At 56.8% G+C, this 135,132-nt stretch overlaps 11 protein-coding genes and 1 long non-coding RNA gene across 15 annotated transcripts in view; 7 read left to right on the forward strand and 5 right to left on the reverse strand.

Moving 5' to 3' along the window:
* RAD17 (RAD17 checkpoint clamp loader component) overlaps nt 1-3,957 on the forward strand; it is a 15,720-nt gene extending 11,763 nt beyond the window's left edge. Inside the window, exons 15-16 of the mRNA XM_064736315.1 lie at nt 802-859; nt 3,291-3,957. Coding sequence (XP_064592385.1) covers nt 802-859; nt 3,291-3,483 — 251 coding nt within the window. The 3' untranslated portion in view covers nt 3,484-3,957. The remainder of the gene's footprint in view (nt 1-801; nt 860-3,290) is intronic.
* Nucleotides 3,958-7,802: 3,845 nt separating this feature from the next.
* EXOSC5 (exosome component 5) lies at nt 7,803-9,656 on the forward strand. The gene is made up of 6 exons (XM_064735871.1): nt 7,803-7,925; nt 8,387-8,500; nt 8,905-9,026; nt 9,105-9,245; nt 9,316-9,405; nt 9,492-9,656. The coding sequence occupies exons 1-6, from the start codon at nt 7,820-7,822 to the stop codon at nt 9,582-9,584; spliced, it is 666 nt and encodes a 221-aa protein (XP_064591941.1). The 5' UTR covers nt 7,803-7,819; the 3' UTR covers nt 9,585-9,656.
* A 1,542-nt stretch (nt 9,657-11,198) lies between these two features.
* On the forward strand, nt 11,199-13,171 carry EMC4 (ER membrane protein complex subunit 4). Its single transcript, XM_064735449.1, has 5 exons — nt 11,199-11,508; nt 11,610-11,709; nt 12,177-12,330; nt 12,706-12,866; nt 13,092-13,171. The coding sequence occupies exons 1-5, from the start codon at nt 11,432-11,434 to the stop codon at nt 13,125-13,127; spliced, it is 528 nt and encodes a 175-aa protein (XP_064591519.1). The 5' UTR covers nt 11,199-11,431; the 3' UTR covers nt 13,128-13,171.
* A 956-nt stretch (nt 13,172-14,127) lies between these two features.
* LOC135459421 (uncharacterized) lies at nt 14,128-18,436 on the reverse strand. The gene is made up of 2 exons (XR_010443030.1): nt 17,381-18,436; nt 14,128-15,479 (listed from the first exon to the last, which is right to left on the reverse strand). It is a non-coding gene; the product is annotated as an uncharacterized LOC135459421 (long non-coding RNA).
* A 534-nt stretch (nt 18,437-18,970) lies between these two features.
* On the reverse strand, nt 18,971-19,709 carry TOMM5 (translocase of outer mitochondrial membrane 5). Its single transcript, XM_064735450.1, has 2 exons — nt 19,497-19,709; nt 18,971-19,274 (listed from the first exon to the last, which is right to left on the reverse strand). Exons 1-2 carry the CDS (start codon nt 19,615-19,617, stop codon nt 19,240-19,242), a joined length of 156 nt encoding a protein of 51 aa, XP_064591520.1. The 5' UTR covers nt 19,618-19,709; the 3' UTR covers nt 18,971-19,239.
* Nucleotides 19,710-28,452: 8,743 nt separating this feature from the next.
* On the forward strand, nt 28,453-62,505 carry FRMPD1 (FERM and PDZ domain containing 1). 2 transcript variants are annotated; one of them, XM_064736565.1, is made up of 17 exons: nt 28,453-28,523; nt 35,351-35,477; nt 36,288-36,398; nt 37,047-37,204; nt 39,290-39,392; nt 39,464-39,509; nt 41,202-41,309; nt 46,012-46,107; nt 47,775-47,900; nt 49,605-49,724; nt 50,045-50,181; nt 51,620-51,746; nt 51,966-52,061; nt 56,305-56,487; nt 57,497-57,644; nt 58,259-58,819; nt 59,533-62,505. In XM_064736565.1, exons 3-17 carry the CDS (start codon nt 36,298-36,300, stop codon nt 61,989-61,991), a joined length of 4,569 nt encoding a protein of 1,522 aa, XP_064592635.1. In that variant the 5' UTR covers nt 28,453-28,523; nt 35,351-35,477; nt 36,288-36,297; the 3' UTR covers nt 61,992-62,505. The 2 variants fall into 2 exon arrangements, with proteins under 2 accessions (XP_064592635.1, XP_064592636.1); XM_064736566.1 differs by lacking the exons at nt 28,453-28,523; nt 35,351-35,477; nt 36,288-36,398 and adding an exon at nt 36,596-36,637.
* Nucleotides 62,506-64,395: 1,890 nt separating this feature from the next.
* Nucleotides 64,396-69,092, reverse strand: TRMT10B (tRNA methyltransferase 10B). 2 transcript variants are annotated; one of them, XM_064735783.1, is made up of 8 exons: nt 68,876-69,092; nt 68,479-68,763; nt 68,158-68,310; nt 67,720-67,798; nt 67,388-67,455; nt 67,071-67,194; nt 65,164-65,221; nt 64,896-65,021 (listed from the first exon to the last, which is right to left on the reverse strand). In XM_064735783.1, exons 1-8 carry the CDS (start codon nt 69,056-69,058, stop codon nt 65,015-65,017), a joined length of 957 nt encoding a protein of 318 aa, XP_064591853.1. In that variant the 5' UTR covers nt 69,059-69,092; the 3' UTR covers nt 64,896-65,014. The 2 variants fall into 2 exon arrangements, with proteins under 2 accessions (XP_064591852.1, XP_064591853.1); XM_064735782.1 differs by lacking the exon at nt 65,164-65,221 and having other exon boundaries at nt 64,396-65,021; nt 68,876-69,073.
* Nucleotides 69,093-73,041: 3,949 nt separating this feature from the next.
* Nucleotides 73,042-82,384, forward strand: DCAF10 (DDB1 and CUL4 associated factor 10). The gene is made up of 7 exons (XM_064735781.1): nt 73,042-73,353; nt 73,812-73,925; nt 75,666-75,863; nt 76,930-77,132; nt 77,224-77,334; nt 78,184-78,329; nt 79,502-82,384. The coding sequence occupies exons 1-7, from the start codon at nt 73,067-73,069 to the stop codon at nt 79,868-79,870; spliced, it is 1,428 nt and encodes a 475-aa protein (XP_064591851.1). The 5' UTR covers nt 73,042-73,066; the 3' UTR covers nt 79,871-82,384.
* Nucleotides 82,385-84,904: 2,520 nt separating this feature from the next.
* SLC25A51 (solute carrier family 25 member 51) lies at nt 84,905-89,069 on the reverse strand. Of its 2 annotated transcripts, XR_010443110.1 has the most exons (3): nt 88,885-89,069; nt 86,718-88,252; nt 84,905-85,948 (listed from the first exon to the last, which is right to left on the reverse strand). XR_010443110.1 is itself a non-coding variant. In XM_064736278.1 (2 exons), the coding sequence occupies exon 2, from the start codon at nt 87,631-87,633 to the stop codon at nt 86,788-86,790; it is 846 nt and encodes a 281-aa protein (XP_064592348.1). In that variant the 5' UTR covers nt 87,634-88,252; nt 88,885-89,069; the 3' UTR covers nt 84,905-86,787. The 2 variants fall into 2 exon arrangements, 1 of the variants encoding a protein (XP_064592348.1); XM_064736278.1 differs by having other exon boundaries at nt 84,905-88,252.
* A 2,055-nt stretch (nt 89,070-91,124) lies between these two features.
* On the reverse strand, nt 91,125-100,727 carry POLR1E (RNA polymerase I subunit E). The gene is made up of 12 exons (XM_064736402.1): nt 100,552-100,727; nt 100,357-100,460; nt 99,492-99,568; nt 98,509-98,594; nt 97,823-97,878; nt 96,508-96,652; nt 95,156-95,263; nt 94,196-94,292; nt 93,900-94,033; nt 93,109-93,190; nt 92,885-93,016; nt 91,125-92,400 (listed from the first exon to the last, which is right to left on the reverse strand). Exons 1-12 carry the CDS (start codon nt 100,616-100,618, stop codon nt 92,241-92,243), a joined length of 1,248 nt encoding a protein of 415 aa, XP_064592472.1. The 5' UTR covers nt 100,619-100,727; the 3' UTR covers nt 91,125-92,240.
* Nucleotides 100,728-100,848: 121 nt separating this feature from the next.
* ZBTB5 (zinc finger and BTB domain containing 5) lies at nt 100,849-107,750 on the forward strand. Its single transcript, XM_064736572.1, has 2 exons — nt 100,849-100,983; nt 103,457-107,750. Exon 2 carries the CDS (start codon nt 103,461-103,463, stop codon nt 105,483-105,485), a length of 2,025 nt encoding a protein of 674 aa, XP_064592642.1. The 5' UTR covers nt 100,849-100,983; nt 103,457-103,460; the 3' UTR covers nt 105,486-107,750.
* An 8,299-nt stretch (nt 107,751-116,049) lies between these two features.
* Nucleotides 116,050-123,915, forward strand: GRHPR (glyoxylate and hydroxypyruvate reductase). Its single transcript, XM_064735622.1, has 9 exons — nt 116,050-116,320; nt 117,211-117,341; nt 117,422-117,494; nt 119,116-119,232; nt 120,225-120,313; nt 121,320-121,424; nt 121,841-121,976; nt 122,428-122,558; nt 123,685-123,915. The coding sequence occupies exons 1-9, from the start codon at nt 116,250-116,252 to the stop codon at nt 123,804-123,806; spliced, it is 975 nt and encodes a 324-aa protein (XP_064591692.1). The 5' UTR covers nt 116,050-116,249; the 3' UTR covers nt 123,807-123,915.
* The last annotated feature ends 11,217 nt before the right edge of the window (nt 123,916-135,132 follow it).

The following is a 135,132-nucleotide window of genomic DNA, read 5'->3' on the forward strand; positions in this document are numbered from 1 at the left end:
AGTCATGCATTGTTTAATTGGCAGCTCTGCTTTGTCCACAAGGCAAGCATGCGTCCTTTTATTAAACCAATTGGTAGGAGCTGTAAGAATCATTTTACTGGGGTTGACACCCCTGTGTCTGCCAGCAACTGTTCTGCCTCTTCTTTCTTCTTGCAACATCAATTTTTTTATCCACAAAGATGACTCCCTCTTTAGTTCCAGAAGGTTGGGCTAGTTCATTTAGTACACATCCATGTTCCTGTGAATATGATCCTACACCTTTCCAGTAACAGCAACACACAACAGCTCATAAAAGCCTTTCAGAGAAAAAAGAAGCAAAATTCCAGTTTGCAGTGCATAAAAAAAAAAAGCTAAATCTGAGATAATCCATTAGCAAACAGTTCATGCGGAAAAATTTACTTTGTGTGGTACATAATGCAAAAATTAGTATTTAGAGAGTTGGGTCACTTATGCTGTTGTTAATTGTTTATAATAAAAAGCATTATGTCTTAACTAAGGCCTTGACATCAGGATGAGTGAATTTTGTAGGCTGTGGAATAACAGCTCTACATGATAAATACACAGGGGACAAATGTCAGGGATTTGGAATGTTGTGTGTAGGCCGTCTGTAAATATGCTGTGGTAAAGTGTAACTGTGTGTGTGTGGGGAGGGGAAGGTTACATACACAGTGTTATGGTATCTAAAATATTTCAAATGTGTACAGGAACACTCAGCTAAGGCCAGTGTTTATTTCCTGGTATGCCCAGCTGTCTGTTCATGATGATCTACCTGATATGATACTGGTGGCTCTTTGTTCTTAGCTCAGATTGCTTTTATCCAAGACGTGGGGAGGCTGCCACTGAAAAGACATTTTGGGAGGTAAGCTGAGCTTCTGTCTGCAGTTAAAAAGTGTCATATATCAAGGGGAAGAGCCCTTTCATTTACATAAGTCTGTGATGTGACATTCAAAGACAAAATATTTTTAAAGGTTTATTTCATCTGAAATCAGATAGAAGTTTTACCTGTAAGGCTACTTAGAGTGAACCTTTGTTGGTGTGGTTTTGGCAAAGAATCAAGTTCACAGCTGCAGTGAGACAAACTGTTATCTCCTAACTAGGACAGAGTTTATTGAGGCTTCTGACAGAGCATCTACTTGTCCCTGGTGTTGCTGCTGAGTGTAACTGTGAATTTCCAAGCTGTTGCATTAAAAGCCATTTTGGTTGTTAGTCAGGGAGGAAGGAGAGTGTCCCTAAGGGGTGTATTTCTTTGTAATCCCCTTGGTCTGTGCCACAAGGTGTGACGTTTCTCAAATTAACTGTAACTTCCTTGTCCCTTTTAAGTTTCCCTGCAGCTTGCCGGTGGATACTGACATTTTGTATCTGCATTAATAAGCTGGCTGGGGTGTCACAGTGTCTGATGCGAGGGGTGACACCATGCTGACAGCACCGTGATCCTTTTCATCTGTTCAGTAGTACAGAGAAATGCAGGTGTCCTGCTAGAGAGCACAGTGTTGTTCCTGGGCACTGCCTCTGCCGGAGGGAATGAGGCACAGGGCTTTGGGAGCAGCCTGTGCCCTGCTCAGGGTCTCTGGGAGCAGCCTGTGCCCTGCTCAGGGGCTCTGGGAGCAGCCTGTGCCCTGCTCAGGGGCTCTGGGAGCAGCCTGTGCCCTGCTCAGGGGGTTTGGGGTCTCTGGGAGCAGCCTGTGCCCTGCTCAGGGAGTTTGGGGTCTCTGGGAGCAGCCTGTGCCCTGCTCAGGGAGTTTGGGGTCTCTGGGAGCAGCCTGTGCCCTGCTCAGGGAGTTTGGGAGCAGCCTGTGCCCTGCTCAGGGAGTTTGGGAGCAGCCTGTGCCCTGCTCAGGGGGTTTGGGAGCAGCCTGTGCCCTGCTCAGGGGGTTTGGGAGCAGCCTGTGCCCTGCTCAGGGGCTTTGGGAGCAGCCTGTGCCCTGCTCAGGGGGTTTGGGAGCAGTCTGTGCCCGGCTCAGGGGGTTTGGGGTCTCTGGGAGCAGCCTGTGCCTTGCTCAGGGGTTTGGGGTCTCTGAGAGCAGCCTGTGCCCTGCTCAGGGGGTTTGGGAGCAGCCTGTGCCCTGCTCAGGGGGTTTGGGAGCAGCTGCTCAGGGGGTTTGGGGTCTCTGGGAGCAGCCTGTGCCCTGCTCAGGGGCTCTGGGAGCAGCCTGTGCCCTGCTCAGGGGGTTTGGGGGCTCTGGGAGCAGCCTGTGCCCTGCTCAGGGGGTTTGGGGTCTCTGAGAGCAGCCTGTGCCCTGCTCAGGGAGTTTGGGAGCAGCCTGTGCCTTGCTCAGGGGGTTTGGGAGCAGTCTGTGCCCTGCTCAGGGGGTTTGGGAGCAGCCTGTGCCTTGCTCAGGGGGTTTGGGAGCAGTCTGTGCCCGGCTCAGGGGGTTTGGGGTCTGTGGGAGCAGCCTGTGCCCTGCTCAGGGGGTTTGGGAGCAGCCTGTGCCCTGCTCAGGGGGTTTGGGGTCTCTGGGAGCAGCCTGTGCCCTGCTCAGGGGGTTTGGGGTCTCTGGGAGCAGTCTGTGCCCTGCTCAGGGGGTTTGGGAGCAGCCTGTGCCCTGCTCAGGGGGTTTGGGGTCTCTGGGAGCAGCCTGTGCCCTGCTCAGGGAGTTTGGGAGCAGCCTGTGCCCTGCTCAGGGGGTTTGGGAGCAGCCTGTGCCCTGCTCAGGGGCTCTGGGAGCTGCCTGTGCCCTGCTCAGGGGGTTTGGGGTCTCTGGGAGCAGCCTGTGCCTTGCTCAGGGAGTTTGGGAGCAGCCTGTGCCCTGCTCAGGGGCTCTGGGAGCAGTCTGTGCCCTGCTCAGGGGGTTTGGGAGCAGTCTGTGCCCTGCTCAGGGGCTTTGGGAGCAGCCTGTGCCTTGCTCAGGGGGTTTGGGAGCAGTCTGTGCCCGGCTCAGGGGGTTTGGGGTCTCTGGGAGCAGCCTGTGCCCTGCTCAGGGGGTTTGGGAGCAGCCTGTGCCCTGCTCAGGGGGTTTGGGGTCTCTGGGAGCAGCCTGTGCCCTGCTCAGGGGGTTTGGGAGCAGCCTGTGCCCTGCTCAGGGGGTTTGGGGTCTCTGGGAGCAGCCTGTGCCCTGCTCAGGGAGTTTGGGAGCAGCCTGTGCCCTGCTCAGAGGGTTTGGGAGCAGCCTGTGCCCTGCTCAGGGGGTCTGGGAGCAGCCTGTGCCCTGCTCAGGGGGTTTGGGGTCTCTGGGAGCCGCCTGTGCCCTGCTCAGGGGCTCTGGGAGCAGCCTGTGCCCTGTTCAGGGGGTTTGGGGTCTCTGGGAGCAGCCTGTGCCCCAGAGCTCAGGGTGCTCCCCCGTGCTCTGCAGGCTGCAGCTGGAGGCTCTGGGTGACAAGGACCCCGGCGTGCCCGAGCTGTCCCACGGCGATGGCGACCCCGAGGGCCTTCCCTCCAGCCAGTCCAGCGGCAGCGACCTGCCCAGCAGCCAGCCCCAGCCCGTGGCAGCCCAGGCCCTCCTGGAGGAGGAGGAACTGAGGATCGAGGAGTACGACAGCGACTGAGAGACCGCGACAGCCCCGTGCGTGCAGCGCTGCCCGGCCGGGCTCCAGGGCCGGGCTCCAGCTCCCGGAGCCCTCCTGCTCTGCAGGGCCGGCCCGAGCCCCTTCCTGCCTCTCCTGAGCCGTGACACTGCCTGAGGGCGGTCACCAGAGGGAAATAAAGGACTGCAATCAGCTTGAGAGAGACCAGAGATTAGCAGTTGTCAGCCTTAAATTATTTGTATTTTTACACTGCAGTTGTGCAGTGGGTTTTCTGAGTACACATTCTGTAAGTTGTCAGCATTTGGAGGGTTTATTCAAATTCACGCTCTCAGAAAAAATGCTGTTTGGAAGTTGAGCCCTTCTGGAAAGAGGAGGCTGAAATTTACACCTGAAAAGTTACCATACTGATAATGTAAAGAAAACTTCTACTGTATTCATACTGTTTTGTACTCTGGCTTACAGAAGACATAAATAACATTTTCATGTCTTTATAAGTGGAACAAATGTTGTACCATGGATTATTTTGTATTCCTCTCGGAAAATTTTTTTCATAACTTTTAGAGGGGAAAAGGCAGCAAATAAGCACAAGTTGTACTTTATAGGAAGTTAAATGTATAACGTGCAGTTTTTCTCCTTGGCTTGCAGTTGTGCTGGGGGAAACTTAAATCTGTGTTTGGTAACTGACATGATTGAGTGCTGTGGTTAATGCCACAGCAGAGGGGAAAAAACAGTTTTGTGTGATGCATTCTTGCATTGGGGTGTTCTCAGGGCTCCCAGGACCAGGGAAGACACGAGAATCTGGACTCCATGTTCTCAGAAGGCTGATATGAGATATGATGTATTATATTATTTATATTTTTATATTTATTATATTTTTATGCTATACTAAAACTGTACTAAAGAAAAAGAGAAAGGATACATCAGAAGGCTTAACAATCAATATCTAATAATCAAAAGCTCATGACTGACTCAGAGAGTCTGACACAGCTGATGGTGATTGGTCATTAAATTAAAGCAACTCACGTGAAACCAATCAAAGATGCACCTGTTGGTGAATGATCTCCAGACCACATTCCAAGCAATTAGATAATTATTGTTTTCATTCTTTTTGGAGGCTTCTCAGCTTCCTGGAGAAGAAATCCTGGCAAAGGGATTTTTCAGAAAATACCATGGTGACAACCCAGCCCTGTCTCCTTGTGAAGCTGTGACTGGGGGTGGGCTCGGGGCTGCCCCTCACAGGGCACCTCAGCCAGGGTTAGGGACAGGGCACACAGACACTGATGCAGGGGGCTGAGAGCAGCAGGGAAACACAGCAGTTAACACAAGAATCAGGATTTTCCTTCTTCCCCTGATGCTGTGGGGACCAATGTCCTGTTGTGATGTCAACTGTCACAGACATCTTTCGTGAAAAATCCTTTCCTTAGGATTTTTCCTCCTGAGAAGCTGAGAGGCCTCAGGAACAAAATGAAAACACTGATTATCTGCTGCTGTGGAATGCAACAGGTGCATCTGGGATTGGTCTCATGTGGTTGTTCCTAATTAATTGCCAATCACAGTGAGCTGGTTCAGACTCTGTCCAAACCACAAGCCTTTGTGATGATTCTTTCCTATTCTATTCTTAGCCAGCCTTCTGATGAAATGCTTTCTTCTATTCTTTTAGTATAGTTTTAATGTAATATATATCATAAAACAATAAATCAAGCCTTCTGAAACATGGGGCCAGATCCTCGTCTGTTCCCTCACCCTGTGGTCACCGTCACAGTCACCTGCTGGTGGAGGGTGACACGCCAAGTGTGTGGCTGTGAGGTCACATCCCTCCCTGGCTGCACTGGGCACTGCCAGCGTGGCTCCAGCCTGGGCTGCTGCCCAGCCGGGCTCTGGGGCCTGCACAGTGGAGCCAGCTGTCTCCTGGAGCCGTGGGCTGGCCCTGGCAATTCCCTACCCGTGTCCTGAGCCCTGAGCCCTGCCTGGCGCTGGTGGCACTGCAGGTGAGCCCCACGGGGACGCTGCCCATCCCCACAGGCTGCCTGGGCCAGATGTGGCACAGAGGAGGAGAAAGAGTGCAGCTGTGCCCACTGGTCTGTGGGCAGAGCTGGGGGTCCCGTCCTCACGAAAGCACCAGGGGATTCCCAGTTTTTTGGTTTGATATTTGGGGTCCTCTTTCCAGCCAACGTGTGAAAAGTAAAAAGGGTCTCGGCGGACACTGGATTCTGTTCCTCACGTCTAGACATCAATCCCTCAATTCCATGTTGGCTCATTGTTTTTAGGGGTTTCTGCTAGGTTTGGTGAAAGGTTTCTTCGTTTGCATGCCAACTCTTCTCCTCTTCACCGTCCTGGGTGCCATCCTCCGGGAAGCAGCAGGGTGTTACTCGACAAAAAAAGGGGAATTGCCAACCATCAACAACAGGTAGTTAACGAAAAACTATTAACAACAGGTGATTACAACAACAGTTAGAACTCCACCCTGGCAGCAACTGGCCCAGCCTGTGAACTCTGCAACCTTCTAAAAAAATGGGCAACTTCTCTGCTTGTAACACAGCGCCCACGGCCTCTCTCCATTCCGCAGTGTGTGACATGCTCTGGAGGCGCTAGAGAATCCCAGAATCGCCGAGGCTGCAGGAGACCTTCGAGACCCGCAAGTGCAGCCGTGGGCCCAGCACCGTGGCCGGTGCCAGCCATGGGGAGCACGCTGTCCTTGTACCTGCCCGCATCCCCGCCGGCCCCCAGCAAGGCCACGCAGACGGACTGGAACTGCCCGGTGTGCCACAGCGTGGAGGGCGACACGGCCGCCGTGCCCTGCGGCCACCGCTTCTGCCTGGGCTGCCTGCTGCGCCACACGGCCGGCAGCGCCACGTGCCCGCGGTGCGCCAGCCCCGTGCTCAGCGCCCGCTTCTCCGAGCTGGGCCGCAACGATTTCCTGCAGTGCCTGCTCGGCCCGGCCGCAGCACCGCCGGCGCCCGCCGCCCGGCCCCGCCGCGCCCTGTTCCGCCTGGTCTACACCGGCCCGGCCGCGCCGCGGGCAGCGCCGGCCCCGGATGAGCGGGCGGGCGCGGAGGCCGCGGAGGAGTTCCCGGCGGAGCTGTGGGCAGAGCTGCTGCAGGGCCAGGAGCGGCTGCTGGAGCCCGTGCGGCCCTGGCTGCGGGACAGCCTGGACGCCATCTACGGGCAGCACTGGTGGGAGGCGCGGCAGGTGGAGACCATCGCGCTGGCCACGCTGTGCATCTGCGGCCCGGACAGGGCCGAGCTCACGCACATGCTGCAGCGCTACCTGGGCGACTACACCGCGCCGCTCATCCGCGGCCTCATCCACGTGGCCGTGCACGGCTGCCGGGAGGCCTGGCTGCGGCGGCGCTCACCGCCAGCCCCGCAGGACGAGCCGGACGAGGCACAGAGCCCCGCGGCCAGCGCCGGGCCCTCCTCGCCGGGCGGGACCCCCGGCCTGGCCCCGGACCCCGCAGGGCCCGGCCTGGGGCAGCCGCCCGGCCGGCCTGAACCCGGGGCTGGGCCCGGCCTTCCCCCGGCCGCGCCCGGCCCCGCCGGGCAGGAGCGGCCCCGCGGCGGCCCCGGGCAGCGCCGGGCCCCGGCAGGGCCGCAGGAGGACGCGCTGGCCCAGGGCCCCTCCGCGCCCCGCCGGGGCAGGAGCCGCCGGCCCCCGGCCCGGCCCCGCGGCACTCGGCGCTCTGAGGGGAGGAGGGCCCACAAATCCCGGCGCCCTTTGAGGATCAGGAGGAGGAAACTAAGGAGGAAATAAAATTGTGCCATTTCCGTGACACAGTCTCCCCCTTCTCCTGGGGCCGTTCCGATGGCCAGGCTCCGTGTGCCAGCATTGAACAGAGAAGGGTCGCGATGCCGCGGGCCGTTCCCGTGTGCTGTGGGCAGCCCCGAGCCCACCGCAAAGCCCCTCACAGCACCGAGCGGCTCGCTGCCCCACAGCCCGGGGACAGTCACCCCTCTGCCGTGGCCAGGAGCCCAGCGCAGAGCCCGGAGGGGTGTTCAAAGGCGATGGGGAACGGATCAGCAGCGAGCTCTGCCCGCTCCGCCAGTGCCCGCAGGCTGACGGCTGTCGGGCTGTCCCCACGCTGCTCCTGCCCTCCCTGAGGCCGGGCTGTCCCCGCTGTCCCCGCGCTGTCCCGGCTGTCCCTCCTCTCCCCGTCCCCGGGCTGTCCCCGCTGTCCCTGCTGTCCCCACGCTGCTCCTGCCCCCCCTAAGGCCGGGCTGTTCCCTCACTCAACCTCCCTCCCTCCGCGGCGAGGGGCGCGGCCCAGCGCGACGCCAGGCGCTGATTGGTTGTCTTGACGGCCGGCGCTGATTGGCTGTCGTGCGGCCCGGAAGCGGAAGCGGCGGCAGAAGCGGCGAGATGGCGGTGGAGATGGAGGTGGCGGACGGGCAGTGCCGGCTGCGGCCCTTCTCCTGCGAGCTGGGGCTGCTCTCGCGGCCCGACGGCTCGGCCACCTTCCTGCAGGGTCTGTGGGGCTCCGATCCGCGGGGTTTCCCTTCCCTTCCCTTCCCTTCCCTTCCCTTCCCTTCCCTTCCCTTCCCTTCCCTTCCCTTCCCTTCCCTTCCCTTCCCTTCCCTTCCCTTCCCTTCCCTTCCCTTCGTCTGTGGGGCTCTGCTCACCGGGGCTCTCTTTCTTTCCTTACCGGGTCTCCTTTTCCCAGCCTTCCCCTCCCTAGACTTTCCTTCCCAGCCCATCCCGCCTCCGCTTCCCGGGGCTCCTCCTTCCTTCCCAGCTCTTCCCGCAGTGTCTGTGGTGCTGCCTATCCCAGGCCTCCCCTTCTCTGCCTCACAGAGCCGCCCTGCTGCCCGTCCCGGGGCTCTCCTGCTCCCCTTGCCAAGTCCTGTTCCCACCCTTCCCGCAGGGTGCCAGGGGCTCCTGTTGCTGGGAGCAGCCTCCTCACCTGAGCTCTGCTCTCTGTGTGCCCAGGTGACACCTCGGTGCTGGCCGGGCTCTATGGCCCCGCGGAGGCCAAGATCAGCAAGGAGCTGCCGGACCGGGCGGCGCTGGAGGTGCTGCTGCGCCCCAAGGTGGGGCTGCCAGGTGGGGACTTGCCATCTTGTCCTAGTCCAGGTTCCTCCTCCCAGAGTCAAGATACTTGGTTTATTTACAGTTTTTTATTGCAGTTTTGCTGGGTGGCAAACCCACACATGCAGCACAAGCAACCCCTTCACTACTGACATGTTTTACCAACCAAAGGCACTGCGGTGCCCCGGTTCTGTGGGCAGTCAGTGCCCTCGCTGCTGCTGTCACTGCCCAGTGCCACGCTGGCTCTGTCCCTGCTGTGCCCGGGGCTCCCTGCCCTGCCCTGTGCCCAGCAGTTTGTCCCTTCTCCTGGCACTGTCCCCTGGGTGTCCCTGGCAGGGAGTTCCGTGTGCCCCAGGGCAGCCCCTGGGGAGCCGGGCAGGGGGGTTTGGGTGCCAGCTGACAGACTGCCCGCTATGCAGGCGTGCTGGAGCGCAGCCGGGAGCAGCTGCTGCGGCAGACGTGCGAGGCCGTGCTGCTGGGCGTGCTGCACCCGCGCACCGCCATCTCCCTGGTGCTGCAGGTGCTCAGCGACGCCGGCTCCGTATCCTTCCCTCTGTGGGGTGGCTGGGGGGCGGGGGGACGGGAGCTCTTGCTGCTGTGGGTCCCTTGACACGCCCAGCTGCTGTCGTGCTGCCTGAACGCCGCCTGCATGGCGCTGCTGGACGCGGGGCTGCCCCTGGCCGCCCTCTTCTGCGGGGTCACCTGCGCCCTGCAGCCCGACGGCACCATCCTGCTGGACCCCACGGCACGACAGGAGCAGGTGAGCCCTGCGTGGGCGGGGGGCCTGCTCTGGGTGTGCCCCCCAGCCCTCCTGACCGCTGTCCCCGCAGGAGGCACGCGCCATCCTCACCTTCGCCATCGCCAGCAGCGACAGGAAGGTGCTGATGACCACCACCAAGGGCAGCTGCTCTGTGGAGGAGGTGAGGGACCCCCGGGGGAGGTTTGGGGAGCGGGATTCCCTCGCAGGGGGCCCCTCACAGCCAGCCCTTCTCCCCGGTCTGTGCAGATGCAGCAGTGCCTGGCAGCAGCCCAGCGTGCCGCCAGCACCGTCTTCCAGTTCTACCGCGACTCCGTGCGCCGCCGATACTCCAAGTGCTGAGCCGGGGACACCCTGCGGGCAGCTGGACTGGCCTGGGCCCCCAGCCCTCAGTAAAGGACCCTTTTCACTCCAGTCTGCCTCCTGAGTCCATCCTGTGCCACAGCGCCTCCAGAGGGGAACAGACGGGGACACTTCTGGGGATACGTGTCCCAGGACCTGCTGGCTCCTGAGACCCCTGGAGTGGGGACACATGGACACAGCATGGGCCTGGTGGGACACCCAACATGGCGGCTCGGGGGTGCCACACCTGTGCTGGGACACCCAACATGGCGGCTCGGGGGTGCCCACATGTGCTGGGACACCCAACATGGCGGCTCGGGGGTGTCGCACCTGTGCTGGGACACCCAACATGGCAGCCCTGGGGTGCCACACCTGTGCTGGGACACCCAACATGGCGGCCATGGGGGTGTCCACCTGTGCTGGGACACCCAACATGGCGGCTCCGGGATGCCACACCTGTGCTGGGACACCCAACATGGCGGCCATGGGGGTGCCCACATGTGCTGGGACACCCAACATGGCGGCTCGGGGGTGCCGCACCTGTGCTGGGACACCCAACATGGCAGCCCTGGGGTGCCACACCTGTGCTGGGACACCCAACATGGCGGCCCTGGGGTGTCACACCTGTGCTGGGACACCCAACATGGCAGCTCGGGGGTGCCACACCTGTGCTGGGACACCCAACATGGTGGCTCGGGGGTGCCACACCTGTGCTGGGACACCCAACATGGTGGCCATGGAGGGTGTCCACATGTGCTGGGACACCCAACATGGCCCCCCCAGGGGTGCCAGGGAGGTGCTGGGACACCCAACATGGCAGCCCTGGGGTGCCACACCTGTGCTGGGACACCCAACATGGCAGTGCTGGGGCGCCGCGCTCCAGCCACAGTCCCGGCACACCCAACATGGCGGAGCGATTGGTGACCTTCGAGCAGGGCGGCGCCATCACGTGTCGACCCCAACGCGTTACTGGGCGCGGCTTGTGTCACCCTCACCAATAGGGAGGCGGTGTTGGGCTGGGCCACGTGGTGGGCGGGGCGGTGCTGGCGCGTCTGGCTGCGCATGCGCGGTGGTTGAGGGATGGGGAGGAGTCAAAGAGAAGGATCAGTGGGAGCAATAACGGGGGGCACTGGGGGCATTAACGGGGAGCAGTGGGGGTGAGGGGGGTAACAGCGGGAGTCACTGGGGGTATACGGGGGCAATACGGGGGTGTAGGGGCAATATCGGGGTTCAGTGGGCTCTGGGCTCCCCCACAGGCTGCACGGGGGCAGCTGTGAGAGGTGAGAGATGGGGCCGTGACGGAGGTGGCAAGCCCTAACAAATCAAAATTATTGTATACACTCACCAAAACTAAAAGAGATCCCCCCAGGAAAGCATGGCTCCCCCGTAGGATAAACCCTCAGGGATCTCGGGGGAGCGAGCTGGAAGAGCGGTGGCAGAAACGAGACACGGGGTGGGGTGCTGTGTGTGTTTGTGTGTCTGTGCGTGTGTCTGTGTGTGGAGAAGGGGCTGTGTGTGTCTGTGTGTGTGGGGAAGGGGCTGGCTGTGCGTCTGTCTGTCTGTGCGTCTGTCTGTCAGTGTCTCTGCGGGGGGAAGGGGCTGTGTGTGTCGGTGTGTCTGTCTGTGTGGGGAAGGGGCTGGCTGTCTCTCTGTCTGTCTGTGTCTGTTTGTCTGTGTGGGGAAAGGGCTGTGTGTCTCTGTCTGTCAGTGTCTGTCTCTGTGTGTGTGTGTGTCTGTCATTGTGTGTCAGTGTCTGTCCGTGTCCGTCTGTCGGTCTGTGGCAGAGGGCGTGTCCCTGTCGCCCCGTGATGACGTCGCACGCGGTGTCCCCGTGACGCGACGCAGCGATGGCGGCGGCAGCGGCGGCGCTGCGGGGCCGGCGCTTCAAGTGGGCCCTGGACCTGGGGGCGGCTCCGGGGGCTCGGTGAGGCCGGGGGGACACCCGGGACAGTCGGGACGCACCCGGGACACACCCGGGACACCCCCGGACCCCGAGCGGCCCCTCACCCGCCCCGCTGTCCGCAGGCCCCGCGGAGCCGCCGAGGGCCGCGGCCCGCTCGGCTTCGCTGACCGGCAGCTGGGGGAGGGCGGCGTCCACGAGAGCGACAAGATCCTCATGGAGAAGGTGTGAGGGAGGGAGCGGGGGACAGCCGGCACTCCGCGGGGCTTGGGGGGCTGTTCCGTGTCCCCACACAGCCCGGGCACCTCTGTGGGACCGGTCCCTAGCCCGGGTTCCCCGCACTCCCACCCCACCGGGCAGCCCTGGGCCGAGTTCCCCGCGTCCCCAGCGTTGCTCCCTGGTGCCCGACACCGCGGTCAGCTCTGGAGGGCGCTCCGTGCCTCAGGCCATCCGTGGCTCCCCACCCCCCGGCTCCCCGTGGGGGTGCTCCTTGCCCCGCGTCCCTCCCCTGCCCCGGCCGTGCGGGTCCCCCAGCCCCGGGCACGCGTGACGGGTGCTCCCTGCCCTGGGATCCCCCAAATGCCGAGTCCCCACACCCTCCCTGGGTCCCCAAATTCCGTGTCCCCCTGTCCACCCTGGGATCCCCCAAATGCCGTGTCCGGATGCCCCCCTATGACCGTCTGTGTTTGCAGCGCTGCTGGGACGTGGCTCTGGCGCCGCTGAAGCAGATCCCCATGAACCTGTTCATCATGTACATGGCCGGCAACACCATCTCCATCTTCCCGGCCATGATGGTCTGCATGATGGGCTGGCGCCCGCTGCAGGCCCTCATGTCCCTGTCTGCCAGTGAGTGCAGCCCCAGTGTGGGGACAGCTCCACGGGGACAGCCCTGGGTGTCCCTGCAGAGCCCTGGGTGTCCCTGGGTGTCCCCACAGCCTTCTGAATGTGCCACATCTCCCTGGGTGTCCCTCAATCCCCTGGGTATCCCACAGGCCCCTGGGTGTCCCTGCAGTCCCCTGGGTGTTCCCACAATCCCACAGAAGTGCCACAGCCCCCGTGGTGTCCCCACATCCCCCTGGATGACCAGATGTCTCCCACAGCCCCACAGTGACCCCCACACCATTCCCCTGTGGCCAGCACTCCCCCCTGGTGCTGCCCACCCCCTGCCCCCCGTGTCAGCAGCACCATGGGTGTCACTGAGAGGCCCCACTGTGTTCCCAGCCCTGAAGGCCCTGGAGAGCTCCAGCCGGCGGGCGCTGCAGGGGCTCGTGTTCCTGGTGGGCAACGGGCTGGGGCTGGCACTGGCCCTCTACAAGTGCCAGGCCATGGGGCTGCTGCCCACCCGCCCCTCCGACTGGCTGGCCTTTGTCACCCCTCCGCAGGTGAGACGGGTGCTGGGGACACCTGGAGAGTTGGGGGTGCTGGGGTCACCCTGCAGAGTTGGGAGTGATGGGGACACCCTGCTGGGGTCACCCTGCACAGTCAGGGGGTTCTGGGGTCACCTTGCATAGTCAGGGGTGCTAGGGACAGCCCACAGACTCAGGGGGTGCTGGGTCAGACCCCCAGGGCCCCCCACTCACCTGTTCCTCTCTCCCCTCTCTTGGCAGCGAATGGAGTTCACTGGGGGGGGCCTGATCTTGTGACCCCCTGCGCCCACCCACCAATAAAGGCAATGGCAGGATGGTGACATCGTGTCTGGGGGGAATTTTGAGTGTTTGGGGACTAAAAAATGTTTATTGGGCTGTACTGGGGACACTGGGACAGCACTGGGAGTGCCCTGGGAACCTTGGGACCTGCACTGGGAGCCCTGGCGCCTGTGCTGGGGCGTGCACTGGAGCTGCTCTCAGAGCCACAGGACCCATACTGGGAGCCATGCTGGAAACACTGGGAATATACTTGTGGCACGCTTGGGGAGAGCTGCAGCCTGAGGCTGGCTCTGTGCTGGAAGCACTGGGTTCATACTGGGAACACTGGGGATCACATCAGGATCAGGATCTGACTGTAGGTCATGGTGGTGTCACACTGGGAGCACTGGGGCCATCCTGGGAGCCTGCCTGAAGAGCTGTGGCTCACCAGCACTGTACTGGGAGTGCTGGTGGTGTGTTGGAGGCACTGAGCACCTACTGGGACTGTGGCAGCCCTTACTGGGATTGTGCCACAGGACCTGTGGTGCAGACCAGTATTGTACTGGGAGCACTGGGATGGTGCTGGCTGTGCCCACACTGCTGGTTTCTGCCACATCTCACCATTTTACTGGGGTAGTTTCCCCATTTTCAGGGTTTTTCTCACCACTTATTGCCCATTTGTGCCCTGGTTTTGCCCTTTTCCCTTGCTCTTTGATACTTTTTCCCCCACTTTTGCAGTAATTTCTTCCATTGTTGCTCTCAGTAGAGCCCAAACCTTTCCTTTCCAGTATGGACCAGTGTCTCCCAGTACAGCCTTGTGCCCTCTGCAGTCTCTGAGTGTGATCCAGGACTCCAGGAGGATGTTGCCACAGCCCAGAGCCCAGTCCCAGTCCATCCCAGCAGCTCCCAGTGCTGCCAGTGGGGCTGCACTGGGGCAGGGATGGGGCAGGGCTGTGCAGTGGGGACAGGGCAGTGTCACCCCTCACTGTCGCAGTGAGGGAAGATTGGACGCTCAATATGAGCTCAGCAAGCTTCGTTTATTGATGAGAGCATCAGACATTCATGCACAACAAGTCATAAGCTCATACATATTGTGTATGGTTATGCCATAATTATCAGCTCCTCTCTTACTTCCTCATTCTTTATATCTTACATCTTCTTTTTCTCATGTCTCTCTCTCAACCACAGCACCTTGTTACTGTCATACAGCTATGCTCAAGGCCACAGTGTCCCTACAGCTGCAGGGACTCAGATTGGCTGGCTCCGGTTCTTTTCCAGTTCTTGGTTGGCTATTTAGAGTATGTTTATGTGGTTTTTGTCACGTAGCTATTCTTCCACACCTCACTGAGCTGAGGGCTGTGCATGTCCCAGGGTGTCACCAGGCACGGTGACCCCAGCACAGCATTTCCCCCTGGCCACAGCTCCCACAGGCTCATCCAGGTTGGAAAATCCCCCCCAGGCCATGGAGTCCCAGCTGTGCCCCATCCCCACCTTGTGCCCAGCCCAGAGCTCTGAGTGTCACCTGCAGCGCTGGGCACTCCAACCCGCCCTGGGCAGTGCCAAGGCAGCTCCTGAGCCCCCTTTCCATGGGGAAATTCCTGCTGTGCCCACCCTGAGCTGCCCTGGCCCAGAAGTTCCCTCTGCTCCTGTCCCGGGGTGTCTCTGGTGGCCCCGATGGCACACGTGTCCTCCTGTCCCAGGGTGTCTTTGGCCAGTACCCCCCCAGCTGTGTCTGAGCACTCGGTGCACTGGTGCTGCTGTGCCCAGAGGAGAAAGGCTGGCAGAGCTGGCCTAGCTCAGTAACTGGTGAGGCTTGGAGTCAGTGGAGTGGAGCTTCTCACTCCTTTCCTTGGTTAATGTTTATTGTGCTTTGGATTGTGCACTTCCATAGTCTAATGCTTTCCCTAAAAGACCATTGTATTAACCCACCAGGTGCAATCCATTCTTCATCTGGCAGCATTGTCAGGCGCTGTGCAGAGCCAGAGGGCCCCCCCGAGCCTCCTTTTCTCCACCTGAGCCCCTTCCCGGCTCCCTCAGCCTCTCCTGGGGCTCCATTCCCTTCCCAGCTCCGTTCCTGGACACTCTCCAGCCCCTCAGGGCCCTGCCTGAGCTGAGGGGCCCGAGCTGGACCCAGCCCTGGAGACGGAGCCTGGGCAGGGCCAGCACAGTGACTGTCCAGTCACTGCCCTGTGCTCCTGGCACAGCCCTGGGCCCTCCTGGCCACCTGGAATCATGGCCACGAGCCGCAGCTCTGGTCTCTCCTGGCACCGTCCCCTGTCCCTCCAGTGGCACTGGGAGGGTCTCCACCCCCTGTGTGCCCCATTCCCCAAGGTTCTTGTGGGGGCCTGAATATATGTTGTATTGTAAGACCTGTGTGGGTCCGAGTTGCTCCAAACGAGCTGCAGCTGCAGGGTCCTTAGCTGGGCAGCAGCTGTAGCTCGTGAAGGTAACTGAGATAAATAGGGGTGGGTCAAGAGCCCAGGAGGAGCCCCTGAGAAGAAAGGAAGGAGTGTGTGGCAGAGAATGGAGAAGAGCCCCAGCAGAGAGAGCGAGAACAATGCTGCAGCGAAGATTACAACAACTGGTGACCCCGTGTGATGAAGAACACTGCAACCAAACATTGAAAGAAGGTATGGAATCCCCCGGACAGCCGAGAGCTGTGGCAGCCTGAGAGCTGGGACTTTGGAATATAATATGGCCTTTGAATTAAGGAGCTGTAGCAGCAGAAAGCTGGAAGAATATGGCCTTTAAAGAAAAGAGCCTTGGAACATCTAAGGACAGCCGAGAGCTGTGGCAGCCTGAGAGCTGGAACTGTATGCATATTGTAATTGTATAATTGTTAAAAGAAAAGGGGGGAAATGTGGGGGCCTGAATATATGTTGTATTGTAAGACCTGTGTGGGTCTGAGTTGCTCCAAACGAGCTGCAGCTGCAGGGTCCTTAGTTGGGCAGCAGCTGTAGCTCGTGAAGGTAACTGAGATAAATAGGGGTGGGTCAAGAGCCCAGGAGGAGCCCCTGAGAAGGCAGGAAGGACTGTGCTGCAGAGAATGGAGAAGAGCCCCAGCAGAGAGGCAAGAACAACACTGCAGCGAAGATTACAACAACGCAACACCTCTGGCCATCAAGCCATGCTCGCGGGTTTCATTCCTTTGGCCTGCTGGCGAGATCCCCTCTAGCGACCTAGGTTTGTTTGCAGGCGGCGGTGATGCAAGCGAGGCAAATGCTTGCTGTGCCTCTCTCCCATCTGCTGGAGCTGCTGAGACAGAGTAAGGATCCATCCTGAACTAGGTGAAGGGTCTGTGGAGCTAAAGCTGAAGGAGAGGCCGCGTTCCAGAGACAGCAAGGAGACAGAGAAAGAAAAACAGAAAAACCACGAGGTCAATCTGCCCCCGACCTAGGAATTCCTCCAATAAAGAAGAATTAGTGCTAAGTGTCATGCAAGATGAATATGTATGAACTTATTGTGAAACTGTATGCATATGCATTTGGAAGGGGGATAAAAGGAGGTCTGAAATCTTCAGGGGTACGCATGCCCTTTTGGGGAGTCTTGCGTCCGGCGCGCGTCGTAATAACAAAACACTGCCTTTTTGCATAATGTGCTGCTCGCACTGGGCTCCGCTGGGACATGCTCAGTACAGCACTGAGAGCTGCAGACAGCTCCTTCCAATGGCTGCTGCTCCTGGAGCTGCCTGCTCGCCGGGTTTCTGCTGCACTCTTGCTGCTTCAGGAAGGATTCTCTGAAAAGGGTTTCCTTTATAAAAGTCACTTGTTTTTCCACGGTTTTTATTGCCTGCCTTGCAAGCTCAGCTTGTTGCCAAATCATTTATGATTTCAGTGCTTCAAGCTCCTGAAGGGAAAAAGGAGAAAAATAAGTTACTTTAATTACTCTGCAACTGCTCAAACAAATAAACAAGCAAACTTGGAAAGAGAAATATTATGATTATTTAATAGTTTATAAGGTGCTTAAGCATATGCTGCTTTGACAGATTACACAATACCTCTGGTGATTTATATGCTTGCTATTTAAAGGCCAACAAAACAATACAGAACTTTAAAGAAAAGAGCCTTGGAACATTTAAAGACAGCCGAGAGCTGTGGCAGCCAGAGAGCTGGGACTGTATAGGGATATGTATATATTCTATGGTTGTATCTAAAGACAGCTGAGAGCTGTGGCAGCCTGAGAGCTGGAACTGTATGTGTATTGTGATTGTATAATTGTTAAAAGAAAAGGGGAGAAATGTGGGGGCCTGAATATATGTTGTATTGTAAGACCTGTGTGTGTCAATGTGGGGGCCTGAATATATGTTGTATTGTAAGACCTGTGTGGGTCTGAGTTGCTCCAAACGAGCTGCAGCTGCAGGGTCCTTAGCTGGGCAGCAGCTGTAGCTCGTGAAGGTAACTGAGATAAATAGGGGTGGGTCAAGAGCCCAGGAGGAGCCCCTGAGAAGAAAGGAAGGAGTGTGTGGCAGAGAAGGGAGAAGAGCCCCAGCAGAGAGGCGAGAACAACACTGCAGCGAAGATTACAACAGGTTCTGGCAAGGCCATGCTGCTCCTGGAGCTCAGACACCTCTGCTCTTCCCTCACTGCTCATCCAGCAGTGTGAAGTCAGAGTAGGTGTGACAGCAATGACACAGCCTGCCCCAGCAGGGGACCCTCAGCAGAACCACCTGTAAGGCAGGGACATACCAGTGTCAGTGACAACAGGAAGAGTTTGTGAAGGGACACCTGCCTAGTGCTGGAAAATCAGGGAGCTGTGCCAAACTGGGATGGCTGGATCATTCCTGGGCACACCAAGGCACAGAAACAGCTGCTCTGAGGGGCGCGAGGGCCTGGGCATCCCATGTGGATCCCGTGTGGATCTCACAGGGGTCTGGACACCAGTGTGTTGTGTAACATCCTCTCCCCAAGGTCAGCGTGTGATCCAGCACAGCCAGACCTCAGAGCCCTGAGCCTGCTGTCAGCACTGTCCCCAGCACTGGCAGGCACATCCCTGGGCCAGAGCACAAGGAAATCCCCCTTCTGGGACAGCAGGGGGAGAAGCCGGTTCCTCCCTGCAGCCTCCAGGTCAGCTGAGCTCAGGAATGCCCTGGATCTCATTTCCCAGGGAATGCAGAGCCTCTGCAGATGGATAACCTGCCTGGATGCAGCAGGCACCTGAGGCTGCAGGCAGGGAACCCCCGAGGGACTCGGCTCTGCTCCCAAATCATCACCCAGTGCCCAAAGCTGAGCTGCACCTCCAGGACCCCTGGCCCGTGAGCCAAGGGCAGATCCTGGCGGCTCCTGGGCCACCAGAGCTGGCACAGCCCCACCCTGCCCCACCTGCAGACACATTTTTGTGCACACCTGTGGAATCCCGGTGTGTGCAGGTCTCTGGGAGAGCATCAGCCCTGATCCAGCTCCAGGGCCTTAAGAGAGCACAGCTACTGTCAGCATTGGGCTGCCTGATGGTTTGTGCTGTGCAGCATCTGTGTGCTGGGCAGAGGCTGCGGGAGCTGGGCTGGGCAGGCTGCAGAAGGGAACGCTGCCAGGGATGCCATCGACGCCCCCCAACATCTGCAGGGGCTGCCAGAGCACGGGCCGGGCTCTGCTCGGTGCTGCCAGTGCCAGCAGCAGCAGCAGCGGCCATCAAAGGGCGGGCAGCGAGGGGCAGGGCAGCAGGAGGGAGAACTTGTGTGCATGGAGGGACAGCAGAGCCCTGCAACAGCTGCCCAGGGAGGGCCTGGAGCGTCCCTGTGTGGAGCCATCCCAGCCCCAGCTGGGCACCTTCCCGTGCCCCTGCCCCTTTGCCCTGCCTCCCCTTCCAGGGCCCCACCTAGCTCCATCACTGTAAGTAATTATCACAAACAAAGCAGGACAGGGCCGTGGCACAGCTGCTCTCCCGTTTATTTCCATCGGGCTGTTGTTGGGCTGGGTGCAGGGCAGACTGGGCGTTCACACGGACGGGCGTGAGCTGGGCAGCCGCAGTGCGGGGCGGATGGCGGCTTTGTTCACGGCACAAACTGCCCGCGGGCCCGCCCGTGCTGCCGGTGCCGAGGGGACACCCTCGGGAGCCGTGTGGCGCGGGCTGCGCTCCTCTCCCGCCGCAGTGCCCGGGGAGAGCAGCCGCAGGTCATCCCGCCGGTCCCGGGGGCTCATATACTGTCCAGCTTCTTCAGGATGAACGGAGCTGCGGAGAAAACATCGCCGAGTCGGGCGCGGCCCGCGCCGAGACTACTGCGGGACGGTGCCGCAGCTCAGACACCGCGCCCGACGTGAGACACCTCCCGGGCGGCCCCGGCACGGCACCGGGAGTGCGGGGCCGGGACATCCCCGGGAACAGGACCCCCAGAACACCCCCAAAAGGCCGGGCCCGGCGCACGCCCGGGCCGCGCCACCCGGTGTCACTCACTGATCCGCAGCAGTGCGACGTAGATGACGAAGTTGCGGACGGAGGCGAGCACGTCGCGGCGCATCTTGCGGCGCAGCTCCTCGGGGTCCATCTTGGGCCCCAGCCCCTCGATGCGGAACATCCCGGAGCGGAGCGCGATCCCGACCCCGACCCCGGCCCCGGCGCGGCTGGCGGCCACGCGCGGCGGGAACACGTGACCAACCCGCCCCGCCTCGCGCGACCCCCGCGGCCGCGTGCCTGGGGACGCCGCCGGCGCGCGGAGATGGCGTCACTTCCGGTCGGGCATGAGGGGAGCGGGACAGGGACAAGGGACAGAGGGGCAGGGACAGGGATGAGGACAAGGGACAGGGACGGGACAGAAGGACAGGGATGGGACAAGGGACAGGGAACGGAGAGACAAAGGATGGGGACAGAAGCAGAGACAGGGAGCGGGACCGGGATGGGGACAAGAACAGGGACAGCCACAGGGACCGGGACAAGGAACAGTGACAGGACCAAGACACCAAACCAGGGATGGGGACAGCTCAATCTGTGGCGTGTCGCGGGCACGAGCAGAGGCTGTCAGCACCCAAACACCCCTGCCCCGGCAGCCTGGGGCTCTGGGGCTCGGGAAAGTAGGTTCAACCCCAGCCCTGGATGGGCAGCGAGCTCACAGCATGCCCAGCCTGGGCAGAGCCAGCCCGGCTCCCCAGGCCGCCCTGGGGCACACGGAGCTCCCTGCCAGGGACACCCAGGGGACAGTGCCAGGAGAAGGGACAAACTGCTGGGCACAGGGCAGGGCAGGGAGCCCCGGGCACAGCAGGGACAGAGCCAGCGTGGCACTGGGCAGTGACAGCAGCAGCGAGGGCACTGACTGCCCACAGAACCGGGGCACCGCAGTGCCTTTGGTTGGTAAAACGTGTCAGTAGTGAAGGGTTTCCTTGTGCTGCATGTGTGGGTTTGCCACCCAGCAAAACTGCAATAAAAAGCTGTAAATAAACCAAGTATCTTGACTCTGGGGGGAAGAACCTGGACTAGGACAGGGGTAGGCCTGGCTGTGTGTGAGAGGGCATGTCACACACAGCGCTGAGAGTAACAGAATCCCAGGATATTTGGGGTAGGGAGGGATGTCTGGGGATGATCTGGTGCATCCCACAGGATGGATGGCTCCACACAGGGACACTCCAGGCCCTCCCTGGGCAGCTGTTGCAGGGCTCTGCTGTCCCTCCATGCACACAAGTTCTCCCTCCTGCTGCCCTGCCCCTCGCTGCCCGCCCTTTGATGGCCGCTGCTGCTGCTGCTGGCACTGGCAGCACCGAGCAGAGCCCGGCCCGTGCTCTGGCAGCCCCTGCAGATGTTGGGGGGCGTTGATGGCATCCCTGGCAGCGTTCCCTTCTGCAGCCTGCTCAGCTCAGCTCCCGCAGCCTCTGCCCAGCACACAGATGCTGCACAGCACAAACCATCAGGCAGCCCAATGCTGACAGTAGCTGTGCTCTCTTTAGGCCCTGGAGCTGGATCAGGGCTGACGCTCTCCCAGAGACCTGCACGCACCGGGATTCCACAGCTGTGCACAAAATTCAGATTCATTTCCCAACGTGCAGCGAGCCAATAATTACACACTGGAGAGAGTCAGTAAGTATTTATTTCGTTTGTGTAAACCTACGTGCTCAGTGTATTCCACACACGCAGCACAAGCAACCCCTTCACTACTGACACGTTTTACCAACCAAAGGCACTGCGGTGCCCCGGTTCTGTGGGCAGTCAGTGCCCTCGCTGCTGTTGTCACTGCCCAGTGCCACGCTGGCTCTGTCCCTGCTGTGCCCGGGGCTCCCTGCCCAGCTCCGCTGTGCCCAGCAGTTTGTCCCTTCTCCTGGCACTGTCCCCTGGGTGTCCCTGGCAGGGAGCCCCTGGTGCTGGGGTTCAGCCTGCTTTCCTTGGAGCCCAAAGTGCCCCAAGCTCCCCGATCAGCCTTTCCTGGGGGAGCTTGGCACCTGCAGCCCCCAGAGCACAGGGAATGCTCCCCGAGGGGCACACGGGGTGCCTGGCAGGGCAGAGGCAGAGCCCTGTGCCTCCCCTCAGCATCCCCATGAGCTGCCTGCACCCTGCGGCCAGCCAGAGAGAAAAAGGGATTTCTGTCAGCTCAGCAGAGGCAATTCCAGAGCGGCTGCTCCCGCTGTGCCCCTGATTGCAGGGCTAATTGAGCTAATTGAGCCTGCCCTCCTGGCTGCAGGCCCGGCCAGGTGGCAGAGGAGCAGCGTTCCCAAAGCACCCACAGCCAGCAGGGACAGCGGTGACACAAGAGGAGCAGCGTTCCCAAAGCAATTCCCAAAGCACCCACAGCCAGAAGGGACACGAGAGGAGCAGCGTTCCCAAAGCACCCACAGCCAGCAGGGACACCAGAGCAGCAGCATTCCCAAAGCAATTCCCAAAGACCCACAGCCAGAAGGGACAGCGGTGACACGAGAGGAGCAGCGTTCCCAAGGCACCCCAGCAGTGACAGGATGTTCGATGCCAGGCCAGGACAGCCCGTCCCAGCCACAGGAGGTGCAGCCCTGCCCTCCCAAGAGCTTTGCAGCAGCGTCCCCAGGGAGGGCACAGCTCAGCTCCCTGTGACACACGCTCAGGGCTGTGCCAGCTCCTGGCAGCCCCATCGCTCGCTCTGAGCCAGGCTCTCCCCAGCCCTGCTGGCAGGAGCAGACTGGCAGGGCCTGGGCCAGTCTGGCACAGGACCAGGGAGTCTCAGTATGCCTTTTGTGCCTGCTGCTCCTCCAGCCTCACTCTCTGCTGGAGCAGGGTGAGAGGGGCTGCTTGCCAGAGCTTGGCTAGGAGGAGATGGGGGAATGTGAGCCAATGTGGGCAAGCCGAGTGAAACACGACACAGGACTGAACACAGGCTGGAGAGGACAGGAGTGCTGCTGAGGAGCTGTACAGCTCTGCAGGACGGGGACTGGGCAGTTGTGGCCACAAGCTGCTCCACTGGAATCACCCCATTCTGTTCATCCCTTTGTGAGATGGGGGATGAGGAACATTTCCTGCTCCCATGGATAGGCCAGAGCCCTCAGGTGTGAGGTGACTGGCAAGGCAGGGAAAGCCTTGCCTTGGGTTTTGACACCTTTCTGAGCTGTCCTTGGGGTGTTTGTGGCACCTTTCCAGAGTTCCCTCAAACCTCTGCACACCAAAGCTTGGACAGTTCATACCGCAATCACCACTTCAGCTGCAGTCAGTCCCATAATTACAGGAGAATTTCCCCTTCCATTCCTTGGAGCTGCTAGAAGGTTATATATCTGGCACTGCCCTGAGCACTCTGAGGAGAGCCTGGCACCACCTGTGTGTGCTGGGTGACAGCAGGGACAGCTGGCAGGAGGTGCGGGCACTGGCACAGGGAGAGAGGGGCAAGGGCAGAACTGCTCAGCAGCTCTGTCAGACACAGCACACAATGCTCTGATAAGAGCAAGGTAAAGCTGTCAGAAACACTGAATTAGACACACATCTTTAAAAAATCCCACACGACAGTGATGCCTCAGGTTTTAGTTTTGATATTTTTCACATTCTGTGCTGCTTTAGTGTGTGGATCTGGGTTTCACATTATGGGATGGTGAGCTCTGTGCACAGAGCAGGGAGACAAAACAATTTCTGCTCTAGCTGGGGAACAAATGCCCCAAATCTCAGCCCAAGAGCACAAACACCGTGGGCTGGAGAGAGAAAAACAAGCAGGGTGGGACGGCCTGGGCTAAAGCTGGGATGGGACAATGAACTGCAAGGTGCAGATGGAGCAGAGCTGATCCCAGGGACAGACTCCGTGCCTGCTTGTGCATTTTGGGGCCATTTTGGGTTCATTTTGTGACCATTTGGGTTCATTTTGGGTTTATTTTGTGACCGTTTTGGTTCATTTTGGGTTCATTTTGTGACTGTTTTGGTTAATTTTGGGTGCAGCCCTGGCTGGGCTCTGGTGCTGCCCAAGGTGCATCCATGGAGGAGACCCTTTGAATAAATCCCTGCTCTATTCTGGAACTCCATCCAGCCTCTGTTCCAGGGCAGCCTGAACAAGGCCTCAACAGCAATGGGGAAGAAATACTTACAGGCAGGCAGTTCCTCTGTGAGGACGCTGAGTGCACCAAGGAAGTACAAGGATAGAAAGGAGCATCAAGGAATGTGAAAATGGATTGCAGAGACCTGCAAACGTGCCAGTGCTGTGAGGAGGAGGCAGCCGGGCAGCCCCGTGTGTGGTCAGCACTGCTGCAGCATCACACCCCAGCTGTGGTACCAAAATCACCTGATAAATCCCTGGCAGCATGGAGCATTAACAACCTGCCTTTCCTTATTTGGTTAGATGCACGAGGGGACGTCTCCTCTGGAATATTGTGCATGTGGAGCACAGAAAGTGCTCCTGTTTGGAGTCTATATCTTACACACATACTAATTTATTTCCCTGGAATAAGCATACATAGGATAGTCATTTCCCCAAGATCATTAATTTATGTTCCCTTCCTTTTGTTTATGGATTCTGCTGTCCCAGGGGTCTCCTGTGGGTCACAGACCCCAGAGCTGCAGCTGAGCACTTGAGGAGCTGGCGTTATTTCCAAATGTGGAGCTGAGCTGGCCTGAGCGGGCCGGTGGGTGAGCCTGCCGTTCCTCTTGGTTAATGTTTGCCGGGCTCCTTGGGAATGAGCACCGTGTGCTCCCCCAGGACAGCGGCTGGTGAAGAATGGCCATTGTGCGAGCCCACGGGCTGTGCAAACAGCTCCAGCAGCTCCTGCTGGGCCAGCAGCAGGCGGCTCAGCACTCCTGGCTGCTCAGGGCGAGGCTCCAGCTGCTCCCCGTCACCCCTGACACTGCCCACAAACACCTGTGCCCAGGACAGGGAATCTGGGAACCCGACTCCATGTCCTTGGAAGGCTATTTGAATATTTTATATTATGTGATGTGGTATGATATGATATAAAATATAACATAACATGATATAATAGAATATATTGTATTATATTATGTTGTATTATGTTGTATTATGTTGTATTATGTTGTATTATGTTGTATTCTATTCTATTCTATTCTATTCTATTCTATTCTATTCTATTCTATTCTATTCTATTCTATTCTATTCTATTCTATTCTATTCTATTCTATTCTATTCTATATAGTATCATATCATATCATATCATACAATGCTATACTAAAACTCTATTAAAGAACAGAGAAAGGATACAGGCAGAAGGCTTAACAAGATGCTAATGAAAAACTCATGACTGACTCCTCGGAGTCCGACACAGCTGGTGGGGATTGGCCATTAACTAAAAACAATTCACATCTTGGATAAACAATCTCCAAAGCAGCAAAACATAGGAGAAGCAAATCAGATAATATTTGATTTGCCATGTGTCCCCAAAGCCACTCTGTCACTCCATCCTCAGATGGGCAGGACAGAGGAGAGATGTCACAGACATCTTTTATGGAACATCCTTTCCTTAGGATTTTTCCGCCCAAGAAGGAGCAAAATGTGAGCAGTGGTTATCTGCTGCTGTGGAATGCAACAGGTGCATCTGTGATTGGCCCCTCTTGGATGTTTGTAATTAATGGCCAATCAAGACGGAGCGATCTCAGACAGAGTCCGAGAGAGCTGCCTTTGTTATTCATTCTGTTCCATTCTTAGCTTAGCTAGCCTTCTGAAGAAACCTTTTCCTTTCTTTTTCTTTTCAGTATAGTTCTAATATAATATATATATCATAAAATAGTAAATCAAGCCCTCTGAACATGGAGCCAACCTTCTCATCTCTTGCCTCATCCAAAAACCCCTGTGACCATGGTCACACCATCAATGCCACATTTTCCTGCATTCAGTTCCTGCAGCCCTGGATGTGCCCCGCAGCTTGTCCTGTGCCCCTGGCTGTGTCTCTGCACCTGGGGGTGCTCAGGACAGGCTGGTGCCCCCAGCCCCGTGGGACTGGGGGTGCTGGATGGGGCTCGTGGCCCCAGTGACACCCCTGGGGTCCCCCTGAGGCTTGGGGCTGTGCTGATGTGTGCAGATGAGCTTTCCATCACCGCAGTCAGTGTTCCCCGTTCTCTCATCTCTGGGAGGGCCAGGAGTGGCAGTCGTGTCATTGCAGTGTGCCCCAGCCAGCCCACCTGAAGCCAGCTGTTCTAAATCATCCTTAAACTCTCAGCTGGGCCATCCCAGGGGTGTCCCCAGCACCCCAGTGGGTTTTACACCCCTCAGACCGTCCTGTCCTGCTGTGGCCTGGGGGCTGTGTCGTCCCAAGGGCTGCTCAGCACTCCAGGGGAAAGCTTCCCTTCCTGCTCTTTCCTCTTCTCTTGGGAGAGGTGAATGTGGCCCTGCCACTTGTGGAGCTGCACCCACCCCTCAGGTGGTGGAACCAGAACCCCCAGAAGCTTTGGCAGGAAATCAGAGAGGATGCTGTAAAGCAATGTCAAGGCCTCGAGGGAAATGTTTCAGACTTTTCACCCATTCTCCTGTGATCCAGGGAGGGACAGAGACAAGAGGAAAGGTGAGCCCACAGAAACTGTGACCCGTAACCACAGCAGCTGCTGCACCAGCGCCGAGGGTGGGCGAGACTTGTGGTGTCCTCAGCAGGTTCTGTGTGCTGGCCTTGGTGGTGAGCAGAACCAGAACCCCTCAGGCATGCAGCAGAGCAGAGGAGAGGGGGCTGCTGGGCCCTGTCTGCAGCCTCACCCCGTGGAAACGTGACTGGAGCTGGGGCTGCTCCTGAAGGCACCAAAACCCTGAGCACAGAGGCCAGGGAGCCCCAGGACCTGTGCACGAGGGGCTCCAGAGGGGCTGGTGTTCTGCTGTGAGCTGTGGAGGGATTTCCTCCTTCACAACTGCACCTCTGCAGAGTTCCCCAGGTCCTTAATCCTTTCCAGGCCCTTAATCCTGTCCAGGTCCTTAATCCCAGTCATTCCATTGGTGTCATCCTGGCTGCAGGACGTGGAGCTGAGTGTGCCCACAGGCTCCGCTCACAAACTGAGAGCTGCCAGAGGTTCCATCCTGCGTGGACAGAGCTTGGCATGTCAGCAGCCACAAGCTGTAACTTCCCAAGCGGTTCTGAAATGTTTCCCAGGGCAGCTGTGACAGGGTCCAAGCGTGAGTGGTGATGAATGCTGCTTGGAGACAAAATGTCCTGTGACTTTTTGAGTTATTGTTCCCCGCGCCTCTGGAACTGCAACTGCTCAGAGGCAAGGCAACCAGCACCCAGCTCCACCCCACACAGGCCCAAATTTCGTGTTTTGTAGGTCAGCACAGGCTTCAGATGTCTCTTGCTAGTGGGTACCAGTATTCACCTCCAGGACAAACAACCAGGGCTTTATTTCTTTTTTAATTAAGCATCTGCTTCCTGTGTGGATGGCTTTGAAAACATCACCCAGGGCCACGAGGGAGGGGAGATGTGATGCAGTTTCCAAGGGAAGCTGCATGAATCAGCAACTGATGCAAAGCCTTTTTCTGAGCACTGTTTAATGTTGCATTAATTTCAGATGTCAGGCCTCAACCCCATTTCTTTGTCAATTTCAGCGACCACAGGCTAGCGCTGCTCCTGAAAGGTGCCAAACTTAGTTCTCGCGTCAGCAGGGGAGAAAAATAACCGTGATTTCTGCGGGCGAGCCGTTTTGGGAGAGGAGCGGTTCCTGGAAGAGGGGCAGGGGAGAGGAGCCCCGTCCCCCGTTGGTGTTTGCGCGCAGAGCCCGATCGATGCTCGGGGCAGCCGCGCTAGGGCGGGCACGGAGGGCACCTTGGCGGCCAGGGCAGGAAGGAAGGGCTGAGCGGGGCATGCGGGCTCCGTGTCCGTCTGTCCGTGTCCGTCTGTCCGTGCCCTTGGCACCGAGCGGCTGGGGGGCGACGCGGGATCCCGGCTGTTCTATCCTCTCAGCAGCCCTGGGGAGATGAATAGGACTAAGCCAAACACCAATCCGAAAAATCGTAGCCTTTCCTTCCATCTCCCACCTAGGCTGAATAGCAGTCGTTATTATCTACAACGCTAAACTCCCCCTCCTCAAATTCTACCTGTACGCTGTAAGAACTGCAACTGTTTTCCTCATCCTAAAGGCAATCAAAGTCCTAAAGCCGTGTACCCTAATAACTGCATGGACGAAATTCCGTCCCTGAACGCAATACTACTCCTAACCCTGCTCTCCCTTGCTGGACTCCCTCCCCTGACAGGATTCCTGCCCAAATGACTTATCATTCAAGAACTGACTAAGCAAGACATAGCTCCGGCAGCCACACTTATCTCCCTCCTTTCCCTGCTAAGCCTGTCCTTTTACCTTTGTCTCGCACACTGCACAACAAGCGGGACCCCAAATAACGCCCGGGGTGACAAAGTGGGACCCCAAATAACACCCGGGGTGACAAGGTGGGACCCCAAATAACACCGGGCCTCGCCCGCTCCCTCCATCCCTGCCCGGGGAGCCCAGGGACACAGAAGGAGCTGGGAACACAAACTGGGGACTCGGAGCAAGGGACATCCTGTCCACAGCTGTCCCCCAGAGACTCAGCCCTGTATTCCAGGGATGACATCTGTCCGTAGAGGTCAACCCCTGCACACGCTTGGGACCATCAGCGCGGGCACAGGACAAGCCGTGGGGCACATTCAGGGTTGCTCAGGGCTCGCTGCCGGATCTGAATGCAGGAAAATTCGGGCATTGATGGGGTTTGGGGAGAGCAGGCGTGGGGAGGCTGGGGGCCAGGCAGTGGCAGGGCTGGGGGCACAGGGTCACCCTGCTCGTGTGGCGGAGCCCAGCGCTGTCTGTGCTGTCCCCCAGCTCCTCCCGGCTGTCCAGGGCCATCCGGCGGTGCGGGGTGCGGGATGCAGGGTGCGGGATCCCGTCCGAGCCCACTGGGACGGAGTGCGGGATGCGGGGGTGCGAGCATGCGGGGATGCGGGGTGTGGGGATGCGGGCCGAGCCCCCCGGTGCCGGGTGCGGGGGTGCGGGGATGCGGGGGCGGCTCCCGGGGGCGGCTCCCGGGGGCGGGCCCCGCCGCTGTCATTGAGAAGCCGCCGGTGCCCCGCGGGCGCGGCATCGCTGCGCTCCCGGCCGCAGGTAACGGGGCTCGCTCGGGGTGGGCGCGGGGTCCGCTCCGCTCCGGTGCCGCCGGGGCTCGCGGCTGGTCCAGTCCGGTCCGGTCCGCGCCGTCGGGAGGTGCCGGTGCCGCCCTGTCCCGCTCCCTCCGCGCGTGTCCCGTTCGGGGCCGCGAGCTCCGTCCGCTTCTCCGCGCGTTGGGCGATGATTTAGCGGTTTCTGTCCGATCCTGCCCCAAACGCCGTGGGCTGGTTTCCTTGTCGGTGCGAGGAAACCACACACGTGCGCCCCGCTCTAATAACAAAATCCGCGAGCAAAAAACCTCCGCGCACTTCTCAGCTGTTGGATTCACAGCCAGGATTTTGGGCTTTTTAACCACATGGGAGGGAATATTGTGCGAGAAGTTTGGAGCTGCCGGGAGCAGGAGCAGGGCGATTTCACCGCGCGGGTGTCGGGGTTCCGTGCGGGCAGCCGGGGCTCGGAGCTCCGGAGCGGCGCCGACGGGCAGGGCGGGCTCCGGCGGGGCTGGGGGCTCACACCCCTGCCCAAAGCAGCTCTGGTGGCTGGTACCCCTGCCCAAAGCAGCTCTGGGGGCTCACACCCCTGCCCAAAGCAGCTCTGGTGGCTGGTACCCCTGCCCACAGCAGCTCTGGGGGCTGGTACCCCTGCCCAAAGCAGCTCTGGGGGCTCGTACCCCTGCCCAAAGCAGCTCTGGGGGCTGGTACCCCTGCCCAAAGCAGCTCTGGGGGCTGGTACCCCTGCTCATAGCAACTCTGGGGGCTCGTAGCCCTGCCCAAAGCAGCTCTGGGGGCTCGTACCCCTGCCCACAGCAGCTCTGGGGGCTCGTACCCCTTCCCAAATCAGCTCTGGGGGCTGGTACCCCTGCCCACAGCAGCTCTGGGGGCTGGTACCCCTGCCCAAAGCAGCGCTGGTGGCTGGTACCCCTGCTCATAGCAACTCTGGGGGCTCACACCCCTGCCCACAGCAGCTCTGGTGGCTGGTACCCCTGCCCAAAGCAGCTCTGGGGGCTCACACCCCTGCCTAAATCAGCTCTGGGGGCTGGTACCCCTGCCCAAATCAGCTCTGGGGGCTGGTACCCCTGCCCAAAGCAGCGCTGGTGGCTTGTACCCCTGCCCAAATCAGCTCTGGGGGCTGGTACCCCTGCCCAAATCAGCTCTGGTGGCTGGTACCCCTGCCCAAAGCAGCGCTGGGGGCTCGTACCCCTGCCCAAAGCAGCTCTGGGGGCTCGTACCCCTGCTCATAGCAGCTCTGGGGGCTCACACCCCTGCCTAAATCAGCCTTGCGCCATTCGTGGCGCTCACCCGGCTCTCCGGGCACTGGGATCGCACCTGCCCAGGTCAGTTCCAGGTGTGCTCGGTGCTCTGGTCTCCCGAGCATCGTGCGTTGCTACTGACAGCTCTCAGCTCCTCTGGCTCCTTGTCTCAGGTGTGTTTGCTCCATTCCTGGGAAGCTTGCTGAAGTTTCGGCTCCCGGGCAGGCCTGGGTGGCACCTGAGGTGCTGGTGGGGTGTGTGAGATGAGCCTGAGTGGTCCGAAGGGGCTGTGGAATGGAACATTAGCTCTGCATTAGCCACGGAGCTCCGTTCCAGAGGAGCAGAGCTGCTGGCCCAGGAGATTCAGCAGATCCAGAGGCGGAAATGGCAATCGTGTAGGAGAGGGAGCCCTCAGTGAACCATTTCCTTCACTTTATCTCTTTCTGTGATTCTGTTCTTGCTCCCAAGTGGGGCTCTCTGCAGCGAGGCAGAGAGACAGATGTTGGGAGAGCTGTTGTACAACCTGAGCGAAATCCAGGCTGGAAATGACACAACTCTGCAGGCATCATTTAACCCCCCGTGCTTCAATTCCAGCTGACTCTGGCTAGAGAGGCCCATGCCTCATTTCCCCCATCTGTGAACTGACCTGACCAGGCCCCTGAGGAACCTCTGGGGCCACTCTGGGTGGGAAGGCCAAGGCAAGGGCACAAGAGGGACAGCAGGGACATGGCAAACCCTCTGCCCTGCCTGGTGCAGCCCTCAGGAGCAGGCAGATGGCACAGGTTTCCACGTGTGCTGCTGGCTAATGTATCCTGGGTTTCGCTCCCATAAGGTTTAGTGAATTACCCTCTAAATTCTTGCTGAGCAATCTGCTGTCAAGCAGGTGCTTAATGCTGCTCAGTGCTCTGGGCTCTCCCTCTTTGTGGGCAGCCTGTGTTTCCAGAGCTAGGGAGAAGCTCTGTGCTCCTCTGATGTGCCTCTGTGTGTGGCATGACATTCCTGAATCAATATTTCTTAAGTGCAGGTGTTTTCTCCTTTGTCCCGTTCCTCCTTTCCTGACATTTGCCAAAAGGCCACACCAAAGCTGCTTCCCAGCACTGCTGAGATCTCCTCCACTGACAGATGTGCAGGAACTGCTCTGAACTGGAGTTTTTCCCCAGTGGAGGGTCCCGGGAAGGCCTTGGGGGCATTGCAGAGGGCTCCATGGGAAGGAGCTGTGGGGCAGGGGGCAGGAGGAAACGTGCCCTGTGTGCTGGCAGCCCTCGTCCAGGGAGATGGAGCTGCAGGGGGAAGGAAAGTCTTCACACACTTCCACCTCAGGCTATTTTTAGGAGTGAAAGCTGCTCAAGAGGGAAGTATTGATTTTCCTCCTTTCCACCTTGAACGTTCTGTCTATCGTTTCCTCCGGTTTGTGTGCGCCCTGCACAAAGCTATTCCTGCCTCTCCCCTCGTGCCCCAGCCAGCCCAGCACGCGTGGCCTCTGCTGAAACCTCTTCTGTTTGCTGCCTGGGGTCTCTGCATGCCCAGAAACTCACGTTGCAGAGCTCATTCTGCTCTCTGGGGGCCAGAGGGTGCCTGTGTGAAACCTCACCAGGGTCAGCTGGCAGAGGACAGTGCAGGTGCAGAATCTCTCCTGCCTCCCTGGGATGACGAGGGCCAAATTCTCTTGCTGGCTGCTCTTGATTTACAGCAGCTGGATGGCTGGATGGAGCATGGGGGTAGTTGTAGGGGTTTTTTGTGTGGTTAAGGTTTTTTTTGTTTGGCTTGGGTCTTTCTTTTTTCTTTTTTCTTTTTTCTTTTTTCTTTTTTCTTTTTTCTTTTTTCTTTTTTCTTTTTTCTTTTTTCTTTTTTCTTTTTTCTTTTTTCTTTTTTCTTTTTTCTTTTTTCTTTTTTCTTTTTTCTTTCTTTTTCCTTTTTCCTTTTTTCTTTTTCCTTTTTTCTTTTTCCTTTTATCTTTTTTCTTTTCCCTTTTCCCTTTTCCCTTTTCCCTTTTTCCTTTTTCCTTTTTCCTTTTTCCTTTTTCCTTTTTCCTTTTTCTTTTCTTGCTTGTTTTGGATTTTTTTTGTTTTGTTTTAGTTTGGTTTTGGGTTTTTTTTTTTTGTTTTCCTGGTAGCATTTGTTTATAGGCAGGAATCTGATTCTCGGGTAGTTATAAAAAGCAACAATGCTTTTAATTGAACTTGAGTTTTTCCTCTGTGGAGGGTGTCAGGAAGGGCATGGGGATACTCCAGAGTGCTGAGCTCCACAGGCACAAAAACCAACCAAACAAAACTAAAACAAACAAACAATCCCTACAATAAAAAAACCCAAAAAAACCAACAAAACAAAAGCCACCCCACACTGTTGAGGTGTTATTCTGTTAACCTGTTTATTCTGTAAACCTGTTATTCTGTTTCCTTGTTTACATTTCTCTTTTGGCAGTAGCTTTGCTCCCTGCACGCGCACGCCCCGTGGTGTGAGCACAGGGTGCCACGGGGGCTCTGTCCCTGCTCTGCGGCTCAGCTCTCCCTGGCTGCATCCCAGGAGCATCTCCAGGAGCTCTGTGGGAAGGTGGCTGGGTTCTGCTCCGTGCTGGTGCCTCCCCAGACCTGGCTGACCTTCAAGAGCTCTGCTGCAGAGCAGCCAGGCCATGCCAGGAGAGGCTCTGGTGCAGCTCAGGCCGCGCTGGTCAGGAAGGAGCTCAGCTTTGCCTCCTGCCCGCAGCACAGGGCTGTGCTGACCCTGGGCTGGTTGTGCAGGGACCAGGGACCAGCCCTGCCCCTCCTGGGGCTGCACAGGGTGGGCCTGTGTCACAGAGACACAGGAGGGGACACCACGGCACCACAGCGTGGCTTGGGATGGCAGGGAGCTTTAAAGGCCATGCAACCCAGCCCCCTGCCATGGGAAGGGACAACTCCCACTGTCCCTGCTGCTCCAAACCCCATCCAAGCTGGCCTTGGGCACCAGAGCTGCTCCGTGCCAGGGCCTCCCCACCCTCATTGTACATTGCTTTTTGCTCATGTGTAGTCGCAATCTGCCTCTTTTACTTTGAACCCATCATCCCGTGTCCTGTCACTACAGGCCCTGCTAGAAATCTGTCCCCACGTGTCTTGTGAGTTCCCTTTGGGTGCTGGAAGGGGCTCTGAGGTCTCTCCAAAGCCTTCCTTTCTCCAGCCTGAACAGCCCCAGCTCTGCCAGCCTTTCCTCACAGCAGAGGTGTTCCAGCCCTCTGATCAAACAGATGCCTGCTCTGGCCTGGCTGCAGCAGCTCCACGTCCTTCCTGTGCTGGGCCTGGGGGCCAGAGGCAGCTCTGCAGGTGGGGTCTCACCTGAGCGGGGCAGGGGGGCAGAATGCCCACGCTGGGGGCTCAGGCAGCACAGGGGGCTTCTGGCTCCCAGCACACACGGCCAGGGCAGGGACAGCTCTCACCCACCAGCACCCCAAGTTTCTCCTCCCAGGGCTGCTCTGGGGTCCTTTCCAGCCATCTCTGCTGTCCATGGGTAAGTTCCTGCTCGGGCAGAGCCCAGCAGCTCCCTGCTGGTGGCAAACACCACGAGCAGCGCTGCCAGGAGCTCCTGTGGGTGAAGGGACAGGGGAACGGCATCCAGAGCTTCACAGCAGCTCGTGGCAGCATCTCACCAGGCATTTCTCTGTCAGGGGATGCACGGGTGTTGCTGCTCCTGCTGCCTTGTCTGCTGGGAGACAACACCTTAAAACAAACATGTCATATCTGAAGTACCAGGAAGACTTGTGCCCATCCAAAAAAATTCAGTTTGATGAATTAATACCTTCCATGAAATGTTGAATTACTCTCCTTGGGAGTGGGTTTGGTTTTTCCTTGCTGGTCATAGCTGTGATGTGCATGTCCTGACCGGGCTGCCACGTGGCTCTGGAGTGAGCCCTGACCTTCAGGTCTGCTTTGCTCCTGAAAACCCAGGGGCACCCACTGGGGTTCCTTCCAGACACTGAGCTGTGGCTCTCCAAAGGGCCAGGAGGCCACGAGATTCCCCGTGGGGTCACAGCTCCCTGTGAGGAGCTCTGTGAGGGACGGAGCCAGCTCCAGCTGTTCAGGGCTGTGCTCAGGGGCTTGGCACAGAAACAGCTGCACAGGGCCAGGGGGGAGCCCTGGCACATCCCAGGCTGGCACAGGTGACCCTGTCTGTCAGGAGCCAGGACATCCCTCTGTCTGTCCCAAGCAGCCCAGACCCTGCCAGGGGGCTCAGAGACCCTGGCACTCACAGAGCCCAAAATGCCCCTGTGGGTTTGATTATGACCCATGGAGCAAGTTACCAACCCCAGATGAAGATCTGCAAGCCATGACAAATTAAGTAGAATGACAGTGAATTTATCACAGGGTGAAAAATAGATTTTGGGGTTTTTAGAATGGGGGTTCAGGGGCAAGATGGAGAGATCTGGGCATGTCCAGCCTTTCTCCTTCTTCTTCTTGGCTTCCATCTTCTGGGTGATGGTGGCACTTTTGGATTGGTTTAGAGTAGAAGCTCACTATCTAACACAGGTGATGGGTATTGGGAAGTAACTGTAAATATTTTACATGTAGTTTTTAGTATAAAAAGATAACACTGTCCTGGGGCAGGCACAGTGCCACTGACTGTCCTGCTGGACAGACCTGGGCAGGGCAGGAGAAAGAATTTTATAGACAAGGAACAACAAACAACCTTGAGACCGAGAACTGAAGAGCTCTGACTGCTTCTTTGAGCCCCGGGCTGGGAACAGAGACTTTGTGACACATCTCGGGGTCACTGTGGGCAGCAGAAGATCCCGAGACCTGTCCTGTTCAGCTCCCTGTGCCCCGAGGATGCTGAGGGGACTGGGGCTGCTCCTGGAGCTGTGCATTGTTTTAGGGAAACACCTGCCTGGCTGCCTCCTCTAGCACACCTGTTGTTTGGCCCAAACGCTGCAGTGTCCTGAAAGGAGAGCAGGTTTTCTTTCCTTAGTGCTCCATCTGGGGGTTTTAAATGTTTGTGCTTGTTCTGCAGGCTTTCCTCCTTGTCCTAAGGGTTAAGAGATTTTGCCTGGGAATTCCCTCATGTAAAGGCCAGATAGAAAATCTGTCTTTTCTGCAGAGAGAAGGGGAAGAGGTGAAGGCTGGAACTGCAGCTGGAGGTGCTGAGGAGGCACCTGATCTCTGGAGTCACAGCTGGATCACAGGGTCCCCATTTCCCTGAGGAGGGGTCACAGTGCTATCCCGCAGCTCTGATTTCTGGGGGCACAGTGGATCACAGGGTCCCCATTTGTGGCCAGAGGTGCCTCTCAAGAGCTGTGTGGCTGGAGGGACAGGGTGAATTGCACTGTATGAGGAGGAAAGTGCCCAGTGCCAGAACTGCTGAAGGGCTGAACTCCCCCCACGTTCTGAGCAGGCTGGAGTGGCTCCCTGTGAGGAGCTCACCATCAAATGTGAGTCCTGCCCTCCCTTCCTGGTTGGAAAGTGTGAGCTGGGGCAGTTCTAAGGCCTGGGAAGGTGCTGAGTGGAACAGGACCCATTTTTTGTTGCGACACATTTTTTTTGCTCCTCACTTCTGCGCTTCCAGCCGTCTCTGCTGTGCGTAGGTTCAGTCTCTGCTGTTTGTGTTGCAGCATGGAGCAGCAGCCCGCTGTCCCAGCATGTCCCTGAGGCACAGAGCGTCCAGCCCCAGCAGAGGACACCGGGGAGGAGGCCAGGACGTGCGGAGCTCCCGGGCTGGCCAGAGGCACCCTGTGAAAGGTGGATACAGCAGTTCCGGGAGTGAAACACAGGGAGCTGATTCTCCTCATGGATTCTGGCAGATAGAGGCACAATTTGTTTCATTTTGTGTCGGGCTGTGCCCCAGCCCACGGTTGTTCCCAGGGCTGGAGCTCGGAGGGCTGGCAGTGGTGCATGGCAGTGGTGCATGGCAGTGGTGCATGGCTGCAGGGTAGTGCATTGCCCTGCAGGGCACGTTGCTGGGGTGTGCAGGTACCACTGAGCTCTGCAGTTAGTATCAAACTAATTCCTGCTTTCACTGAGGACTCGTGGTCTGCCAGGCTCACTTTGTGGGTGGGAAGCTCACCCAGCCCGTGCCCCTCCAAAAGAAGCCCCTGGAGCCATGAAATCCTTGGGAAAGGGATGGTGGCATCACTGTGTGCCATGGAAGGGTAACGCAGTGTGACCGTGACACAAGTGACCAAAAGCACCGGGCAGAGGAGGCCGGGTGAGCAGGGGGTGCCCTGAGTGTCACAACAGGTGTCACCCTCTGCCAGAGCCCTGCTCTCCACAGCGTGCCGGCTGATCTTTTTGAGTTTAATATAATTTAATATAATTTAATATAATTTAATATTGTTTAATATAGTTTAATATAATTTAATATCATTTAATATCATTTAATATCATTTAATATCATGTAAAGTCATGTAATATCATGTAATATCTTGTAATATCATGGAATATCATGTAATGTCTTGTAATATCTTGTAATGGGTTGTGGGTTAGTGTCGGTAGTGCTGAAAGCTGCCCAGAAGAATTCCCCAGTCACCGTTTCCCTGTGATTTCTGTCAGTTCCAGGTAAATGGGAGATTTGGAGACTAGCTTAATCCATACACGAAAAGCATGTAGAATAGAGCAAATGGTAGCAAAATGGCTTCATCGCTCTCGGGACAGCCTGCCCAGGTGAGTGGGGTCTGTGGAGGGAGCACCTTGGGGCAGAGGCCACCCCTGGGGCTGGCGCGGCCTGCGCGGCCTGCTCGCTGTTTCTGTCCTCGGGAAATGCGCTCACAGAAACACAACAGCAGCAGCAGTTTGTGAGCAACCCCCCTGGCTGCCAGGGGCTGCCGTTCCTGCTGTGCTCTGCTGGGGTTTTGTGAGGAGGAAATGCAGCATTGCTCCACTGGAACTGGCTCTTCCTGAAGGTGGGCTCATGCTTCTCTCTGTGGGCCCGCGTTTTGGCCTGGGCTGCATTGCCAGGGACCCTGGCCCACGGCTGCTCTCCTTCCCTGGGGCCTGGGAGTGACATTAGGGTGGAGTGGACACAGAGTGGGCACAGAGTGGACACCCGTGGGCTGAGTGGATGGCCCAGAGCTCCCATGCTGCCTCGCTGGGTAAAGGTGCTGCTGCTCCCTGTGGGTGGAGGCGATGCCTTGTGCTGGGGCACACCTGTGTGACCTTCTCTCCTTCTGTGTGACGGCTGGGCTGGGCTGAGCTGTGCTCACAGCCTCCTGCAGAGCCCTGGGGCAGCTCCTGGGCAGCAGGCACAGCGTGCATCCTTGGACAAGCTGTCTGTGGTTGTGTCCTGTCTAACTGTGTGTTCTGGTGGCCCAGGGGCAGCGTGGCAGCGATGGACAGCGCTGGGGACAGTGCAGGGCAGCCCCCAAGCCGGGCCAAGGTGACGGTGACCGTGTACAAGGACCTGGTGCTGCAGCATTACGGCTTTGAGATCTGCCCTGGGCTGCCGCTGACCATCGCCTCCGTCACTGCAGGTGTGGGGATGACAGAGCACCAGGGGATGGTGGGATGGACGGACTGCAGGCAGGGCTGTGGGTTCTGTGATTGTGGGATGGACAGACTGACTGCAGGCAGGGCTGTGGGTTCTGTGATTGTGGGATGGACAGACTGACTGCAGGCAGGGCTGTGGGTTCTGTTATTGTGGGATGGACAGACTGCAGGCAGGGCTGTGGGTTCTGTGATTGTGGGATGGACAGACTGACTGCAGGGCTGTGGGTTCTGTGATTGTGGGATGGACGGACTAACTGCAGGCAGGGCTGTGGGTTCTGTTATTGTGGGATGGACAGACTGACTGCAGGGCTGTGGGTTCTGTGATTGTGGGATGGACAGACTGACTGCAGGGCTGTGGGTTCTGTTGGTGTGGGGATGGACAGACTGACTGCAGGGCTGTGGGTTCTGTGATTGTGGGATGGACGGACTGCAGGCAGAGCTGTGGCTTCTGTGATTGTGGGATGGACGGACTGACTGCAGGGCTGTGGGTTCTGTGATTGTGGGATGGACAGACTGACTGCAGGGCTGTGGGTTCTGTGATTGTGGGATGGACAGACTGACTGCAGGGCTGTGGGTTCTGTGATTGTGGGATGGACAGACTGACTGCAGGCAGGGCTGTGGGTTCTGTTATTGTGGGATGGACAGACTGACTGCAGGGCTGTGAGTTTGGTGATTGTGGGATGGACAGACTGACTGCAGGGCTGTGGGTTCTGTGATTGTGGGATGGAAAGACTGACTGCAGGCAGGGCTGTGGGTTCTGTGATTGTGGGATGGACAGACTGACGGCAGGGCTGTGGGTTCTGTGATTGTGGGATGGACAGACTGACTGCAGGGCTGTGGGTTCTGTTATTGTGGGATGGACAGACGGACTGCAGGCAGGGCTGTGGGTTCTGTTGGTGTGGGCATGAGCTGCTGGCTTTGGTTTCTGTTGGTGTGAGAGCCCTGAGCTCGCCCCCAGGGGCACCAGGACTTGTCCCATCTCCCAGTCTGGGGCCAGTGTCAGTGTCCCCACGTGTCCCTCACCTGTGCTCTCTCACTGCTGGCCTTCCTGATGCAGAGAGATGCTCAAAGTCCTTCCTAGTGTTTTATCTGAGATTCAGAGGAAGAATTTAATCTTATCTCAGAGAATTTCATCTTACTCCACTGTGGCCATGGTGATCTGAACAGACCCTGGGCTTTCAGCCCCGTGACACAGGGCTTTGCTGCTGGATGCAGGCAGTCCTGAAATCAACCAGATTGATATTTAGCTATAGAAGGGATGGGTGTAACTCAAAACCTGTCATTCTGGGTTGTTTTTTGTTTGGTGGTTTGTTTTTTTCTTTTTTTAAAGTGTGCACAAAACCATGCAGTTTTCACCTGTTGGTGTGGGTGTCAGCCCTCTGTTTGGGGGCTGGCTGGGCTCTGGACCAGGTCAGGGACCCTCTGTCACTTCCACTTCTCTTTGTGCCCCTTCCCATGTGGAATTACCTGAGAGCTGTGGGGAGTACGAAGAGGGTTTTTTTCTGCTGTGCTTCTCTCTTCTCCTAATCAGAAAGAGCCAATATTTTACTAAAGATGAGGCACAAAGAAACCTGCGCTCCAGTTTACTAAACCTGAAACACAGAAAACCTGTCCTTCTGAGCCAGCCCTTTGCTGGTGGGATCCCATGGCTGCTTGGTTCCCAGTGTGGTGGGCTGTGACAAGGGGACAGATCCTGGGGGGTTCTCCATGGGCAGAGGGCGGCTCAGGTAGGGGGACAAGGACACAGGCAGGGACACACCAGGTGGCATCAGCCCCCAGTGCCCTTCAGCCCCTTTTATTTTGCCAGCTAGCTGGTTCTTGAGGGCAGCAGGTGCTGGGAGGTGACCTTGGAGGGTTCCTGCAGTGTGGTGGTGATCTCAGAAGGTTTCTGTGCTGTGGTGGTGATCTCAAAGGTTTTCTGCGGGGTGGTGCTGATCTTGGAGGGTGATTGGGGTGATTTCTGGCAGTGCTGTTGATCTCAGAGGGCTGTTTCCGCGGGGTGAGCAGCTCTTTGCCCTGGCAGGCGGTCGGGCTCCCCGTGCCTCACCCCGCTCCGCTCCCTTCTGCAGGGAGCACAGCTGACGGCAAGCTGCAGCCCGGGGACCAGCTCATCATGATCAACTCCAGCACGGTGGAGGGCCTGTCGGTGGAGCGGGCCGCCAGCCTCATCAGGTGTGTCACACACGTGTCCCCGTGTCCCCAGGGCCGCGGTGTCCCCGCGCTGACCGTGTGTCCCTCTGCAGGGACGCTGGTGACGAGCTGCTGCTGACCGTCCTGCGCTGCACGGCCGTGAGTGACCCTTCCTCGGCTCCCGGGCACGGGCAGGGGTGGCTGGGCTGGCAGGGGCTGGTCAGGGCCGGGGGGGTGCCCTGAGCATCCTCGGTGCCACAGCCAGCCCTGGGTAGGGTGGGCATGGCTGCGGCAGCCCCGGGTGCGGTGGCGCGGGCTCTGGAACGGGCTCTGCCCCGTGTGCCCTGCTGGGCTCCGGGATGCCCAGAGGGCTCAGGGGCGCCTCCCAAATCCCAGTCTGTGCCCCTATCTCCTGTTCCCAGGGCAGGGTGGGGCTGGGGTAGGTGACACAGGCACTTTGACAGGTGAAGGATTTGCTCTACCTGGAGGGACACTGAGGGGCTCTGCTGCTGCTCTGGGGGACCACCATGCTTTACAGGGTGTTTGTGCAGTGTTCCTGAGCACACCTGAGCCTGATGGACCATACCGTGGTGACAGCAAGGCCGTGTGACAGCAGTGTCCATGTCCTTGGTGACAGCAATCCCATCCTTGGTGGCCGTGGGTGGTTTGAGCACACCGGGCAGCCCAGCAGGGCAGGCAGGGTCTGTCCATCACTACCAGGCTCTCTGTGTGCTGGGTTGGGTGCAGTCAGTGCCATCCTCTGTTCTGTGGGGTCCCAGTGTGGGGGGGACACCTGGGCACAGCAGTTGGTCCCCGTGCGGTGACACTGGCAGAGTGACACTGGCACTTGGCACACAGTGTCCGCTGGCTGCAGCAGCTGCCCAGCAGGTCTGTCTTGGTTTGGAAAGACAGGATTCTGCTAAGGAAGGCAGGAACCTCTCCTGAAATGGAGACTGTAAACCCTCCCAACCCCTCCCAATTGCTATAAATTTTAAATTAAAGGGCTCTCAGGCAAAAATATGAGAGCAAGGAATAACTGTTCTTTAATAGGGAAGGGAAAAAAAAGGATAAAATGAACAATGCAGTACACTAGAACAACACTGACAGAGTCAGAACCCAACCTGACACCCTGTGGGTCAGGGTGTTGGTGGCAGTCCCATTGGAAATGTGGCTCAGCCCTCCTGCAGTGTCAGGGGTGGTTCTGTTGGAGCAGGGGGATCTGTAGAGAAGGATGTATTCTTCCTCTGAAGATCCAGTGGGAGGAGAGACAGCTGCTGTTCCTCGGGGGAATCCCATGGAGAAAGCCGTGCTGGTGTCTCAAAAACCTCTGGATTATATCTGGGTAGCAATGCTTGGCTCCTCCCTCTGGATTATATCTGGGCAGCAATGCTTGGCTCCTCCCCCTGGGTTATATCTGGGCAGCAATGCTTGGCTCCTCCCTCTGGGTTATATCTGGGTAGCAATGCTTGGCTCCTCCCCCTGGGTTATATCTGGGTAGCAATGCTTGGCTCCTCCCCTGGGCTCACATCTCCCAATGGGATGTTATAGTTCTTATCAGCCATGCAGTGACATTCAATAACTGTTATCAGCAATGTCCCCTCCCGAGGGAGGTGTGAATGTGGTCACTCAAAGAGAGAGATAAGGCAAACTGCCCACCTTTTTACAAAGGTAATCTGCCGTACAGATGGGAATGGAAAACACCTTGCATTGCAATCTGGAGCAAGGTGCGAAGGGGCCGGGAGCGCGGGGGCTCCCTGGGATGCAGCTCCAGGTGTGTGCGGGCAGCGCAGGTGAGCAGCCCCGCATGGCCCTGCCTTGCCCTGCCCCAACCCAGCCCCGCTGTCGTTGCAGGGCGGCCCCAAGTCGTCGTTCCTCACCGAGGAGAAGAGGGCGAGGCTGAAAACCAACCCGGTCAAAGTGCGGTTCGCGGAGGAGGTGCTGCTGAACGGACACTCGCAGGTCAGCGCGGCGCGGGGCTCTGCCCGGGCAGGGGGCTCAGGCTCGCTGTGCCCCCTGCCCTGCCCTGGTCCCGACAGCCGCTCTCTGCTGCGGCCGGGGCTGATCGGGGCACGGAGGAAGCACTGGCACCTGCGGGGCTTTGCCTTGGATGTGCTTACTCGGATGAATGGTGTTATAAATTATCAAATCGCGAGCCAAACGTATAAGAAAATTTAGCAAAGATTTATTAATTTGTCTGTGAGACCGAAGTTCGGTTGTCGAAACCACCACAGCCAAAGAGTCAGCGTCGAGCCCGGGATTGGCACTGAGTGAACACACGGCTCTGACCTCTGAGCGTCAGAGTTTCCCCGGTTCACAAATGCTGCCTTGCTCAGCGAGCTCTTGGACAGTTTATCCTGCCCGAGGCAGAGATGACCGAATGTTCTTTGTGTCTCTTCGCATGCATCACCGAGGCTTTGCATGCGCAGAGGTGGACAAAGGCTCAGTCCAGGTGTCTCGATGTTGTCAGTCTACTCCGGGGAAGCCGTGTATTCACATGTATCAGGGTGGCGCCCGTCGGTTATCTCGACAGATGTAATCGTGGAGGCGATAATCACTCTTAGTTGGGCCCGGGCGACCCGGGGAAGCCGGTGATTATTGTCCTGGAAGGTTCTATTTTTACGTTAAAACTTCGATGTGTGACAGCTCCACAGCCAGGGGGTAGGAGTGTCGGGGGGTGGGATGGTGGGGATGGATGGAGGTGAGAGATCTCTGGAGCCAGAGATCTGGGCCTCAGATTGGGGTTTATTACAAAGGGCCAAGCGCAGGGCCCTGCTGGGATTTGGGGTTTATTGCACAGGGCCTGGGTGCAGGGCCCTGCTGGGAGCTGCAGCCACAGCTCGGACCAGGCCCCAAAGAGGGAGAGAGGTAAAGGGAGAGAAGGCAAGAATGGGGTAAAAAGAGAATGGGAGCGTTAAAGAGAGGATCAGAGGGCAAGGTTCCCGTTACAGTACAATAAATCTTTTTCTGGGCTTGGAATTTGGGGTTTATTGCACAGGGCCTGGGCGCAGGGCCCTGCTGGGAGCTGCAGCCACAGCTCGGACCAGGCCCCAAAGAGGGAGAGAGGTAAAGGGAGAGAAGGCAAGAATGGGGTAAAAAGAGAATGGGAGCGTTAAAGAGAGGATCAGAGGGCAAGGTTCCCGTTACAGTACAATAAATCTTCTTCTGGGCTTGGAATTTGGGGTTTATTGCACAGGGCCTGGGTGCAGGGCCCTGCTGGGAGCTGCAGCCACAGCTCAGAGCAGGCCCCAGAGAAAAGAGGGGTAGAGAGGATGAGAGGGTAAGAGAGTAAAAGGGTAAGAGAGCAAAGTTCTCGTTCCAATACAATAAATCATCTTCTGTGTTGAATATTCTGATTCTCACTAACCGATACCGTTCAAGATACAAATCCCATAGCTTTTACATACAGCCTGTAAGAATCATTATATTACCATTCTGTGTTACATGTTAAACCCTACAAACTCCTCTTTGGGCCCTTCTGCCAAGCTGCAGGGTCTGCTCTGACCCTTGGGCCTGTCTGCAGGCAGAGGGTGTTGTTCCATCAATAGGGGATCACCTTCAGCTACCACACCATTGTTTTCCAGTTGTTCAGTAACTGAGGTATCTCAAAGCTTGCTTTCATTTCCATCTCTCTTATAGTTTCTATATTCCCAAAATCTTTTGCCAGGCAATCATATTGGTAAGGCTTTCCTGTCTCATCTTCCCCAGCACATGGCAGGGTGGGTCCCAGTGGGTCTGGGAAAGCACCTCTTGTCATTGCCTAGAGAAGGCACCTGTGGAGGAAATGCTGCACCCCGAGCTGCCCTAAAGCCTCTGCCAGCATTGTCTGAGCTGATCAGACCTCAGCAAGTGCACAGCAGGGACACGGTCAGTGTTTAGATTGCCATTAAATTAATGACAGCACAAAAGCAGGAAAATTAATTCAGGTGCTGGGGTCCCTGGTGTTAGGTTCCCTTTTTGCCATCTGGATGTGTAACCTGTTTTGAGCAGTGAGGTATTAGCACAAAGGAAGGGTAAATAAATTTGTTGCATATTTATGATTCCTTTCTGGAAAAGCACTCTGCACCACGGCAGCCCTGAGTGCTTTAGGGCCGCTCTCCTTTCCTGGGCTGACGCACTCAGGCAGCCAAAATAGGCATTATGGCCCTGAAAGGCGTGCAGCCTCCAGTTTCAGTAAATATACAGCTCTTGTCATCCTAATGGAGCAGGGCTAAGTGATCCTTGAGGCTGGTTCTGCAGCTGAAACCCGACCCTGCCGGCTGGAACATGAATTGTTCATGAGCCTCACTGCTTTCCTGCCTTCTGCCGGCCGGTGATGGATTCCACATCCCGGGCAGTGCCCCGGGGACAGCGTGAGCCGGGGCACGGGAAGGGCACGGGAGATGAAGGGTTAAGTGGGAGCAGCCTCTGACAGAAAGAGAGGAGCCTCAGGGGGCTCTGGTGTGGTGTTTGTGGGGTCCCCCGTGGCAAGAAAGGATGAATTTGATTCCATGTTCTTAGAAGGCTGATTTATCATTTTATTATATCTAAATGATATAATAATTATAATATAATAATAGGATGAATTTGACTCCATGTTCTTAGAAGGCTGATTTATCATTTTATTATATCTAAATGATATAATAATTATAATAATATGTTACTATATTATATTAAAAATATATTAATATATATATATAACTATATATACTAAAACTCTACTAAAGAATAGAGAAAGGATACTTACAAAAGGCTTAACAAGATACTAATGAAAACTTATCTCCTCAGAGTCTGACACAGCTAAGCAGTGATTAGTCATTAAGTAAAAACAATTCACATGTTGGATAATCAATCTCTTCAACTACATTCTAAAGCAGCAAAACACGAAAGGAGCAAATAAAATAATGTTTTCCTTTTCCTCTGAGGCTTCTCAGCTTCCCAGGAGAAAAAATCCTAAGAAAAATTTTTTCCAGAAAATACAATGGTGCCAGCTGGGTGGTTGGATCTGCCCAGAGAGTGGCGATGTGTTTGGGCAAGTAAAGAGCCCAGAATTTGGGCTAGAAGAAGAGCAGCAGCGTTCTCTTGTTTTCCCTTGGTGGTGACTGCAGGCAGCTGGAGCCCCAGAATGGCTGTGAGAGGAGTGAGGATGGCATTCAGAAGTGTTTCGTGTTGGCTCTGGCACCACTTCAGGGGCTGTGGGCTGTCTGTCTGGAGGGCTGTGAGGTCTGTAAGGTGAGGCACAGCGAGTGAAACACAGACAGACCATCTTAGAAGCGCCGTTCTCAGCCGTGAGGGTCTCTTGGCAAGGAGACAGAGCCTTTAGGTGGTGGGAGCAGCGTGCTGGCCCAAGAATGTGAGGCAGACAGGCAGAGTGGGAGCTCCAGGGTGGAGGGTGAGCCCTGAGCAGCCAGGGATGGTGGCACTGGCAGGGAAGGCGCGTTCCCTGCCGAGGGGTGAGCAGAGATGCCCTTCTAGCAAACCACCCATCGCTCCAAGCACTACTCCTGAACCTGGCCGTGAACTTAAACTCCCTCGGCCGACTTTCTAGCCCATCCTTCCTAGGAATCCCACTAATCCTCATCTCAATAACATTCCCAGCTCTCTTGCCACCCTCTCTAGACAATCGATGAATTACTAACCCTCCGGCTGTGGTTTATCAACCTAGTCACAAAACGACTAATAATACCCCTAGACAAAAAACGACACAAATGAGCCCTAATTTTAATATCCCTCCTAATCTTCCTTCTACTCGTTAACCTTCTAGGACTGCCACCCTGCACATTTACCCCAACCACCCAACGATCTATAAACTTAGCCCTAGCCTTCCCCCTATGACTCACCACCCTCCTAACAGGACTGTGAAACCTCAACCCCACTAATCCCAGCCCTAATCCTAATGGAAACAACAAGGCTGCTTAGCCCTGGGTGTACCCTAACAGCCAGCCTCAGAGCAGGGTGCCTCCTCATCCACCACTGAGGGTGTCCTGTCCTGTGCCACATGTTTGGGACCCATCTCAGAGACTCTGGTGGCATCCCCTGCTGCTTTGGGATGTGCCAGGGTTGCAGATGCTGGGGCAGGGCCAGTGGAGGCAGCGCTGTGTGTTTGCCAGGCTCCCGTGGCATCGGGGTCTGCTCTCAGCCTGGGCGCTGCTGGCTGATGGCAAGATGCCTTTTACAACGCTGGACACATGTGGAGATTGCTGTCCTTAAAAGCCATGTGTAATTCTGGGAACTCCAGGTCCCTTTTAATCCCCCTCTCAAATATATATGCGTACAATTTCACAATAGGGTCATACATACATATTAATTTTTATGAATTTCAGTGACATTTGCTGCTTGTTGTTCTATATCAGGAAGAGTTCCTAGGTCAGGCTGGCCTGCTCTCACAGCAGTCTCTGTCTCTCTCTATCACCATCTGTCTCCCCCCTTCTCTCTGTCCTTCACTGAAGCAGTTTCCCTGAGCCTAGGCTTTTGCAGTCAGGCTACATAGATATGTTTTCCAGCCACAGACTCAAAGATGTACATTTCACCTAAATCAGAATGGAGAGTTTCTGCTCCTTCTCAGAGCCATCATCAGGAGCAAACCCTGATCATGTGCTGGGGAGAGGGCTGCCAAGGCAGGGAGGGTTTTCCTGGGCCCGCAGGCTGGGTGCCACAGGGTGCAGCTGCTGCTCTTGCTCTGCAGGGCAGCTCCCTCCTGTTCATGCCCAACGTGCTCAAGGTGTACCTGGAGAACGGGCAGACCAAGGCGTTCCGCTTTGAGAGCAGCACCACGGTGAAGGTAAGGAGCTCTGCAGGCTGTTCCCACCCCCCCAGCCTGATCCATCAGCTGCAGGCAGGGCCCTTGCAGCCCCCCAGCTGCACTGAGCACTGCTGGCTGGGCTGGGGCTCTGAGCTCCAGCCCCGTTCTGCACTGTAAGCATGCCCCCTCTGCAGACACGAGAGCTGATCCAGCCCCTCAGGGGCCAGAGCAGCACACAGGGAATGATCCTTCTGACCAGAGGGTGATCCTCCCTCGGATCACTCCCCTGCCAGCACAATGCTGCTCTGCAGAGCCATGCACCCAGCCCTTCCCCAGCTGCTGTGCTTGGACACAGCCTTGCACACCCCCAGCTTTGCTGGCCTGAGCGTTGGAGCTGCTCAGGGTTGATGCTGGATGTGGCAGGATTTGGCCATGGCCAGTGGCTGGAGGTCATAAATTACCTAAAGGACAGCTGGTCCTTTAGGTAATTCTATTCAGGACACAGTCCTGCATGGTGCAGATGCTGTGGGAGAGACTCACGATGGACAGGCATTCTGGGGCTATCAGGCTGAAATTATATCAAAGGGAAACACAAAGATATTTCATTTATCGAGCAGTGAAAACTTTCCTCAGAAAAGGAGGAGTTTGTCTAGCTCCTTCAAGCTTCACAAAACCATTGTGGTCTCTCAGGCAAGTAAGTGTCTGCAAGTCTTTTGACTTGCAGGGTCTAGAAAAATGAAGTAGTGAAATAAGGCAAGGAGGTAGAAAGGAAAGGAGAGTTGTAAAGAGATATTTGAATGCCTGTTCCCCAAGGGTTTAATTTCTAAAGGATGGATTAGCTCTTCGTCTTTGGCTTGAGTTGCTCAGCTCTGACATGGAATACATTTTCCCACTTTTTGAGAGCTGCCCTCACAATTGCCCTCCAGAAATATCTAAATGAGTGAAATGCTTCCCAAGTCAGGTGTTTCCTGAAATTCCTCTGTGTTTTGAGACACGCTGGCTTAGAACTGAGGTGAGTCAAACATTTTCGCTTGCCTCAAAAGGCTGGAGTGAGTCCAAGGGCTTCTGTTTCAATTTGTGCTCAGTCAAGCCTGAGGTGATATTTTCTTCTTGCCAAAAGTAAACCTCGTTACTTCCATAACAGTTAAAATGTTGACAGAACTCTCTAATACAAAGTGAAACACCAATTTCAGTCAGATGTGGTAGGATTTTTACAATTCCAGTCTCAAATGCTTGTTTATTGGAGAGAAGTGTTCTTCACAAGTTCTTTTTAGGTTTTTTTTCACAAATCACAGAATCACAGACAGATTTGGGTTGGAAGGGACCTTAGAGACCAGTTCCAACCTCCTACCTTGGGCAGGAACACCTCTCATTTGCTTCCAGCCCTGTCCAGCCTGGCCTGGGACACTTCCAGGGATCCAAAATGTTGCAGAGTTCTAGAAAGCAAGAATGACAAACACAGCGAACACCTGGGGTGTTTCTGTCACTCAGGGGGGCAGAAGGTGCTCCCCACCACCCAAAGCTGTGAGAGTGAGGCAGCTCAGCACAGGCAGCTCCAGAGATGGGTCTGATTCCTGCGACACCTTGGGGTCTGCAGCTGGCCCACCTTGCTCTGGGGTCGTGGTGCTGTGCCTGTGTCTGCCCCCGCAGCTCTGCAGGCCGGGCTGGGGCCCAGCTGAGCTCTGTGTGGCCCTGTGCCCTGCCAGGACATCGTGCTGACCCTGCAGGAGAAGCTGTCCATCCGCAGCATCGCCCACTTCGCCCTGGTGCTGGAGGAGCAGTACAACCTGGCCAAGATCCACCTGCTGCACGAGGAGGAGCTCATTGCTCAGGTGAGCAGGGCCCCTGTGTGTCCCACAGCCCCACTGCAGAGAGGGCAGCGAGGGCACAGGGGTCACCAGAGGGGTAAACCCTTGTCCCCAGTGCTGCCATCCACCTCTGCCATGGCATTCACACCCCACGCCCTGGGGAAGGCACTTTGGGAGCAGCCTGAGTGCCCACACGCACACAGCAGCACCCCTGGGCTGGTGTTGCCTGGAGAGAGTGGTGGGTGACATCCTTTGTGCCCCCTGTCACATCAGCCCATCTGCAGAGGGCTGCTTGTGCATGGCCTCTGTGCTCACAGCTCCCTGAGCAGAGGCACGCACAGGGATCTCCCAGCCCAGCCCTGCCTCAGGGGCTGGTGCTCTCACAGCACTGGGCACACGGGTCAGAGGATTTCTGCTGGGCGGGATCTGCCCAGAATAAAATGTGCTGATGGATAGCTCAGAGCCTTGACATTGTGCTGACATTACAGGGATGATTCAGGGTCTGTTTAGGGCTGCTGTGTCTCATGACTGTGCTCCAAAGCAGAGCAGGCTGCCCCTTCCCCTGCTGTTATCGCACAGCCCCAGAGCCTCTGTCCTGGTGACACTGTGAGTGTTTGGGATCTGTGGGTGTTTAAGTGAGGCCTTGCTGCCAAAGGGCTTCTGGGCTACTGCAGGCAGAAGAAAAAAACAGGAGAAGAATCAGAGATAAAGTTACAATCACGAGCAAAGTCTCCTTGTGTTTGTTCAGGACAATCTTCACGATTCCCTTGCCAGTGGGGTTAAACCATTCCTGTGGGTTTGCAGAGCAAAGGCTCATGGTGCACTCTGGAGGGAGGGATGGTGGTCTGTGTGGGAGCATCAGGTGTTTGGGATGGTGGGGATGGATGGGGATGAGAGATTTCTGAGGCCAGGTCAGGAATTTGGGGTTTATTGCACAGGGCCTGGGTGCAGGGCCCTGCTGGGAGCTGCAGCCACAGCTCGGACCAGGCCCCAAAGAGGGAGAGAGGTAAAGGGAGAGAAGGCAAGAATGGGGTAAAAAGAGAATGGGAGCGTTAAAGAGAGGATCAGAGGGCAAGGTTCCCGTTACAGTACAATAAATCTTTTTCTGGGCTTGGAATTTGGGGTTTATTGCAAAGGGCCTGGGCGCAGGGCCCTGCTGGGAGCTGCAGCCACAGCTGAGAGCAGGCCCGAGAGGAGAGAGGGGGAGAGAGGATGAGAGAGTGAGAGAGTAAAAGGGGTAAGAGACCAAAAGAGGTAAGAGGGCAAAAGGGTAAGAGCAGAGAAGGGTAAGAGTGTGAGGTTCACGTTCCAATACCATAAATCATCTCCTGTGTTGAATATTCTGATTCTCACTGACCAATCTAGTCCAAGATACAAATCCTACAGCATTTCCATACAGCCTGTAAGAATCATTACATCACCATCCTGTGTTACATGTTAAACCCTACAAACTCCTCTTTGCACCCTTCTGCCAAGCTGCAGGGTCTGCTCTGACCCTTGGGCCTGTCTGCAGGCAGAGGGTGTTGTTCCATCAATAGGGGATTACCTTCAGCTGGCCATGCCATTGTTTTCCTGTTGTTCAGTAACTGAGGCACCTCAAAGCTTGCTTTCATTTCAATCTCTCTTATAGTTTCCATATTCTCAAAATCCTTTGCCAGACAATCATATTTGTAAGGCTTTCCCGTTTCATCTTCCCCAGCACTGTGATGCCCTCTCTCTCTCTTGCAGGTGGTCCAGAAGAGAGACTCTCATGACTACCGCTGCCTCTTCAGGGTGTGCTTTGTCCCCAGGGACCCCTTGGACCTCCTGCAGGAAGACCCAGTGGCCTTTGAGTATCTATACCTGCAGGTGACACTGGGGCTTGGGTTCTGTGTTTGGAAATCCCTTCTCAGCCCAACCTTATTTGTGCCTTAAACCAGAGTGCGCCCCAGAGTGGCTCAGCTGCATGGAAATGCAGAGCACTTAAAATCAGGGCATTTCCATTCAATTTGCCTCGAACTCTTAAATCCGCTTTATCAACTAAGTCAGCTCTCTCAGAGATAAAGTTACAAGCACGAGCAGAGTGTGTGCTTGGCTGGGGATGTCCCTAGCTGGCTGCGTGGAGCTGTGCTGTGCTGGCAGCCTTGCTCCGTGTTCCTGCGGGCCTGACTGTGCTGTGTTTGCCCCAGAGCTGCAGCGACGTGCTCCAGGAGAGGTTTGCAGTGGAGATGAAGTGCAGCGTGGCCCTGCGCCTGGCTGCCCTGCACATCCAGGAGAGGATCTCTGCCTGTGCCCAGCCCCAGAAGGTGTCCCTGAAATACATTGAGTGAGTGCCCCCTGCTCCCCTGCCACCGAGCCCAGGGACAGCAGGAGCGCCCCAAAGGGGGGCTCAGCTGCTGCTTGGCCCCTGTTCAGCTCTGCACAGGAGGCCAGAGGGGACTGAGCCCCTTGGATGGGCAGGGTGGCCTCGGGGGCCTCCCTGTCCTCAGCCCCTGCTGCTGAAGGGCCACTGACATAGCTGAGATAGAGGCTTCATCAGAAGCCTCATCAGAAGGTGATAAGACACTTTATTATTAAAAGACACTTTATTATTAGAACTCTACATATTTTATAGAAATAATGATGTATGAAAAGATACTTTATTATCACAAATCTACAGTTTTTACAGAAATAATGGTGGATTTAAGATTTGATTGGCTTTTAGGAATTTTTTTAATACTATGAATAGTGCACTCTGGAGAACCATATTTATAAACAATGGTTACAGAAAGAGAGATAATGGTTTGAATTCTTTCTTCTAAGTTTCCCACAGCTTCTACACAGCTGCCCAGGATTTTCCTGGGAGAGCCATGTTTCTCTCTGTTCAGAGGATATGTAACTACTACAAATCCCAAACCCCCTGACCTGCCGCAGCAGTGCAGGCAGTGCACTCCTGGGTGTGTCCCGAGGCACAGGGAGGCTCTTCTCTGTCACAGGGCCAGGGCCCTGAAACTGCAGCTCTCTCAGGCAGTGATGGTTACCCAAGCTGCTCCTGCCAGCATTGATTGCAGTGGCTGCAGAGAGAGGGTGTAATGGCCAGCCTTGCAGAGCCAGCGCATCTCTGCATCCACCAGAAGCAGCCCAGAAACGCCTCCTTCGGGCAATGTGGAGTACTGGCATCTGTGGGGAAATGACCAAACAATGCTTTCAGAAGGGGCAGGTGTGCTGTGCTGCACCTTGGTGCTCCTGGACTGCTCCTGCCCCAGAGAGACCCCGCTGCAGCAGCGGTGATGAGCTCCTTGCTAATTACCAGGCACTGTGCGGTGACCAGGTTAATTACCAGGCCCTGGCTGCCTCGCGTGCAGCCAGACGTGCCCAGTGTGCAGGGAAGGGCAGCTGCACTGCTCTCACCCCACATGTGTTTAATGCCTGGGCTGAGCAAACTCCAGCAGCACACCCGGCCCACGTTTTGGGTGCTGGAAGTGCTGCAATGTCACAATCCTGTCACCCAAGCAAGGTGCATGCAAGGACAGACTGTCCATTCTGGGGATGGCGAGGGGACATGGGGACTGTCCTGCTCAGGCAGGTTGTGAGTTCCCTCCTGTGAAACCCCGTGAAAGCATGGCCATTCTGCACCTCAGAGTGCACACTGTGCAATCCCCCCCTGAGCACTGAATTCCAGGGGGTGCCACAGCCCCCCAGGCTGCCTGGTGCCCCTGCCCTGCCCTGTGCTGTGGGGCCAGCCTGGCTGGGACCCCCTGTGCTCCCTTCCCTCTTCCTGCCAGGAGGGACTGGGGAATCGAGAACTTCATCTCGCCCACGCTGCTGCGGAACATGCGAGGCAAGGACATCAAGAAAGCCATCAGCTACCACCTGAAGAGGAACCAGGTGCTGCTGGACCCTCGGCAGAAGGTAGTGTGTGATCCCCACTCAGGTGTGCCCTCCCCTGGGGCTGTTCTCTGCCCCCACGCTCCCTCATCTCCCTGTGCTGTGCTTGCCATGGGCTGTGTGGGGGCTCCGTGGGCACCTCTGTGGGCACACCAAGCTGGCTGTGCTGGTGCCAGGCTGTGTGCCTGCTGCAGCTGCCTGCAGAGCCTGTTTCTGACCCTGCTCCCTCTCTTGCCCCCCAAGCACACGCTCAGCCCAGCCCAGGTGCGCCTCAGCTACCTGCAGATCCTGGGCGAGCTGAAGATGTACAGCGGGATGATCTTCAATGCCACCATGATGGTAGGAGCTCTTTGAGAGTGGGATTTTCAATGCCACCATGGTGGTAGGAGCTGGTTTGTGGGGGATTTTCAGTGCCACCATGGTGGTGGGAGCTGGTTTGTGAGAGGAATTGCTTTGGGCATGCAGTGCCAGTGAGCCACAGTGCCTCTCCCTGCCCTGGGATGCCATGGTGGGTGTTGGTGAGGGGCTGTGCTGGAGAAAATCAGTTTAATCCCACTGAAGTGTCCACAGCACAGACCAGCCTGCAGAACAGTTTTGCATTTTTTTGTGATTGGAAGCTGTCACTCTTGCTCTTCAGATAAACCCTGTCTATCCTTTGTGTGTTATAAAGTGCTTGGGAAATATGGGCAGGCTTTGAACTCCTGGGAAAACACTGGAAACCCTTAAATCTTGCTGCAAAAAAGAACTCTTCCCTTTCTATTAGAGGTTTCTTGGGTTGTTGATTTTTCTGTCTGTCCCCAGCTGGGTCTGTGCTGAGTTGCAGAGCTCAAGCTGTGTCACACAGGGAGCTGAGCAATGCTGGAGGGCACCCATGGGTCACAGTAATGCTAATCTTTACACCTTTTATACCTGCAAATTGAACAATTTCTGCCAAGTTGTATGTGCATTAATTCATTTCCCATTAAGTGTATCACTTTAACAAAGAGCACTGATGTATCTTCCAAGCCCAGAAACGTCTTTGTGAAGTTTCCACCCTGCAGCAGGTCCCATATTGGGACCCTGTGACAGTGCCCACCTGCTGCCAGCCCCATCCCTGGGTGTGCCAGGTGGCTGCTGCACCCCTGGGCCCCACGGGAGGCTGCTGTCCCTGTGTGGGGAGGGGGCTGCTGTGGAAGGAGGGTCAGTGCTGGGACCCCACAGGAGTTGGGGGGGCCGAAGGGGCCCTGCCCAGGTGTGACCCGTGCCCAGGTGTGACCGGTGCCCAGGTGTGACCCATGCCCAGGTGTGACGCGTGCCCAGGTGTGACCCGTGCCCAGGTGTGACCCGTGCCCAGGTGTCACCCATGCCTAGGTGTGACCTGTGCCCAGGTGTGACCCATGCCCAGCTGTGACCCGTGCCCAGGTGTGACCCATGCCCAGATGTGACCCGTGCCCAGGTGTGACACGTGCCCAGGTGTGACCTGTGCCCAGGTGTGACCCGTGCCCAGGTGTGACCCGTGCCCAGGTGTGACCCGTGCCCAGGTGTGACGCGTGCCCAGGTGTGACCCGTGCCCAGGTGTGACCCATGCCCAGGTGTGACCCGTGCCCAGGTGTGACCCATGCCCAGGTGTGACCCGTGCCCAGGTGTGACCCGTGCCCAGGTGTGACGCGTGCCCAGGTGTGATGCGTGCCCAGGTGTGACACATGCCCAGATGTGACCCATGCCCAGGTGTGACCGGTGCCCAGGTGTGACACATGCCCAGGTGTGACCCGTGCCCAGGTGTGACCGGTGCCCAGGTGTGTTGCGTGCCCAGGTGTGACTCATGCCCAGATGTGACCCGTGCCCAGGTGTGACCCATGCCCAGGTGTGACCCATGCCCAGGTGTGACCCGTGCCCAGGTGTGACGCGTGCCCAGGTGTGACCCGTGCCCAGGTGTGACACGTGCCCAGGTGTCACCCATGCCCAGGTGTGACACGTGCCCGGTGTGACCCATGCCCAGGTGTGACATGTGCCCAGGTGTCACCCATGCCCAGGTGTCACCCATGCCCAGGTGTGATGCGTGCCCAGGTGTGACCCGTGCCCAGGTGTGACCCATGCCCAGGTGTGACGCGTGCCCAGGTGTGACCCATGCCCAGGTGTGACCCGTGCCCAGATGTGACCCATGCCCAGGTGTGACGCGTGCCCAGGTGTGACCCGTGCCCAGGTGTGACCCGTGCCCAGGTGTGACCCGTGCCCAGGTGTGACACATGCCCAGGTGTGACCCACGCCCAGGTGTGACCCGTGCCCAGATGTGACCCGTGCCCAGGTGTAACCCGTGCCCAGGTGTGACACGTGCCCAGGTGTGACCTGTGCCCAGATGTGACGCGTGCCCAGATGTGACCCGTGCCCAGGTGTGACCCGTGCCCAGGTGTGACCCATGCCCAGGTGTGACGCATGCCCAGATGTGACGCGTGCCCAGGTGTGACCCGTGCCCAGGTGTGACACATGCCCAGGTGTGACCCATGCCCAGGTGTCACCCATGCCCAGATGTGACCCATGCCCAGGTGTGACCCGTGCCCAGGTGTGACACGTGCCCAGGTGTGACCCGTGCCCAGATGTGACCCGTGCCCAGATGTGACCCGTGCCCAGGTGTGACCCGTGCCCAGGTGTGACCCATGCCCAGGTGTGACCCATGCCCAGATGTGACCCGTGCCCAGGTGTGACCCGTGCCCAGGTGTGACACATGCCCAGGTGTGACCCATGCCCAGGTGTCACCCATGCCCAGATGTGACCCATGCCCAGGTGTGACCCGTGCCCAGGTGTGACCCGTGCCCAGGTGTGACCTGTGCCCAGGTGTGACGCGTGCCCAGATGTGACCCGTGCCCAGGTGTGACCCGTGCCCAGGTGTGACCCATGCCCAGGTGTGACGCATGCCCAGGTGTGACCCGTGCCCAGGTGTGACCCGTGCCCAGGTGTGACACGTGCCCAGGTGTGACCCGTGCCCAGGTGTGACGCGTGCCCAGGTGTGACCCGTGCCCAGGTGTGACCCGTGCCCAGGTGTGACGCGTGCCCAGGTGTGACCCGTGCCCAGGTGTGACCCGTGCCCAGGTGTGACCCATGCTTAGATGTGACCCGTGCCCAGGTGTGACGCGTGCCCAGGTGTGACCCGTGCCCAGGTGTGACCCATGCCCAGGTGTGACCTGTGCCCAGGTGTGACCCGTGCCCAGGTGTGACCCGTGCCCAGGTGTGACCCGTGCCCAGGTGTGACCCGTGCCCAGGTGTGACACATGCCCAGGTGTGACCCGTGCCCAGGTGTGACCCGTGCCCAGGTGTGACCCATGCCCAGGTGTGACCTGTGCCCAGATGTGACCCATGCCCAGGTGTGACGCGTGCCCAGGTGTGACACGTGCCCAGGTGTGACCCGTGCCCAGGTGTGACCCGTGCCCAGGTGTGACCCGTGCCCAGATGTGACCCATGCCCAGGTGTGACCCACGCCCAGGTGTGACCCATGCCCGGTGTGACCCGTGCCCGGTGTGACCGGTGCCCAGGTGTGACCCATGCCCAGGTGTGACCTGTGCCCAGGTGTGACTCATGCCCAGATGTGACCTGTGCCCAGGTGTGACCCATGCCCAGGTGTGACCCGTGCCCAGGTGTGACCCGTGCCCAGGTGTGACGCGTGCCCAGGTGTGACCCATGCCCAGGTGTGACCCATGCCCAGGTGTGACCTGTGCCCAGGTGTGACCCATGCCCAGGTGTGACCCGTGCCCAGGTGTGACGCGTGCCCAGGTGTGACCCGTGCCCAGGTGTGACCCGTGCCCAGGTGTGACGCGTGCCCAGGTGTGACGTGTGCCCAGGTGTGACCCGTGCCCAGGTGTGACCCGTGCCCAGGTGTGACCCATGCCCAGGTGTGACGCGTGCCCAGGTGTGACGCGTGCCCAGGTGTGACGCGTGCCCAGGTGTGACGCGTGCCCAGGTGTGACGCGTGCCCAGGTGTGACCCGTGCCCAGGCGTGACCCGTGCCCAGGTGTGACCCGTGCCCAGGTGTGACATGTGCCCAGGTGTGACCCATGCCCAGATGTGACCCGTGCCCAGGTGTGACCCATGCCCAGGTGTGACACGTGCCAGGTGTGACCCATGCCCAGGTGTGACCCATGCCCAGGTGTGACCCGTGCCCAGATGTGACCCATGCCCAGGTGTGACGCGTGCCCAGGTGTGACGCGTGCCCAGGTGTGACCCATGCTTAGATGTGACCCATGCCCAGGTGTGACCCATGCCCAGGTGTGACATGTGCCCAGATGTGACCCGTGCCCAGGTGTGACCCAGGCCCAGGTGTGACCCATGCCCAGGTGTGACATGTGCCCAGATGTGACCCGTGCCCAGGTGTGACCTGTGCCCAGGTGTGATGTGTGCCCAGGTGTGACCCGTGCCCAGGTGTGACCCATGCCCAGGTGTGATGCGTGCCCAGGTGTGACGCGTGCCCAGGTGTGACCCATGCCCAGGTGTGACACGTGCCCAGGTGTGACCCATGCCCAGGTGTGACCCGTGCCCAGGTGTGACCCATGCCCAGGTGTGACACATGCCCAGGTGTGACCCATGCCCAGGTGTGACCCGTGCCCCTGTGCAGCTGCAGGACCGGGAGTCGTACGTGGCGCTGCTGGTGGGCGCCAGGCACGGCGTGAGCCAGATCGTGAACAGCAAGCTGAACATCGCCAGCAGCCTGGCCGAGTTCCCCAGCATCAGCAGGGTGGAGCTCAGCGAGGACTCGGAGCGCGTCAGCACCGTCAAGATCTACCTGCAGGACCTGAAGGTGAGCACCTGAGGGGGCTCCTGCACCATCGGCTCTCCTCAGAGGCCAGGGGAGTTCTCAGGGTCTCTGCTGCTCACAGTGACCCTGAGATGTGTTAGAAAGTCTCTGTTCCCAGCCCGGTGCTCAAAGAAGCAGTCAGAGCTCTTCATTTCTCAATCTCAAGGTTGTTTGTTGTTCCTTATCTGTAAAATTCTTTCTCCTGCCCTGCCCAGGTCTGTCCAGCAGGACAGTCAGTGGCACTCTGCCTGCCCCAGGGCAGTGTTATCTTTTTATACTGAAAACTACATGTACAATATTTACAGTTACTTCCCAATACCCATCACCTGTGTTAGACAGTGAGCTTCTACTCTAAACCAATCCAAAAGTGCCACCATCACCCAGAAGATGGAGGCCAAGAAGAAGCAAAAAGGACAAGGCACGCCCAAATTCCTCCATCTTGCCTCCCGAACCCCCACTCTAAAAACCTCAAAAATCTATTTTTCACCCCATGACAAACTATTATTCTACTTAAACTCTCTTGACTTGCAATTCTTCATATAAAGGTTGGTAATTGTTTTTTCCAAGGGCTAAATCAAAGGCTCAGGGGTCGTGGGCTCTGTGCCAGGGTCTCTGAGCCCCCCGAGCAGGGGCTCGAGCCCTCCAGGGCAGCCAGAGGGATTTCCTGGGTTCCAACAGGGAGTCACCAGGATAAAAGGCTTAGAGCAGACTCGGCAGGGAAACCTCATAGGAAGAACCAAAAAAATTGTTAGAGAGAAGTGATTTTTCCTGCTGAGGAAAAGTGATTTTTTTTCCTCCATCAGTGAGACACAGCAAAAGCACAAAAAGCTAGAAAAATAAATTTCTCTTCTTTGTGCCTCCTTGTATGAGACAAAGGGGGTGCCTTGTCCTGGTGCAGCCTGTTCCTGCTGACTGTGGTACAAACACTGTTTGTTTATTCTAATCTATATTTGTTTATTCTCATCTTCTTTACTCTTTTCTCCCCCGCACCTCTGAAAATAAACCCAAAAAGGTGCTTACTCTGCTGCTGGAGTCAAACAGTGCAAAGGACCTCGTGTGCCTCATCGCTGGCTACTACAGACTCCTTGTGGATGCAAACGCCTCCATATTCACCTGGGGAGAGAAACAGCAGCAGCTGCACCGTGTCTCAGCTGAGGAAGGTCCGTAAAAACAGCTTTTTTTGTGACACAGGCTGGGGAGGAATGGGTGCATGGCCCAGCTCCTGCAGCAGCAGGCCAGGGCTGTGTGATGAGCTTGATTGAGGCTGGACTGGATGGTCTCAGAGGGCTTCTCCAGCATTCAGGGTGCCCTGGCTCTGTGAGAGCTGCAGGCTCGTGGGCACCGAGGGTTTGGGCTCAGCTGGGCTGGCAGCTCTGGGGGGCTGGAGAGGGCTGAGAGCCCCCTTAGTTCCATCCCCAGCCTGCCCTGAGCTCCGGGAGCTGCTCTGAGAGCGCCCCCAGGTCCCTGTGCCCCTGCCCTGAGCTCCGGGGGCTGCTCTGAGAGCACCCCCAGGTCCCTGTGCCCCTGCCCTGAGCTCCGGGGGCTGGAGAGGGCTGAGAACACCCCCAGGTCGCTGTGCCCCTGCCCTGAGCTCCGGGGGCTGGAGAGGGCTGAGAACACCCCCAGGTCCCTGTGCCCCTGCCCAGAGCTCCGGGGGCTGCTCTGGGCTGGGAGCACCCGCAGCTCCATCCTCACTCTGCCCTGCTCTGATCCCCGCGTGTCCGCGGGTCAGGCTCTGCCCCAGCCCGGGCTGAGCGGCTCGTTTGCACCGCAGGCTATGAATCCCGAGCCTGCAGCGACTCCGAGGACTCCTGCGAGCCGGGTTCGGGCTCGGAGCGGCGGAGCCCCGAGGCGAGCGGCGGCGCGGCACCGGGAGCGGCGGAGCCCCGCGGCGACACCGGCAGCGACAGCGCCTCCGAGGCCTCCGACTCGGCCAACGCCGAGAGCCGCGGCTTCAGGACCAGCGGCTCCAGCGACTCCGTGGATGCGCTGGAGGAGGAGGATGAGGCGGACGCGCGCCCTTCCTCCCGGCCGGGGCTGCTGCGGTTCTGCACGCCCGCCGTGCGGGACACGAGCGGCTCCGAGAGCGGCTTCGTGCCGGGGTGCGCCGCGGACAGCCCCGCCGGCAGCGGCACCGGGGGCGGCCCCGCGGGGCTGGGCGAGGCCCCGGCCCCGCTGCCCGAGGGGAGCGCCGGCTCCGGAGCGTCCCCCGCGCCCGGCCCGCCGGGGACAGCGGGGCACGGCGAGCCCGTGCTGCGGCCGCCACCGGGGTTCGCCGACTCCAGCTCCGAGGAGGAGTTCTACGATGCTGCGGACCGGCTCAGCCCGCCGGCAGGTAAAGGCACAGCGGGTCCTGCTGCAGGGCTGGGCTGCGGGGCTGCCTGCTCCGTCCCCCTGCCTGCTCCCGGAGCTCCTGAGGGGCTTTGGAAGGAGCCTCCGTGCTCTGCAGGCCGCTCCTCAGCGCCCTTACGGTGACATTGCAGGGGGACTTGTTATCATGTGCAACCACACACGGTGGTGGCAGAAGTCAGTTTGCAGGAGTTTCAGTTTTCAGGCATTCTGGAATGTCCCAAGCCTGTAAAGCATTGTCACATGAACCCCCCGACTTCAAAGGTGTGCTCAGGCCAGAGGCTGGGTTCAGAGCTGGGTCAAGGATTCCCAGGGCTGGGCAGCTCCCTGACCATTGTATTTTCTCAGAAATGGGAGTATTCCTGTTCCTGAAGCAATCAGCTCTTTCAGTACCTCTTTAGTACCTCTAAATCTGTCCCCAGATTTACCTGGGGAGGCCCAGCCACACCTGCCTGCAGGTGAAGCTGCTCCCTCATGCCCAGATCCTGCACCACACACCCAGGCTCTGCCTTTTTCTGACATCCCACTCCCCACGAGAAATCATTTCCTTTTGCTCTTGGGAACCCGGAACTGCTGCTGGACTTTTGTGCCTGTGATTCCAAGGCTGTGCCAGGAGCTTTTTGGGCCCTCTGTGTAGGCATGAGGGTATTCTGCTGCCCGGGATGACTTCCTGATTTCTGTGTTTTTTCTTGCCATCAGGCTATGACGCTGCATCCTGGGAGGGCACAGGGAGCTCCTCCTGCATCCCAAAGAGGCTGAGGTGCTACAGCTTGGGGGAGAACCCCTCGACCAGGGAGAAGCAGGGCCAGGAGAGGGAGCTGACCTGCAGCAAGAGCCTGAGGAAGAGAAGGTCCTTCCTGAAAACTGATTACACCTCGCAGGTCAGCTTCCCTGCAGCTGCCCCCGGCTCCGCACAGCGCTGCTGCTCCTGGCCACCCACTCAGCCCTCGGCAGAGGACACGGGGAAGGACGTGGAGAGGGGGATTCCTGCAGCCCCCCAGGCCCAGAGGGACACTGCTGGCACAGAGCCCTGCTCTGCTCCGAGGGACACGCAGCCTGGCGCCACGGGGACAAAGTCGGTGATGGAATGGCTGGTTTCCTCCCTTCTGGACATTCACCCTCCCGGTGGCCACGGTGGGGAGGAGAGCAGAGTGCAGCCACAGCAGCCCCCTTTGCTGTCCCTGGAGCCCCTTCCCCACAGCGCCAGGGGAGCTGCCCAGTGGAGCTGCCCAGGGGAGGCAGGTTCTGGGTGTGTGAGCCAGGAGAGCCCTGTGCCCACTGCGGGCTGGCAGAGCCCAGCACCACAGGAGGAGCGGGGTGAGGTGATGCCCGCCCGGCACGAGGCCGGCGTGGTGCCCTCTGCTCTTGTGTGCCCTTCTAACAAGCTCCTGCTGCTGCCACCGGCTCCTGTGCCCAGCACGGCCCCTCCGCGGGAGCTGGCCCAGGGGCAGGGGCTGCTCCCTGCCAGGGTGGAGCCTTCCCTGGCTCCCTGTCGGGAGAGCAAAGCCCATGGCCAGAGCTGTGCCACTGACAAGGGCGCTGCTGATGGTCAGGGCCATGGTGAGAGTCAGGGCTGTGCCCATGGTCAGTGCCATGGCGAGGGTCAGTGCCATGCCCATGGCCAGCTCCATGCTGACATTGAGGGCGGTGCCAATGGGCAGTGCCATGCCCATGGCCAGCTCCATGCTGACATTGAGGGCAGTGCCAATGGGCAGTGCCATGGTGATGGTCAGTGCCAGGCTGACAGCCAGGGCCGTGCCGATGGTCAGTGCTGTGCTGATGGCCAGCTCCATGCTGACATCCAGGGCAGTGCCAGCAGCAGCTGCGAGGGGGCCGTGTCCCATGCCAGGGGCTGGCAGGGGGTGAGCAGGCAGACCCTGCTGAGGGTGCACGAGGGGCACACGGGGCTCCCAGACACAGCCCAGCTCCTGGCAGGCTGCAGCAGCGCCCCGGGGGCTCTCACCCACCTCTCCTGGCTGGCACTGGGCGTGAGGACAGCCCCGGTGTCACACAGCCTGCAGGACAGGGCCAGTGTCCCCCTGGAGCCCCTGGGCTGTGTGATGCCCAGCGGGTGCAGCGGGGCCGGTGCCGGTGGCAGGAAGGTGCCCGCGTCCCCGGCAGCAGGAGCAGGCTGTGCCAGGGAGCTGGTGGGCAGCTCGGGGCCGGCTGCGGGGCAGCCCGGGGATGCAGGGCAGCCGGGAGGTGCGGGCATTGCGGCTCAGCAGCAGCCGCAGCCTGCTCGGGCTCCCCTTCCCCGGGGGCAGGCAGCAGGGCTGGGCCAGGGCTCCTGCCTGCCTCCGGCTGCAGGGCTCTCCATCTCCCCGGTCCCAGCGCCCCCGGGGAAAGGAGCAGCAGACCACGGGGCGGTAACACACTCGTTGCCCTGTTTTAACCCCGAGGAGGGTGAGCAGACCCCTCTGTCCCCCGTCGCACACGGGCTGGAGAGCTGCGGCTGCCGCCTGCCCTACATCAGCTGCTTCCCCCAGCCCCACAGCCAGGGGGAGGGTGAAAGCAGGCCCCCCCAGCTGCCAGGGCCCCTCACCTGCCCCCCGTCCAGCAGCTGCAGCCTTGCCAGGACCCCCGGGGGCGGGTTGTGCATTGCTGGGGACAGGGCAGGGCAGGAGCCGCACCTGCGAGCGCTCGGGCAGCTGAAGCAGCAGGCGTGGGCCAGCCCCGCGGATCTCTCACGCTTCCTGGCCTACACCGTGGAGCTGCAGCAGGTTGTGGGGCAGCTCTGCGGCAACCAGGCCACCCCCCTGCACCGCCAGTGCGCGGAGCAGGGTGCGGAGAGCAAGGGTGCCCTGGGCTGGGCTTCCCAGGACCTGCTGTCCAGCTGCCAGGCGCTGCTGAGCGCGGAGCAGCCTCTGCCCGAGGTGCAGTGCGCCCTGAGAGCCACCTTTGACCGCCTGGTGCAGCTGGCAGTGACCTGCTTCCAGGTGGCACACTGCCAGCACTGCGGGCAGCGCCAGCAGGAGCTGGGGGCGGCGCTGGGCCGTGTGGTGGGCACCTACCAGCGGCTGGTGCAGGCCCTGCAGCAGCAGCTGCACGGGCAGGTGTGCCCCGAGCTGGGCACCAAGCTGCTGGCCCGCCAGCACATGGCCCTGGCCGCTGCCATCCTCTGCCTCCTGCAGCAGTTCAGGGCGGCCCCGAGGCTGTGATGGGCACGCTGAGGGGGACAGAGCCACGTGTGTGCCCTCTGCCCACCTCAGGCTGTCCCCCAGGCAGGGCATGCCCACACCTTTTGGCAGGGCTCCCCAAGGGCAGCCTTGCCCCAGCTGCTCTCGGAGCACTGCAGTGTGTGTGTGTCCTGCCCAGGGCTCATCCCACGTTCTGTGCAGCTGGTCAGGCTCGCCGTGTTCTCTCAGCTGCCTGTGCCACCCGTGGGGAAGAGCCCTTGAGCCTGCCTTTCACTGACACTGATGGAACAGCGAACCCCACCCGGCCCGAATGGGACAGGCCCGGGTGGCCGAGGGAACACAGTGATGCCAGTCCAGCTGCTTTTCCGCAGCCGTGCTGGGTGCGCTGCTGCAGCTGCTGCTGCTGGCCCGCAGTCCCTGCGGCAGCGCCTCTGCCAGGCACGGTGGGGACAGGGCTGTCCCCTGGCTCGGGGACAGGTGGGGACAGGGCTGTCCCCTGGCTGGGGGACAGGTGGGGACAGGGCTGTCCCCTGGCTCAGGGACAGGTAGGGACAGGGCTGTCCCCTGGCTGGGGGACAGGTGGGGACAGGGCTGTTCCCTGGCTCAGGGGACAGGGCTGTCCCCTGGCTCGGGGACAGGTGGGGACAGGGCTGTCCCCTGGCTCAGGGACAGGGCTGTCCCCTGGCTGGGGGACAGGTGGGAACAGGGCTGTCCCCCTGACTCAGTGACAGGGCTGTCCCCTGGCTCAGGGACAGGGCTGTCCCCTGGCTCGGGGACAGGAGGGGACAGGGCTGTCCCCTGGCTCAGGAACAGGGCTGTCCCCTGGCTCGGGGACAGGTGGGGACAGGGCTGTCCCCTGGCTCGGGGACAGGTGGGGACAGGGCCGTCCCTTGGCTCAGGGACAGGTGGGGACAGGGCTGTCCCCTGGCTCGGGGACAGGTGGGGACAGGGCTGTCCCCCTGACTCAGTGACAGGGCTGTCCCCTGGCTCAGGGACAGGGCTGTCCCCTGGCTCGGGGACAGGTGGGGACAGGGCTGTCCCCTGGCTCAGGAACAGGGCTGTCCCCTGGCTTGGGGACAGGTGGGGACAGGGCTGTCCCTTGGCTGGGGGACAGGTGGGGACAGGGCTGTCCCCTGGCTCGGGGACAGGTGGGGACAGGGCTGTCCCCTGGCTCGGGGACAGGTGGGGACAGGGCTGTCCCCTGGCTCAGGGACAGGGCTGTCCCCTGGCTTGGGGACAGGTGGGGACAGGGCTGTCCCCTGGCTCGGGGACAGGTGGGAACAGGGCTGTCCCCCTGGCTCAGGAACAGGGCTGTCCCCTGGCTCGGGGACAGGTGGGGACAGGGCTGTCCCCCTGACTCAGTGACAGGGCTGTCCCCTGGCTCAGGGACAGGGCTGTCCCCTGGCTCGGGGACAGGAGGGGACAGGGCTGTCCCCTGGCTCAGGAACAGGGCTGTCCCCTGGCTTGGGGACAGGTGGGGACAGGGCTGTCCCCTGGCTGGGGGACAGGTGGGGACAGGGCTGTCCCCTGGCTCGGGGACAGGTGGGGACAGGGCTGTCCCCTGGCTGGGGGACAGGTGGGGACAGGGCTGTCCCCTGGCTCAGGGACAGGGCTGTCCCCTGGCTCGGGGACAGGTGGGGACAGGGCTGTCCCCTGGCTCAGGGACAGGTGGGAACAGGGCTGTCCCCCTGACTCAGTGACAGGGCTGTCCCCTGGCTCAGGGACAGGGCTGTCCCCTGGCTCGGGGACAGGAGGGGACAGGGCTGTGCCCTGGCTCAGGGACAGGCTGTCCCCTGGCTCGGGGACAGGTGGGGACAGGGCTGTGCCCTGGCTCGGGGACAGGTGGGGACAGGGCTGTTCCCTGACTCAGTGACAGGGCTGTCCCCTGGCTCGGGGACAGGTGGGAACAGGGCTGTCCCCTGGCTCAGGGACAGGGCTGTCCCCTGGCTCGGGGACAGGTGGGGACAGGGCTGTCCCCTGCCTCGGGGACACTGACTGACGGGGATTGTCTCCACACCCAGCCGGCCAAGAGCCCCCAAGGGCTCAGCGCAGAAACACTCGGAAGCCCCCCGTGGTGGCTTAGCCTCAGGTTAACCCAGGCTTGGGTTAAACCTCAAAGCTGGGTTAAAGCCCCTGCTCCTGCACACCCCGGGCTGTGAAAGGGTTTGCTGTGAGACAGGAATGAAAACACATAACCAAACTTACCTCAGATGACCTGCAGGTCCTGCTGCCACTGGCCACGAGGCAGCAGTGGCTGAGGTAACGCATCGGCTCAGCTGCACCAAACACACTCCTGCTGTGCCTTGGCACCCGACCCTGCTTTGTGCAGGGCACAGCCAGGCCCAGGTGCCTCCCAGCAGGGACAACGGGGCCCAGGGCCCTGCGTGTGCCAGCTGTGACGAGGCACCACTCATCAGTAGGGACACAATGGGGATCTAAACCTTTTATTTTATAGTAGATAGCCAAAGGCTTCGGCAACCCACCAAGTGTCCGTGGGTTTAAGCTGCTGGGCCACAGTGCCCTTGGGAGCTGCTCCCCAATCCCACCTTCTCCTGCAGGGGCAGCACTCTCCTGTCCCATGGCAGGGCCTCTCCCTTGCCCAAAAGCTTTGCAACCCCAACTGCACATTCCTCTGTTTCAATAAAATGCAGAAAACACCCTAAAGCTCTCCTCCCCACCCTCAGAACAAGCGCAGGTGAAGGAGTCACAAACAAACAGCTGCAAAGAACTGAATTCCTATCAGTTTTCACCTGATCCCAGGCTTTCCTTCCTGCTGGGGGGCACGGCGATGTCCAGCACCGCAGTCCTGAGGTAGAAGGTGTTGCTCCTGCTGCAAACAGCCGTCTGCCGTGCACGGTCACGCTGGTGCTCCCTGCCTGTGCAGCTCCTCTTCGCGAAATAAAGCGTTTCCTTGGGCAGCAGTGGCGCTCCGGGGTGTCTCCACCTGATCCGCCGTGTCCGGGAGCACGTAGCCCTTGCCCGAGGAAACGCCGGCCCTCAGGGCTGCTGGCCAGCTCCGCGTCTCGTAGAAGGTGCACAGGACATCAAACACTGTCAGCACACACAGGGGTTGGTGACACGCTGTGCTGTGACAGCGGTGCCAGCGCTCCACACACCCACCAAACACGGGAGGTGATGGCAGCTAAGCCAGGGGAGCTCCCCCAGGCAACACCTGATGAGCTGCCCCACTCACCTGGGGCACACAGGTGTTTTGGACTGCACTGTAGGGAGCTCTGGGCAAAGCAGGGGCTCTGTCAATGGAGCAGTGTGTGCCCATCACTCTCTTGGCTGACATGTGCCACAGCTGCTGTGCTCCCACGAGCACTGCCAGGCAGGGAGACCCCAGCCCCTGGGCACCCCCTCTGCCTTCTGTCCTCAGGGCAGGGGTAAAAGCTTTGAGGAGCTGGCCTGGGCCATGAGCCCCTGTGCAGGGACCAACAGAGAGGCATTCCCCTTGCAGAGGTGAAGGAGCACAAGCACACCCTGTCCCTGTGCTGTGCCCACGAGTGCCAGCCCACGGGGGCACAGGACACCAACAGCCTGCCTGCCACGGTCACACCTGGCTGAGGTGGCCTCAGGAGTGCCATCCCTCTGTGGATCCCTGAGCCCAGAGCAGCCCCAGAGCCGAGTGTGCGCGCCTTGTGCACGGGGAGCAGGGCACCCAGTCAGCCCTGTGGGTGTGAGCCCCCAGCCCTGTGTGAGCCCCCAGCCCCCTGTGTGAGCCCCCAGCCCCCTGTGAGCCCCCAGTGCTGTGTGAGCCCCCAGCCCCCTGTGAGCCCCCAGTGCTGGGTGAGCCCCCAGTGCTGGGTGAGCCCCCAGCCCCCTGTGAGCCCCCAATGCTGGGTGAGCCCCCAGCCCCCTGTGTGAGCCCCCAGCCCCTGTGAGTCCCCAGTGCTGTGTCAGCCCCCAGTGCTGGGTGAGCCCCAGCCCTCTGTGAGCCCCCAGTGCTGGGTGAGCCCCCAGTCCCCTGTGTGAGCCCCCAGCCCCTGTGAGCCCCCAGACCCCTGTGAGCCCCCAGTGCTGGGTGAGCCCCCAGCCCCTGTGAGCCCCCAGCCCCTGTGTGAGCCCCCAATGCTGGGTGAGCCCCCAGCCCTGTGTGAGCCCCCAGCCCCCTGTGTGAGCCCCCAGCCCCTGTGGGAGCCCCCAGCCCCCTGTGAGCCCCCAGCCCCTGGGTGAGCCCCCAGCCCCTGTGTGAGCCCCCAGCCCCTGTGGGAGCCCCCAGCCCCCTGTGAGCCCCCAGCCCCTGGGTGAGCCCCCAGCCCCCTGTGAGCCCCCAGCCCCCTGTGTGAGCCCCCAGCCCCCTGTGAGCCCCCAATGCTGGGTGAGCCCCCAGTGCTGGGTGAGCCCCCAGCCCCCTGTGAGCCCCCAGCCCCCTGTGAGCCCCCGCCCCTGTGTGAGCCCCCAGTCCTGTGTGAGCCCCCAGCCCCTGTGAGCCCCCAGTGCTGGGTGAGCCCCCAATGCTGGGTGAGCCCCCAGCCCCTGTGTGAGCCCCCAGCCCCCTGTGAGCCCCCAGACCCCTGTGAGCCCCCAGTGCTGGGTGAGCCCCCAGCCCCCTGTGTGAGCCCCCAGACCCCTGTGAGCCCCCAGTGCTGTGTCAGCCCCCAGCCCCCTGTGAGCCCCCAGCCCCTGGGTGAGCCCCAGCCCCCTGGGTGAGCCCCCAGCCCCCTGTGAGCCCCCAGCCCCCTGTGAGACCCCAGCCCCCTGTGAGCCCCCAGCCCCCTGTGAGCCCCCAGCCCCCTGTGAGCCCCCAGTGCTGTGTGAGCCCCAGGACCCTGTGTGAGCCCCCAGCCCCCTGTGAGCCCCCAGCCCCCTGTGAGCCCCCAGCCCCCTGGGTGAGCCCCCAGCCCCCTGTGTGAGCCCCCATTCCCCTGTGAGCCCCCAGCCCCCTGTGAGCCCCCCGCCCCCTGTGAGCCCCCCGCCCCTGTGTGAGCCCCAGCCCCTGGGTGAACCCCCAGCCCCCTGTGAGACTCCAGCCCCCTGTGAGACCCCAGCCCCTGGGTGAGCCCCCAGCCCCTGTGTGAGCCCCCAGCCCCCTGTGAGCCCCCAGCCCCCTGTGAGCCCCCAGCTCCCTGTGAGCCCCCAGCCCCAGCAGCCCCTCACCCTGGTTGATGGCCAGAGTCTCGCAGTGGTAGTTCCTGGAGTTGGGGGCTCTCACCATGTACTCTCGGATGGGCAGCCGGGCAGTCTGCAGGCGCTGCTCCCGCGCCCTCCGCAGGGTCAGCTGCTGCAGGGACACACGGACACACGGCCTCAGGGGCCACCGGACAGACCGACCTGCCCCGGGGCTCACACCTGTGCTGCCGCAGCCTCTCCCAGCTCGCTGCTGGCTCCAGGCAGAATTTGAGGGACAAGGGCTGGGTGTGGGATGTGCAGGCAGAGCAGTGGGATGTGCCTGCTGACGGGGCAGGATCACGCACCTTGTGAATGCTCTCATCCACCAGCCCTCCCAGCACGTACACCTTGCTCGGGTCGATGTCCTGCAGCACTGCAAAGAGCAGCAGTCATCCCATGGCACAGATCTCCAAAGGACAGCCCTGGCAGAGCCTCCCCACCGCAGGGGCTGCAGCCTGGGGCACACAGGCTCCACCAGCACACACTCAGCACCACATCTGAGCACACAGAATGGCTCATGCCATGTGAGACAGCCCCGTGAGGAACAACTTGCCTGAAGCGTGGAATGGCCTCAAAACAAATTTCTAAAAGTCAGCCTTTTGCCCTGTTTCTCCCTTTGCTAAAGTGAAATACTTACCATTCTCAGAGTCAGGAGTGAGATAAACAATGGCCTCCAAAGGAAACAGGTCCAGGTAACTCTCTGGAGTTGTATCCATCTTAAAGCCACAGGATAGAGTGAAGCAGCTCGTTAGCCTCAGGTACATCTGCCAGAACAAAGCCCTCCCCAAGACACAGAGACATCCCAGCACTGACACTGCAGCTTTGGACACACAAACTGCTAAAGCTTTGTAGATCCTACAGACCCCCTGAGATCTCCACAGATCCTACACATCTCCAGTGACCTGGGTTTTTCCTTTTACTTGGACAATGTTCCTGTTCTAGCAACTGATCAACCCACCCAAAAACTCCATTAAATTCTCTCCTCCTCCTCAGATCTCAGGGTGCTTTCAGAAAGGGAGAGCATCAACAACGGGCTAGTTGTACACGAGATGCAGAGCCCGGGCCAGAGCCTCACCAGGTACCGCTCGAAGCCGTCGTTCATGCGGAAGCACTGCTCGTAGATGGGGGTGCCGGCCGCGAAGCCGGTCAGGCACAGCCAGAAGGGCCGGGCGGCGCGGCGGTTCGCGCCGTAGAGCCGCCGGATCTGCGAGGCCAGGCGGCCGCTCTCCTGGGGACACACGGCGGCACGGTGACCGGGCTGGGCTGCGGAGCCGCTGCCGAGCCCCGGCCACACGGCACCGGCAGGCCCGGGGCGGCTCCGCCGAGCTCCCGCTGCCCGAGCAGCCTGTGCGGGAACCCCCCGGGACCCCCCGAGCAGCCCCCGGTACCCCCGCACCTTCTCGCTCATGCCGCCGCCCACGCCGAGGTCCACGCAGAGCCGCGGCCCCGCCGCCCGCGCCTGCAGCAGCCGCTCCGTGGCCAGGGCGGCCGGGACCCTCCCGCGGCGGAGGGACGGCGGTCCGGGCCCGCCGGGGCCGCTGCCGAGCGCCGCTGCCGGGCCGTCCCCGTTGCCGTCCCCCGCTGCCCGCCGCGCCCGGCGGCGCTGCCGCTCCTGCCGCCGCTTCCCGCGCCGGGCGGCGAGAACGCGTTGCCAGCGCCGCCGCTTCCGCAGCGCGTTCCTCTGCGGGGGGAGCGGGCACCGAGCTCAGCGGGGCGCTCCGAGCACGCACCGAGCACCGAGCACCGAGCACCGAACCCGCCGCACGCACCGAGCCCGGCTCCGCCGCACGCACCGAGCCCGGCTCCGCCGCGTCGCCCGCCCGCCCCGGGCTGGGTTCGCCCGCCGCCGAGGGCTCGATCCGCAGCAGCCGCAGCGCCTCCGCCACCACCGCCGGCTCTGTCCCCGCCTCCGCCTCGCTCGCCGCCGGTTCCGTGCCCGCCGCCGGCTCCGCGCCCGCCGCCACGCCGGCCTCCATCGTGCCGAGGCGCAGAAGGGGCGGGCCCGGGCCGCTCCGTCCGTCCCCCCGCGCTGCGGCACCGCCCCGGCGGGCCCGTCGTGTCCCCGTTGTCGCCGTGCCCCTTGTCCCGCTCCCCGTTGGTTTGTCGCCGTGCGGAGTCACCGGCTCACACAAGAGATGCCGCCGGCCCGGTCAGCTGCGGACAGGTTCCCAAGGATGCTCCTCCATCGTGCACCCCTGCTTTGTACATTCCAATTCTTTTATCGTTATTCTTCCTTTTTTGTCCCGTTATACTGTGCCTATGCAGACAGCCATAAGCAGATGGAACTTTGGATTGCAAGAAGATTCAATCAGGCAGGTTAAGTAGAAAAAGAAAATCCCATCAAACTCTGCAAAAGCCAGAGATGATGTTGTGTGCATAAGTTTGTGTCTGTGACTGTAACCCGCTCACTGCTGCACACATTGCTGTCTCCCTAGGACAGTAAATAAACATTTGTACATGGAGACCCTGGGGGCATCCCCCGGGCTGGGGACAGAAGCAGCTTCTCCCAAAAGCTGTCATACCCCCCTGGCTCCTTGCCCTGTCCCTGTGCCTGTCCCTGTGCCTGTCCCTGTGTCCCCGAGCTGCTCCCTCCCCATTTCCCGATCTCTGCACTGCCCTAGGGTGGCCCCAGGCTGGGGGCAGACAAACCTGGGCCCTGCCTGTGTGTGTGCCTGGGAGCTGCTCCCCTCCCTGCACGGCTGCAGCACCCAAACCCCTGTGGGTGCCATGCAGGGCCCTTGGTGCTCCCTTACCTGGGCTTTGCCAGCAGCCGCGGGGGCTGGAATGTTTGTGTGCCACAGCAAAACGGGATTGGATCACCATCAGTGTCCACAGTAAAACGGGACTGGATCCCCATCAGTGTCACAGCAAAATGGGATTGGATCACCATCAGTGTCCACAGTAAAACGGGACTGGATCCCCATCAGTGTCACAGCAAAATGGGACTGGATCCCCATCAGTGTCCACAGTAAAATGGGATTGGATCCCCATCAGTGTCCCACAGCAAAACGGGATTGGATCATCATCAGTGTCACAGCAAAATGGGATTGGATCCCCATCAGTGTCACAGCAAAACGGGATTGGATCCCCATCAGTGTCACAGCAAAACAGGATTGGATCCCCATCAGTGTCCACAGTAAAACGGGATCCTGATCCACATCAGTGTCACAGCAAAATGGGATTGGATCCCCATCAGTGTCACAGCAAAATGGGATTGGATCCCCATCAGTGTCACAGCAAAACGGGATTGGATCCCCATCAGTGTCCCACAGCAAAACAGGATTGGATCCCCATCAGTGTCACAGCAAAACGGGATTGGATCCCCATCAGTGTCACAGCAAAACAGGATTGGATCCTCATCAGTGTCACAGCAAAACGGGATTGGATCCCCATCAGTGTCACAGCAAAACAGGATTGGATCCTCATCAGTGTCACAGCAAAACGGGATCCTGATCCCCATCAGTGTCCACAGTAAAATGGAATTGGATCCCCATCAGTGTCACAGTAAAATGGGATTGATCACCATCAGTGTCCCCAGTAAAGCGGGATTGATCACCATCAGTGTCCCACAGCAAAATGGGATTGGATCCCCATCAGTGTCACAGCAAAATGGAATTGGATCACCATCAGTGTCCACAGCAAAACGGGATCCTGATCCCCATCAGCCTCCCTGTCTCTCTCCATCGCTGACAGCCCAGCTCACACCTGTGTGCCATTCGCATTTTCTGAAAAATCCCTGCATCCAGGATTTTTCTCCTGGGAAGCTGAGAAGCTCAAAGAAAAGGAAAACAATTCTTATCTCATTTGCTTCTCCTGTGTTTTGCCCCTTTGGAATGTGTTTGGAGATTGTTTACCCACAGGTGACTGCTCCATTGGATTCTGCTGGGAGTTGTTTTCACTCTTTGGCCAGTCAGGGCCAAGCTGTGTCGGGACTCTGGAGAGAGTCAGGAGTTTTCATTATTATCTTTTGAGCATTCTGTAAGTATCCTTTCTGTATTCTTTAGTATAGTTAGTATAGTATTCTTTAATATAATATCATATTATAAAGCAATAAATCAGCCTTGTGAGAACATGGAGTCAGATCCATCTTTCCTGCCTGTGCTGGGACATTCCCTGCAAATACAACACAACTGACTGGCTGGAAACCCGTTCCAGTTGGCTGCAACACTGCCTCATCTTTTGTTTCTGTGAAAAAATGCCAATCGCTTATTTTTTAAAATTTTAAAAGTAGTAAAATTATTGCAAATATAGTAACATTGTTAGAGTAATAGTAATTTGGATATTTGGGATTAGGACAATATGAGACAACAGAAACAAAGAGTTATGTATGGTCTGGGTGCCTCTTTCTGGGCAAAATAGGCCACAAAAAGGCCTCACGTTAACAGAGCATTAACCCTTAAAAGCAACAGCCTGTTGCATATTCATACACCTCATCCATGATGCATAAATTCCATTCAAACACAGGATTCTGTCTGGGCAGTGTCAGCTGCTTCCTCTGAGTCCTGAAGTGTCTCCATGGCTGAGTGAGGCAGGAATAAGTTCATTTCTCCTGATAATGGGGCAATAAATTCCCTTTCTCTGAAAGATTCAGGTGTCCTGTGGCTGCTATCTCAGTGTGAGTACCTCATTCCTTTCTTAAAAAAATATCTCACATGCATAGTTTCTATTTTAACATTATGTTATAACATAAACTGTATTTGACACAGTGCTTAAGAAAATTAATACAGTATAGCATAACACATATAATACACCACACATATAACATTAATTTGAATATTTGCGAAAAGCCAATCACAAAATACTCATTTTTCACAGTTTCCTAGCAGAGCACCCATGTTAGCCCGAGGCACCCTGAGGCTCACACAGTGTGCAAACCTTGAGACAAGAAATGCTGGCTTAGAAATGCCATGGAATGGACAGACATTGCTGAGAGAGAAATGGAGCTAGAAACAAGTTACAAAGGATGGCCTTGTAAATAAGACTGGATACTGTGGAGAAACAGAACTGTGAAAGAGGCACTGCACTGGGACCCACAAGGGGTAATTGTAAATAATTGGCTTTAAGGCATTTACAGCACAGTGTGGCTAAAGCTGACAGGCCAAGAAACTCTTGCAGTGTACTGCAATTAACAAATAGTTAACTTCTGATTGCCATTCAGATTTTAGTAGCAGCCTCCACACTCTCCGGACACACTGTTAAAAAAAAAAAAACAAAACATATTGACATTTAATGTATTTATAAAAATATTATGTCAGTTATGTTTATAAAAACTCGAGGGGAAATATCCACAGTCCACTCAAGCAGTGGATTTTGTGGGGAGGAGGAGGAGCCCTGACCTTCCCTGGGTAGTTTTGGAAAAAACTAATAAGGTGCTAATTGTCTTAAGGAGAGCAAAGGGTGCTGGCCTGAGGAGCTGTCCCCATGGAGGCACAGCGACTGTGATCACTCTCTCAGTTGTTTTATTTCCTTTTTGTACTATTGCATTTGTATTGTTAATGTTCCTAGTACAGAACTGTTATTCCTGCTCCCATATGCTTGCCTGAGAGCCCCTTCACTTCAAAAGTGTACAATAAATCGGAGGGAGGGGGACTGCACTTTCCGTTCGGCTCAGCTCAGCTGGGCCGGCTCGGTTCAGCTCTGTTTGGTTTGGTTCTGTTCGGCTCAGTTCAGTTCTGTCCTGTTTGGTTTGTTTCTGTCCTGTCCGGTTCTGTCCTGCTCGGTTCGGTTCGGTTCGGTTCCGTTCCGCTCGGCTCGGCTGGGCCCGGTGCCCTCTCGCGGTGCCGCTCGGATCGGGCCGGGCCCTGAAGCGCCGCGCTCATGTGGGGCGGCGAGCACGTGACCGCGTGGGCGGAGCACGGGGCGTGCCGCGCAGGCGCAGTGTCGCTCCGGCGCGGCAGGGGCGGGGCGCGGGCGGGCCCGCGCAGGCGCAGTGCGGCGCGGCGGCCGGCAGGGGGCGGACGCGGGCGGGCGCTGCCGCCGCCGCCATGAGCACGGGCCCGGGGCCGGAGCCGGGCCCTCAGGCAGCCCCGGAGCCGGGCCCGGAGCTGCAGCCCCGCCACGCCGACCCCGCCGACACCGGGCCCGCCGCCCCCGGCGGCCTCTTCGCCTGGCTGCGCGGGCGCTGCCTGGGCCGCGGGGCCGCCGTGGACCCGGCGCGGGACACGTTCGGCGCCATGACCGGGCTGTACGGCGCCATCCAGCCCGCCGACTCCGTGTCCCTCAGCACCCGCACGCACGGCGCCGTCTTCAACCTCGAGTACTCGCCCGACGGGTAAGTGTGCCGGATCCTGGGGGCGGCGTGCTGCGGCTGCCCGCCCAGGTGAGCCCGGGGTGCCGAGGCGCAGGGCCCGTTGTGGTGCCCAGGTGTCGTCGCTGTGTCCATCAGCAGCACCCCTGGGCTGTGCTTTAAAGGACTGGGGCACGCACCTGGCGTCAGGTGTGCTGCTGTGCCTCTCCCAGCTCACCTGCAGCGGTGCCTCTCCCTGTGCAGGAGGAGGGGATGGGGGTGACAGTCCTGCTCCGGCTGCTGCCGGCGGCCCCGTGGTGCTGATAAATGTGTACTTTGCAAGGTTTTTAGTGAAAAACCCCACCGATTTGCAGATGAACCTTTGATTCGGTGTCACCTTTCCTGTCCCAGAGCCCCGGGAAGGTGTGGGCAGAGCACCAGGGGACGCAGGTGGAGGGCAGGACCCACCACAAACGTGGGGTTTTGTGTTGTGCTCCCCGCAGCTCGGTGCTGACCGTGGCCTGTGAACAGACTGAGGTCCTGCTCTTTGACCCCATCTCTTCAAAGCACATCAAGACTCTCTCCGAAGCTCATGAAGACTGTGTCAACAACATCAGGTGGGTCGGGAGGGACCTTTTGACACAGCTCAGCCTATGCCTAGTTTAAATATTACTCTTTCTTGGGGTAGAGCTGGAAATAGCAGGAGCAGGACTCTAAAACTATCGCTGTTTTTGTCATGTAGTATTTTTCCTTTTAAATTCAGGTGTTTGAAGTTGTTCTGGCAATAGATTTTGAGGCGTGATTTTAAGGTATCTTCTAACAGTATTCCAGCTGCTCTTCAGTCAGATTCTCAAAGCAAAAAAAACCCACTCCAAAACCCCAAACCAACAACCAACTACACAGCAACGAAAAAGCTTCAACCAATAACTAAACACAAAGAATCCCCAGAAAATTCTGAGTGTTTTCACTCAGAAGAGCCAAATATGATGTAGAGTGCTGTGCTGTGTCCATCAGATAAGTTGATGTGTTTCGCAAGCTGGTTGTCCTTTTTTACCAAAGACTGACGTTTTACATCAGTTGTGTCAGGAAGGCTGGATTAAAACGTGTGTCTGTGTGACACAGAGGAGCTGAGCTCTGTTCTGCACATTTTATACAGCTTTACATGGAGCCTTGTGAGCAGCAGTGCAGGGGTTCCTTGTGGTCAGCACCAAAACTGCTTACTGTTTACCAAAGTTTGGGGTTTTTTTTCCTTGACACTTGGTTGCTGTTGCTGTGGTGTAGCTCTGGGCCTGAAGGATTTTTAGTGTGTGTTTTCTGGATGGGTGTCTTGTTCCTTTTACCTCAGGTAGGGCTTTTTTTAATGGAGTGCCTTCACCCAAAGAATTCCAAACATGAGCCAGTGTGCCCTGTCCTTCGGAAGCCTGAGTTCCAGTGGTGCTCACCTTTGATCTGCAAACTCAGTGATTCCGTCCGTTCATTTTCTCACTGAGCCGAGTCGCTTGTGCTGGTGTGTGCCCCAGCGAGGCCTCATCCTGCCTCGGTGTGTTTGGAAAGCCTTGCATTTGCCTCAGGGAGCTCCAGGCTGTGTTTATTCCGTTGATTTCCCAGCGAGCTGAGTGCTGTGCACAGAGGGGAGCAGGGCTGAGTTACCATGGGGGTTCTGTCTGAGCGCCTGCTCCTCTGCTGGTTTGGCTCTTGTGTGGCTGGCACACAATTCATTGCCACACACAGACCCACTGAAAAACCCAAACCAAACTTGTGCTGTGCCTCTGTGCTTGCTCCAGAGGCACTGCTGGTTCATACCCCAGCCAGAGTTCTGCTGCTGGTGCGTGCTCTGTGCTGAGCTCAGAGGGGCTTTGGGCTGCTGTCTCTGTTTTGCCTAGTTTGGCTAGTTCAGAGGAGTTTGTTTGGGCTGCTCTCTCTGTGCTGGCCAGTTCACAGGGGCGTTGGGGCTGCTGTGGTATCTCTGTTTTGGCCAGTGGCTAGTTCAGAGGTTTGTTATGGCTGCTCTGCTCTCTGTGCTGAGTTCAGAGGGGGTTTGGGGCTGCTCTGGTGTCTCTGTGCTGAGTTCAGAGGAGTTTGGGGCTGCTCTGGTGTCTCTGTGCTGAGTTCAGAGGGGTTTGTTTGGGGCTGCTCTGTCTGTGCTGAGTTCAGAGGGGTTTGGGGCTGCTCTGGTGTCTCTGTGCTGAGTTCAGAGGGGTTTATTTGGGGCTGCTCTCTCTGTGCTGAGTTCAGAGGGGGTTTGGGGCTGCTCTGGTGTCTCTGCTGAGTTCAGAGGGGTTTGTTTGGGCTGCTCTGGTGTCTCTGTGCTCTCCTGCTGCCCCGCAGGGCGCGCCCTGAGCTGTTGCCTCCTGCAGGTTCCTGGATAACCGTCTGTTCGCCACGTGCTCCGACGACACCACCATCGCGCTCTGGGACCTGAGGAAGCTCAACACCAAAGTGTGCACGCTGCATGGCCACACCAGCTGGGTCAAGAACATCGAGTACGACACCAACACCAGGCTGCTGGTCACCTCGGGCTTCGATGGCAACGTCATCATCTGGGACACCAACAGGTACAGGGCTCTGTGCAGCTCACCCAGCACAGGGACATCAGCACAGGTGCAATGCACAGGTACCACCAGCACAGGTACAGCAGCACAGATGCACCAGACAGAGCCTCCCTCCCAGAGTGGGGCTACACTGTGCTCTGAAACACTGGGACCAAGGTGTGAAAAATGCCAATCGCTTGTTTTTAAAATTGTAAAAGTTTAATAGTAATAAAATGGTTCTCAATATAGTAATATAATTAGAGTGATAATAATTTGGGCAATTTGGATTAGGATAATATGAGACAATAGAAACAAAGAGTTACGTATGGTCTGGGTACCTTTTCTGGGCAAAAATAAGCCTGAAAAAGGGCCTCGTTAAGAGAGGATTAACCCTTAAAAGCAACAGCCTGTTGTATATTCATACACCTCACCCATGATGAATAAATTCCATTCAAACACAGGATTCTGTCTGGGCACTCTCAGCTGCTTCCTCTGAGTCCTGACAGCATCTCCAGAGCTGAGTGAGGCAGGAAGTTCATTTCTCCTGATAATGGAGCAATAAATTCTGTTTCTCTGAAAGATTCAGGTGTCCTGTGGCTGCTATGTCACTGCAAGTCCTTTCTTTAGAAAAAAGTATCTTACATAGCACAGTTTCTATTTTAACATTGTGTTATAACCTAAAACTGTATTTAACACACTGCTTAAGAAAATTAATACAGCATAGCTTTCTAACGTAACACATATAATATGCATTTGAATATTTGCAAAAAGCCAATCATGAAATATGCATTTCTCACAAAGAGCTTGCATTGCCTCTCTGGCAATAGTAAATGGTTAGAAAAGAGCTTCTCTTGCCACATGCCAGAACGTAGTTCTTCCTTCCAGAGGAGGTTCTGTCCTCATTGCTGTGGTTGTGGGAAGATGTGACTTCACCCATTCCATTAAAAAGTAGGATAAAGACAGTGCTTTAAAAAACAGTTTTGGGGTGAACAAAATGAATGATGCTGGCACATCCTGGGCCCTTGTGGACACAGTCAGGGCCTGGAGCTGCAGCTGACCACATCCCTGCTGTGCTTGTCGTGCTGCCCAGGTGCACAGAGGATGGATGTCCTCACAAGAAGTTTTTCCACACCCGTTTTCTGATGCGGATGAGGCTGACACCAGACTGTTCCAAAATGCTCATCTCCACCTCCTCTGGCTACCTTCTGATTTTGCACGACCTTGACCTAAACAAGTCTTTAGAGGTTGGCAGCTACCCCATTTTACGGGCCAGGAGGACCACGTCGAGCTCAGGTGAGTGCAGGGCAGGGCCTGTGCTGCTCCTGGGCAGCAGCCCACCTGTGCTGGCACACCTGTGGGCTCACCTGTGTGTGTGTGTTTGCAGATATAACGTCGTCAGGCTCCTCTGGCCCTCGAGCCGTGGGCTCACCCTGCCACCAGAACAGCTCAGGGCCGCCCTCTGAGAAAACCCTGTCACGGCCCTCGCAGAGAGAAGGTAGGAACAGATCCCTTAACAAAGAGATTAATGAAAAGAAACCCTGGACTTTGATTTGCTGTATCCAAAAGAGGCCAGGGGGCAGTAGTGAAGAACTGTCCTGTGGTTTTTTAAGGATGGTGCTGCTGAGACGTGTACTAAACCAATAAAATCTCATTGCACACCAAAGCCTGGGGATCTAATCAGGTTTTATATCTGAGAAATCTGGTAAAAGTAGCAAGATCTGTATTTTATGTTAGTATGTTGTTGTTTCATGGAGGTGCTCCCTTTTGTTTTTCCATGCACAAAGTTTGTGTGAATGTTCTTTCAGGGAGAAATCCAGAGAATCAGCATGGATTTGGCAAATGGGTGAATACTTTGTGCATCCCTTGTCATTTGAAAGAATGTAATGTTAATTTTTAGCTATTGGGGTTGTGAGATGCTGAAGCATACTGGTGAGGGGAGGCTTACCTGGATGCCAGGGAGTGATTTACCTGGGAGTGAGGGGAAGAAGGGAGAAAAGCTGCAAGCTGAGCAAGTGTTGGGAGGAATTTGGAGAGCACATCATACAAGTCTGAGAATCAGAAATCTTATAAAAACCTCACTGGTTAGATTTTGCTGTAATACCAATGAGGAGCGTGAGTGTGGAAGGTTTGTGTAGCTGTCAGTGTGGTGGGTTCAGTGCAGATCTGGGCACCCCAGTTTCACCAAAAGGAGCTGTTTGAAGTGGAGCCTGAGCCCATGGGTGCTGGCTCAGGGTTGCTGTGACCCTCTGAGCCTCCGTGTCCCCATGTGAGCAGCAGGACTGGTGGGAGAGCTGGAGGTCACTGTGTGCTGTTTCACTGCGACTCACAGGTAATTCCCTTGCAGGGGGATCACCCAGGAATAGCCTGGAGGTGTTAACACCAGAGGTTCCTGGAGAGAGAGACCGTGGTAACTGCATCACATCCCTGCAGCTGCACCCCAAGGGCTGGGCCACGCTGCTGCGCTGCTCCAGCAACACAGATGACCAGGAGGTAACGCACTGCCTCGAGCTCTTCTTCCAAATATGTGCTTTTGGGGTTTTTTTAAATGATCTTCCTGCTAGAACCTGCTTCAGGCCTTCTCCTTGATGCAGGAAGTCGTGAGACCAGCTGCAGTTCAGCTGCAGGCTGCAGATTCTGCTCCTCTAATTTGCAATAATAAATATGTATATAATATATAAATATTACTGGACCAGTAATAAAATGTTTTAGTTACTTTGATTGCTGATGTAAATTGAGGTTCATTTGGTTTTGCTGGGATTGTTTTCTGCCTCTGCCTCTGCATTTATTTGGGGTTTTTTTGTTGTTGTTGAAGAAAGTCACTCTTTGTAAAGGTAACCCTTTACACAACTGTAGAGGACCAAGTGGAAGCTTAGCAGGTTGGTTATGAATTTTAATGCTGGCTCTGCAACAATCAAACTGATGTACAACACAGAATTTTTGTAACATGCAAAAATTCATGTTACATTGGATCAGTTGGTACTGGTGATTGAGTTATAATTTCTCTTAGTCCTAGAGTCTGCCTTATTCTGTTTTATTAATACTCATTGGTACTTTTCCTGTTGTGGTTATTTCAGAAGGATGCATGAAACACAGCTAGGAGTGCTTGTCTTGGGGCTGAAGTAGAATCAACACAATATAAACTTTGTCATTGATTTTTTTTTTTTTACATTTGTTCTGATATTAAATAATGAGATGACAGACAGGGATCCTTAATGTGTCTCACAAATAACAAACTGGCTTGCAGAGCTGTTCATAACCTTCCTTCAAAAGTCTGTTACCCACTTGCTTCAAGATCCCATTCCTTTTGAAGTCAAAGGCATAAAAAGCCAGTGATCTGCTCCGAGGTACAGTCAGCTGCATCTGACTTTATAGACTTAATTTAAATATTTACTAAATTAGAGCAGGTGCCTGGCCAAGGGATTAGGTTTTGCTCTCTGCAGATGAAAGCTAGATTGGAAAGATTAAATGTGGCAGCCGTTTAATCAGAACAGCAGTTTCAGTGTTGACAGGGAGTGGTGACAGGGAGGGAGGGAGATGCTGAGGCAGTGGGAGCATGTCCCACCTGTTCACATGAGTCGCCTGTAGAGGCGCAGGGGGAGGGAATGTGTGTTTGCCGTGCTTTACTTCTCTTTCAGTGTCCCTTTCTCTGCCTCTCCCTTTAGTGGACTTGTGTCTATGAATTCCAGGAAGGAGCCCCGGTGCGGCCCGTGTCGCCGCGCTGCTCGCTGCGCCTGACGCACTGCATCGAGGAGGCCAACGTGGGCCGGGGCTACATCAAGGAGCTCTGCTTCAGCCCCGACGGCCGCATGATCTCGTCGCCGCACGGCTTCGGCATCCGCCTGCTGGGCTTCGACGCGCACTGCAGCGAGCTGGTGGACTGCCTGCCGCGGGAGGCCAGCCCGCTGCGCGAGATCCGCTCGCTCTACTCGCACAACGACGTGGTGCTCACCACCAAGTTCTCGCCCACGCACTGTCAGATCGCCTCGGGGTGCCTTAGCGGACGCGTCTCCCTCTACCAGCCAAAGTTCTAGGGCACGGCAGCGGCCCCCCCTCCTGGATGGACCTTGGTGGGTGTTCCTTGAGCTGAGTGGAAGTGTGCTCTCTGCAAAGCCTCGGAGCGCAGAGGAGTCACGGCTGCTGTGCCTGGATGTGACCTGGAAGGATTTTTATTTTAGGCCAGCGCCACGGGGATCTGGGTCCTGCATCTGTGAGCCCACAGAGCTCTGCTCCTGCTGATCCTGTGCCATCGGGCTGCTGTCCTGCTGTGTTTGTACCCTGGTACTTGATTGTTGCCTTCAGCACAACTCCAGTGGGCTGTGTGGAGCAGCACAGAGGGGCAGGTGCCCAGGTACCTCCTGTCCCACACCTCTGCTTCCTCTTCTGTCGCTGAAGCAACTCTGTGGTGATTAGTAGATAATGGACTGCTTGTCTACATAAGCAACACGGTTAGTTACTCCCACCAAAAAAAAAAAAAAAAAAAAAAAAAGAGAAAAAAAAAAGAAAAAGGAATTTTGCTTTCATTTCTATGTTAATGTGGTTGTCATTGGCTAGAATAATGAGTCATGGTGTGGCTTAGGCTGGCAGGACCACTGGAGGTCACCCAGGCCCACACTTGCACAGGCAGGCTCCCCTTGAGCCCCCCACTCAGCACTGGGGAGGACCCTGGCCCAGAGGATCCCTCTGGGTTTGTGCAGCTCCGGCCCCTCCTCTGCAGAGGGCCTTCCACCTCTGAATCATGGTGGCTTTCTGCTGATGTTGGGTGTTTCCCACCTGGCTGTCTCCCCACACACACCTGGCTGCACTCTGTCGGTGGGGGAAGTTCCTTTGGTATCACCAGGTGAGCCTTTCTTCACGTGTGCTGTCAGTTTGGGAGGGTGTTAAAAGCAAACCTGCCAACAGTGGGATGTGCCTGGGTCTAACCAGGCCTGTCATCAGGTTGTGAGCACTGTACTGCTCACGTTGGAGGGGAAGCTGTATGGGAGCAGCTGAGATCACTTGGTTTGTTCAGCTTGGAGGAGTCTGAGATGAGATCTCGTGGTGCTCCTGAGCATCCTCCTGTGGGGCAGTGGAGGGGCAGGTACTGACAGGAACAAGGAACAGGAGCAGGGCACGGCTGGGGCTGGGCCAGGGCCAGGGGAGTTGGGGATGGAGAGCAGGAAAGGTTCTGCTTCCCCAGAGGGGTAACTGCTGGCACTGCCCAGGGAATGGGCACAGCCTGGGGCTGCCACAGCTCCAGCAGAGCCTGGACAGTGCTCCAGGGATGCCCAGGGTGGGCTCTGGGCAGGGCACGGGGGGCACTGGGTGACCCTTGGGTCCCCTCCAGCTCAGGGGATTCTGTGGTCACACCCAGAGTAGGAATGCCAGATTTCAGCCCTTGAATTAATAGAGCTGACCTTGTAAATGCACAGGTGTTGTACATCCATATCGGTTCATAACATTCTCATCACTTACATGTTCCAAGATGAGGTTTTTTAGTGTTTCACTGAAGTTTTGCAGACTAGTCACACACTCAGTTCAGCAGGGAACTTTACCTGAAAAGACTGTCACCTGCTGGTGTTCAGGTACACTCTCTGGCTCAGCAGACCACACTTGTTCAAAGCTCTTACAAAGCCTTTTGCAAAACGTATTTGGGGATAAAGACAACATACATGGATGTGAGAGAGCTGGAAAGGTAAGCCTGAGGACGGACCCTCCTGTAGCTTTGTATTTATGTGGGTAGTATACCCTGGTGGTGGTGCAGAAGTCATTGAAACTAAAGCCTCCTCTGCATGATGACAGAATAAAATCCCAAGTTTCCTCTTTTGAGAATGCAAAGCCTTCGGTTTTGTGTGCAGGGTAATCTGAGGGCAAACATCCCTTCTGCTGGCCCGAGCCTGCGGGGACGAGCCTAGCACGCAGGCTTTTCATGCAGAGGAGGAGCTACAGGGAGTTTGTATGGGCCAAGCTGTTTGGGGAAAAGACGCCCAGGTCCTGCCCAGGACTGCAGCCGCTCTTCCCCAGGCATTTTGCTGTCCCACTGCCAGGCTGCTGTTTTCTCACCTTATTTAATGTTTTATTACACATCACGGAAGGGACTGCAGGGACACTTGAGAGAGCCTTGGGGTTCTCACGGGCTTGCACAGTGTTTGTTTTGCAGGTGAAGGAGCACCCACAGGACCGAGGGGGTTCTCTGTGTGTTTCCAAGGCTGTTTTTGTTTTCCTGTCAGAACCTCCTCAGACTGGTGGATCCCTAGTGACTGTAACGCTATGCCTGTGAATATGCACTGAGTGTTACCTTTTTAATTCTACCTCATGATAACGCTGTGTTTTACACCAGTATTGTGCTGAGCTTTGGACACTCACCTTTCTGTACAGAGGACCATGACCCCCAAGTGGTGACAGATGTGTGACAGATGTGCGACAGATGTGTCACCACCGCTGCTTGACAGCACCTGTGGTTGGCTGGCAGGCCCTGCCTGGCTCTGGCAGTCACCTGGTGGAGGGGTTTGGTCACCTTGATGCTTTTGTAGCGTGTCCAGCTGATGCATAAAATGACAGAATCTGTACATGTATGCTGTAGAAATGTTACTTAGTTTTTCCAATGACATTTGTAATAAGTTTGAATTAGAGTAAGTAGGTAGTCTTAGATTTTGGTCATTCGATTGATTACTCCTTTTCAACAAACTTGGGAGTTTTCCATGAAGGCTTTACCATGTTTTACCTGTGAAGGTCACTTCTCAGTGACTTACAGCTGACATGCCTCACAGTCATGTGGTGGTGCAAGTGTTTTCAGTTCTCTCTCGGTAGCATTACTGAAACAATGAAATTATGTGTTGGTGAGCTTTGGGTTATTTCTAGGTAGTCAAACAAACAAAAAAAAAAGCTTATCTTCTAGTTGTGTTTCAAAAAACTGAATGCTCAACCTCGAGAAGTGTACAAAACTGTGAAACAACTGTAAGGAACCATTTCCAAGGGAGGAAGGGCTGCGCTGGCAGAGGGGCGGGCGGCTCACGGCAGGGCTGGGGGGCAGCACAGGAGGGACTCACGGCCGTGTCTCTGTGGGCGCTGTGGAGGCTTTGAACGGCGAGTTCTGGCTGCCAGGGCCGGTACCGGGGCTGGTTCTGCTCCGGCTGCCAGGGCCGGTACCGGGGCCGGTTCTGCTCCGGCTGCCAGGGCCGGTACCGGGGCTGGTTCTGCTCCCACCGCCAGGGCCGGTACCGGGGCCGGTTCTGCTCCGGCTGCCAGGGCCGGTACCGGGGCTGGTTCTGCTCCCGCTGCCAGGGCCGGTACCGGGGCTGGTTCTGAGCTCTGTGAGCGCCATGGTGGTTTCACACGGTGAGCTCCGGCTGCCAGGGCCGGTACCAGGGCTGGTTCTGCTCCGGCTGCCAGGGCCGGTACCGGGGCTGGTTCTGCTCCCGCTGCCAGGGCCGGTACCGGGGCTGGTTCTGCTCCGGCTGCCAGGGCCGGTACCGGGGCTGGTTCTGCTCTGGCTGCCAGGGCCGGTACCGGGGCTGGTTCTGCTCCGGCTGCCAGGGCCGGTACCGGGGCCGGTTCTGCTCCGGCTGCCAGGGCCGGTACCGGGGCCGGTTCCGCTCCCGCTGCCAGGGCCGGTACCGGGGCCGGTTCTGCTCCCACCCCCAGGGCCGGTACCGGGGCCGGTTCCACTCCTGCTGCCAGGGCTGGTACTGGGGCTGGTTTTGCTCCCGTTGCCAGGGCCGGTACCGGGGCTGGTTCTGCTCTGGCTGCCAGGGCCGGTACCGGGGCTGGTTCTGCTCCGGCTGCCAGGGCCGGTACCGGGGCTGGTTCTGCTCCCGCCACCAGGGCCGGTACCGGGGCTGGTTCTGCTCCGGCTGCCAGGGCCGGTACCAGGGCTGGTTCTGCTCCGGCTGCCAGGGCCGGTACCGGGGCTGGTTCTGGTTCTGAGCTCTGTGAGCACCGTCAGTGGTGGTTTCACACGGCGAGTTCCGGCTGCCAGGGCCGGTACCGGGGCCGGTTCTGCTCCGGCTGCCAGGGCCGGTACCGGGGCTGGTTCTGCTCCGGCTGCCAGGGCCGGTACCGGGGCTGGTTCTGGTTCTGAGCTCTGTGAGCACCGTCAGTGGTGGTTTCACACGGCGAGTTCCGGCTGCCAGGGCCGGTACTGGGGCCGGTTCCATTCCCGCCACCAGGGCCGGTACCGGGGCCGGTTCTGCTCCGGCTGCCAGGGCCGGTACTGGGGCCGGTTCTGCTCCCACTGCCAGGGCCGGTACCGGGGCCGGTTCTGCTCCGGCTGCCAGGGCCGGTACCGGGGCCGGTTCTGCTCCGGCTGCCAGGGCCGGTACCGGGGCCGGTTCCGCTCCCGCCCAGCCCGGAGCGCCCGCAGTGCCCGCGCCGGGATGGCACCGCCGCGCCATGGGGATAGAGGACAAGCACAGCGGTGCCCACACACACACACACACACACACACACACACACACACACACACACACACACGATTGTTTGCACTCGCGGAGTCTTGGGGTAAGGACAGCTCGATGCCTACCACCAGAATGAGAATGTAAACATCAGTTTTTTCGGGGAGGGGGCTTGGTTAATTTAGTGGGCTTTGTTTCTGTTTGTGTTGTGGTTTTAATTTGGGTAGCGCTGATGTGGAGAAGGTTCTGACATCGTAATACATGGGTCTGTTGCTCTATAAACTCTTATAGGACATATAAACTCTTGGGAAAAAAGAAATACACTTGCCAAATGGAAGGTTTCAAAAAATTTAGTTTACAAGATCCTAAACAGTTGGAAAGAAAGGAAGAAGTCAACGACCCATCATGTTTTTAACCTGCAGGAAACAGAAACTTCTCATTGGCTGATCTTAGTCAAAGGTGCATTTTCTAAAGCACTAAATATCCTCAGTTAAGTCTAAGGTTTTTAATACAGAAACAAATTGTGCATGTAGAGTATTTTGAAATACCTGAGATTTCCTAGTAAAAACTGTAGCCTTTTAATACCGTATATGAAGTATCAGAACTGCTTTGGAAGTATTGTACTTACAGCCGTACAGTAACTTACTATTTGTGGACAGTTTCTCTTGCTTGCATAATAAACATTTAATAATTCACTGAATTGAAACGTATTTTATTTATGTTAAAATCGGCCATGCTGGCTCTTGCATGCCCCCTAAAAATTAAAGAAGAAAAACACTTCCTACTGCTTAGATGCTGCCATTCACAAGTGTGTGTGTCACAGTAGTGCTTTTACATTAAATTTTTCTGAAAGTGACATTTGAACAGTCAAAACTGACACTGAACCTCAGACCCAGGGCTCCACTATTTCTCAACCTCGACACTTTGGCTTCCCTGACATTACAGGAGCACATAACATCTTCCACAGAGAGAAACAGGATGCAGATTTTGTTTTTATTCCATCAAGGAGTGATTACAAAAAGAAGGTACACTGGTAAAAATCAGATTCTGCCAGTAACAAACATCCAGTAAACATTTTATTTAGATGGATAATCACCACTGGGATGCAGGAACTCGCGCTTGTGCCCACCCACACTGTCTGAAGCTCACTGTATGATTACAACACGCTGATTAGGATTGATTCTGGAAGACAGTTTTAGCAAATGGAAAACTCAAATTCAGAAAAGCAATAGCCCCTCCAAGACTTAAGAAAAGACTAAATTCAAAGCAGTGTCTGAAAGCTTTGCTGCTCCCCATCATCCAAAGTGTTTTGGTTTATATGTGAACGTAGAGTTTAAGTGAAGAGCAAGCCCTCAGGGAGACTCAAACACTTTTGCTGATCCAGCTCAGGGTTGTGCTCGCTCCTCTGTCCCTGTATCTAAAGCCTCAAGTCTCCTCTCTCTGAACTCCTGCGTCTGTAAGACACAGATTTCTGTCAGTTCCTTTCACTGCTTGCCAGCAGAAGTCCTGAAACACGTCTCCAAGCACTCCACCTTTCCTGCTCCCTGCTTCCAAGGTCATCTTTGGCTTTTCGTCTCCACTCCACCTGCAGACCTCCAGTGAAGCAGCTCACCCAGGACTCTCCCACCTTGCCTGTGCCGCTCCTGTGTGCCAGAACCTTTAACACAACACGCCGAGCAGGCAGATCCCCGAGTTCTGGGTGTCACAAACACCTCGTGACCGCTAACTCCACAGAGGGAGCTGAGAAAAGACAAGATGTGGCAGTGCAAAAAGCCTGTGAAGTGCTTGAGCAGCTGCAGGAGCTGGAGTGCCCTTACACACAGGGACACCTCCCTGCTCCTGCAGCTGGAGGCAACAGAAAAAGCAGCAATTAAAAAATAAAAAGTCCTCAGAAAAAAGCAGAACAAACTCCGTGTTTTTTAACGAGGAAGGACACTTTAAAGCTTTAGTGAGTTTGCTGTCCCATTCCTTCCACTTTTCCCTTTTGGCAGGAAGGCACACGTACAAACACGCACACACACACACACAGATCCAGCCTGGCTGAGGTCACACGTTCAGTGCCACGGCTGGAGGACGTGGTCACCACAGGCTGCACCCTGCAGCGGGCCGAGGTGCAGCTGGGAGCTCTGCACTTCAGCCATCCCCTTGTGTATCTGTCCTCTGAGCTTCACACAAAGTAATGAGGACCCCAAAGCATCTGAAAATGCAGTTCCAAAATCGAGACTGGGAAGATGATCAGGCAATGGAATTGTTTTTCTTCAGCTCCTCCTTGATTCTCATGTTCTAAACATGGGCAGTGGAGTGCATCCCACCACAGAGCATAGCGCAATTTTGGGAGTGATAACAGACTATTCTTTCCTCTTTTACACCCTTGTGTTTGTCTGGTAGCTCTGTTATGGGTAAACTCACCTGCCAGCAAAGGAATACTTTAACAAGTTCGTCATAATTGCACCAAGGTTTAAATGTATCACCATTCACCCCATAAATACGGAAGGCTGGGAGGAATTACCTGTGTCAGTCACAGGCACAGGCACTGCTCCCTGGGACAACGAGCGCTGGTGCCCCTCGAGCAGGACGGGTCACAGCAGCTTCAGCAGGAACTCGTAGGTGGCGTTGATGATCCCCCAGGACAGCACAGAGCGGTGGTAGTTCAGGTGGGCTCCTCGGAACAGGTGCATCACCTTCCTGTCGCGCTCCAGCCAGATCTTCGCCAACACCTTGGAGAAGGACTGGAACTCGCCACCGATCTGAGCTTGCATGCGAGTCTTTACCACGTTCACAGGGAAGAAGAGGAAGCCCAGCAGGGCGCCCAGCAGCCCCCCGCAGATGAAGTCGTTGACCAGGTGAGAGCTGTACGAGGTGGCCTCGGGCAGACTCTGCTTGATGGGCCCGCGCAGCCCGAAGAAGAGCACGTTGCTGGGCCCGTTCCGCAGCAGGATGGGCACCAATCCCCGGTAGTACTCCCGCACCCCGTAGGCCCTCAGCACCCTGAAAGCCTGGAAAGTGTTTGTGAACTTGTCGTGGTGCTTGTAGTCCTGCAGCAGCGTCTGCACGCGCTCAAAGGGCGTCAGCACGGCCTCGGTGGTGCCGGCCAGCGCGGCGGCCGCGCTGCGCGTCAGCAGCTCGGGGCCGCGGCCGTGGCTCAGCAGCAGCGCCGAGAAATCCTCGTAGAGGCCGAACATGAGCGCCAGCGTGGTGGTTTTCTGCAGCAGCGGCGGCAGGATGCCGCGGTACAGCGTGCGCAGCCCGTCGCGGCGCAGCTGGCGCACGGCCTCGCGGGCGCGCAGCCCGTACAGCTGCTGCCGGAACAGCACCTTCTGGATGGGGAACGTCACCGCGATGTTGGTGAAGGCCGCGCACAGCCCGCACACGTAGTGCTTGCTGCCCGAGGAGCACACCGCCTCCTCGGGGGCTGCCAGCGCCATGGCGCCGCCGCTGCTCCGTGCCACCGAGAGAGCACAGCCCCGGCGCTACCGCATCAGCCCTGCAGCGCGCAGCGGCGCCCCGGGGAGCAGCAGCAGCAAGCAGCCGGCGCTGGCAGGGGCTGGGCCATGCTCGGGGAGCAGCGCTGCCTCCCTTCTGCGCTGCTCCAAACCTAAACAGCAACAAATCCCCCTGGAATCGCCGACTCCGACAGCGAAAGGCTGGCCCTCGCGCTAACAGAATACTGTGTGAACAAAGGAGAGGCTGACAAGAAACCTATGAAACACCAAAACTACATCAAACGTGTACAGCGGCATCACAAAGCCCCATCCTTACGCTCTGCCTCCCCCTAACACCAGCTAACTCGGGTTCACCACCACCCGCAGGCAGGCACAGGTGCCACACAGGTGTGACCCCACCGGCACAGGGCACAGATTCAATCAGTCCCAGCTCACTGCCACGCAGCCTCCTCTGCATCAGCCCCCGGGCTCGACGTCCTCGCTCTGCTGAGGAGGGTCACAGGTGGAATTCAGCTGGGCCTGGGGTCCTCAAGGATGTGGACAGAGGCAGCTTGGCCAGACAGTCTGAAGGAGGACTGCAGGGGTCTCTACCTGGCAAGCCCTGTTTGACAGAAGAATGGGATTATTTACTTAACAGTTATGAAAATATGTTGCTGCAGGTGCCCGCATCCCACCCTCGATCACAGTGAGGTCCGTGACAGCCGTGTGGGGCTGGGGGTGTTCCTGAGCCCCAAATGCTCCCCAGCACCAGCAGGAGATCCCAGGATCTAAGGGGTGCTTGGGGAGCACCTGCCCGGCATGAGGAGCTCCCGAAAAGAAAGGGGAGAAAGAAAAGGAAAGGACAGAGAGAGACAAAGGAGCTGGGAGAAACAGGGAGGAGAAAAGGGAGGGAAGAAAAGGGCGGGGGGAGAAAGGCAGAGAAAGGATGGGGAAGAACGGCAGAGCCGTTTGTTCCCCGAGGCTCCCGCCGCCTCTGACGCTGGCAGCGTCTCCGTCCCCGGGGCAGCGCTCGCACTGCCCGCACCGACCGGAGCGGCCGCAGCCCCGCGCACCTGCGGGCCCCGCTCCCGCCCCCCGGCACCGCGCGCTGCCCCGCGGGCCCGCACCGCCGCCCTCCAGCGCCGCCGCCGGGGCCCAAGGTCAGCTCGGCGGCGGCTGCGGCCCGGCCGGGCCCAGCGAACCGCGGCTGCCGCTGCCCCGGCGCCTGCGCGGCCGCGGCGGGACGGGACGCACCTGCGGGCGGCGCTGCCATGGCAGAGCGGAGAGGGGCGGAGCGGAGCGGAGCAGAGAGGAGCGCACGGCGAACGCACCGGGCTCGCACCGGGCTCGCACCGGGCCCGCACCGTTACCGCGATCGCGGCGCCACCAGCGCCCGGCACGGCGCGGCCTCGCGCCGCTCTCTGACGTCACCGCGCCGCCGTGTGACGCCACCACGCTACCGCACGGGGCGGGGCCGGCGGAGGGCGCAAGGACCCGGCCGTATCAACCACCCCGACACAGGCCGCGCCTCCACGTGCTTCCGCCAATCAGACTGCGGTGATCTGTAGCCACGCCCCCGAGGGCGGGGCGGAGGCGGGCGGGAACAGCCTGAGGGAGCTGAGGGAGCTGAGGGAGCTGAGGGAGCTGAGGGAGCTGAGGGAGGGTGGGGGGCGCTCCGGGTCGGGAGAGCTCCGTTCCGCACGGGGTTGGCGGGGCTGAGCTCCCGGAGAGCTCTATACGGGACCGGGAGAGCTCCGCTCGGCACGATCAGTCTTTGCCCTTCCGGAGCTCCCCCAATCCCGACCCGGCCGGCTCCGCACGGGGTCGGGCCGGGCTCCGTGCCCCTTGTGCGGCCCCAGGTGCTCCCCGGCGGGCCCTAACCGGTTCCGGAGAGCTGGGTCCGTGCGGACGGGCAGCGCCGGGGGGTGTCTGTGCTGGCGCGGAGCCGAGTTGGTGTTACCGGTTCGGTAACAGACTGTACAGCCCGCATTCATTGCGGTGTGTACCGCTGCCCTTGGCCGCGCAGCTCCCTCTCCTGCTGGGTACAGAACGGGTCCTTGCCCAAGGAGAAGAAGTATTGTCCAATTATGTTGCTTTTAAGTCTCATTCGTTAATACCCATTGCTCTCCTTGCAGGGATCTTGTACACAGACAAACAGCCAGTGCTGTGGTGCAGCACATGTCCCTTGGTGTTTATGGGTTCAGCTGTGAAGATTCTCTTAATGACCCCGAGATATGTTAGAAAGTTTTGTTCCCAGCCCACTGCTCAAAGAAGCAGTCAGAGCTCTTCATTTCTCGGTCTCAAAGTTGTTTATTGCTCCTTACCTTTAAAATTCTTTCTCCTGCCCTGCCCAGGTCCCTCCAGCAGGACAGTCAGAGGCACTCTGCCTGCCCCAGGGCAGTGTTATCTTTTTATACTAAAAACTACGTGTACAATATTTACAGTTACTTCCCAACACCCATCACCTGTGTTAGACACTGAGCTTCTACTCTAAACCAGTCCAAAAGTGCCACCATCACCCAGAAGATGGAGGCCAAGAAGAAGAAGGAGAAAGGCTGGACATGCCCAGATTCCTCCATCTTGCCCCCTGAACCCCCATTCTAAAAACCCCAAAATCTATGAAATCTACTATGGTAGTTTTCAGTATAAAAAGATAACACTGCCCTGGGGCAGGCAGAGTGCCACTGACTGTCCTGCTGGACAGACCTGGGCAGGAGAAAGAATTTTACAGATAAGGAACAATAAACAACCTTGAGACTGAGAAATGAAGAGCTCTGACTGCTTCTTTGAGCACCGGGCTGGAACAGAGACTTTGTGACACATCTCGGGGTCACTGTGAGCAGCTGGAGATCGCACACATAGTGATGCTATTTGGATTTTGTCTTTTTTTCTATGTTCTCTGTATTCTTTACACATATATTTGTAGCTCTCTAGCCTCTTGTATTAGTGACCAGTTTCCCCAGTAATTTTCCATAGTCTTTCTGTAAACAAAGAGAAAGATTCCAGAGCTCCAAGCCCCAGGGGTACAGAGCCCCCGTGCTTTCTTGGCTCTTTCCTGGCTCCCAGGTTGAGAGCAGCTCTTGGAGATAATGTCATGGACAAAGTGCACCAGCACCAAGGGAGGGCTCCAGAGAAGGGGCTGGACCTGGGGTGGGGAGTTGCATCACCACTTGTCCTCCTAATTGGTGCTTTATTGTCAATTATGCTGATTTGCTAAACTTAGACAAACTGTACTCCTCCTGTGTGAGTGGGCTTTTGTGGACATCTTTCCACAACTGCCCGTGAATGCTTCCAAATAAAACATCCCTTTTATATTAACTCTGTCACAGACATCTATTATGAAAAATAGTGCCCCAATGCCCAGGCCCCTCGTAGCCATGGCTGCCTTAACAAGCTTGGTGGATTTCAGCTCTTTAGTGATTATCAGCTCTCTTAGGATCTCAGCTCCTGCTTGCTAAGGCACCTGTGGGCTGGAGGGAAAAGCAGATGAGAGAGGAGAAGAAGGAATAGTGCTGGTGGTTTCACAGTGCTGGTTTTATTGAAGGGTCTGTGACGGCTCTTCTTCTCCCGAATGGGCTAAAACAGCCCATTTTTGTAGGGTGTAAGGGGATCCAAACTTGTCCAATAGTAGGGGTTAGGGGAAAAGTGACCTATGGGGTTACAGAGATAAGCTGGGGTCCGAGAGGCGGCAGACAGGAGCTTATTTTGATATTTCATCCTGACTCAAAAATTCCTACTGTTAAGTCTCAGCCTTCCACAGAGCCCTAGCCAATTCCATCGAGCCTGCTACACTGACCTATGCATTTCTTTTGCCACAAAACACTGTTAAAGCTGAGAGCACACTAACAAGGGCCTACTATCACCAGGTCTAGCTGTTCCCACATTCCCCTCAGAGGAGAAGGGCAGCTGCAGGGAAGGTGCCCAGGGACAGGCCAGAGGCCCCGAGCACACAGAGACAAAGGAGGCGCCCTCTGAATGCTGGGGAACTGCTTCACTGTGGATTTGTGGAGCTCCTGTAACCAGAGGCACTCCAAAGGCACCTGGACACAGCTGGGCAGGGAGAGGGGCTGGACACAGAGACATCACCAGCAGTGACAACTCTGGAACCACTCTAAAGGATCTCCCTGACGGCTGGGAAGCCACAGCTCTGGGCCCATTTTCACTGCTCTCCATGAAGGTGATACCAGCTCCAAATCACAGACCTCTCCCTGCCCAGGAGAACAGCCAGGATAGGAAAAGTGACAGAAACTGAATATCTTTGCAGTTCTCCAGAGAAACAAAAAGGTGTATGTAAGTCACACTCTTTGTCTCCCTCCTTCTGACCCTGAACCTGGGAGGGGCCATGAACCAGAACCTGCCACCTCAAACTGTTCCCTGTGCTCCAGCTCAACCTCCATTTCACACCTGCCCAGACAAACTAGAAAAAAAAAGGTTTTATTATAGCTTTTTCTATATAAATAGAAAAAAAAAGCAGCATTTTACAGAGGTGAAACCCTCAGCCTGGGTTCCAGCTGGGTGAGGGCTGATGCTGGACCCAAACCCAGCAGATGAAGGCATCCCCATGACCTTGTGAGGGAAGGGCTGTGTGCCCCCAGAGCTTCTGGGGCTGCTCAGCTCATTTTCTTGCGCTTGCGCTGTCCCTCTGGTGCCTTCTGCGTGGGCAGGGGCAGGGACAGGGTGCCCAGCTTGTGGCTCTGGTCATTCTCCAGCCCTGGCACCCCCTTGGCCTTGGACACCTTGAGCCGCAGCGCCTTGGCGATGTCCAGGATCCTGGAAAGCAGGAGAAATGCCAGAAATGCCCTGTGGCTGACCCCTCGGAGGGCCCCGAGGTGTCTCTGTGCACAGACGTGGACTCCTGGAAAAGCTTAGTCCCAGAAAGAAAAAGGCAAAACGGATAGAAACCAATAGCAGATTGCTCTTAAACCCACTAAATCCACCACTTCTGGTCAAAGAATAGAGTATAACTGTGGGCAAAATAAGTGGTGCAATCAAAACCGATGAGGAAGCTTGAAAACCAAGCAGTGCCCAAGGGCTTTGGTAAGAGCCAGCAACAAGTGAAGTTTTGGCCAGAAAGCCTGATCCAATGCACTCTGCAGGGCCAGGGAGAGCAGCACAGCTGGAGCAGAGCTGCAGCTGCCAGGGAAATGCAGGTCCTGCACCCACAGACTACTGCCTGTCCTTGCCCTGCCCAGGTCCAGAGCCACTCCAGAGCTATCCCAGGGTCCTGGCAGGTGTGGAGGAACAGGAGACTCACCTGCTCTCTGAGAGCTTCAGGTCATTCTGCAGGACGGTGAGATCTGTCTGGAAGTTGTTAATGTGCAGAGCCAAGGCAATGGCATAGGCGGTGATTTTGGCCTTCATGGAGGCAGAGATTAAATTCTGGATGCTGTGTGGCAAGAGGCAGAACTCGTGAGATGTGTCTGTGGCCCCTCAAGCTGAGCTATGCCTGTGCCAGGAGCACCACACAGCATCCCTCACCTGCCATTGTTGTAGGTCAGCGAGGTGAAATTCTTCATGAGTTTCTTGCTGATGATGTGTGGGCATTCGGGACCCATTGGATCTAAGGCAGAAAGGGGCAGTGCAGAGCAATGAGGAGCACACAGCCTGCTTTGCACAGCAGCACATGCATCATCCTGACACTTAGCATGGAACAGCAGAACGTGTGTGACCCACTGGGATCACTGAGCCCAGCCCCAGCAATCCCAGCACTTAGGGGATAATTCCAGGAATTTCTTCCCAGGAACACAATAAACCTAAAACAAACCTCAGTGCTTCACTTCTAGGTCTCTTAATTCTTCAGGCCTGAGAGAATCCCAACAGCTTTTATTTTCTTACTAAAAGCAGCCTCCCAGTTCCATTGCATACAATCTAAAATGCACACACACTTATGCATTATTTCTTTTGCCACAAACACTGTTAAAGCTGAGATCACCCTAACAAGTCCCTGCTATCACCAAGTTTAGTCATTCCCACCTTCCCTTTAGACAAGTCCTATGGGTGACTGCTGTGTCATGGCAACACAGTAAATTTAAAGCCAGGTTTGCCAGTTCCTCCTCCCTCAGCCTGGCCAAGGACTGACAAAGACAGACACACAAGTTCTAAAGAGGATGGCAAGTCTGGAAAATCTCGGCCAAGATGTTTTGTGTGGTGTTCCTTCAAAAGCAGGACCCTGAGCATGGCAGGGGCATGATCCCCACACTCAGCTGGTAGGCAAAGGATGATGAAGACACTCCCACACGCATCTGTTTATGAGCTGAAAACTCTCTTACGCTTCTTCTTGATCACTTTCTGCTGGCTGAACTTGATGAGGGTGTCCAGGAACCACAGGCATCTGGCTTTGTGGTCCCTGCTCTTCTCATCAGTGGGCAGGAACTTCAGCTCCTCCAAAACAAAGGAGCAGAGGCTGCAGGAAAGAGAGGGGGAGTTCAGCTGCCGCTGCTGCTGCTGCGCACACAGGTGTCCCCCGCATTCCCCGAGGCAGGGGCTGCTCTGCCCTCCCTCTGCCCCGAGCTGTGGCACGGGCAGCAGCAGCCCCAGTGCCCCTCAGCCCCTGCAGTGCCCTTACCTTCTCTCCTCTGCCCTCTTGGCCATCTCCTCTGCAGTGATGCTGGCCAGGGCGGCTGCAGGCACCCGCAGCGCCTCGTACTCGGCAGGAGACAGGACTGGCAGGAGCTTAAGGACAACAACAGGCCTGGCCTCGCCCTCCCAGCAGGGCAGCTCTGCCACACTCGACTCAGGAGATGGGCAGGGCAAGGGGATGGAGCCTCCGACGGGCTGTGGCACAAGCACAGCCCACCAACACTCCCCGTGGAATGCTCCCAGCAGAGGGAGAGCATCCTGCTCTGTCGCAGACATCTTTTATGAAAAACCCTTTCCTTAGGATTTTTCCTCCTGAGAAGATAAGAGGCCTCAGGAACAAAATGTAAATAGTGATTATCTGCTGCTGTGGAATGCAACAGGTGCATCTGGGATTGGTGTTTCTAATTAATGGCCAATCACAGTGAGCTGGCTTGGACAGAGAGTCCAAGCCACAAGCCTTTCTTATCATTCCTTCCTATTCTATTCTTAGCCAGCCTTCTGATGAAACCTGTTCTTCTATTCTTTTAGTATATTTTAATGTAATATATACCATAAAATAATAAATCAGCCTTCTGAAACATGGGGTCAGATCCTCATCTCTCCCCTCATCCTAAGACCCCTGTGAACACGGTCACACTGCTCTGCACAGGAACAGACAGGAATGCTCCCAGCAGAGGCAGAACATCCTGCTCTGCACAGGAACAGGGCAGGAATGCTCCCAGCAGAGGCAGAACATCCTGCTCTGCACAGGAATGGGCAGGAATGCTCCCAGGTGAAGCAGGGCATCCTGCTCTGCACAGGAACAGACAGGACATGGCACCTGCAGCCCCAAAACCCCAGGGCAGCATCACGTCAGTCCCAGCTCCTGGCCTGTGAGGGGCAAGGGCTCAGCTGGCCCCCAGCACAGCTCCGTGGGGACTGAAGCCCCAGTGCACAGAAAAGATACTGTCCTCAAACCTGTACACGTGCTCTGGCCGCTGGGCGTCCTCGTGGCACGGCGGGAGGAAGGCAGAGATGTTCTGCACATCGTCCTGGGCCATGTCCTGCATCAGCCCTGGGGAGGGAACCGGCACAGGAGCACTTGGGTCGTGATAACCAAAATGCAGAGAGCAGCAGCACAACCCAAACCCTTCCGTTAGGAGCAAGTTCACTCAAATGGGTCAACACTACTTCGGTCACAGCTGGAGTTTTAGACATTTACAACTTCTCTCAAGAACATTCTTGTCACAGACATCTTTTATGGAAAATCCTTCCTTAGGATTTTTCCTGCTGAGAAGCCTCAGGAACAAAATGTAAACACTGATTATCTGCTGCTGTGAATGCAACAGGTGCATCTGGGATTGGCTCATGTTACTTGTTTCTAATTAATGGCCAATCACAGTCAGCTGGTTTGGATTCTCTGTCCGAGCCACAAGCCTTTGTTATCATTCCTTTCTATTCTTAGCTAGCCTTCTTAGAAAATCCTTTCTTCTAATCTTTTAGTATAGCTCTAATGTAATATATATAATAAAATAATAAATCAGCCTTCTGAAACATGGAGTCAGATCCTTGCGTCTTCCCTCATGCTAAGACCCCTTTGAACACGGTCACACCTTCTGGTCATAAAAATTTAGAAAGGCCACTCCAGACTAGAGAAACATCTAGGCACGGATGGCACAAAGATGCGGCAGAGCACAGTTCTGGCACCTGTGTTCTGTGCACACCCACTTGGCACAGAGCAGCTCTGAGAGCACAGTCAATATCCACCCTGGAACAAAAGGGATGAAAGGTGGTGGGGTCTACCAGCCAACAGACATCTCTCCTGTTCCTGCCAGTGACACTCCCAGGGTCCCAGAACTGCTCTGGAGGGGTCTTGTGTGCCCTGTTGCCCAGGTGCCCCCTCCTGCCACAGCCTGGAAGCCCCCAGGGACAGTGACACCACGCTGTGCTATGATGGGGTCCCAAGGCTGCACCACTGTTTTGGGTAAGAAGGTGCCTTTTCAACAGCCATGCCACAGAGCTCAGACCAGCTAAAGGCACTGCCTTTATGCCAGTGAAGCCAACCCACAGGAGCTTCCAAAGCAGGCAGGAGGGACACCGATGTCACAGGGACCTTCCCTCACTCAGCTAACTCCAACACCAAGCCCAGCAGGACCAGAAAGCAGCAGTTCCTCTCCCATGTACCCATCCCAGCTGCTGACCAGCTACTTCCTCATCACTTACAGAAAAGCCCTCTTCTTCCAGCCGCACTTGGCATGGACAGACAGCAAAAGGCACTTCAGGCTGTCGTGCTCCCAGCCCGAGGCACAGCCCCCTCACCTGTCACTCCCTTGGCATCGATGACGTTGGCAGCCGCCTTGGTGACAGCCGTGCTCACGATGTCGCTGCCCACGGCGTTCATGCGGCGCGAGCTCAGGGCTCGCTTCTGCTTGCTGGTGCCAAAGGCCTCGATGCACAGATCCATCTGCACGGGGCACAGCACACGCTGCAGCACCCTGAGCAGCCCGGGGAACACCAACCCCCTGCTCCTCGCGCAGACACGGCCTCCAGGAGAGCTTCACACTCCTCATGAGGCAAAGCCTGCGCTGTCTGCGAGGGCAGCCCAAAGTAACCAGGACAACCAGGAACCCAGGGGAATCAGGGAAACACTCCTGAGCCAGGCAGTGTCACTGTCACATTGCCTGAAAAATCCCTTCACCGGGATTTATCGCCTGGGAAGCTGAGAAGCCTCAGAGAGAAATGAAAACAATATTATCTGATTGCTTCTCCTGTGTTTGCTGCTTTGGAATGTGTTTGGAGATTGTTTACCCACAGGTGATTTCACTGGATTCTGCTGAGTTGTTTTAACTTAATGACCAATCACAGTCCAGCTGTGTTGGACTCTGGAGAATCATGAGTTTTACATTATTACCTTGTTAAGCCTTCTGTAAGTGTCCTCTCTGTAGTCTTTAGTATCATATCATATAATATCAAATCAATATCATATCAGTATCATACAATACCATATAATATAATATAATATAATATAATATAATATAATATAATATAATATAATATAATATAATATAATATAATATAATATAATATAATATAATATAATATAATATAATATAATATAATATAATATAATATAATAACATAATAATATAACAATAATATAATATAATAATAGCGTATCATATAATATCGTATCAATATATCATGCAATACCATATAATATTTATATTACATTATATTATATAATATAAATACAACAATATGATACAGTACAAATATAAGATATAATAAAATATAATAATATATAATAATATAATAATGATATAATATTATATCATATCAATATATCATCAATATTATATCAATATAATACAATATCATATCAGTATCATATCACATCAATTTAATACAATATAAAATCAATATCATATCATACTACATCAGCCTTCTAAGAACATGGAGTCAGATTCATCATTCCTGCCTGCCACGGGCCCCAAAAACCACCCCAAGGCCATGCCTGTGCTGCCTCGTGGGCATGGGGGGAACGCTGGGCCTGCAGAGGTTTGCCCTGCCAGCCCCACGGCCAGCACCTGCCCCTGTCAGCCAGAGCACAACAGGGCACAGCTCCCAGCTTTACCTTCTCCCTGTAGGATTTGGTCTGGTAGTCCTTGGTGTCGTCAGGCATCACGTTATCTGCAAAACAGCAAGAGCCACAGTGCCTGGGCAGGGAGTGCCTTCAGCCCTGTCACTGACAGACTGGCACAGCCTCCTCCGTGTCACCTGGCTGCTTAAAGGGCACGCCAAACATGAAAATCTGGAATAAAAAAGGCCTTTTCTACAAACCCCATGGGTGCAACACACGGACTGTGGCCAAACGCACATCCTGCTGCACAGGGTAAAAACCAGCTACCAAAAGATGTGATCTTTTGGGTTCTTATCCTGGGTTCAATGGCAAAAAACAGTCCTGCTGGATAAAACCTGGCTGGGTTTTTTTTTTTTTAATTACTTTTGTTTGGGGTTTTTTTTTTTTTTTTTTTTTTGTTTGTTTCGGGGTTTTTTTTTGTTTTGTTTTTTTTTTTTTTGGGGGGGGGGATTTTGTTCTGGGTTTGGTTTTTTTTTTTTTTGTTATTCAGGGAACCAATTCCTGATGAGTGCCAGGCCTCCCCTCAGCAGAACACACCCAGAAAAGGCTGCACTTGAGCAGTGACACTCTGTGAGTGACTCCCACCCCAGCCCGTGCTCCCCTCTCCTGGCACACCAAGGAATGAGGCAGGGAGGGGAAGGACAGAGCAGCCCAGCAGCTGTGACTGCCAGCACACTCACCTGAGAGCAGGGGCTGCATGTTGAACATTTCAGCATTGTAGACATCCATCTGCCCAGAGCTCTTGTCCAGCACTCCAACAAAGTACCTGGGGAGAAGGGGGGCAGTGGTGAGTGAGAGGCAGAGCAGTGGAAATGATTTAAATTACAAAGTCTTCCCACACCCCAGCTCTCCTGCCTTCACATGCAGCACTGTAAATAAATCTCCAAGGCACGTGGACATATAAAAACAGAAAGACTTGATACTCTCAGTAAATGCAGAACTCTTGAAACAACTGAATTGGGTGAAGTGTAGGTACCAGAGTTCTGCTATCTTCAGTATGCCAGGACTTGATGGCAAATTTTAAATTTCCTCTCGGAGCTCAGGATCAACAGAGATGCAGGTAAGCAGCACTTCAGCCCTCAGAATCACCTGTTCACCATTGTTCAGAGGCAGGAGCACTCAAATCTGCCCACAAACAGCCCTGAACTCACAGCTGCACCCCACACATTTGTTAAACTGCATTTATCTCTGCAAGCCCAAGCAGGAACAAACCCTTGGTGCTCCTTTTTCAGCATCTCACACTGACACTGCTCCACTGAGGATGCACCTCTGCTGGATCAGCGCTCAGGCAGAACTGAGGCTGGTGAGGGCATTTCTGAGAGGCTCTGCAGGAGGGAAGCCAGGTCCTTGTGCAGAACCTCTCACCTGGAAGGGCCCCACAGCACTGACCCTCCAGCTGCTGATGGAGGCAGCTCCTCCATCCCAGCTCCCTCCTGCACCCTCACCCCAGGCCTCACAGGAGGGCTTCAACCCAGCCTGATTTACGCAGCACAGCTCCCGCCAGGTGTGCACCAACACCCAGGGACTCCTGCCCCAATCCCTGAGCCCAGGGAGGGAGCCCTGAGACAGGGAAGGCAAAGGGAGAAACGGAAAGGGAAAAAAAGGAAAAAGAGAAGGGAGCTCTGTGTATGAGCAGCCACGTGCTGCTCCCCCTGCCCCATACCTGCACAGGGAGTTGCACCTCATGACCTGGCTGCCAAAGTTGTGTCCCACGTAGCAGAGCCGCTCCGTCTCCGAGACCTGGGGAAGCAGAGAGACCCAGGAAAGGGCTGAGGGAAACCAGGAGAGACCCTTGGGAAGGGCTGAGGGAAAGCAGCACTAGAAAGCACCTACTGATTGCAGGCTCAGCCCCCTCCTCACTGAGAGCCCCCCTTGGGACGCACCTGAGCTGAACAAAGAGCCCTTGGGAGATTTCCCAGCGAGGGCAGAACACACTGGGATCCATTGCCAGGTGTGCCCCACGAGCTGGGCAGCAGCTCCCCAGGGCTCAGCGTGTCCCTGCTGTGCCAGCTGCCCCTGCAGGGTCCCTCAGCCAGCCCAGGACATTCCCTATGTAACACACTGGGCCAAACTCTGATTGTTTAACAAAATCTGCTGCAGAGCTCGGCACAGATCCTCACACTCCCACACTGGTTTGGGTTGGAGGAGACCTTAAAGCCTCTCTATGCCACCCCAGCCATGGCAGGGACACCTTCCCCTGCCCCAGGTGCTGCCAGCCCCGGTGTCCAGCCCGGCCGTGGGCAGTGCCAGGGATGCAGGGTGGGCACTCACTGCCAGGCCTGCCCGCCCGCACAGCCAGGAGCTTCCCGCCGCGACGGGAGGGAAGGCGCTGCTCGGCGGGATCGCAGCCGGGAGCTCCCTGCTGGAGCCGGGCCCGCTCCCGGTCTGCACCGGGCCTGCAGCGCACGGGGGTAATTAACGACATTTGCCACTTTTAGCCCGTTATCCGGCTATGGCCTCGCTGTGTACAACTATCACTGCATCCGAAAGTCTCCGTGCCCGGTGTCCCGCAGCCCCCGCGGCCTCACCAGGATCCGGCGGTGCCTCTTCCGCGGGTGCGCCGAGTCCCGGTTCCGGTACGCGGTGAACTGCAGCGATTCGGGCCGCTCCAGCCTCCCGTTGGCGAACCGCACTGCGGGACAGGAAGCCGTGAGCTCCGGGGCCGGCCGCGGGGCCCGTGACTGACCTGACCCGCCCCGCACCCCCGGCCCGCTCCCACTCACCGAGCGCCGCCGGCCGCTCGCCCTCGGGGTCCCCGCGGTAGCGCCAGGTGGCGGTGGCGGTGGCCATGGCGAGGCGCTGGGTGCGCCGGGGATGCGGAGATGCGCGGTGCGGTTCCCACGCCGCTCCCGGTCCCGGCCCCACTCCTCCGCCTCTTCCGCCGCCGCCTCCCGTCGTGGCAATAAACTCAGGTCCGATTGGGCCAGGTGAGGCTGTGCCAGGGCGTAGCAGTAACGAGGCCGCGGATTGGCTGCGAGCAGGGCCCGAGCCGGCAGCGGCCGGAAGTGACGCGCTGTGTCGGCGCGGCGGGGCGGGGCGGGCGGGGCCGGAGCGGCGGGAGCGGGGCCGGGGCCGAGCCCAGTCCCAGGCCCGAGCCAGGCCTAGCCCGAGCCTGACCCGAGCCTCGCACGGCCCTTCCCGCGTGGACACCGCAGGTGAGCGGGGCGGGGGGCGGCGCTCAGGCGGACACCGGTGACCCCGGCGTCGGGCGGGACCGGGGCTCTCCGGTCTCCCCTTTATGTCCCGTGCGTGGCGCAGAGCGGAGTCTCCCGGTGCCCGGAGCCGATGGCGCGCTGGGTGCAGGTGCCTCTCGGGCAGGGGCGCGCACCGTGGCTGGTCCCGGTGATGCTCAAGGGAATAAACCGGGCAAAACAAGGCAGAGTCTGGGGAGGAGCACCGTCAGCAGCGGACACCGGTATCCACCGCCAGTTACCGGCCGCGCTTCTCAAACGCTCTGCGTTACTCCGTGTTCCCCGCGCTGTTCCGGTGGTACCCGGTGATGCTCCCCGTGTTCTGAGTCCATCCAAGGACACTCGGGGGGATCCCTGGGATGTCCCGGGCAGGGCGAGCAGCAAACACAGCAACGAGCAGGAAGGGAAAAGCAGCAAACCCTCCGCGTCTGAGCGTAGACTTTCTGAATCAGCCGGCCTGCATTTGATCCCTCATCAAAACTGTGGTTGTGGCCGTGTGATCTTTTTTTGGCTGCTTTATGGTCCTGTGCCCGTCGATGCTGTGGCGTTGCTGCTGGAAAGTAAAGCACAGGAACTCGAGTGTGTGTGTGCCTTGGGCACGCAAATCTCACAAACACACTTGTCTGTTTCTCATGAGGAACAGTGGGCATATTGCCGAGGGCCACCGTGTAGTGTTGAAATGAATCCACTGAGATTCTCATTAACTAACTCTGTTAATGAGAGTTAGAGAAGGAGCTGCCGTGTGTGCTGTGGCCCCGTGGAGGGTCACCCACCGGTGTGAGCAGGGAGCCAGAGGGGCAGCACGCTGTAGCTGTGATCACACCGAGGGTTTTACTCGTGGCTGTGAGGGCACCCACTGTGGCACAGCCTGGGCTCTCACTGCTCTGCCTTGTCCTCCAGACTGCTGGCTTTGCTGCTGTGCCACTGTGGTGGTGGCACGCTCAGGCCTGTTACTGTTTGTTTGCCTCTCAGCTGTCACATTTTGTGTTCAAAAATGCCAGCTTTGGGAGTTGGAGAGGAGGGTTTGAGTCCTTTCTTCCTGAGATGGGGGTAACTCTAAGAAGGGGTTTAGTCTTCAATCTTTGCCTTACAAGACTGTTGCTATAGGACACAAAGTAAGACAAGTGCACACACCGCTGTTCTCAAGGTGAAGGAAAAAAGGGAACTTTATTTCCTGACTCCAACATTTACGGATTTCCAAAAGTGGCAGTGGATTGGAGGGTGACAGTGCCACCTCTCCAATGACACTGGTCAAACCAACAGTGCATCAACTCTCTCCTCCTCCATAAAGGAATGCAAAACAATAAGTTATTTACAGAAAGTGTGTGAGAAAGTTCACTACAAGAATGTGAACATAGGAAGGCTTAGAAAATCGTAAAAAATCAGGGTGACACAGGACCGATGTCTTTATAAACTATTAAGAGTTAATTAGAGTTTGAGTAGTTTGTTTTCTGGGATGGCTGAGAGGGTGATGAGACTAGAATGACTGTGAAGTAAGTGAAAGAGGCTTGGTTGCCAGGTTCACTGCAGCCTGACCAGGACTCAGCCACAGGATCATACAGCAGTTTGGCCTGGGAGGGCACCTTGTCTTGTTCCAGCTTCTGCCATGGCAGGGACACCTCCCACTGCCCCAGGTGCTGCCAGCCCCAGTGTCCAGCCTGGCCTTGGGCACTGCCAGGGATCCTGCTTGCTGTGCTAAAGTAGAATGCAACATGGAGATGGTTTAGCCAAGGTGAGGATGTTTGGGTCCCTTGCCTGTCAGGGCAAAGACGAGTGTGTGTTTGTGTGTGTGTTGGACTGTTGTGACGGTGCTCACAGGGGTCCCAGGAAGAGGGAAGAGACTGACTCCAGAGGATCTGACTCCATATTTCAGAAGGCTTGATTTATTATTTTATTACATATATTACATAAAAACTGTACTAAAAGAATAGAAGAAAGGATTTCATCAGAAGGTTAGCTAATAGAAAAAGAAGGAATGATAACAAAGGCTTGTGGCTTGGACAGAGTCCGAGCCAGCTGACTGTGATTGGCCATTAATTAGAAACAACCACATGAGACCAATCACAGCTGCACCTGTTGCATTCCACAGCAGCAGATAACCATTGTTTGCATTTTGTTCCTGCAGCCTCTGAGCTTCTCAGCAGCAAAAATCCTGAGGAGAGGATTTTCCATAAAAGGTGTCTGTGACAGACTGTCACGGGACAGTCAGGGGAGAATCAGAGGTGAGGGCAGTTCTGTGCAGTTGTAAGCAGGAGTGAGTGCATGGCAGATTCAGTTTAGATGCAATGTACGTGGTACAGTGTAATAAAGCAATCCTTTGGCCTTCTGATGGTGGAGTCAGATGCATCATCCTCTTTCCCCTTTGCTGGAGTCGCCTTTGATTTACAATGCAGCCGCCCTGCTCAGCCCTCACCGCCTCTCCTCTTGTGTTCTGCAGGACCATGGATTTCCCGGGGCACTTTGAGCAGGTCTTCCAGCAGCTCAACTACCAGCGGCTGCACGGGCAGCTGTGCGACTGCGTCATCGTGGTGGGCAACCGGCACTTCAAGGCGCACCGCTCGGTGCTGGCCGCCTGCAGCACGCACTTCCGCGCGCTCTTCACCGTGGCCGAGGGCGACCAGAGCATGAACATGATCCAGCTGGACAGCGAGGTGGTGACGGCCGAGGCCTTCGCCGCGCTCATCGACATGATGTACACCTCCACGCTGATGCTGGGCGAGAGCAACGTCATGGACGTGCTGCTGGCCGCCTCGCACCTGCACCTCAACTCGGTGGTGAAGGCCTGCAAGCACTACCTGACGACGCGGACGCTGCCGCTGTCGCCGCCCAGCGAGCGCGCGCAGGAGCAGAGCGCGCGGCTGCAGCGCTCCTTCATGCTGCAGCAGCTGGGGCTCAGCATCGTCAGCTCGGCGCTGGGCTCGGCGCAGGGCGCCGAGGAGCCGGCGGGCGCGGCGGGCGCGGCGCTGCGCGGCGGGCTGGAGCAGCGCGCCGCCTTCCCCATGCGCCGCCTGCACAAGCGCAAGCAGTCCTCCGAGGAGCGCGCCCGCCAGCGCGCGCGGCCCGCCCTGGACGAGCCCGGCGCGGACGGCGCCCCCGAGAGCGGGCAGCCCGTCGTGCACTCCCGCGAGGACTTCTTCTCGCCCGACTCGCTCAAGATGGTGGAGAACGCCAAGGGCGACGCCGTGGCCGATAACCAGGAGGACAACACCATCATGTTTGACCAGTCCTTCGGCGCTCAGGAGGACGCCCAAGTGCCCAGCCAGTCAGACAATGGTGGGGGGAACATCTCCCAGATGTCCATGGCGTCACAGGCCACACAGGTGGAAACCAGCTTCGAGCAGGAGGCTGCTGCTGAGAAGAGCAACTTCCCCTGCGAAAACCCGGAGGTCAGCCTGAACGAGAAGGAGCACATGAGGGTGGTGGTGAAGTCGGAGCCCCTGAGCTCCCCGGAGCCCCAGGACGAGGTGAGCGATGTCACCTCCCAGGCGGAGGGCAGCGAGTCTGTGGAGGTGGAAGGAGGGGTGGTGAGTGCAGAGAAGATCGAGCTGAGTCCCGAGAGCAGCGACCGCAGCTTCTCAGACCCCCAGTCCAGCACCGACAGGGTGGGAGACATCCACATCATGGAGGTGTCCAACAACCTGGAGCACAAGTCCTCTTTCAGCATTTCGAATTTTTTGAACAAAAGCAGGGGAGGTGGCTTTGGCACCGGCCAGAACAGCGATGACAACATTCCCAACACCACCAGCGACTGCAGGATGGACAGCGACGCCCCGTACCTGATGAGCCCGGAGTCGGGGCCCGCCGGCAGCCACTCCGCCGCTGCCGTCTCACACGTGGAGAACCCATTCAGCGAGCCGGCGGACTCCCACTTTGTGAGGCCCATGCAGGATGTGATGGGCCTGCCGTGCGTGCAGACCTCCGGCTACCGAGCAGCGGAGCAGTTCGGCATGGATTTCCCCCGCTCGGGGCTGGGCCTGCACTCGCTGTCGCGGGCCATGATGGGCTCCGTGCGAGGCGGGGCGGGCGGCTTTCCTGGCTACCGGCGCATCGCCCCCAAGATGCCCGTGGTGACCTCGGTGCGGGGCTCGCAGCTGCAGGAGAGCTCGTCGGGCTCGCAGCTGATGCTGAACGGCGGCGCGTCCTTCGAGGGCGGGCACCTGTCGCAGCCGGGCCCGCCGCAGCTGACGCGCGCCTCGGCCGACGTGCTGTCCAAGTGCAAGAAGGCTCTGTCGGAGCACAACGTGCTGGTGGTGGAGGGCGCGCGCAAGTACGCCTGCAAGATCTGCTGCAAGACCTTCCTGACGCTGACGGACTGCAAGAAGCACATCCGCGTGCACACGGGGGAGAAGCCCTACGCCTGCCTCAAGTGCGGCAAGCGCTTCAGCCAGTCCAGCCACCTGTACAAACACTCTAAGACCACCTGCCTGAGGTGGCAGAGCAGCAACCTGCCCAGCAGCTTGCTGTGAGCGGAGCAGCCTGGCTGGCAGCCGGCGGGGACACACACAGAGCGGCGCGCCCGGCTCGGCACGGCACGGCTCGGCACGGCTCGGCTCTGCCTTTGGGGATATCCGGTACCTACCTCGCGGGTGCCGCCGCCGCCGGGAGCCGCGCGGCGGGATGGGGATGCGACCCCGCGGCGGGGATGGGGATGGGCATGGGACCCCCACGGCCACCAGCCCCTTTGCAGGGCAGAGGGGCGACAGCACGGGGGTCTCCTGACGTAGCACGGTCTGACAAACTGACGTGCGCGTTTCTTTTCTCTTTAGGTTTTTTTTTTTTTCCTTCTCTCTAAAGCATTTTGTAACAGTGAAAGCATTTAAATGATTACTGTAACATGAGTTGCTGCATTACGTGAGGATGGTGGTGCAGAGCCCTTACCTTTAAAAGAGAGAAACGGCTTAGGCTGCACCTGTCTGACATAATGCTTTAAGATACGCTAATTATGACAATAGTTCTAGGATTATGAATGTATGTTTGGCTGTTTTGTAGTAAAGGACACTGTGTAATCAAGGTGCTTAAATTAAATCCCAGACAAGTAACTTTTGGACCGCCAGGTGTACATATAACTTAACACAGCAAGATCTGGATATTTGGCTGTTTTTTTTTTTTTTTTTGTAGAAGCGAGTATTAAGTGGTAAGTGAAGTACTGTCTCTTGTTTGTGCTATTCCTAGCAGTATTTTAACCAGTTTGTATCTCCTATGTTACAATTCTATATACGCAGAAGTTTGAGCGGAGCTTGTCTTTGTCTGTTGTTTTGAAGGAGAGGGAATTTGTGATGGCTTTTTTGGCCACCTAAGGCAGCACCTCGCTGTTCCCAGATGCCCACAGCCCATCTGTCCCCGTTATGGGCGTGGGCATGTTGTCTTTTGCTCTTATCTCCAGGCTTTAATTTCCTGCCCCGCGCCCTGAGTGACTGTGGGTCTGTCCTTGGAGCAAATGGCTCCTGGGCCAGGAGGAGTCCTCCTCTGCCATATTGCACAGAATCACAGAGTATGCTCAGCTGGAAGGGAGCTCTCACTGTGTGCAGCTCCTGGCCTTGCAGGGGATACCCCAACCATCCCATTTGTGCCTGACACTTGTTCGCCTCAGGCAGCTTTGGGGTTGTGACCCTGTCCCTGGGGATCTTGTTCAGTGCCAGACCACCCTCTGGGTGCAAAACCTTTCCTGACAACCAACCTAGACCTCCCCTGCTACGCCCTCAGCCGTTTTCTCACGTCCTGTCCCTGGTCACGGGAGGGAGGAGCTCTGTGCCTGCCCTTGTGCTGCTCCTGAGGAGGATGATGAGGGCCCTGGTGAGGTCAGACCTCAGCGTGCTCTCCTCCAGGCTGAGCAAACCAAGTGCCCTCAGCTGCTCCTCGTGCAGCTTCCTCTCCAGAGCCCTGGCCAGCCCTCTGGCCTGTCTGGGCTGCCTCTAACAGCTTCTTTGGTGTGATGGTGCTCAAAACGGCCCCAGAGCAGGACAGGACAGGACAATCCCTCCCTGACCCTGCTGCTGACCCAGCCCCCAGGATGTGGCTGGCCCTGCTGGCTGCCAGGGCACGGCTGGCTCACATTCTGTGAAACGTCCTCCTCAAATCCACTTCAGACAGTGTCATAAAAGTACTTTCCCCCTTACATTTTAAAAAAAAGCTAATGGAAATCCAATTTTTTTAGAAATCGCACCGTACACATGCAGTAGAAGTTTATCTTTTTCTACATAAATCATGCAAATCTCTTTTTAATTTCCTCTTCTTTGGTGCCACCATCACTTAACGCTGCCTGCAGTCTCCTTTCTTCCTTGTCAAAGGCGCACACGCACTGTGCTCAGCATTGTTGAGTTTTAAAATAAGCTTGCAGAGCCTTTCTGCGTGTCCTTTTGCTCAGGTGAGACAGAGGATTCCCTGCACCTGCCCTGTCAGCAGGTGTTGTTTGCACCTTGGCCATCTGAAGAGTGCAGAAACATAGGAGATGGGTCGGTTAATTCCTTTAAAATGTTAATATTTTGCTATAGGATTTACTTAATGGTCATATCTCTGATTTTTTTTTTTTAAGCATTAAAATAACACTTTTTTGAAGCAGTGGGATATGCTGTGTTTTGTTTTAAATTTCAGTACTGGGGACTAACAGCACTGAGCTGCATAAACGCTCTCCCAAACATCAATAAAATGCAGTATTTTGTACTTTAATATTTTCTTCTGTTGCTTTTTTAAGTAACACTGTTTCATCTTCATTGCATTTCTAGTCTTTTGCATTGCAAGAACTAGGCTTTTTTTTTCACTTTGTGTTTCCTGTAATACTTTTGTTGATGAGATAGTATTTACACAGCACCTCTGAAATTCATGACCCGTGGTCACTGCTGCTCTCTGAATCCCTCATGGGAGTGTGAAAGATGCCAATCACTTGTTTATAAAATTTTAAAAGTTTAATAGTAATAAAATGGTTATAAAAAATAGTAATATAATTAGAGTAATAATAATTTGGACAATTTGAATTAGGACAATGTGAGACAACAAATACAATGAGTTACGGATGTCCAGGTACCACTTCCTGGGCAAAATAAGCCCGAAAAAGGACCCATGTTAACAGAGGATTAACCCTTAAAAGCAACAGCCTGTTGCATATTCATACACCTCATAAATTCCACTCAAACACAGGATTCTGTCCGGGCACTGTCAGCTTCTTCCTCTGAATCCTGACAGTGCCCTCGATGCGGGAAGAAGTTCATTTCTCCTGATAATGGGGCAATAAATTCTGTTTCTCTGAAAGATTCAGGTGTCCTGTGGCTGCTGTCTCACTGCAAGCCCTTTCTTTAGAAAAAGTACCCTACGTAGCATAGTTTCTATTTTAACATTTTTTATAACCTTAACTCAGTACTTAAGAGAATTAATACAGCATTACTTTCTAACACAACACATATAATACTCATTTTAATATTTGCGAAAATATCATAAAATGCATGCATTTTTCACAGGAGGATGTCTCAGGTGCAGGAGGTGTTTCTCTCAAGGGAGTTCTGGGATGGACACCCGAGCCCAGTGCTCCAGTGCCCGTGGCAGCTGATTTACCAGCTCGTGATGGATGGATGGATGGATGGATGATGGATGGATGGATGGATGGATGGATGATGGATGGATGGATGGATGGATGGATGGATGGATGGATGATGGATGATGGATGGATGGATGTGGATGGATGATGGAATGGATGGTGATGATGGATTGGATGGATGGATGGATTGGATGGATGGATGATGGATGGATGATGGAGAGATGATGATGATGGATGGATGGATGATGGATGGATGGATGAATGGATTGGATGATGGATAGGAGTGGATGATGGATGGATGGATGATGGATGATGGATGGATGATGGATGGATGGATGGATGGATGGATGGATGGATGATGATGGATGGATGATGATGATGATGGATGGATGGATGGATGGATGATGGATGGATGGATGGATGATGGATGGATGATGGATGGATGATGGATGGATGGATGATGGATGATGGATGGATGGATGATGGATGGATGGATGGATGGATGGATGGATGGAGGGATGGATGGATGGATGATGGATGGATGATGGATGGATGGATGATGATGGATGGATGGATGGATGATGGATGGATGGATGGATGGATGAGGGATGGATGGATGGATGGATGATGGATGGATGATGGATGATGGATGATGGATGGATGATGGATGGATGGATGGATGGATGGATGATGGATGGATGATGATGGATGGATGGATGGATGATGGATGATGGATGATGGATGGGATGGATGGATGGATGTGATGGTTTGGGATGGATGATGGATGGATGATGGATGGATGGATGATGGATGGATGGATGGATGGATGATGGATGGATGGATGGATGGATGATGGATGGATGGATGGATGGATGGATGATGGATGGATGGATGATGGATGGATGATGATGGATGGATGGATGGATGATGGATGGATGGATGGATGGATGATGGATGGATGGATGATGGATGGATGGATGGATGATGGATGATGGATGGATGGAGGGATGGATGGATGGATGGATGATGGATGAGATGATGGATGATGATGGATGGATGATGGATGATGGATGGATGGAGATGTAGGGATGATGGATGGATGGATGATGGATGGATGGAGGATGGATGATGGAGGGATGGATGGATGGATGGATGGATGGATGGATGGATGATGGATGGATGGATGGATGGATGGATGGATGGATGGATGATGGATGATGGATGGATGGATGATGGATGGATGGATGATGGATGATGGATGGATGATGGATGGATGGATGGATGGATGGATGGATGGATGGATGGATGGATGGATGGATGGATGATGGATGGATGGATGGATGGATGGATGGATGGATGATGGATGGATGGATGATGGATGGATGGATGGATGGATGGATGATGGATGGATGGATGGATGGGATGGATGGATGGATGGATGATGGATGATGGATGGATGATGATGGATGGATGATGGATGGATGGATGATGGATGGATGGATGGATGATGGATGGATGATGGATGATGTGATGGATGGATGGATGGATGATGGATGGATGATGGATGGATGAGATGATGGATGGATGGATGATGGATGATGGATGATGGATGGATGGATGATGATGGATGGATGGATGATGGATGGATGGAGGATGGATGGATGATGATGGATATGATGGATGGATGATGTGATGATGGATGGATGGATGGATGGAGGGATGTGGATGATGGATGGATGAGATGATGGATGTGATGGATGGATGGATGATGGATGATGGATGGATGATGGGATGGATGGATGGATGGATGGATGGATGATGGATGGACGGATGGACAGATGGATGGAGATGGATGATGGATGGATGATGGATTGGATGGATGGATGGATGGATGGATGGATGGATGGATGGATGATGGATGGATGGATGGATGGATGGATGGATGGATGGATGGGTGGATGGATGGATGGATGATGGATGGATGGATGGATGGATGGATGGATGGGTAGATGGGAGTGTGTGTGGAGGATGGCAGCCACACATGGGGGGCAGAGTCCCACCACCCACTCCTCTCCCTCTTCCAGCCCTCTTGGAAAGGTTTTCAGTTTCCCAGAGCTGGGACAGTCAGCTCTGCCTGCAACAAACCACGAGGTGCAGACAATACCAGGCATTTACACGTGTGTGGGTTTTCCCCAGAAACCCCCAAAATGGGAACCTGTAGGACTGTCCAGGGGTGGGATGGTGGGGATGGAAGGAGATGAGGAGATGACTTCTCCCCTGGGAGAAGTCAGCCAGAGAATGTCACCAATACACAAGTGTCAGGGAGTTATAAAGGGGGAGGAATCCAGAGGAGGGGTTTCCCACAGAACCAATCCAGGAAGGTGTGGGGAAAACCAATGGATACATAGCAAAGGAGGGGCCCCGGTCCCACAGCCAATCATAGCTCCCAAAGCGAAGAACATTCTGGAAAAATAGGTGGAGTAAGGAGTGACTGGCAGGGCCCAGGGAGGAAGGAGCATGCGCCCATATAAGGAAACAAGGGGAGGGGAACTGGGAGTTGCCTCATAAAACCAGTGGATTGACAGAACTTAAGGCGGGAGTAACCATGACAACTGAATAACTGACATTGTTTAGGCGGGAAAAACAACTGAGGGCAGAACCACAATACAAAATGGGGGAGCAACTAGACAAACTAACATAACACAGCACAACAGCTCACAGCAGTAAGGAGAGAAGAGAGGGGCAGAGAGGATGAGAGGGTAAAAGGGTGAGAGAGCAAGGTTCCCATTCCAATACCATAAATCTTCTTCTGTGTTGAATATTCTGATTCTCACTGACCAATCTAGTCCAAGATACAAATCCTACAGCATTTCCATACAGCCTGTAAGAATCATTACATTACCATCCTGTGTTACATGTTAAACCCTACAAACTCCTCTTTGGGCCCTTCTGCCAAGCTGCAGGGTCTGCTCTGACCCTTGGGCCTGTCTGCAGGCAGAGGGTGTTGTTCCATCAAAGGGGATCACCTTCAGCCAGCCACATCATTGTTTTCCACTTGTTCAGTAACTGAGGGATCTCAAAGCTTGCTTTCATTTCCATCTCGCCTATAGTTTCCATATTCCCAAAATCTTTTGCCAGGCAATCATATTTGTAAGGCTTTCCTGTCTCATCTTCCCCAGCAGGAAACAAGGGATGGTTTTCCAGATCCAGGGTGACCCTGAGAGGGGGTCAGCACCACGACCTCCCCTCAACAGGGACCGGGGAGGGCTGGGGGCCTCCACACATGGTAAAGGAGACCATTTACAGGTGCTTATAATAGATAAAAAACAGATTGTGGCCAGAACTGTGCACTGTGTTGTGTAAATGCACCCTCTCCGGGGGTCTCTGTCTCTCACCCAGGGCAGTGTTATCTTTTTATACTGAAAACTACCTGTACAATATTTACAGTTACTTCCCAATACCCATCACCTGTGTCAGACAGTGAGCTTCTACTCTAAACCAATCCAAAAGTGCCACCATCACCCAGAAGATGGAGGCCAAGAAGAAGAAGGAGAAAGGCTGGACATGCCCAGATCCCTCCATCTTGCCCCTGAACCCCCATTCTAAAAGCCACAAAATCTATTTTTCACCCTGTGATAAATTCACTGTCATTCTACTTAATTTGTCGTGGCTTGCAGATCTTCATCTGGGGTTGGTAACTTGCTCCATGGGTCATAATCAAACCCACACAGGGGCATTTTGGGCTCTGAGCCAGGGTCTGTGAGCCCCCTGGCAGGGTCTGGGCTGCTCGGGACAGACAGAGGGATGTCCTGGCTCCTGACACCTGGGCTCCTGTGGCCACATCTCTCCTCACAGAGAAAGGCAAGGCACAATCCTTCCCAAGAATATTGCTGGGTTTCACATTGTCTGAACCTCAGAGAAAGGAAAAACAAATCTTGTCTCATTTGCTGTGCCTGTGCTTGTGCTACAGCAGAATGCAATGTGGAGACTGTTTACCCAGAGTGATGGTGTTTTGTTCTTTGGCCTGTTGTGCCCAGGTGGTGTGTGTGTGTGTGTGTGTGTGTGTGTGTGTGTTGGGATTGTCACTGACAGTCACAAGTGGAGTGCAGTGTGTACAGGGTTGAGTGCTTGGTAGATTCAGTTTGGATGCAGTGTAATATAGTGTAAAATAATATAGAATAATATAGTATAACAAAGTAATTAGTTAATGTCAATGGAGTCAAGTGCATCATTCTCTCCCCTCCTCGGGGGTGACAATATCCACTGTAGGCTCCCCTGCCTCACACCTGCACTCACACAAGGTGCTGCAATCAGCTCTCCAGGCAATTTAATCTGGGTTAATTAATGAGCAGAGCGTCACAGCCAGGTGAGAGGAGGCAGGTGAGCCCTGTGGGACACTCCAGAGCTGCCACCAGAGCCAAAGGAGCCCCCGATGCTGTGTGTGTGTGACAATGCCCACCCCTGTACGTGTGCACACACACACACCTGTCTGTGTGAGAGAGCGTGGGCACAGGTGTGTGCATGCACGCGGGGGTCACAGCACCATGGATCCATCAGCTGCACAGAACTCTGACATCCCATCCTGTCACAACTCTGACATCCCCACCTTGTCCCCAGCCCAGAGCTCCGAGTGCCACCTCCAGGTGCCACCTGCAGAGCTGGGCACTCCAAGCCCCCCTGGGCAGTGCCAGGGCAGCTCCTGAGCCCCCTTTCCATGGGGAAATTCCTGCTGTGCCCACCCTGAGCTGCCCTGGCCCAGCCTGAGCCCGTTCCCTCTACTCCTGTCCCTGTTCCCCCCGGCTGTGCCCTCCTGGCAGGAGCTGTGCAGAGCCACAAGGGCCCCCTGAGCCTCCTTTTCCTGTGCAGGGATGTCCCCATGTCCCCTCCAGGGATGTCCCATGTCTGCCCATGGTGACACCTGCCCATGCACGGACACACCTGCCCATGCACGGACACACCTGTCCATGGTCACACCTGCCCATGCACGGACACACCTGTCCATGGTCACACCTGCCCATGGACACACCTGTCCATGGTCACACCTGCCATTCACGGTCACACCTGCCATTGACGGTCACACCTGCCCACGCATGGACACACCTGTCCATGGTCACACCTGTCCACGGTCACACCTGTCCATGGTCACACCTACCCATGCACAGACACACCTACCCATGCACGGACACACCTGCCATTCACGGACACACCTGTCCATGGTCACACCTGCCCATGGTCACACCTGCCCATGCACGGACACACCTGTCCATGGTCACACCTGCCCATGGTCACACCTGTCCACGGTCACACCTGCCATTCACGGTCACACCTGCCCATGCACGGACACACCTGCCCACGCACGGTCACACCTGTCCATGGTCACACCTGCCATTCACGGACACACCTGCCCATGCACGGACACACCTGCCCATGGTCACACCTGCCCATGGTCACACCTGTCCATGGTCACACCTGCCATTCACGGACACACCTGCCCATGGTCACACCTGTCCATGGTCACACCTGCCATTCACGGTCACACCTGCCCACGCACAGACACACATGGTCACACCTGTCCATGGTCACACCTGCCCATGGTCACACCTGTCCATGGTCACACCTGCCCATGCACGGACACACCTGTCCATGGTCACACCTGTCCATGGTCACACCTGCCCATGGTCACACCTGCCCATGGACACACCTGCCATTCACGGACACACCTGCCCATGGACACACCTGCCCATGGTCACACCTGCCCAGGCACACCTGCCATGCAGGCACACCTGCATGGTCACACTGCCCATGGTCACACCTGTCCATGGTCACACTGCCATCACGGACACACCTGCCCATGGTACACTGCATGCATGGCACACCTGTCCATGGTCACACCTGCCCATGCACGGACACACTGCCCTTCACACCTGCCCATGGACACACCTGCCCATGGCACACCTGCACGACAACCACCTGCCCATGGTCACACCTGCCCATGCATACCTGTCCATGTCACACCTGCCACATGGTCACACCTGCCATTCATGGACACACCTGCCCATTGCACGGACACACCTGCCCAGCACAGACACACCTGCCCATGGTCACACCTGTCCATGGTCAACCTGTCCATGGTCACACCTGCCATCATGGCACACCTGCCACGCACTGGACACACCTGCCCGCACTGGACACACCTGTCCATGGTCACACTGCCAAGCACGCACCACCTGCCCACTGTCCACGGCACACCTGCCCATGGTCACACCTGTCCATGGTCACACCTGCCCAAGCACGGACACACCTGCCCACGCACGGACACACCTGCCCATGGTCACACCTGCCCAACGGACACACCTGCCACGCAGACCACCGCCATGGTCACTGCAGTCACACCTGCCCACCAATGCAGCACGGACACACCTGCCCATGGTCACACCTGCCCATGGAACACACCTGTCCATGGTCATCACCTGTCCATGGTCACACCTGTCCACGGACACACCTGTCCATGGTCACACCTGTCCATGGTCACACCTGCCACGCACGGACACAGCTGCCATGGTCACACACTGTCCATGGACACACCTGCACGCCACGGGACACACCTGTCCATGGTCACACCTGCCCACGCACGGACACAACCTGCCCATGTCACACCTGCCCATGGTCACACCTGCCATGCACGGACACACCTGCCCACGCACGGACACACCTGCCCATGGTCACACCTGTCCATGGTCACACCTGTCCATGGTCACACCTGTCCATGGTCACACCTGCCCATGCACGGACACACCTGCCCATGGTCACACCTGTCCATGGACACACCTGCCCACGCACGGACACACCTGTCCATGGTCACACCTGCCCATGCACGGACACACCTGCCCATGGTCACACCTGCCCATGGACACACCTGCCATTCACGGACACACCTGCCCACGCACGGACACACCTGTCCATGGTCACACCTGTCCATGGTCACACCTGTCCATGGTCACACCTGTCCATGGTCACACCTGCCCATGGTCACACCTGTCCACGGTCACACCTGCCATTCACGGTCACACCTGCCCATGCACGGACACACCTGCCCATGGTCACACCTGTCCATGGTCACACCTGCCCATGGACACACCTGCCATTCACGGACACACCTGCCATTCACGGACACACCTGCCCATGGTCACTCCTGTCCGTGGTCACACCTGTCCGTGGTCACACCTGCCATTCACGGTCACACCTGCCCACGCACGGACACACCTGTCCATGGTCACACCTGCCCACGGTCACACCTGCCATTCACGGTCACACCGGCCCATGCACGGACACACCTGTCCATGGTCACACCTGCCCACGGTCACACCTGCCATTCACGGTCACACCTGCCATTCACGGTCACACCGGCCCGCCCAGGCGCGGGCGGCCGCGCGCACGGAGCGGCCCCGCAGGGGGCGGGCCCGGGGCGGGGCGGTCCCGGAGGAGCGGCGGGCGGGCGGGCGGTTCCGGCGGGAGCAGCCGGGGCTGTTCCGCTGTTCCCGAGCAGTTCCCGCGTGCTCGGCGCCGTTCCCGCGTGCCCGGGCTGTTCGCGCCGTTCCGGTGTCCCGGGGCTGTCCGCGCCGTTCCCGTGTCCCGGCTGTCCCGCTGTTCTCGTTGCTGTCCCGGCGGCTCGGTGACCCTGGCGGGGCGGGCGGCGGCGGCCATGGCCATGTCGGTGTTCGTGACGCGGCGGATCCCGGCCGAGGGGCTGCGGGTGCTGTCCCAGGCCAGCGGGTGAGCGCGGGGCGCGGCGGGGCCCGGTGCCGGTGTGTCCCGGTGCCGGTCCCGGTCCCGATGCGGGTGGGTACCGGTGCCGGTGTGTGCCGGTGCCGCTGGTGCCGCGTGCAGCAGTGGGACTCGGAGGACCCGGTTCCCGGTGCCGGTACCGGTATGTCCCGGTGCCGGTGCCGGTGTGTCCCGGTGCCGGTGCCGGTGCGTGACGGTTGTCCCGCAGGTGCCGCGTGCAGCAGTGGGACTCGGAGGAGCCGGTGCCGGTGTGTCCCTGTCCCGGTGCCGGTGTGTGCCGGTGCCGGTGCCGGTGTGTCCCGGTACCGGTGCTGGTGTGTCCCGGTGCCGGTGTGTGCCGGTGCCGGTGTGTCCCGGTGCCGGTGTGTGCCGGTGCCGGTGTGTCCCGGTGCCGGTGTATCCCGGTGCCGGTGTATCCCGGTGCCGGTGTGTCCCGGCGCCGGTGTATCCCGGTGCCGGTGTGTCCCGGCGCCGGTGTATCCCGGTGCCGGTGTGTCCCGGTGCCGGTGTGTCCCGGTGCCGGTGTGTCCCGGTACCGGTGCCGGTGTGTGCCGGTGCCGGTGTGTCCCGGTACCGGTGCCGGTGTGTGCCGGTGTGTGCCGGTGCCGGTGTGTGCCGGTGCCGGTGTGTCCCGGTGCCGGTGTGTGCCGGTCCCGGTGCCGGTGCCGGTGTGTCCCGGTGCCGGTGTATCCCGGTGCCGGTGTGTCCCGGCGCCGGTGTATCCCGGTGCCGGTGTGTCCCGGTGCCGGTGTGTGCCGGTGCCGGTGTGTGCCGGTGCCGGTGCCGGTGTATGCCGGTGTGTGCCGGTGCCGGTGTGTGCCGGTGCCGGTGTGTCCCGGTGCCGGTGCCGGTGCCGGTGTGTGACGGTTGTCCCGCAGGTGCCGCGTGCAGCAGTGGGACTCGGACGAGCCGGTGCCGCGGGCCGAGCTGCTGGCGGGCGTGGCGGGCGCGCACGGGCTGCTGTGCCTGCTCTCGGACCGCATCGACCGCGAGGTGCTGGACGCGGCCGGTGCGTGCTGACCCCGCTCCCCGGCCCGCCCCGCCCCGGCCCGGCCCGGACAGCCGCGGCAGCGCCCTCGTGTCTTGCAGGGCCCGGCCTGAAGGTCATCAGCACCCTGTCCGTGGGCTTCGACCACCTGGCCCTGGACGAGATCAAGAAACGGTAACGCTGCCCCGCTCCTGCCCTGCTCCGACCCCGATCCTGCCCTCCCTGGCTCTGCTGCGCCCCCTGCCCCGGTTCGGGACCCCCTCCCTGGCACACCCACAGCCCGCTGGTCCCTCTTGGTGGGTGGGCTGCGCCTCTCTGCTGCTGGGGTCACCCACCTGCACGCCTGGGGTCACCCCCTGCACCCCCGTCCTGCTGGGGTCACCCCCTGCACCCCTGTCCTGCTGGGGTCACCCCCTGCACCCCTGTCCTGCTGGGGTCACCCTGCTGGGGTCACCCAGGGCTGCGGGAGCCTTTGGGTGGGGGGTTCAGGGTGGCTGAGAGCTGCAGGGCTGTCCCTGGCACTGGGATGGGCACAGGGCTGTCCCTGGGCACTGGGATGGGTACAGGGCTGTCCCTGGGCACTGGGATGGGCACAGGGCTGTCCCTGGGCACTGGGATGGGTACAGGGCTGTCCCTGGCACTGGGATGGGCACAGGGCTGTCCCTGGCACTGGGATGGGTACAGGGTTGTCGCTGGGCACTGGGATGGGTACGGGGCTGTCCCTGGCACTGGGATGGGTACGGGGCTGTCCCTGGCACTGGCACAGGCACAGGGCTGTCCCTGGGCACTTGGATGGGTACAGGGCTGTCCCTGGGCACTGGGATGGGCACAGGGCTGTCCCTGGCACTGGGATGGGTACGGGGCTGTCCCTGGGCACTTGGATGGGCACAGGGCTGTCCCTGGCACTGGGATGGGCACAGGGCTGTCCCTGGCCACTGGGATGGGTACAGGGCTGTCGCTGGGCACTGGGATGGGTACGGGGCTGTCCCTGGCACTGGGATGGGTACAGGGTTGTCCCTGGGCACTGGGATGGGCACAGGGCTGTCCCTGGCACTGGGATGGGTACGGGGCTGTCCCTGGGCACTGGCACAGGCACAGGGCTGTCCCTGGCACTGGGATGGGTACGGGGCTGTCCCTGGCACTGGGATGGGCACAGGGCTGTCCCTGGGCACTGGGATGGGTACAGGGTTGTCCCTGGCACTGGGATGGGTACAGGGCTGTCCCTGGCACTGGGATGGGCACAGGGCTGTCCCTGGGCACTGGGATGGGCACAGGGCTGTCCCTGGCACTGGGATGGGTACGGGGCTGTCCCTGGGCACTTGGATGGGTACAGGGCTGTCCCTGGCACTGGGATGGGTACGGGGCTGTCCCTGGCACTTGGATGGGTACGGGGCTGTCCCCGGCACTTGGATGGGTACAGGGGTGTCCCTGGCACTGGCACAGACACAGGGCTGTCCCTGGCACTGGCACAGACACGGTGCTGGCTCCCTGGGCACTGGCACAGGCACAGGGCTGTCCCTGGCACTGGGATGGGTACGGGGCTGTCCCTGGGCACTTGGATGGGCACAGGGCTGTCCCTGGCACTAGGATGGGTACGGAGCTGTCCCTGGGCACTTGGATGGGTACGGGGCTGTCCCTGGCACTGGCATAGACACGGTGCTGTCCCTGGCACTGGCACAGACGCGGTGCTGGCTCCCTGGGCACTGGCACAGGCACAGGGCTCCCTGGGCTGGCAGGCAGCCCCCAGAGCTGGCTGCAGCTGCGCTGGCAGCCCCCAGAGCCCGCTCTGCTGCAGGGGCATCCGCGTGGGATACACCCCGGACGTGCTGACCGACGCCACGGCCGAGCTGTCGGTGGCGCTGCTGCTGTCGGCCTGCCGCCGCCTGCCCGAGGCTGCCCAGCAGGTCCGCAGGTGAGCCAGGAGCGAGAGCCCCGCGGCTGAGACCGGGCTGGGACATGGGGCTGTGACAGCGCTGTGACATGGCGCTGGGACATGGGGCTGTGACATGGGGCTGGGACATGGGGCTGGGACATGGGGCTGTGACATGGGGCTGGGACATGGGGCTGTGACAGCGCTGTGACATGGGGCTGGGACATGGGGCTGGGACATGGGGCTGTGACCAGGGGCTGTGACATGGGGCTGGGACATGGGGCTGTGACATGGGGCTGAGACATGGGGCTGGGACATAGGGCTGTGACATAGGGCTGGGACATGGGGCTGGGACAGGGCTGTGACATGGGGCTGTGACATGGGGCTGGGTCATGGGGCTGGGACAGGGCTGTGACATGGCGCTGGGACAGCGCTGGGACATGGGGCTGGGACATGGGGCTGGGACATGGGGCTGTGACATGGGGCTGGGACAGCACTGTGACATGGGGCTGGGACATGGGGCTGGGACATGGGGCTGGGACAGCGCTGTGACATGGCGCTGGGACATGGGGCTGGGACATGGGCTGGGACATGGCGCTGGGACATGGGGCTGGGACATGGGGCTGGGACCAGGGGCTGTGACAGCGCTGTGACATGGGGCTGGGACATGGGGCTGTGACATGGGGCTGAGACATGGGGCTGGGACATGGGGCTGTGACATGGGGCTGGGACATGGGGCTGGGACATGGGGCTGGGACAGCGCTGTGACATGGGGCTGGGACATGGGGCTGGGACATGGGGCTGTGACATGGGGCTGGGACATGGGGCTGGGACATGGGGCTGAGACATGGGGCTGTGACAGGGCTGTGACATGGCGCTGGGACATGGGGCTGTGACATGGGGCTGTGACAGGGCTGTGACATGGGGCTGGGACAGCGCTGGGACATGGGGCTGCAGGGCTTGGTGCAGCTCACCCCGAGCACCTGAGCTGGGTGGGCTCTGACCATCCTTGTCCCTGTCCCTGTCCCTGCCAGCGGCGGCTGGACCACCTGGAAGCCCCTGTGGATGTGTGGGCACGGCCTGTCCGACAGCACCGTGGGCATCATCGGGCTGGGCAGAATAGGTAAGGCCAACCCCTGTGTGGCAGGGTGGGCCTGGGGCCTCACCCTCAGCCTGGGCTGCTGGAAGTGCCCCTGCTGGAGCTGGGAGGGCTGCAATGAGATGGCATTGCAGGCTTTTCCAGCCCACGCTGTTCTGGGTGTCTGTGGCCTGCTGCTCAGCTGTTTAAACCCCGTGAGCACAGCGAGGGGAGCCTGCAGGGCCTCCCCAGCAGCTCTGCTGCCTCACCAGCCCCAGCCCTAAAGCCTCAGCTGCTCCTGTGCTCCCGCAGCAGCCTCTGCCCCTCCTGCCCTCTCTTGCACAAACGCTGTGGCAAAGTCCACGGGACGCTTGGCACCGTGCAGCTGTGGACTTTGCCACAGGCAGCCCCTCCTGTCCCTGCTGCCAGGGCAGCCACGGGCTGGGTGTCCCCTGTGCAGAGCAGGACATCTCCATGCCCAGCCCGCAGCCAGGCAGGGTGAGCCCACTGCTACAGCCCTGCAGGGGCTCTGGCTGCAGGCCCCGAGGGGCTGTGGGGCCTCAGCAGCCCAGCCCTTCCTCCCTCACTCAGTGTTTTGTGGAGGTAATCAAAACTCCACAAGTTTGTGAAAGTTGTAAAGCCGGTATGTTTATTACAGCGCTGGACGCATGTGGAGATTGCTCTCCTTAAAAGACATGCGTACCTCTGAGAACTTCAGGTCCCTTTTTATCCTCCTCTCAAATACATCTGCATACAATTTCACAATAAGTTCATACATACTCATGTTACAAATTTCAGTGACATTTGCTGCTGGTTCTTCTATATCAGAAAGAGTTCCTAGGTCAGGCTGGCCTGCTCTCACAGCAGTGTCTGTCTCTCTCTATCACCCTCTGTCTCCCCCCTTCTCTCTGTCCTTCACTGAAGCAGTTTCCCTGAGCCCAGGCTTTTGCAGCCAGGCTACATAGCTGTGTTTTCCAGCCACAAAGATGTCCATTTCCCCTCAGTCAGAATGGATTTCTCCTCTGGAGAGTTGTGCTCTGTCTCGCTGCAGGACAGGCGGTTGCGCGGCGCCTGAAGCCCTTTGGGGTCCGCAGGTTCCTGTACACCGGCAGCGGCCCCAAGCCCGAGAGCGCCGCCGAGTTTGGGGCTGAGTTTGGTAAGGACAGCCCCAGGGCAGGGCCAGGGGGCTCCGGGGGGCACTCGGGGTCTGTCACCTGCAGGGCGGCAGCTGGGGGGTCTGGGGGCACCCAGGGTGCGGGGCTGCCCCGTGCCAGCTGTGCCCATGGTGGGGGTGACAGGGGGGCCTGGCTGCTCTGAGCCAGGGCACAGTGGGCTCACAGGGCTGCATCAGGGCTCTGTGGGAGCTGAGCTGCTCCTGCTGCTGTGCCCCTGGGCGTTGCTGTCAGCTCCATGGGGCACCGAGAGCGCGAGCAGGATGCGACAGCTGCTGCTGGCAGGAGGGGGCTCTGCTGGGCTGGTTCCCGGGGTGCTGCCGGGGCTGCAGCCGGCCTGCAGCTCTGCCAGGGCAGGGCAGGGCTGGCTGCAGTGGGCTGTGTCCCTGCTCCTGCCCAGTCCCGCTCGCCACGCTGGCCGAGGAGTCCGACTTCGTGGTGGTCACCTGTGCGCTGACCCCGGCCACCCAGGGCATGTGCAACAAGGACTTCTTCGGCAGGATGAAGAAGACTTCTGTGTTTGTCAACACCAGCAGGTACTGGCAAGTGCTGAGCCGTGCCTGGAGAAGGCAGACCTGGCCCTTGCAGGGTCTGAGAGCGTGGGGGGATCTGCTGAGCTCTGAGTCCAGGCAGCAACGCAGCCTTCATGGCTGCAGCTGCGGGGAGCCTCTGCCAAGGCCCCTTGGGAGTGAGCCGAATACAAGATGAATAATCCAGGAGCACCCGGCTCTCCCGCCGGTGTGGGCAGCTGGGGCAGTGCTGGGACACTGAGGCACACCAGAGATGGTCCAGGCTCTGCTCAGGCACTCCTGGCACCCCTGTGCCCCGAGCAGTGACCAGGCTGTCGCTGGGGCAGGGCGTGTGGCACGTGGGTGAGCCAGGAGGATCTGTACGAGGCGCTGCCGGGACACTGAGGCACAGCACAGAGGGTCAGAGCTCCGTGCCCCCGTGCCCCGAGCAGTGACCAGGCTGTCCCTGCCCGCGCAGGGGGGCTGTGGTCAACCAGGAGGATCTGTACGAGGCGCTGACCCAGGGGCAGATTGCGGCCGCCGGGCTGGACGTGACCACGCCGGAGCCGCTGCCCACTGACCACCCGCTGCTGTCCCTGCAGAACTGCGGTGAGTGTGCCAGGGCTGGCAGCCCCTCCTCAGGACACGCGTGGCAGGGACCCCTGGGCACCAGCAGTGCTGGCACAGGGTGCCGGGGCACAGCACGGGCACAGGGTGTGTTCAGGGGGGTTACAGTGCAACGCAAGGGGGCTGCTGTGGGGTGCAACCCATCAACGCAGTGCCAAACAAGGGTGGGAGCTGCTTTAATTTTCCAGAAAGGCATTGAGATAACCCTTGTGGTGGCCCTTCATTCGGTGTGTGAAACTCGTGCGGGATCTGGCATCAGCAGGGCATGAAAGAGAAGCCAGCTCCCAGCTCAGGCACTGCCCAGCTTGGGTGTTCTGTGGGCTCCTGGGCACAAACTGGGGTGGAAAATTCCCCTCTGGCAGAAAGTGGGTTTGCCTGGGGGAGTCCTGGTGCTGGGAGTGCTGCTGGGCTGCGTGGGCAGCCTGGTACCTGGGTGCTTGAGGCACTGGGAGGGTGGGACAGGGGCCATGGGACATGGGGCGTGGGATGTGGGACATGGGACGTGGGACATGGATGTAGGACGTGGGGCGTGGGGCAGGTGCAGGCAAGGAGTGAGACCTGTCTTCTCTGGAGGATGATGATGCAGCTGAGGAAGGTTGGTAGGAAGGAGCTTGCTTGGCCACTGTGTCACAGGCTGTCCTCCCTCTGTGGGGAGAGGGTTTCTGGGGTAGGAAAAGTACGTTCCAAAAAAAAACCCATAGGGACATCCATGAAAATTGGGAGCGGCTCATGACTGTCTCTTTCTGAAGTACAACCCTATAGCTGCTGTTTTATTTTGTGCTAAAACTCATTTTTTATTAGTTTGCCTTATTTCTCAAAGTAAACAGTGTGAGGAGTGGTAAGAGCTGAGACTTTCTGGGAATATTTGCAGGACTTGGAGGCTCGAGAGCTCTGAAACAAGAGCAGGCAGGGCACAATTCCTACACGTGTGTTTATTGAGTACATTATTTTAGCAGTGATATGACACGTTTATTGATACACAGATAACGCCCGCGGGGATGCTGTGCCTGTGGGAGCCCTGGCAGGGCTGCTGGGGTCGGGGTGAGTGAGGGGTGAGCAGTGAGGGGTCAGTGCTGTGTGAGCCGTGTCCATGCCGTGTGTCCCGCAGTGATCCTGCCGCACATCGGCAGTGCCACCTACGCCACGCGTGGCACCATGGCCGTGCTGGCAGCCAGGAACCTGCTGGCCGGGCTGCGGGGCGAGCCCATGCCCAGCGAGCTGACCTTCTGATGGACGGAGCCTGATGGACGGAGCCCATGGCCAGAGCCTGCTCCCGCCGCTGCCCCTGCCCGCGGTGCCAGCAGCCCTTCAAGAGCCATTAAAGAGCCTTTAAAGAGCAGCAGCCAAGGCAGTGTGGTGGTGGTGTTATTTGAGAGCAGGGCACGCTGTGGGTGCCAGCGGGCCGTGGGGAGGGCTGGCCCTGCATGGGGAACACGTGCCATGCTGGGACATGGGGCGTGGGGAACGCTTGCCATGCAGCGCTTGCCATGCTGGCGGTGCCACATGGAACACTTACCATGCTGGCGGTGCCATATGGAATGCTTGCCATGCTGGCAGTGCCACATGGAACGCTTGCCATGCTGTTTGCCATGCTGGCAGTGCCACATGGAACGCTTGCCATGCTGGCAGTGCCACATGGAACGCTTGCCATGCTGGCAGTGCCACATGGAACGCTTGCCATGCAGCGCTTGCCGTGCTGGCGGTGCCACATGGAACGCTTGCCATGCTGCTTGCCATGCTGGAGGTGCCACATGGAACGCTTGCCATGCTGGCAGTGCCACATGGAACGCTTGCCATGCTGGCGGTGCCACATGGAACGCTTGCCATGCAGCGCTTGCCGTGCTGGAGGTGCCACATGGAACGCTTGCCATGCAGCGCTTGCCATGCTGGCAGTGCCACATGGAACGCTTGCCATGCTGGCAGTGCCACATGGAATGCTTGCCATGCTGGCAGTGCCACATGGAACGCTTGCCATGCAGCGCTTGCCATGCTAAAGGTGCCACATGGAACGCTTGCCATGCTGGCGGTGCCACATGGAACGCTTGCCATGCTGCTTGCCATGCTGGAGGTGCCACATGGAATGCTTGCCATGCTGGCAGTGCCACATGGAACGTTTGCCATGCTGGCAGTGCCACATGGAATGCTTGCCATGCTGGCAGTGCCACATGGAACGCTTGCCATGCTAAAGGTGCCACATGGAACGCTTGCCATGCTGGCAGTGCCACATGGAACGCTTGCTGTGCTGGCAGTGCCACATGGAACGCTTGCCATGCTGGCAGTGCCACATGGAACGCTTGCCATGCTGGCAGTGCCACATGGAACGCTTGCCATGCTGGCAGTGCCACATGGAACGCTTGCCATGCAGCGCTTGCCGTGCTGGAGGTGCCAGCTCAGAGCCCGGCTCTGGGCACGGTGAGAGGCCAGGAGTGCCTGCCCTGGGCTCGTGGCCAGCAGGGGAGGACAGGGAACGGCTTGGTCTGTGCATCTGCTTGGTCTGTGCACCTGCTGCTGCCAGCCCATGCATCCAGTGGTCCTGTGGAATTGGTGGCACTGCATAATCCTCTGCTTGAGGGTTTCCTTTTTCTAAAGAACAGCACAGCCCGGGCTCGTGTAGCTCCCCAGGAACCTCCAGCTCTGTCTTGGTGTCCATAACCAGTGCCAGGCACGGCTCCAGAGTGGGTGGCAGGCTGGGATTCACTGGCACCCATTGTGGGCTCCCTGGTGGTTCCCAGATGTGCAGTGACGTTTTTTGGAGCAGAGGAGATCCCGAGGCTCCATCTGCCAGGAGAGCCTGATGGGCACCTCTCAAGGGCTGTGGGGATCCCTGTGCCCTGCAGCCACTGCCCCACTCCCATAACTGGGGCTGGAGCCTGAGCCCACCTCTCTGTGCCACTGCTCGCAGAATCGGGGAATGGCTTGGGCTGCCTTGGCTTGGCTTGGCTTGGCTTGGCTTGGCTTGGCTTGGCTTGGCTTGGGTTGGGTTGGGTTGGGTTGGAAGGTCTCAGCTTTTGGTTGGTAATTGCTGCCCCGAGATGTGCAGGGTGTCTCTGCTTCAGCCCACGCAGCTGAAGAACGAGTCTGGACTCTTCGCTTTTCAGTCTTGAGGTTGTTTATTAATTCTTATCTGTAAAATTTTCTCTCTGCCCAGCCAAGATCTGCTCAGCAGGGCAGCCACAGGCACTCTGTGTTGTCTTTTTATACCACAAACTGCATATAACATATTTACACTTAATTCCCAATACCCATCACCTGTGTCAGACAGTGCACTGCTACTCTAAACCAACCACAAAGTGCAAAAACATCCCTGCAGAAAATGGAGAACAACAAGAAGAAGGAGAAAGGATAGACACGCCCAAGTTCCTCCATCTTGTCCCCATAACCCTGTCACAGCCCTGTCACAGCTGTGTCACAGCTGTGTCACAGCCCTGTCACAGCCCTGTCACAGCCCTGTCACAGCCCGGTCACAGCCCTGTCACAGCCCTGTCACAGCCCTGTCACAGCTGTGTCACAGCTGTGTCACAGCCCTGTCACAGCCCTGTCACAGCCCTGTCACAGCCCGGTCACAGCCCTGTCACAGCCCTGTCACAGCCCTGTCACAGCTGTGTCACAGCTCTGTCACAGCCCAGTCACAGCTGTGTCACAGCCCAGTCACAGCCCTGTCACAGCCCTGTCACAGCCCTGTCACAGCCCGGTCACAGCCCAGTCACAGCCCTGTCACAGCCCTGTCACAGCTGTGTCACAGCCCTGTCACAGCCCTGTCACAGCCCGGTCACAGCTGTGTCACAGCCCTGTCACAGCCCTGTCACAGCCCTGTCACAGCCCGGTCACAGCCGTGTCACAGCCCGGTCACAGCCCTGTCACAGCCCTGTCACAGCCCAGTCACAGCCCTGTCACAGCTGTGTCACAGCCCTGTCACAGCCGTGTCACTTCCGTGTCGCAGCCCTGTCACAGCCCTGTCACAGCCATGTCACACCCCGGTCACGGCCTGGTCACAGCCCTGTCACAGCCCAGTCACAGCCCTGTCACAGCCCGGTCACAGCCGTGTCATAGCCTTGTCACACCCCTGTCACAGCCCAGTCACAGCTGTGTCACAGCCCTGTCACAGCCCGGTCACAGCTCTGTCACAGCCGTGTCACAGCCCGGTCACAGCCCTGTCACAGCCCTGTCACAGCCGTGTCACAGCCCTGTCACAGCCCTGTCACAGCCCTGTCACAGCCCGGTCACAGCCCTGTCACAGCTGTGTCACAGCCCTGTCACAGCCCGGTCACAGCCCTGTCACAGCTGTGTCACAGCCCAGTCACAGCCCTGTCACAGCTGTGTCACAGCCCTGTCACAGCCCTGTCACAGCCCTGTCACAGCTGTGTCACAGCTGTGTCACAGCCCTGTCACAGCACCGCTGCTGCCCCGGCTCCGGCCCTGCCCGCACCCTCCGGGTCCCTCCTGCCCCAAATCCCTGCCGGGATCCGCTGCAGGCTCAGCTGTGGGAATCCACACAACCAGAGGGTTTGGGAAAGCTGCAAAAGGCAGGCCTCAGAGACAGCAGAACTGTGACTGGAGCTAAGCAGCAGCCATGAGATTGGGCAGCAGAAAAATTATTTAAACTGTAGAAAAGCAAGGACAAATAGAACAATGGTCTGTGTATTAACGCTTGTCTAGAATAACTCCCTAAGCTACAGAAAAGTTTATCTAGCAAGATATTAGGAAGGTTGAAGCTTAATCATGGAGCTCTGTGCATTGTGTTTGAAGGCTCACAAGCAGGGATTGCATTTCAAATAAGCAAGCATTGTTTAACCAAAGGTACCTGTGCTTACAGTGGTTGGACAGAGCTACTGTCAATATAGAATATCCACTATACAGATATAAATACTGTCAGTGTGCTTTTGCTTTGTGTGATTGGTCACAAAGCTCATAAAGTGAGTTGTGACATTGAGTTCTGTGTCTGCTGCCTGGGATGTGAGCTGCTGGCATCTTCCATTGCCATAGCCATGGACTGAGAGTGATGCTGGAAAATCAAACAGCTCAAGGCAGTTCCACAGCAGCCTGTCCTGTTTGTGGTTTGTGCAGAGACCCCAGCTGGTGATACCAACCTGTGAGAGCCTAAATGAGAGATGCAGGACTGCAGGGGCTCTCCCAAATGCAGTTTATTGTACCCAAGGTGTCACAGCAGCCCAGGGCTGTGGGTGACAGAGCTGTGCCCACAGCTGTCAGCTCCAGCTGCAGGCAGCCCTGGACACCCTTAGTTTTAGTTACATTGCATTATAGACTTTTCTTTTGGTTACAATGCTTTATAGACTTTGCTGAGCATCTTCATACAGCAGAACCAATCTGTACCTTAACTCCTATCTATAACCCATCATAACTACTATAATGACCATATTCATGTTACTGTATATACGATATACGATATACGATATACGATATACAATATACGATATATGATATATGATATGATATGATGCTATAGTAAAACTACACTAAAAATAGAGAGAGGATGCCTACCGAAGGTTTAACAAGATGATAATGAAAACTCATGAACTCCTCCCAGAGTCCTGACCGTGATGGGTCATGAAGTGTCCCTGCTGTCCCCATGTCCCCACTGTCCCTGCTGTCCCTGTGGTGTCCCCACTGTGCTCGGTGTGCCCAGCCAGGTGACACCTGGGGCCAGGAGGGAGCTGGGGCTGCCAGGCTGCTGCTCCCAGAATTACTGATTAAAATTTATTTAAACACGTAACAGGTTCCCCTGCAGGCAGGAGGAGCACGCTGCTCCTCTGGGATTGCACCTCTAGAAAACCCTATAAATGGGAAAAAGCCCACAGCCTGTCCAGGGCCTCTGGAGAACCCTAGAAATAAACAAACAAACAAACAAAAAACAAATATTTATTTATTAATTATTAAATATATAAATAAACAAACCCACAGCGTGTCCAGGGTCCCTGGAAAACCCTACAAACAAAAACCAAACAAAAAAACAAATAAATAAATATTTATTATTAAATATATATAAATAAACAAACCCACAGCCTGTGCAGGGCCTCTGGAAAACCCTAGAAATAAATAAATAAATAAACAAATAAATATTTATTTATTTACTTATTATTAAATATATATAAATAAATAAACCCACAGCCGTCCAGGGCCTCTGGAAAACCCTACAAACAAAAAAAACAAACAAACAAATAAACAAATATTATTAAATATATAGAAATAAATAAACCCACAGCCTGACCAAGGCCTCTAGAGAACCCTACAAATATTTATTTATTTATTTATCTATTTATTTATTTATTATTAAATTTATATAAATAAATAAACCCACAGCTGTCCAGTGCCTCTGGAGAACCCTATAAACAAACAAACAAAAAACAAATATTTATTTATTAATTATTAAATATATAAATAAACAAACCCACAGCCTGTCCAGGGCCCCTGAAGAAACCTACAAACAAACAAAAAATAAATAAATAAGTAAGTAAATAAATAAATAAATAAAAGAAAAAAAAAAAACACAGCCTGTCCAAGGCCTCTGGAGAACCCTATAAACAAAAACCAAACAAAAAAACAAATAAATAAATATTTATTATTAAATATATATAAATAAATAAACCCACAGCCTGTCCAAGGCCTCTGGAGAACCCTATAAATATTTATTTATTTATTTATTTATTTATTTATTTATTTATTTATTTATTTATTATAAAATTTATATAAATAAATAAACCCACAGCTCTCCAGTGCCTCTGGAGATCCCTACAAACAACCAAACAAACAAACAAACAAATAAAATAAATATGAAAAATATAAATAAATAAATCCATAGCCTGTCCAGGGCCTCTGGAGAACCTTACAAATAAATAAATAAATAAATAAATAAATAAGAATAAATATATATGAATAAATAAACCCACAGCCTGTGCCTACAGGTGACAACTTTCCGTAGCTGCCAAAACACAATTCCCTCTTGGGATGCTCTCAGGGGAGAGGGGAAGGCACGGCCGTGGAAAGCAGGACAGGGATAACCCTGACTATTTAGGGAAAATGCAGGAGGAAGGCAGGCAGATGGCATGAATATTAGTGCATGGAAATGACGGGCACTCTGAGAATTTCCCAGTGCACTTCCGACTGGTTTAGGCTTGCTTTTATAATTAATTTATGGAAAGCGCTTAAATTGGGAATAAACACAATCTCACAAATCCCTGCTAATCTCTGCCTGTATTTTTGAAATGATACCCTGAAGGTATAGTTCCTCACAATGATTAAACTGCTTTTCTTTCAAGAATTAAAAGGAATTTTTGCACACGCAGTGTGCTCTGGGTGCTGCAGGTGCCCGGGCAGGGCATTTCCCCTCTGCATGCATGCCAAACCAGACCATATTTCCATTTTGGACTGGTGAAAAACGCCAGTCACTTGTTTTTAAAATTTTAAAAGTTTAATAGTAATAAAAATTGTTATAAATATAGTAATACAATTAGAGTAATAATAATTTGGACAATTTGAAGTAGGACAATGTGAGACAATAGAAACAAAGAGTTGTGGACAATCCGGGTACCTTTTCTGGGCAAAATAAGTCTGAAAAAGGACCCACGTGAACAGAGGATTAACCCTTAAAAGCAACAGCCTGTTGCACATTCATACACCTCATCCATGATGCATAAATTCCACTCAAACACAGGATTCTGTCTGGGCACTGTCAGCTTCTTCCTCTGAATCCTGACAGCGCCCTCGATGCGGGAAAAAGTTCATTTCTCCTGATAATGGGGCAATAAATTCTCTTTCTCTGAAAGATTCAGGTGTCCTGTGGCTGCTGTCTCAGTGCGAGTCCTTTCTTTAAAAAAGTATCCTACATGGCATAGTTCCCATTTAAACATTTTGTTATAACTTTATATTTAACACACTACTTAAGAGAATTAATACAGCATTACTTTCTAACACATCACATATAATATTCATTGTAACATTTGCCAAAAGCCAACCATAAAATACATGCATTTTTCACAGGATTCATGTATTTTAATGCAAAATTAAAAAAAAAAAGAGCAGCACGGCAGGGCAAGCTCCCCACAGTAGGCACTGGAACATGCAGGGTGCCCTAGGGTTGGTCTGGGAAGTGACAGCATCGAGCTGTGGGCAGCAAACAAAGACTTTGTTACACACTAAACAAAGATTTCATTATTATTTATGATATAATTTATTATATTCTTGTGCTTCAGCACGGAAACCCAGGTAGGAGCCACTGCTGCCCTGGCACTGCTCTCCACTGCAATCCCTGCACCTCCCTCAGGGCACAGCTCCAGCTCTTCACACAGGGCATAGAACCTGGGGTTAGCTTTTGATAATGATAATATAATATAATATAATATAATATAATATAATATAATATAATATAATATAATATAATATAATATAATATAATATAATATAATATAATATAATATAATATAATATAATATAATATAATATAATATAATATAATATAATATAATATTACAATATAGTACAATATATATTACATATGTAAGGTCTATTCTGTAGAGTTATTTATTGGTCTCCTGCTCCACTAATTTGTTCCATCACAACCTTCCCAGGGCTCTGCATACTTTTTATTTTTTGCTTAGAATTTCCCTCCCACACACAGGAGTGATAGGTTCTAACACAGTTTTTCTGTCCTTTAGGGAAAAAGGGAGAGAGAGTGTGAAAGACTGAATGCTATCTTTGTTTTCAAAATAATGCTGCACTAATTAAAATGTTTGGAAAGCAGTTCTGCTCCCAGAAGAAATAAATAGTTTTGGCTGGTTTTGCCCCATTAATCGCACGTTACTCAGATACGTGTATTTTGTAACACGCGTGCTCACTCACCTGCTCGCTCTGAAAGTCAAATGCGTGTTTGAATATGCACGATGCCCTTTAATGCACAGCGATTTTCAGGTGCATCGCCACGGGCGGCTCCTGGAGAGCAGGGGGCTCGGTGACTGCTGCAATGTTGGGGGACACAGCACAGAGCAGGGAACAAGAGATTTGGTGACAGGATGCCTTGGCAAAAGCCGCAGAACTTTGAAAATTGGACCTGGATTGCAAGGAGATTCAATCAGGCAGGTTTACTGGAAAAAAGAAAATCCCATCAAACTCCGCAAGGCAGAGATGTTGTTATATGTATAAATTTTTCATGTGATTTTAACCTAATCATTGTAGTGCACATTACTAGTCTCCCTAAAACAGAATTTAAGTGTTTGTACACCATAATAAAATGGGATTCTGATCATCGAGTCAGCCTCCCTGTCACCCAGTCTCCATCTCTCTCTTTTTGGGTCTGTCTGGTTTTTATGGGGCGACACTCGGTGCCACCTCTGGGCCATGGGCCCTGCCCTGCCCTGCTCCAGGGACTCGTCCACTGTGCCAGCCCTGCCCAGCTCCAGTGCCCAGGCCCAGCTCTGCCCCCTCCACCGGGCTCTGCGTTCTCAGGGATTTTAGGAAACATTCAGCAATAACCATTGTCTCACCTCTAAGGGCCGAAGCCTGCCCTGCTGAGGGGAGCAGGTCACCAGAGTTTGAGGGTTTGGGGCAGGATGGGCCCGGTCATTGCTCTGGTGGCTGTCACCCTGGCGCTGCCTTTGGGAGACTCTGAGGGAGCCACAGGAAGAGACAAAACCGACTTTGCCGGGTCTCCTGGTGCCTGAGGGACATCCAGAGTGTCTGAGAGCTCACCAGCCGTGGCCAGCACACCCAGATTCCCTCATGTCCCTCTGCTGCCGTGTGGAAAACAGCCCACAGCTCCCACCAGCTGAACTGGAGCCGGGTTAGAGAAGGAATAACGACCAGGGACAGGGAGCTGCTCCCAGCCTGCTGTCCCTCGGCAGGGGCAGCTGTGCCCTGTCCCCAGAGCCAGAGCTGTGTCCTGTCCCCAGAGCTGTGCCCTGTCCCCTGAGCTGTGCCCTGTCCCCAGAGCTGTGCCCTGTCCCCAATAGCCACGGCTGTGCCCTGTCCCCAGAGCTGTCCCCTGAGCTGTGCCCTGTCCCCAGAGCTGTGCCCTGTCCCTGAGCTGTGCCCTGTCCCCATTCAGTGCCAGGCTGTGCCCTGTCCCCTGAGCTGTGCCCTGTCCCAGAGCTGTGCCCTGTCCCCAATAGCCACAGCTGTGCCCTGTCCCCTGAGCTGTGCCCTGTCCCCAGAGCTGTGCCCTGTCCCCATTCAGTGCCAGGCTGTGCCCTGTCCCCTGAGCTGTGCCCTGTCCCCAGAGCTGTCCCAGAGCTGTGCCCTGTCCTTAGAGCTGTGCCCTGTCCCCAGAGCTGTCCCAGAGCTGTGCCCTGTCCCCAATAGCCACGGCTGTGCCCTGTCCCCATTCAGTGCCAGGCTGTGCCCTGTCCCCTGAGCTGTGCCCTGTCCCCAGAGCTGTGCCCTGTCCCTGAGCTGTGCCCTGTCCCCATTCAGTGCCAGGCTGTGCCCTGTCCCCTGAGCTGTCCCAGAGCTGTGCCCTGTCCCCAATAGCCACGGCTGTGCCCTGTCCCCAGAGCTGTGCCCTGTCCCCAGAGCTGTGCCCTGTCCCCAATAGCCACGGCTGTGCCCTGTCCCCAGAGCTGTCCCCTGAGCTGTGCCCTGTCCCCTGAGCTGTGCCCTGTCCCCAGGTGCCACACCTGGTGGCCGTGCTGCCCGCCACGGGTCCGGCTGAGCTTCTGAGGAACAATGTGCTCCTACTGTATGCTACCAGATTGTACATCAAAACTATTATTTCCAACATCTCTGGCTTAATTGTAAAACTATAATACAAATTGCATTGGGGGTTTGCTGGAGTTAAATTTTAATAGCAAGCCAGCGCCCTTTTAATGACATTTTATACATTTAAATTGGGCATGATCCCTTTGGGAACAGTAATTTTATTCATGGAGATTATGTCTAATTTGAATATAAAAACACCACTAAAAAGATATTGGATTTGCTATTTTTCACTTGCAGCAGCAGCTCCGGAGCCCAACCTTCCCGACTGGCTGGGTGGGAAACTGCAGGAAGGGCAGGACGGGATCCGTGCGAGCCCCGCTGCCCCTGGGCATCATCCCGGGGGCTCCGAGGGCAGCGCCGGCTCCCCGGGCACGGCTGCGGAGCGGCGGGGCCCGGAGCACCGGGGGCTCCTGCGGCTGCAGGGGGATGCCCGGGGGCACCGGGAGGGACTGCGGGCACCGGGGCCGGGCGGGCCGAGCCCCCGCACACCGGAGCGCCCCCGGCTCGCCGGGCCGAGCCCCGGAGGAGAGCAGGAGCCCCGCAGGACTGCAGAGGGTGCAGTCCGGGCCGAGCCCCCGCACCGGCGGCGATAACGGCGCTGCCGGGCCCCGCACGGAGCCGCAGCGTCGTCTCCGAGAGCGGATAAACTGTTTGGCCTTTGGACAAGATTATTTCTGTTCGGAACACGATTGTTATCACTTAATTGAAAATAATTATCCAATGCAAATTGCGTTCAGGTTGGCAGCTGAACTGAGGAGACGGCGCTTTTCCAAGCTGTCCTGGGCAGGGCCGGGGGCGGCGGGAGGGCGAGGCTGGGGCTGGAGCGGGGGTCGCTCCGGGGCGATGTCGCCTCTGCAACGCCCGCACCCTCCGGTCACCCTCCAGTGACAGCCGGTGCCCGCCGGGTCTGCCTGAGCCCCGGGGGATGCGGGGAGCTGCAGCCCGTCCCACAACGCAGAGAGCAACGGTATTTCTGTGATTTGACCAGACTGGCACAAGGTTAATTAAAAAAAAAAAAAAACAACCCACAAAAAAAAACCCCAAAAAACCAATGTTTGAATGCAGTACTGCAAAATGCCTCTGCAAGAATTTCTGCCAGGAGTTTTCAAAGCTTGCGAAGCACAATTAGACACAGTCAAATATTGCCCTGGTTAAAGACTATTAGTTTTCCTTACATTTGTCATGAATTAATTTTTTCCGGCTGTATCAACAGTGTTTCCTTTATAAATACAACCGGCTCCTTTACATTGAAAAATTAAATTTGCTCTGATAATGAACTGAGGCGCTAATAATCATTTTGCAATGCAAAAAAAGTGCAATTACTGTCTGCTGTGCCTGGTGGGCCGTCACTGACCCGCTGTGCCCCTGTCACCCCCATGGCACGTGCAAGGAGCAGGATGGCAGTGCCACCCTCGCTGGCACCCCCAGGCTGGGGATGAGCCCAGGTGTGCTCAGTGTCCCCAGGGCGCTGCTCAGAGACACCTGGGGGGCAACAAGGCCTGCAGAGGGACTGAGGCTGCAGGAGAACACAGTGTGGATAAATGAGGGTAATGTAGAGCGTGATCTGATCCCCCCAAGGAGCTGCAGCTGGACCCTATTACTAAAGATTAGGAGCAGGTAACAGGCAACACCTGTAGCCAATAAGAGCTAGTGGCATAAAAGAGTGGATTGGTGGGAACTGGAGGCAGAGGGCAGCTGCAAGGACCAGGAATGGTCAGTGCTCAGAGGAGCTGCCTACAGAACACATCAAGGAGGTACAAAACTCTGGAGACACGGAATCCGTGCGATATAAAGGTAATAGAACTGTTGTAGTATATAAGACAACATCCATGTGCTTTCCACTTAGGTGAGG

The sequence above is a fragment of the Zonotrichia leucophrys genome, chromosome Z (assembly GCF_028769735.1).
Source record: "Zonotrichia leucophrys gambelii isolate GWCS_2022_RI chromosome Z, RI_Zleu_2.0, whole genome shotgun sequence".
Taxonomy (NCBI): domain Eukaryota; kingdom Metazoa; phylum Chordata; class Aves; order Passeriformes; family Passerellidae; genus Zonotrichia; species Zonotrichia leucophrys.

What these genes read in the sequence shown, in the direction of transcription:
- EXOSC5 (XM_064735871.1), top strand. Translation starts at nt 7,820, where the DNA reads ATGGCGGTGGAGATGGAGGTGGCGGACGGGCAGTGCCGGCTGCGGCCC. An exon ending in CTCGGCCACCTTCCTGCAGG is followed by an intron (nt 7,926 to 8,386) that starts GTCTGTGGGGCT and finishes CTGTGTGCCCAG; the next exon opens with GTGACACCTCGGTGCTGGCC. An exon ending in GCAGCTGCTCTGTGGAGGAG is followed by an intron (nt 9,406 to 9,491) that starts GTGAGGGACCCC and finishes CGGTCTGTGCAG; the next exon opens with ATGCAGCAGTGCCTGGCAGC.
- EMC4 (XM_064735449.1), top strand. Translation starts at nt 11,432, where the DNA reads ATGGCGGCGGCAGCGGCGGCGCTGCGGGGCCGGCGCTTCAAGTGGGCC. An exon ending in ACAAGATCCTCATGGAGAAG is followed by an intron (nt 11,710 to 12,176) that starts GTGTGAGGGAGG and finishes CTGTGTTTGCAG; the next exon opens with CGCTGCTGGGACGTGGCTCT. An exon ending in CCTCATGTCCCTGTCTGCCA is followed by an intron (nt 12,331 to 12,705) that starts GTGAGTGCAGCC and finishes CTGTGTTCCCAG; the next exon opens with CCCTGAAGGCCCTGGAGAGC.
- TOMM5 (XM_064735450.1), bottom strand. Translation starts at nt 19,617, where the DNA reads ATGTTCCGCATCGAGGGGCTGGGGCCCAAGATGGACCCCGAGGAGCTG. An exon ending in CGTCGCACTGCTGCGGATCA is followed by an intron (nt 19,275 to 19,496) that starts GTGAGTGACACC and finishes TTTTCTCCGCAG; the next exon opens with CTCCGTTCATCCTGAAGAAG.
- FRMPD1 (XM_064736565.1), top strand. Translation starts at nt 36,298, where the DNA reads ATGGGAGATTTGGAGACTAGCTTAATCCATACACGAAAAGCATGTAGA. An exon ending in TGCTGAACGGACACTCGCAG is followed by an intron (nt 41,310 to 46,011) that starts GTCAGCGCGGCG and finishes CTTGCTCTGCAG; the next exon opens with GGCAGCTCCCTCCTGTTCAT. An exon ending in TGCTGGACCCTCGGCAGAAG is followed by an intron (nt 51,747 to 51,965) that starts GTAGTGTGTGAT and finishes TTGCCCCCCAAG; the next exon opens with CACACGCTCAGCCCAGCCCA.
- TRMT10B (XM_064735782.1), bottom strand. Translation starts at nt 69,058, where the DNA reads ATGGAGGCCGGCGTGGCGGCGGGCGCGGAGCCGGCGGCGGGCACGGAA. An exon ending in ACGCGGCGGAGCCGGGCTCG is followed by an intron (nt 68,764 to 68,875) that starts GTGCGTGCGGCG and finishes CTCCCCCCGCAG; the next exon opens with AGGAACGCGCTGCGGAAGCG. An exon ending in CACTCCTGACTCTGAGAATG is followed by an intron (nt 67,456 to 67,719) that starts GTAAGTATTTCA and finishes TGCTCTTTGCAG; the next exon opens with TGCTGCAGGACATCGACCCG.
- DCAF10 (XM_064735781.1), top strand. Translation starts at nt 73,067, where the DNA reads ATGAGCACGGGCCCGGGGCCGGAGCCGGGCCCTCAGGCAGCCCCGGAG. An exon ending in ATCATCTGGGACACCAACAG is followed by an intron (nt 75,864 to 76,929) that starts GTACAGGGCTCT and finishes CGTGCTGCCCAG; the next exon opens with GTGCACAGAGGATGGATGTC. An exon ending in GAGGACCACGTCGAGCTCAG is followed by an intron (nt 77,133 to 77,223) that starts GTGAGTGCAGGG and finishes GTGTGTTTGCAG; the next exon opens with ATATAACGTCGTCAGGCTCC.
- SLC25A51 (XM_064736278.1), bottom strand. Translation starts at nt 87,633, where the DNA reads ATGGCGCTGGCAGCCCCCGAGGAGGCGGTGTGCTCCTCGGGCAGCAAG.
- POLR1E (XM_064736402.1), bottom strand. Translation starts at nt 100,618, where the DNA reads ATGGCCACCGCCACCGCCACCTGGCGCTACCGCGGGGACCCCGAGGGC. An exon ending in AGGTGCAACTCCCTGTGCAG is followed by an intron (nt 98,595 to 99,491) that starts GTATGGGGCAGG and finishes CCTTCTCCCCAG; the next exon opens with GTACTTTGTTGGAGTGCTGG. An exon ending in CTGAAGCTCTCAGAGAGCAG is followed by an intron (nt 92,401 to 92,884) that starts GTGAGTCTCCTG and finishes CCTGCTTTCCAG; the next exon opens with GATCCTGGACATCGCCAAGG.
- ZBTB5 (XM_064736572.1), top strand. Translation starts at nt 103,461, where the DNA reads ATGGATTTCCCGGGGCACTTTGAGCAGGTCTTCCAGCAGCTCAACTAC.
- GRHPR (XM_064735622.1), top strand. Translation starts at nt 116,250, where the DNA reads ATGGCCATGTCGGTGTTCGTGACGCGGCGGATCCCGGCCGAGGGGCTG. An exon ending in GCTGCCCAGCAGGTCCGCAG is followed by an intron (nt 119,233 to 120,224) that starts GTGAGCCAGGAG and finishes TGTCCCTGCCAG; the next exon opens with CGGCGGCTGGACCACCTGGA. An exon ending in GTGTTTGTCAACACCAGCAG is followed by an intron (nt 121,977 to 122,427) that starts GTACTGGCAAGT and finishes CTGCCCGCGCAG; the next exon opens with GGGGGCTGTGGTCAACCAGG.